Source organism: Oncorhynchus masou, chromosome 27 (genome assembly GCF_036934945.1).
Source record: "Oncorhynchus masou masou isolate Uvic2021 chromosome 27, UVic_Omas_1.1, whole genome shotgun sequence".
Taxonomy (NCBI): Eukaryota; Metazoa; Chordata; class Actinopteri; order Salmoniformes; family Salmonidae; genus Oncorhynchus; species Oncorhynchus masou.
In genome coordinates, this window is record NC_088238.1 from 35,142,859 (window position 1) to 35,287,037 (window position 144,179).

General features: G+C 42.8%; 3 protein-coding genes, 2 long non-coding RNA genes and 2 pseudogenes across 7 annotated transcripts; 4 read left to right on the top strand and 3 right to left on the bottom strand.

The window, feature by feature from the left end:
- Positions 1 to 16,668: 16,668 nt before the first annotated feature.
- On the bottom strand, positions 16,669 to 42,381 carry LOC135515450 (bromodomain-containing protein 1-like; annotated as a pseudogene).
- Positions 42,382 to 53,174: 10,793 nt separating this feature from the next.
- LOC135516061 (uncharacterized) lies at positions 53,175 to 59,354 on the top strand. The gene is made up of 2 exons (XR_010451891.1): positions 53,175 to 53,347; positions 56,657 to 59,354. It is a non-coding gene; the product is annotated as an uncharacterized LOC135516061 (long non-coding RNA).
- Positions 59,355 to 62,482: 3,128 nt separating this feature from the next.
- Positions 62,483 to 67,148, top strand: LOC135516064 (uncharacterized). Its single transcript, XR_010451892.1, has 2 exons — positions 62,483 to 62,571; positions 63,082 to 67,148. It is a non-coding gene; the product is annotated as an uncharacterized LOC135516064 (long non-coding RNA).
- A 1,406-nt stretch (positions 67,149 to 68,554) lies between these two features.
- Positions 68,555 to 75,445, top strand: LOC135516062 (zinc finger BED domain-containing protein 4-like). Its single transcript, XM_064940063.1, has 2 exons — positions 68,555 to 69,185; positions 70,670 to 75,445. The coding sequence occupies exon 2, from the start codon at positions 70,858 to 70,860 to the stop codon at positions 74,683 to 74,685; it is 3,828 nt and encodes a 1,275-aa protein (XP_064796135.1). The 5' UTR covers positions 68,555 to 69,185; positions 70,670 to 70,857; the 3' UTR covers positions 74,686 to 75,445.
- A 364-nt stretch (positions 75,446 to 75,809) lies between these two features.
- LOC135516063 (dol-P-Man:Man(7)GlcNAc(2)-PP-Dol alpha-1,6-mannosyltransferase-like) lies at positions 75,810 to 81,980 on the bottom strand (annotated as a pseudogene).
- Positions 81,981 to 82,198: 218 nt separating this feature from the next.
- LOC135516065 (cysteine-rich with EGF-like domain protein 2) lies at positions 82,199 to 86,442 on the top strand. Of its 3 annotated transcripts, XR_010451893.1 has the most exons (11): positions 82,199 to 82,516; positions 82,919 to 83,001; positions 83,209 to 83,319; positions 83,525 to 83,616; positions 83,705 to 83,881; positions 84,034 to 84,132; positions 84,246 to 84,329; positions 84,499 to 84,594; positions 85,501 to 85,641; positions 86,133 to 86,243; positions 86,371 to 86,442. XR_010451893.1 is itself a non-coding variant. In XM_064940065.1 (10 exons), exons 1-10 carry the CDS (start codon positions 82,385 to 82,387, stop codon positions 86,183 to 86,185), a joined length of 1,068 nt encoding a protein of 355 aa, XP_064796137.1. In that variant the 5' UTR covers positions 82,199 to 82,384; the 3' UTR covers positions 86,186 to 86,442. The 3 variants fall into 3 exon arrangements, 2 of the variants coding, with proteins under 2 accessions (XP_064796137.1, XP_064796138.1); XM_064940065.1 differs by having other exon boundaries at positions 86,133 to 86,442; XM_064940066.1 differs by having other exon boundaries at positions 85,501 to 85,597; positions 86,133 to 86,442.
- A 53,241-nt stretch (positions 86,443 to 139,683) lies between these two features.
- On the bottom strand, positions 139,684 to 143,814 carry LOC135516066 (serine/threonine-protein kinase pim-3-like). Its single transcript, XM_064940067.1, has 6 exons — positions 143,349 to 143,814; positions 142,929 to 143,038; positions 142,732 to 142,782; positions 142,253 to 142,616; positions 141,205 to 141,381; positions 139,684 to 140,986 (listed from the first exon to the last, which is right to left on the bottom strand). Exons 1-6 carry the CDS (start codon positions 143,428 to 143,430, stop codon positions 140,790 to 140,792), a joined length of 981 nt encoding a protein of 326 aa, XP_064796139.1. The 5' UTR covers positions 143,431 to 143,814; the 3' UTR covers positions 139,684 to 140,789.
- Positions 143,815 to 144,179: the final 365 nt, after the last annotated feature.

A 144,179-nucleotide genomic window follows, 5' to 3' on the forward strand; every position in this document is an offset into this window, starting at 1 on the left:
GAGTTAACCCAGTTTCTTATCGCCTACACTTACCCAGATCCCTTAAGATTAATCCCACATTTCACATTTCATTGTTAAAACCTGTTGTTTTTTTCTCCCTTGTCCCGGCAGACAGACCTCCCCTCCGCCTCGTGTCATTGGAGGCCAGCCGGCTTATACCGTCCATCGGATACTGGATTCCCGGGGTGCAGCGGTCCTGGCAGTATCTGGTGGACTGGGAAGGCTACGGTCCCGAGGAGCGCTCCTGGGTTCCTGCCAAAGACATACTGGACCCTGACCTCATTCGTCAGTTCAGGGCCCTCCACCCTGAGAGAGCTGGTAGGAACGTCAGGAGCCGTTCCTAGGGGGGATTCTGTCAGGATTTGGCCAGGGTTGTTCCGGGTTTTGGTCACTAGATGCCCCCATTGTGCTTTTTGACCTTGTGTTTTTTCCTTGTTCCCCATTATTATTTGCACCTGTGCCTCGTTTTCCCTGATTGTATTTAAACCCTTAGTTTCCCTCAGTTCTGTGCTCTGTGTTTGTATGTTAGCACCCAGCCCTAGTGTTCTGTGTATTCTTGTCGATTCCGGTGGATCCTCTTGTGGAATTCTGTTTTTGTTTTTGAGTATCTCTTGAGGCTTTTTTGTGCTATTCCTACCACCTTTTGGATTTGCCATTTTTGTATTGAAGGACTTCTCCTTTTTACGTTATTAACCTCTTACACTTATGGTGGCGCTATTTCATTTTTGGAAGAAAAACGTTCCCGTTTTAAACAAGATATTTTGTCACAAAAAGATGCTCGACTATGCATATAATTGCTACTGTTCGAAAGAAAACACTCTGACGTGTCCAGAAATACAAATATCTTCTCTGTGCGTGCCCTTTAACATGAGCTTCAGGCAAAACCAAGATGACTTGGCATCCAGGAAATGACAAGGATTTTTGAGGCTCTGTCTTTCATGATCTCCTTATATGGCTGTGAACGCAAGAGGAATGAGTCTGCCCTTTCTGTCGTTTCCCCAAGGTGTCTGCAGCATTGTGACGTATTTGTAGGCAGATCGTTGGAAGATTGACCATAAGAGACCACATTTACCACGTGTCCGCCCGGTGTCCTGCGCCGAAATTGGTGCGCAAAAGTCACCTGCCAGTATTTTTCCATGGGGCACAGAGAGAAGCAAGCTTCCACGAACTGCATGTCAATGAAGAGATATGTGAAAAAACACCTTGAGGATTGATTCCAAACAACGTTTGCCATGTTTCGGCCGATATTATGTAGTTAATCCAGAAAAAGTTTCACGTTGTAGGTGACTGCATTTTCGGTTCGTTTCTAGCCAGGCGCAATGTAGAAAACGGAACGATTTCTCCTACACACAGACGCTTTCAGGAAACACTGCGCATCTGGTATGTGGCTGGGAGTCTCCTCATTGAAAACATCAGAAGCTCTTCAAAGGTAAATGATTTTATTTATTTGGTTATCTGGCTTTTGTGAAAATGTTGCGTGCTACATGCTACACAAAATGCTATGCTAGCTTTGCATACTCTTACACAAATTAGTCAATTTCTATGGTTCAAAAGCATATTTTGAAAATCTGAGATGACAGTGTTGTTAAGAAAAGGCTAAGCTTGAGAGCAAACGCATTATTTTAATTTTATTTGCGATTTTCAGAAATCGTTAACGTTGCGTTATGCTAATGAGCCTGAGGCTTTAGTCACGATCCCGGATCCGGGATGGGGAGTTTCAAGAAGTTAAATACACCGTCTTAAGTACTGCTGTGTCTGCCTCATCTTCTGGGTTCTGCTGACTATTCGTGGCTCAGTTGGTTAAGTGACTGTTTCTCACTCCGGAGACCCAGGTTCGTAACCGGGTCCTGACAAGAGTGTAATGGAATAATGCCCATTGGATCAATATATTACATGTATGGGAAGTCCATTACACCATTAATCTGCCTTGATTCAAGACAGTTTACTCCTTTCACCTCATAACATTAATAGAATAATATCTAATCACAGTTGATTCAAATGGACACATAATGCGGTTGTTTGACTGAAGCATGTGGCTCCATAGTGGGCATGATATCATGCCAACAGCATTGTGCTTGAATTTATTTAGTCACCTGCCAATAATTCTATGCTTGTTCTCTGACATTCAGAGATTGAGGTAGCATTCCAAATGACACTCTATTCCCTATAAAGTCCACTACTAACCTATGGGTACCAGTCAAAGGTAGCACACTATAAAGGGAATAGGGTTCCATTTGGAACACACTCAGAGACAGACTATAAATGCAGCAAAAAAAGAAACGTCCCTTTTTCAGGACCCTGTCATTCAAAGATAATTCGTAAAAATCCAAATTGCAATCAAGATCTGTGAAGTTAAGGGTTTAAACACTGTTTCCATGCTTGTTCAATGAACCATAAACAATCAATGAACATGCACCTTTGGAACGGTCGTTAAGACACCAACAACTTACAGACGGTGGGCAATTAAGGTCACAGTTCTGAAAACCTAAGACAGTAAAAAGGCCTTTCTACTGATTATGAAAAACACCAAAAGAAACTCCCAGGGTCCCTGCTCATCTGCGTGAACGTGCCTTAGGCATGCTGCAAGGAGGCATGAGGACTGCAGATGTGGCCAGGGAAATAAATTGCAATCGCACTGACAGACCACGTGTAACAACACCTGCACAGGATCGGTACATCCGAACATCACACCAACGGAACAGGTACAGGATGGCAACAACAACTGTCTGAGTTACAACAGGAATGCACAATCCCTCCATCAGTGCTCAGAATGTCCGCAATAGGCTGAGAGAGGCAGGACTGAGGGCTTGCAGACCTGTTGTAAGGCAGGTCCTCACCAGACATCACCGGCAACAACGTCGCCTATGGGTACAAATCCACCGTCGCTGGACCAGACAGGACTGGCAAAAAGTACTCTTCACTGATGAGTCGTGGTTTTGTCTCATCAGGGGTAATGGTCGGATTCGTGTTTATCGTCAAAGGAATGAGCGTTACACCGAGGCCTGAACTCTGGAGCGGGATTGATTTGGAGGTGGAGGTTCCGTCATGGTCTGGGGCAGTGTGTCACAGCATCATCGGACTGAGCTTGTTGCCATTGCAGGTAATCTTAACACTGTGCGTTACAGGGAAGACATCCTCCTCCCTCATGTGGTACCCTTCCTGCAGGCTCATCCTGACATGACCCTCCATCATGGCAATGCCACCAGCCATACTGCTCGTTCTGTGCATGATTTCCTGCAAGACAGGAATGTCATTGAGCACATCTGGGACCTGTTGGATCGGAGGGTGAGGGCTAGGGCCATTCCCCCCAGAAATGTCCATGAACTTGCAGGTGCCTTGGTGGAAGAGTGGGGATACACGGCAAGAACTGGCAAATCTGGTGTAGTCCATGAGGAGGAGATGCACCGCTGTACTTAATGCAGCTGGTGGCCACACCAGATACTGACTGACTTTTAACACCCCACCCCCCCCCCTTTGTTCAGGGACACATTATTCAATTTATGTTAGTCACATGTCTGTGGAAGTTGTTCAGTTTATTGAATCTTGTTATGTTCATAGAAATATTTACACGTTAAGTTTGCTGAAAATAAACGCAGTTGACAGTGAGAGGACGTTTCTTTTTTTGCTGAGTCTAGTAATCAGGTTATCAAGTACAGTTATTAAATGTTTATTAGTTAGCTATTAGCAGCAGCTAATTCCAACATGCATGGCTGCATAGAAATGTAATGAACGACAGACTGAAATTATAACACTTGCATTTATATTATTTTGTGTCAGGACCCGGTTACGAACCTGGGTCTCCGGAGTGAGAAACAGTCACTTAACCAACTGAGCCAAGAATAGTCAGCAGAAACCAGAAGATGAGGCAGACACAGCAGTACTTAAGACGGTGTATTTAATAAAGTAAAAAGTCCTTCTAATACAAAAATGGCAAATCCAAAAGGTGGAAGGTAAAGCACAAAAAGCCTCAAGAGATACTCACAAAAAATGAACAAAAACAAAAAAAGAGAATTCCACAAGAGCGTCACCCGGAATCGACACGAGCACACAGAACACTAGGGCTGGGTGCTAACATACAAACACAGAGCACAGAACTAAGGGAAACAAAGGGTTTAAATATAATCAGGGGAAACGAGGCACAGGTGCAAATAATAATGGGGATCAAGGGAAAAAACATAAGGTCAAAAAGCACAATGGGGGCATCTAGTGAAAAAACCCGGAACAACCCTGGCCAAATCCTGACAGAATCCCCCCCCCTAGGAACGGCTCCTGACGTTCCTACCAGCTCTCTCGGGGTGGAGGGCCCTGAACTGACGAATGAGGTCAGGGTCCAGTATGTCTTTGGCAGGAACCCAGGAGCGCTCCTCAGGACCGTAGCCTTCCCAGTCCACCAGATACTGCCAGGACCGCTGCACCCGGCGGGAATCCAGTATCCGATGGACGGTATAAGCCGGCTGGCCTCCAATGACACGAGGCGGAGGTCTGTCTGCCGGGACAAGGGGAGAAAAAACAACAGGTTTTAACAAGGAAATGTGAAATGTGGGATTAATCTTAAGGGATCTGGGTAAGTGTAGGCGATAAGAAACTGGGTTAACTCTCCTGGCAACCTTAAAGGGACCGATGTATTTTTGGGACAGCTTGCGAGACTCCACCCGTAGTGGTAAGTCTCTTGTGGAGAGCCAGACTCTCTGGCCGGGGCGCAGGGTAGGCCCGGGACGGCGACGTCTGTTGGCTTGTTGTTGGTACCTCTGTGAGGAACGCATAAGATTAAGACGGGTCTTCCTCCACATAAGCCGACAGCGTCTGACGAACTTCAAGACTGAAGGCACTCTGACATCTGCCTCCTGGTCCGGGAACAATGGAGGAGCATAGCCAAACTGACACTCGTGCGGGGACATACCAGTGGAGGAGGAGCGCAAGGTGTTGTGCGCGTATTCGGCCCAAACAATAAAGGATGACCATGTGGACGGGTTGTCACGAGTCATACATCGGAGGGTGGTTTCCAGCTCTTGATTCATCCTCTCTGTTTGGCCGTTGGACTCCGGATGGTACCCTGAAGATAGACTGGCAGAAGCCCCCATGAGTTGGCAGAAGGCCTTCCAAAACCTTGAGGCGAACTGGGGACCTCTGTCAGAAACCATATCTTGAGGAATGCCGAAGACTCGGAACACATGATTAATTACCAACTCAGCCGTTTCCTTGGCAGAAGGTAACTTAGTCAGAGGGACGAACCTGGCCGCCTTAGAAAACCTGTCGATTATGACTAGGATAGTAGTATTGCCATGGGATGGAGGAAGTCCAGTAATAAAGTCCAATGAGATATGGGACCAGGGTCTGTGGGGAACAGGTAAAGGGTGAAGGAGTCCTTGAGGGCGGAGGTGAGAAGATTTGCCCTGGCAGCACACGGGGCAGGCATTGACGAAAGTGGCAACGTCTTCTCTTATGGTAGGCCACCAGAACTTACGCTGGATCCAAGGTGCGACCTACGCCCGGGTGACAGGTGAGGCGAGAGGAGTGCCCCCACAGAAGGACCTGAGTCCTCACTGCCTTGGGGACAAACAACCGATTGGCAGGACCTCCTTTCGGGTCCGGTTCAATAGCTTGAGCTCGTCTCACGGTATCCTCAACTTGCCACGAGATCGGAGCCACAATCTTAGCAGCAGGAAGGACAGGCATGTCCGTGTCATCTCGAATGGCAGGAGCGTAGACTCGGGACAGGGCATCCGGTTTGAGATTCTTCGACCCGGGCCGATAGGTGAGGATAAACTGGAATCGATTGAAGAAAAGAGACCATCTAGCTTGTCTAGAGTTCAACCGCTTCGCCTGCTGGATATACTCCAGATTTTTGTGGTCCGTAAGCACTTGAAACGGGTGAGAAGCCCCCTCGAGCCAGTGTCTCCATTCCTTCAATGCCATCTTAACCGCTAGGAGTTCACGATCCCCCACATCGTAGTTCCTCTCAGTCGGGGTAAGCCGGTGTGAGAAGAAAGCACACGGATGAAGCTTCTTGTCTTCACCCCTCTGAGACAGGACAGCTCCAACACCAACCTCTGATGCGTCTACCTCCACCACAAATGGTTCATCCGTAGTCGGTAGTATCAGGATGGGAGCAGAGAGGACGCGCTGCTTGAGTCCTTGGAAGGCCGTCTCAGCTTCTCTTCCCCACAAAAACCTTGCATTGCCACCCTTGGTTAAAGCTGAGAGAGGGCTGCCACCAAACTGAAGTTCTTGATGAACTTGCGGTAAAAGTTTGTGAAGCCCAGGAAACGCTGAACTTCCTTAACGGATTTGGGGTGGGCCAATCCGCTACCGCCCCTACCTTCCTGGGGTCCATTTGGACTCGACCGGGTTCCACTACAAATCCCAGGAATTGTACTCGGGATGAATGGAATTCACATTTTTCCGGCTTAACGTACAGATGGCTGTCTAGGAGGCGTTTGAGTACTTGTCTGACATGCTTAGTGTGTTCTTGAAGGGAGCTCGAAAAGATGAGGATGTCATCCAAGTAAACGAACACAAATATGTTAAGCATATCCCTAAGCACATCGTTTATGAGCGCTTGGAACACCGCTGGGGCGTTGGTCAGGCCGAAGGGCATCACCAAGTATTCATAGTGACCAGTAGGCGTGTTGAAAGCGGTCTTCCACTCGTCACCAGGTCTGATCCGCACAAGATGGTATGCGTTCCGCAGGTCAAGCTTAGTGAAAACAACTGCTTCCTGGAGCAGCTCGAAGGCTGTGGCCATAAGGGGTAGCGGGTAACGGTTACGGATGGTTATGGCATTGAGTCCCCGGTAGTCGATGCAAGGACGTAATCCACCGTCTTTCTTGGCCACAAAGAAAAACCCTGCTCCCGCCGGGGAGGTGGATGGACGCATGAGGCCTGCTTCCAGAGCGTCCTTGATGTAGGTATCCATAGCAGCTCGTTCGGGTGGAGATAGGGAAAAGATCCGACTCCTGGGGGGGCAAGTGCCCGGAACAGGTCGATGGGGCAATCGTAAGGTCTATGGGGTGGTAGCATGGTGGCCCTCTGTTTGCTAAACACCAGTTTGAGGTCATGGTAACACTCGGGAACTCGGGTCAGGTCGATGGATTCTAAAGACTCGGGAGTAGAACTCGGGGAATTCTGGAAAATACAAGTAGCTTGGCACGTAGGAGCCCACTGCTTGATAGTGCCCACAGACCAGTCGATGTGAGGGTTATGGCTGTGAAGCCAGGGGTATCCAAGGACGAGAGGGAACTCGGAACAGGAGATCAAATGAAAGTTCATCAATTCCTGGTGTTGTGAAACTGAAAGTCTCAAGGAGGTAGTGACATGAGTGACAAGTCCAGATCCCAAAGGGCTTCCATCCAATGTAGTAACCCTCATGGGGTCACTTAGAGGTTCAGAGGGAACGCCATTCTCCTTCGCCCAGACACCATCCATGAAGTTACCTGCGGCTCCAGAGTCTACCAAGGCTTGAAGGTGAAGCTTGTGGTTGTCCCAGGAGAGGGTGACTGGAATGAGCAGACGGGAGTTGGACGGATGGGAGGAGGTTATGTTTCCCGTTACAGTTCCCCCCGGTCTGTACGGGACAGAGCGTTTCCCTGGAGCCCGGGACACGTGGAACGGAAATGGCCCGGGTTGCCGCAATATAGACAGCGTCGCTCCCTCATCCGGCGGTCTCTCTCAGCCTGGGAGATGCGTCCAATCTGCATGGGTTCCGGTGGAGCCAGCGAGGATAAAGGTGGGGACTCGGAGCTGGGACTGATAGGGGCTAGAGGTCTACGGTTGAGTTCTCTCTCTCAGACGCTGGTCAATGCGTGAGGCCAACTTGATCAGGGACTCGAGATTGTCCGGTGGTTCCCGAGTGGCCAGTTCATCTTGGATAGTTTCGGAAAGGCCTTTCAGAAAGCACACCGTGAGCGCCTCGTTGTTCCAACCACTCGCTGCTGCCACCGTGCGGAACTGGATGGCATAGTCCGTCACGCTGCGCCAACCTTGGTGGAGAGTCAGGAGCTGTTTGGCTGAGTCAGAACCACTGCTTGGGCCTTGAAACACTCGTTTGAATTCCTCAGCAAAGGCAGAGTAGCTGGCACAGCAGGAACTATGGGCATCCCACACAGCAGTAGCCCAGGCCAGGGCTTTTTCCGACAGCAGGGTGATGATATATGCGATCTTAGACCGGTCGGTGGGAAACGACGAGGGTTGCAGCTCAAAGGAGAGAGAACATTGGGTGAGAAACCCTTTACAAGCACTTGGATCACCTGAGAACCGTTGGGGAGGTGGAAGACGAGGTTCAGCCAGGGGGTTAACTGCCATGGGTACGTGAATCTGAGGTACTGGGACGGGAACTTTTGCCGGGGTAAGTCGATCAGATATTTGCTTAATGGAAGTCAGCATCTCCGACAGAAGATGAGAATGTCTAGCCATTAAGGCCTCTTGCTGAACCAGGGCGGCTTCGTGGCGTTGGACAGTCTCCTGGTGGTGGGACAGCATGGCAAAAAGGTCCTGGGAACTGGCTGCCTCTGGGTTCATTTTTGGCTCTGTGTTTCAGTCAGGACCCGGTTGCAAACCTGGGTCTCCGGAGTGAGAAACAGTCACTTAACCAACTGAGCCACGAATAGTCAGCAGAATCCAGAAGATGAGGCAGACACAGCAGTACTTAAGACGGTGTATTTAATAAAGTAAAAAGTCCTTCTAATACAAAAATGGCAAATCCAAAAGGTGGAAGGTAAAGCACAAAAAGCCTCAAGAGATACTCACAAAAAATGAACAAAAACAAAAAAAGAAAATTCCACAAGAGCGTCACCCGGAATTGACACGAGCACACAGAACACTAGGGCTGGGTGCTAACATACAAACACAGAGCACAGAACTGAGGGAAACAAAGGGTTTAAATATAATCAGGGTAAAACGAGGCACAGGTGCAAATAATAATGGGGATCAAGGGAAAAAACATAAAAACATAAGGTCAAAAAGCACAATGGGGGCATCTAGTGAAAAAACCCGGAACAACCCTGGCCAAATCCTGACAATTTTGAAGTTGTTTGTTTGGCTTACCTTGGCTTACCTTGGAAACACTCAATTCCTCTGTGTGATGTTTTTGCGGTTTGCATTAATATTTATATAAATGTACATTGGGCCCCTATCCAGCATAGCTAGTGTTTCCACCATAGCTACTGGAAAGCAGGCCTATTGGGGGGAGAAGGTGGGATAATGCTGAATATTTGCCCGTTTGGATGTTCCTCGGTTGAAAGTTAGACTGTTTGTGTGTTGTTTATGGAAGACATGCAGTTTTTAAATAAACATTAATTTAAATGTGCTACAATATACCTCATACCCTTTTCTTCTGGTCATAAATGTCCCTAAAGAGATTCCTCTCATCAATTTGAATGTCTTTCGGCTGCAGAATTTTGACTAACCCGAGCGTCTGCTAAATGACTTAAATGTAATGTAAATGTAACCCAAAGAGTGTGTGTGTTTCATATGCGTGCGTGCACTCACGTGCATCAATGTGAAATGCTTTAAACCACTGACATTTCCTATTCCTCCCTAAGCCAGGTTGGTGACACATCTGTATGTTGGTGAGATTACGCATTCATCCCCTCCCCTCCTCTTTCTCTCTAGTTGTCACTATGGTTTCACCTGCTGGCTGCCTCCATGCCATCCTATCAACGTATCAGGCAGGGAGATGTCACGCACGTCGAGCTTCAGGCCCTGCCATGCTCTGCAGCCTGCGGCATGGTGTGTGTGTGTGTGTATGTGAAAGAGAGCTTCTCTCGCTGTGTGTGTGCGTGTGTGTGTATGCGGCGCCACATGCCACTAGGCTAATTAGAGGGCTCTTAATTCAGTCAAAGTCATTTGATGACACTGATGTGACAGATTAATATTCACACTTAACTCTCCTGTCCTCTCTCTACCTGAGTGCTTGCTGTTGTGTTGTTTACTTCCCTACACAATTAGTATCGGATTGTTGATGGTTAGGGACTGAGTGAAGAGGTCTCACTGTGCAACCTGATGATTAGGAGATTGGAGGAATATGCCTATGTCACCGGCAACATTTTTCAAATCGCATAAAAATACCATAAAACTATAGGTTAACCCTTGTGCTTTGTGGTATGGGTCAGATTGATTGATTGGGTCAGAACACACTCAAGACAGTCCAAGAATCCAGTAAAAACAGCCCAAACATTATTTTGTCTTGTCAGACCTTTTCGAAAAGAAGAAATACAAGAACATTTGATTTCAAAAACTCAATATTTAAAAACCATTTTTTAAACATATTTCCTCTCACAAACAGGCATTTTTGAGTGTGTGTCAGAGATCTGCTGCTCTCACACAGAGAAGGACAAAGCTTGGGAAAGCTCCTTTTCACCCAAACATAATTATAAAAGTGCAACCAGAACCAGTCCAAATAAAATACATCAAAGACACTTGTTAATTTTGGACCTGTGCAAATATCTGTACAGATGAAAGCCTCCGGGTCAAAATGCCCCACATGTTTTTATTCAAAATCTACACAGATATTCCACAACACATCAGTGTGGCAACATTTTGAAGTTAGGTTCATGACCCTTAAATGAGCAAATGTTATTTAATTTCATGGATAAAGCGAGAGGTCAACTAGTATTTTAGACAAATTGAGGTCAAATTGACCCGCAACATAATATGAGGGTTGCTCTTTCATTCAGTGGTAAAAAAAAACAACTATGTTTTCTCTGAACATGTGGGCCTCAGTTGGTAGAGCATAGTTATTTTAAGGTCAGGGTAGTGGGTTTGATTCCCGGTACCAAAAGAAATGCATGTATGCTTTGCTTTGGATAAAAGCATCTGCTAAATGGCATATATTGTATTGTGTGAAATCCATGCACGCTGTTGGAGTATCTTCATGAAAATATACATATCATAAAGCTATATAATGGTTTCTATATAATACTCTATGATTACACCTGACTTCATCTGTGTCGTATGATGTGAGAGTAGGGTAAGCCTCAGTCTGCATTCTAATGGCACCCTATAGCCTATGTCGCCCTGTTGTATCCTGTACACGTGACAAATACATTTTGACTTGATGTAGGGAATAGGGTGCCATTTGGGACGAAACCTCAGTTATAGTTTTGTTTTGATTAATTATTTTGCACCAAAGAAAACAAGTGATAGATAACAATACAGATAAAAACAAATTAAAATAGGAATAATTAATTAACAGTTATATGTAATGGGTGTTTTTACCATATGTTGACATGAAACCTGGTATGTGTACAAGCTGCATGTTAACCAAACTGATTCTCTAGCACACCTAACAGAGCTGATTGAGGAATCTAGTTATGCCAGGGATCATGCCTTCTCATTTTCTATAGAGTCACAGCGCCCCTATGTGAACAGCCATAGAATGACATCCCATATGAATCACATGATCGATCCTTAAATTTCCAATATTCCATTCCTCCACAAATCTAATGCTTTTAGATTTGTGGAAGTATTGAAAGAGTGCACACTTCAGGAGAAAGGAGATGTAGGTGCTTCTACACCTGCATTGCTTGCTGTTTGGGGTTTTAGGCTTGGTTTCTGTACAGCACTTTGTGACATCAGCTGATGTAAGAAGGGCTTCATAAATACATTTGAATGATATTATTGGGACGGACCGTCTGTTTGAATGAGCATCCTTCCTCCCTTCTCCCTTGAAGTTATCACTGATGTCAAAATAATTGGTTCTGTGAAAGCTTGTACAGCCATTGCCTCCAACTACTCTATGTACTCACCTGCATGCACTCACCTGACAAAGACTTCTTTGAAGTCGAAACAATGTTGATTTGGGTGCAAGAATAAAGCACTGGGGAGCTGCAATATTCTGCATAAGGGCCGCTCATTGCTTTTACTCCCCCTACTGTATTAGATTGAGGGAATCACTGATCCAGCACTATGAAGGTAAAAATTAGGGAATTTGAACAGTATTAATTTCAGATGCATCTTATCCTTCTTCAGTTTGATGTCGCTCCTGAGCTGTTCCATATGTGATCTCTGAGTGTCAATACTGCTGAAAGAGGCATGGCATGAGTAATGGGTACAGTACCGATGAAAGATAGATTGTATCTTAATAAGAGATGACATTGCTCAGTGATTTTATATCCTTGTCTTTTTATTGTTGGGGTGGCAGGGTAGCCTAGTGGTTAGAGCGTTGGACTAGTAACCAGAAGGTTGCAAGTTCAAACCCCCTGAACAGGCATTTAACCCACTGTTCCTAGGCCGTCATTGAAAATAAGAATTTGTTCTTAACTGACTTGCCTAGTTAAATAAAGGTTAAAAAAAAATTGTCTGTGTTTTGATAATAAAAGGAAACAGTCCCAGCAAGACACAATAAAAAAATCTACTAAGTATAAAAGTATCAAAAACTACCCAGAAAAAGAACATACAAAAAAGAATGTTGTGAAGTCTACAGCTAAACCGTCAAAATTACCCAGAAGTAACAAAGAAAAAAAACAACTCAAGGATTCAACACAACATTTGCCAATAACCACAATGTCTTACATGATTCTCAAAATATAAAGCAATGAAAATACTTTACAATAAATAACAAGCACATCTTCCGACGTCTACAATAAAGGTTCCTAGAAGTACAGTCACATTACAGTCAAATTCATGATGTAAAAAATAAACTTTTCACAATTTTTTGCAATAAACTTTCACACCACAGGCACAAACAAATCAAAGTATAAAATTATCTGGGCAGCAAGTTTTTTTGGTTTCTTGAGAACGCACATTTGGTTTCCATAACAACAAAACACTTCCCAACATGTGAGTATCTGAATTATACAGATATACAGTTGAAGTCGGAAGTTTACATACACCTTAGCCAAATACATTTAAACTCAGTTTTCACAATTCCTGACATTTAATCCTAGTAAATATTCCCTGTCTTAGGTCAGTTAGGATCACCACTTTATTTTAAGACTGTGAGAATAATAGAGAGAATGATTTATTTCAGTTTTTATTTCTTTTATCACATTCCCAGTGGGTCAGAAGTTTACATACACTCAATTAGTATTTGGTAGCATGGCCTTTAAATTGTTGAACTTGGGTCAAACGTTTTGGGTAGCCTTCCACAAGCTTCCCACAATAAGTTGGGTGAATTTTGGCCCATTCCTCCTGACAGAGCTGTAACTGAGTCAGGTTTGTAGGCCTCCTTGCTCGCACACGCTTTTCAGTTATGCCCACAAATGTTATGTAGGATTGAGGTCAGGACTTTGTGATGGCCGCTCCAATACCTTGACTTTGTTGTCCATAAGCCATTTTGCCACAACTTTGGAAGTATGCTTGGGGTCATTGTCCATTTGGAAGACTAATTTACAACCAAGCTTCAACTTCCTGACTGATGTCTTGAGATGTTGCTTCAATATATCCAAATAATTTTCCTGCCTCAATGATGCCATCTCTTTTGAAGTGCACCAGTCCCCCCTGCAGCAAAGCACCCCCACAACATGATGTTGCCATCCCCATGCTTCACGGTTGGGATGGTATTCTTTGGCTTTGAAGCCTCCCCCTTTTTACTCCATACATAATGATAGTCATTATGGCCAAACAGTTCTATTTTTGCTGCATCAGACCAGAAGATATTTCTCCAAAAAGTACAATCTTTGTCCCCCCATGTGCAGTGGCAAACTGTAGTCTGGATTTGTTTTATGGCAGTTTTGGAGCAGTGGCTTCTTCCTTGCCGAGTGGCCTTTCAGGTTATGTCGATATAGGATTAGTTTTAATGTGGATATAGATACTTTTGTACCTGTTTCCTCCAGGATCTTCACAAGGTCCTTTGCTGTTGTTTGCACTTTTCACACCAAAGTACATTCATCTCTAGGAGACAGAACCTCGCGGTATGACGGCTGCATGGTCCTATGGTATTTATACTTTTGTACTATTGTTTGTACAGATGAACGTGGTACCTTCAGCCGTTTGGAAACTGCTCCCACGGATGAACCAGACTTGTGGAGGTCTACAAATTTTTTTCTGAGGTCTTGGCTGATTTCTTTTGATTTTCCCATGATGTCAAGCAAAGAAGCACTGAGTTTGAAGGTAGGCCATGAAATACATCCACAGGTACACCTCCAATTGACTCAAATTATGTCAATTAGCCTATCAGATGCTTCTAAAGCCATGGCATAATTTTCTGGAATTTTCCAAGCTGTTTAAAGGCTCAATCCACTTACTGTATGTAAACTTCTGACCAACTGGAATTGTGATACAGTGAATTATAAGTGAAATAATCTGTAAACAAATGTTGGAAAAATGACTTGTCATGCATAAAGTAGATGTCGTAACTAACTTTCCAAAACTAGTTTGTTTAACAAGAAATGTGTGGAGTGGTTGAAAAGCGAGTTTTAATGACTCCAACCTAAAGTGCATGTAAACTTCCGACTGTATATACACACAGCTCTGGAAAAACTTAATCATTTTGCAGTGGTCTCTTATCTCTAGTTTTACTATTTCTAGGTATGTGTTTGGGTACCATGAACAATTTTGTTTTATTCTATAAACTACTGACAATTCTCCCATATTCCAAATAAAAATAGTGTCATTTAGAGCATTTATTTGCAGAAAATGACAATTGGTCAAAATAACAAAACAAATGCAGTGCTGTCAGACCTTGAATAATGCAAAGAAAATATGTTCATGTTGATTTTTAAACAACACAATAATGTTTTTGACTTGACTTAGGAAGAGTTCAGAAGTTAATATTTGGTGGATTTTTATATCACAGCTTTCATGCATCTTGGCATGCCCTCCACCCCACCAGTCTTTCACATTGATGTTGGGTGACTTTATGCCACTCCTGGCGCAAGCATTCAAGCAGCTCAACTTTGTTTAATGGCTTGTTACCATCCATCTTCCTCTTGATCACATTCCAGATATTTTCAAAGGGGTTCAGGTCTGGAGATTGGGCTGGCCATGACAGGGTCTTGATCTGGTGTGTGGCATGCAGAAACAACAACCCTAAGCACTCTAACCAACAGAACAGCAACCCTAAGCACACAGCCAAACAACACAGGAGTGGCTTTGGGACAAGTCTCTGAATGTCCTTGAGTGTCCCACCTAGAGCCCGGACTTGATCCCGATCTAACATCTCTGGAGAGACCTGAAAATAGCTGTGCAGCAATGCTCCCCATCCAACCTGATAGGGCTTGAGAGGATCTGCAGAGAACAGCAGGAGAAACTCCAAATACAGGTGTGCCAAGCTTGTAGCGTCATACCCAAGAAGACTAAAAGGCTGTAATTGCTGCCAAAGAGACTTCAACAAAGTACTGGATAAATGGTCTGAATACTTGTGTAAATGTGATATTACAAAATAAAATAAAAAAATTGTCTTGTCATTACAGGGTAGTGTGTGTAGATTGAGAAGGGGAAAAAAATATTTAATCAATTTTAGAATAAAGGCTGTAATCTAACAAAATTTGAAGAAAGTCAGGGGGTCTGAATACTATGGACAAACAAATATATATATATATATATTTAAACATTTGATTACAGAAGGAAGAATGCCAAAGGGAAGTTTATATTTTATAAACTTCATTAACTTAAAATAAAATACAAAAAGGATATTCAAAAAAAAATCCCATTTATTTTATACTGCTAAGGCTTTTTACACTTGTCTTATTGTCATAGCACTTTGAATTACCACACCGCAGTGCTTACATACTTCACCAAAAAGTATGAATACTAGTAAGAAACTCCATTGTGCAGTACAAATTTAATTTCACTCAATCTACAAAATAAGTTAGTGTGTCAGACAAATATTGCAGTTATTTACAGAGCTAACATAAAAATGTAGTAGGTAGTTTTGAGTGGAAATAAATGGCATAAGGTGCAGTGGATTAAAGCAATTAAGTAGTACTTTCAAGTATTTTTACTTAAGTCGTTTTTGGGGTATCTGTACTTTACTATTTATATTTTTGACTACTTTTACTTCACTACATTATTTTCTTTAGCAATGTACTTTTTACTCCATACATTGTCCTTGACACCCAAAAGTACTCGTTACATTTTGATTTCTTATTAGCACGATAGGCAAATAGTGAAATTCACACACTTATCAACCGAACATCCCTGGTCATCCCTACTGCCTCTGATCTGTGGGACTCACTAAACACACATGCTTCATTTGTAAATTATGTCTGAATGTTGGAGTGTGCCCTTGGCTTTCTGTAAAAAAAAATACAAATAAAATAAAAAATGGTGCCATCTGGTTCGCTTAATATAAGGAATTTGATACTTAAGTATATTTTAAACCAAATACTTTTACTCGGGTAGAATTTTACTGGATGAATTACTTGAGTAATTTTCTATTGTCTTTACTTTTACTCAAGAATGATAGTTGGGTACTTTTTCCACCACTGATAAGGCGAGATGAGCGAGTTGTTTTCTTCCATTTGGTGCATCATGAACGTGACCATGGAGAACAGTAGATAGGGGGGGAACTGGGGCACATTCTTTAAAGCAGCAGTCGTCAGAACAGCGGGCGAGGGCTGACGTGGAAGGGGGAACCATACCAAGCCAGGGGGGTAGCCAGGCACCTGGTAAACACAGCCAGCATAGACTTTTGGAAAGACTGACAAAGAGGAGAAGGAAGGAGTGTAGGCCAGGCTCAGGTCTGAGACAAGACCATGAGCAGTAATTCAGGGGTTGGGTGCGTGTGTGTTAGTCCACGTCGCTCATGTCACTGACAGCATCGTTCCGGATGAACCTAAGATGGTTGAAGGCAGTCTGAACAGCCTTACGGATGCTGGATGTTCTGCCCTCCATCATCTTGATCTTGTCGATGGTCTTGTCGATCCCCAGAGGGACCATCTTAGACTTAGGAAGCCATTGCCTGAGAAGAGAGAATAATGAAATCAAATTCAGCTACATTTCTTCTGATACAGATCTGCAAAAATGTAGAACTTATAATACAAATTTGAGTTCTTTGTGTTGTTTGTTGGTTGTGTATGAAAATTCACAGCACGTATTGAAATAACACTTAACATTGCAAAATGGTGTATCCATGTATGTTGCTATCAACAACAACAACAAATCCCTTTCTTAGCATTTAGTATTGGAGAACAGAGAAGATGTCTCACCAGCTGCGTTTGTTGTTGAAGAATAGGACGAGGAAGAGTTTTTCTTCGTTCTTGAACTGCATCCGTTCTCCGACCCGGAGGACGTCGAGGGGAGACATGGGGATAGACACCCCGTTGTGCTGGCATCCCACCCGGGGCATGTGGGGGTCAACGATCTAACATGGTGGAAGAGATGTACCAGGTTTACTAAGGAGTGGTGCCTGGAGTGTTATGGCACAGTATACTTGAATACACACACACACACACACATGCTCAAACACACACAGCTGGTGCTTGTGTTGAAAAGAGGTGCGTCCACTTAGTCCTCTTGAACTAAGGTCAAATCAGATCTGTTTATTTGACAATGGCACCATCTGAAGGACTTGGAAGATATGGACCTAGGATTTATTCTACCATGAAAGGCAAATACAAAACTTGTAGGATGTGTGGGTGTTACACCTTTCAACCAGATAGTGTGTGAACATTCACTCAAGATTTGATGAAGGGGGTAGCAAGCAGGGTGTTAAATTAACACCCACCAAATGTGGGTAGATTTTGATATTGGCGCATACAAATTTCTAATTCACCAGTCACATTGGTCAAAGTATTGGCACGTGCGAATAGTGATTTATAGAAAAAATGGGGCTGTAGCTGTTTAAAGTACTTATTCCTTTTGGTTTCATATCTGGCATATCGAGCTATCTCACCTCGCGAAGCAACACTGCCTGGCTGGAGGGCTGTGTGCACTGCGAGTGAAGAGCTGAAAGGTTTGTTTTAGAAGCAATGGGAACAGGCATAAAAGTTGGTCTAACTACTACATTGAGACTTTATCTTCTTGTTTCTTGTACACTTACATTGTTTTGTTCACAAATTAGGTTGTTTTTCAATGTGAGTTTGCTTCCACTGTGGAAGAGGAAGAGTCGTTGTCAGCCTCTACTAGTCAGATTCTCGCAGGCACACTAGAATCAATTCCTCAACTCCTTGCCCGTCAATTCCCGGTGTCGACTCATTTCTGGGTGTCAAGCATCAACTCCTCGACTCCTAAGATTCAGTATTTTTGCAAGGGAGGAAACTAGTTGCCGTGGCTACCTCTAAGAACAATAACTCTTGCATCTATCACAGCAAAGAAAGAGCGAGCTAACGAGGGAGGGAGCAAGAGAGGATGGGCACAGTCAGGCATGTCGGCCATCAGGCAGAGTCTGAACCGTGCATCGGTAATCAAAAGATGTACAGGCTATCGCAATCAGTGATGACCCGTCATTCAGGGTATGTTATTCTGGCATTATTACAGGTCCCATATCAGTTTGCAAACAATGAAAAAATATGTAAAATTGAGTTAATAAGGCCGCATACAAGCGGTTTGCTTTCTTGAGTAATGCAGCTCCAAAATGCAGGTGTGTCAGCCTAGCTCAGTGCTTTCTGTGGTGGTGGGGCAGCCAGCAGAAAATACGGAGCATGGAGGTTGGTAATGTTCTCTAGTTGCACTGTGATTGGCTCAGTGTTCTGTCACAAAATCTACAGGGAGAGCTCAAATTCAAGACCCTTGCGTGTTGCCATAGAGTTACATTAGAAGTGCCCATCCAAGAAGGTTCAAGGTCATTGACCACAGATAAAATGAGGTCAAATCACATATCTACAGTAGCTTTGATTGGATTGATCATGTCATACTTTCAAAATCTTGCCTAGCAGTCATGAATCACGTCAACAATCTACTGTAAAATCATTTTCAAATAAAGAGAAATTATAGATAAAAAGTATCGGTGCTCATCGCATCACACAACAAGTTGGAAATCACAAATTCAACAATGAGTGGTTTGGAAGGAATAAGTGGCTAACTGGCAAAGCAATCACTAGCCTGCTGTTCAGTGGAGTGGATGTGTGGTCCAAGTCTGGGTTTAAGGGTCTCTTTCTAAGCTTAAAAGGATAAACATTCAACATTGGCCATGCTGTCAATCCAGCATGACTTTACCATAAATCCAGAGATTGGCAGACTGATGACAATTTTCCCACAAGAAAGACCGCCACACCACCTTCCTGTTCAAGTGAGCACAGCACACCAAAGTGAGTCCAAAATGTATTGTATGCTGCTGCATAAATAATGTAATGTCAGGGAGATATGTATACTGTAGCTAAGAAAGTAATACTATGTGTATGTTGTGTAGTAAACTGTTAGTAGCCCAGGTGCCTCACCCTAATAATTTGGTCCCTTTTCCCCCTTTAGCCTACTGTTCTGACTTGGTGGTGCACATAGCTTATAGCCTGTTTAACAAAATGTCATAATCAAATATTGTAAGAGCTTTCATTGTCTGCTTATATGTTCCCTTTATTTATCTGACTTGGTGTACAGGGAGAACACTAAGAACGGCCCATGTTCTGAATTCTGTTGCTGTACATTTCAAAAGTGCTGAACAATGTTATATTGACTAAGTCCGTCCCACCTCGCTCATTAATTGCCTCTTACCCGCTCGTTGTCCCCTGATGCAATAGTTTACACATCTCAATTGTCAGAAACCACATTTGTTTAAGCAAGTCAACCATATCATCTATGTTTTTTTTAAGGCAGTAAATGAGGCTGAATGAACGGTTTTGCTACCAGACAAGGTTCGTCTGATAGCCGGGTGGAACAGTGGTAAGGTTTTGGGACTGCAATTGGGACAGCTTAATGTAGGCCCAAACAGTGTGTGGGCACCGTTTGTCACCATTATAGTCCAATTAATGTATTGTTTAGTGTTGTGTTGTGGCATGCATCTAAAAAAAAAATGAGTTTACCCCACCAAGATTGACATCCTAAAATGGCCACTGATCGCAATGCAGTGTCCTGCAATGTCTCGCGCAAATTCACTAGTAGGGGCTATAAAAGGAGGAGACTGAGCTATTCTACACAAAAACAGACCAAAGACTAAAACACACACTTGCGTTTTTCCTAGCAAAGAGAAAGACCAGGCGAGCCAGCAAGGGAGAGAGAGGATCGAGTCAGGCAGACAAACGTGCACATAGGCTATATCTTGGTAATCTGTATCTCGCAATGTCTTGTCTTTCAAAGCCTCGCAAATTCACCAAAAGTACATTAAAGTATATAATAGGCTATCAATGGCTAAGCTATTATACGGTTCAGCAGCTTAAATCATCAGGATGGGGGGCATTGTTATTAGAAAGGACGCCTACCATGGATCGCTAAAATAATGATTATGATCAGACTTAATCAATTTAAATATTATGGGGACACCTACAGTGCCTTCAGAAAGTATTCATACCCATTGACTTATTCCACATTGTTTTGTTACAGCCTGAATTCAAAATGGATTAAATAGATTTCTCCTCACCCATCAACACTCCATAATGACAAAGCCAAAACATGTTTCTAGAAATGTTTGCAAATTTATTGAAAATTAAATACATAAAATCACATTTACATAATTATTCACACCCCTGAGTCAACACTTTGTAGAAGCACCTTTGACATTGATTACAGCTGAGTCTCTGGGTAAGTATCAAAAGAGCTTTCCACTCCTGGATTGTACAACATTTGTCCATTAAGCTCTTTCAAATTGGTTGTTGATCATTGCTAGACAACCAATTTCAGGCCTTTCCATAGATTTCAAGTAGATTTAATCAAAACTGTAACTCGGCCTCCGAAACATTCACTGTCTTCTTGGTAAGGTGCTCCAGCGTAAAATTGGCCTTTTGTTTTAGGTTATTGTCCGGCTGAAAGGTGAATTCATCTCCCAATGTCTGGTGGAAAGCAGACTGAAAAAGGTTTTCCTGTGCTTAGCTCCATCCAATTTATTTTTTATCCTGAAAAACTCCCTAGTTCTTAATGAATACAGGCATAGCCATAACATGATGCAGCAACCACCATGCTTGAAAATATGTAAAGTGGTACTCAGTCAATAGTTGTATTGGATTTGCCCCAAACATAACACTTTGTACTCAGGACAAAAAGTGAATTGCGTTGCCACATTTTTTGCAGTATTACTTCAGTGCCTTGTTGTAAACAGGATGCATGTTTTGGAATATTATTCTGTACAGGCTTCCTTGTTTTCACTCTGTCAATTAGGTCAATATTGTGGAGAAACTACAACCACCATTTTCTCCTAACACAGCCATTAACTCTAACTGTTTTAAAGTTTACTTCCTCTCTGGAAAATGAGTTAGGATGCCTCTGTCTTTGTAGTGACTGGGTGTATTGATACCCTATCCAAAGTGTAATGAATAATTTCACTAAGCACAAAGGGGTATTCAATGTCAGCTTTTTTTATTTATACTCATCTACTAATAAGTGCCCTTCTTTGCAAGGCATTGGAAAACCTCCCTGGTCTTTGTTGTTGAATCTGTGTTTAGAATGCACTGCACGACCTTAAAGATAATTGTATGTGTGGGTTAAAGTGATTAGGTAGTCATTAAAAAAATTATGTTTAACACACCATGCAAAAAATTTTGTGACTTGTTCAGCAATTTTTTTCTCCTGAACCTTTTTAGGCTTGCAATAACAAAGGGGTTGAATACTTATTGACTTAAGACATATCAGCTTTTCATTTGTATTAATATGTAATAAAAAATACAAAAATTCCATTTTGATATTATGGTCCAGACCAAATCACAATTAAATCAATTTTAAATTGAGGCTGTAACACAACGTGAAAAAAGTCAAGGGGTGTGAATACTTTCTGAAGGTACTGCATACATTTGGCAGCCAAGCATGAGTTATCAGTGTAGCCTATTATAGTCTAGACATGACTATGAAATAACTTCACGCCAAGAATAAAAACCTCCAGGCTTCCATCAAGAGTGAATTCAATTTGAGGGGGAAAAAGAGAATTACAAGGGGCAGTTTGGAGTAATCCTGTGTGAATCGTCTTCCGGAATAACACACATGCTTGGATAATAATTACATAACCAACGTCTCTAGTAATACCTGTCCGAATAGCGTTATAACATGGCAAAGAATGGGCTTATCAGCGTAGAACGTGCAGCATCATCACAAGGGATCGTCAAGGCTGCGTGCAGCAGAAATATCACCAAAATATTGTAGTTCCTACACATCACCTATATAAAAAATATATATATATATATATTTAAAAAGGGACTTTTATAGGCTAAGTTAATGAACAAATGGGCATCATCATGTTCATATCAGTCCTCGAGAACGTAAATGTAGTTTTCCTAGTAGGACGCAGCAATAATGAGGTGCGTACGTGTGTGTTTGTCTGTTTCAGCTCCTTTTGGGAGTTGAGCAAGAGCCGACGCTTGACTAACCACAGCAGTCGGGAGTTGACTTTAAAAATCCTGGACTCATGCACCACTAAAGGCATCTGCATGTTTCCCAGCCAGAACAGCTTGTGCATATATTATGACGACATTGTGACATTTTTGTTAATCTTTGAGGCAAGCCGAAGTTGGTAGCCAAAGTCTAGTTTTTCAACCAAATGTCTTTTAAGGGAGTATGCGAGCACACTCGTTCGGTTCACCTAGCTGAGCATGCTGATGCCTAACGACACGTGACAACTTGAGTTACCATTACCACGGTAAACTTAAAAGGGGCAGCTGAACATTTATCTCATCTGTGATATTTTGATGAGAAGACTCAGGTCACAAAATATTAAATTGAGCAATACAACACATTACTTCTTATTAGTAATACACATTCCTAATACATTCCTAATACAACTAAGCATTCTGTGGCAGGTAAACAAAAAGTTAGTCCCTAGTAACAAGCACTGAGAAGAGAGAATGAGACAGTCAGGTGTCATACATACGCTCACTGTCACTCACCAAGGCAGGACAGGAAGGGTATCCGCTACATTTTGCCCAAACTAGCTTCAGAGGTTCCAGAACGACTGTTGCAGCACTAGCAGGCATCCAAATATTGTTATTGCCAGCTTCTATGGATGCAGGAATAACAACAATCAAGTTAGGATGGGTTCACTGTAAATATAGCAAAACACTTCCAGAGGCATGCTAAATTACAGCCTCAACACATACAGGTTAAATACATCACAACTCACTGAAAAATGTAATATTACAAAAATACAATTTGGAATGTAAATCATGAATATAATGGCTTTAATTTATGTTTCTCTTGCTTGCATCGTAGTATACTACTGAGAAAAAAAAAACTCTGGTTATATCCTAAAGCTAGAGCCAAGAGTTGGGGCACATTTTGAGGTACTGTGCTTTTTACTGGTATTTCCAGCATTGTCCACTAATGTTGCTGCAGGTAGGAAATCCTTGGAAATGTTATTTAATTGACACAAGCTGTCTCCAATCAATCAAACAATGTCTGGATGTGCATGTGTGTTGGGCAGGAGGGATTACTTAAGCCAGGGGAGGAGTGAATCTGTGAATCATAAATCACACAAAACCTATTATTTTGCAGAGAATACTATTTGTAGATCAGTGATTCTACATCTCACTTTGCTCAATCTGATCCTCTCCAACAGACTTGGAAGTAGTAGCTAAAAATAGATAAATTAGGGGCAGTAAAAGGGAGAGTCAATTAAACAGAACATGGAAGTATATTGTAGAAAATTTGGGGGGTAGCACACACTGGGATTCGAACCTGGATCCAGCGACTGTCAATGGCTTCCCATGGCTTAGACGATCCGCCCACCTAACACACACGCACAACAAGACATTGACTGAGTGGAGACAGTTTGTGTCAATTAAATAACATTTCCTAGGATTTTCTACCTGCAGCAGACCTAGTGGATCATGCTGGAAATGCCAGTAAAGGAACAGTGCCTCAAAAGCTACCCCAAAACTCCTGACCCTATAGTAATATATCTATTTCAATGACTCTTAGCCAGACCTCATATGATACAATACACACAAACACACTTGCCTCCACAGTCTCCATTTTCCTGTATGATTAACATCAATACTGACAACTTACCGGCAGCAATCCTAGCAGCTCTGGCAAAGTTCCCGGTTTCTATACAGGCAATGAGCTCGTTCTTATCATCCAAAGTGTTTCTTCGGACCAGGGCCGGTTTGCCATTACCACATGTTGGAAGACTGAGGTTGCTGCTGAAATCAGGAAAAGGCATCCACACTGAGTCAGACTGCCTTCTACATGACACACTATAGAGAAATTACAAATCAAATGTATTTATATAGCCCTTCGTACATCAGCTGATATCTCAAAGTGCTGTACAGAAACCCAGCCTAAAACCCCAAACAGCAAGCAATGCAGGTGTAGAAGCACAGTGGCTAGGAAAAACTCCCTAGAAAGGCCAAAACCTAGGAAGAAACCTAGAGAGGAACCAGGCTACATAGTTGAACTACCAAGTACCACCATGTTCAGCAGTGAAAAGTGTACGAGCTAGAGATGCCGTGCCTACATTGCTTAGAGCGTTTGATTGAGCCTGACTGTGTTTCCACAGTTGGGTCTATTCTAGTGGTTCCATTGTGCCAGGCGGGATCGATCAAGCTCAGTTTAGGTAATTGAAAGACAAATTCTACTTGAACCCAGGTCTGTTGTGAGGTATATGCATGTACCTACCTGGTGCTGCCCAGCAGACTACCACTAGTTAAGATGCTGGACTCAGAGGCACACCGTCTCCTGGTTTCTAAATCAAATCAAATTTTATTTGTCACATACACATGGTTAGCAGATGTTAATGTGAGTGTAGCGAAATGCTTGTGCTTCCAGTTCCGACAATGCAGTAATAACCAACAAGTAATCTAACTAACAATTCCAAAACTAATTTCTTGTAAGGGGATAAAGAATATGTAAGGGGATAAAGAATATGTACATAAAGATATGAATGAGTGATGGTGCAGAGCAGCATAGGCAAGATACAGTAGATGGTATCGAGTACAGTATATACATATGAAATGAGTATGTAAACAAAGTGGCATAGTTAAAGTGGCTAGTGATACATGTATTACATAAGGATGCAGTAGATGATAGAGTATAGTATATACGTATACATATGAGATGAATAATGTAGGGTATGTAAACATTATATTATGTAGCATTGTTTAAAGTGGCTAGTGATATATTTTACATCCTTTCCCATCAATTCCCATTATTGAAGTGGCTGGAGTTGAGTCAGTGTGTTGGCAGCAGCCACTCAATGTTAGTGGTTGCTGTTTAATTAACAGTCTGATGGCCTTGAGATAGAAGCTGTTTTTCAGTCTCTCGGTCCCAGCTTTGATGCACCTGTACTGACCTCGCCTTCTGGATGATAGCGGGGTGAACAGGCAGTGGCTCGGGTGGTTGTTGTCCTTGATGATCTTTGTGGCCTTCCTGTAACATCGGGTGGTGTAGGTGTCCTGGAGGGCAGGTAGTTTGCCCCCGGTGATACGTTGTGCAGACCTCACTACCCTCTGGAGAGCCTTACGGTTGAGGGCGGAGCAGTTGCCATACCAGGCGGTGATACAGCCCACCAGGATGCTCTCGATTGTGCATCTGTAGAAGTTTGTGAGTGCTTTTGGTGACAAGCCGAATTTCTTCAGCCTCCTGAGGTTGAAGAGGCGCTGCTGCGCCTTCTTCACGATGCTGTCTGTGTGAGTGGACCAATTCAGTTTGTCTGTGATGTGTATGCCGAGGAACTTAAAACTTACTACCCTCTCCACTACTGTTCCATCGATGTGGATAGGGGGGTGTTCCCTCTGCTGTTTCCTGAAGTCCACAATCATCTCCTTAGTTTTGTTGACGTTGAGTGTGAGGTTATTGTCCTGACACCACACTCCGAGGGCCCTCACCTCCTCCCTGTAGGCCGTCTCTCGTCGTTGTTGGTAATCAAGCCTACCACTGTTGTGTCGTCCGCAAACTTGATGATTGAGTTGGAGGCGTGCGTTGCCGCGCAGTCGTGGGTGAACAGGGAGTACAGGAGAGGGCTCAGAATGCACCCTTGTGGGGCCCCAGTGTTGAGGATCAGCGGGGTGGAGATGTTGTTGCCTACCCTCACCACCTGGGGGTGGCCCGTCAGGAAGTCCAGTACCCAGTTGCACAGGGCGGGGTCGAGACCCAGTGTCTTGAGCTTGATGACGAGCTTGGAGGGTACTATGGTGTTAAATGCCGAGCTGTAGTTGATGAACAGCATTCTCACATAGGTATTCCTCTTGTCCAGATGGGTTAGGGCAGTGTGCAGTGTGGTTGAGATTGCGTCGTCTGTGGACCTATTTGGGCAGTAAGCAAATTGGAGTGGGTCAAGGGTGTCAGGTAGGGTGGAGGTGATATGGTCCTTGACTAGTCTCTCAAAGCACTTCATGATGACGGAAGTGAGTGCTACGGGGCGGTAGTCATTTAGCTCAGTTACCTTAGCTTTCTTGGGAACAGGAACAATGGTGGCCCTCTTGAAGCATGTGGGAACAGCAGACTGGTATAGGGATTGATTGAATATGTCCGTAAACACACCAGCCAGCTTGTCTGCGCATGCTCTGAGGCCGCGGCTGGTGATGTCGTCTGGGCCTGCAGCCTTGCGAGCGTTAACACGTTTAAATGTTTTACTCACCTCGGCTGCAGTGAAGGAGAGACCGCATGTTTCCGTTGCAGGCCGTGTCAGTGGCACTGTATTGTCCTCAAAGCGGGCAAAAAAGTTATTTAATCTGCCTGGGAGCAAGACATCCTGGTCCGTGACTGAGCTGGATTTATTCTTATAGTCCGTGATTGACTGTAGACCCTGCCACCTACCTCTTGTGTCTGTGCCGTTGAATTGAGATTCTACTTTGTCTCTATACTGACGCTTAGCTTGTGTGATAGCCTTACGGAGGGAATAGCTGCACTGTTTGTAGTCAGTCATATTACCAGTCACCTTGCCCTGATTAAAAGGAGTGGTTCGCGCTTTCAGTTTCACGCGAATGCTGCCATCAATCCACGGTTTCTGGTTAGGGAATGTTTTAATCGTTGCTATGGGAACGACATCTTCAACGCACGATCTAATGAACTCGCACACCGAATCAGCGTATTCGTCAATGTTGTTGCCTGACACAATACGAAACATGTCCCAGTCCACGTGATGGAAGCAGTCTTGGAGTGTGGAATCAGCTTGGTCGGACCAGCGTTGGACAGACCTCAGCGTGGGAGCTTCTTGTTTCAGTTTCTGTCTGTAGGCATGGATCAGCAAAATGGAGTCGTGGTCAGCTTTTCCGAAAGGGGGGCGGGGCAGGGCCTTATATGCGTCGCGGAAGTTAGAATAACAGTGATCCAAGGTTTTGCCAGCCCTGGTGGCGCAATCGATATGCTGATACATTTTAGGGAGTCTTGTTTTCAGATTAGCCTTGTTAAAATCCCCAGCTACAATGAATGCAGCCTCAGGATGTATGGATTCCAGTTTGCAAAGAGTCAAATAAAGTTCGTTCAGAGCCATCGATGTGTCTACTTGGGGGGGAATATATACGGCTGTGATTATAATCGAAGAGAATTCTCTTGGTAGATAATGCGGTCTGCATTTGATTGTGAGGAATTCTAAATCAGGTGAACAGAAGGATTTGAGTTCCTGTATGTTTCTGTGATCACACCACGTCTCGTTAGCCGTAAGGCATATGCCCCCGCCCCTCTTCTTACCAGAAAGGTGTTTGTTTCTGTCGGCGCGATGCGTGGAGAAACCCGCTGGCTGCACCGCCACCGAGAGCGTCTCTCCAGTGAGCCATGTTTCCGTGAAGCAAAGAACATTACAGTCTCTGATGTCCCTCTGGAATGCTACCCTTGCTCGGATTTCATCAACCTTGTTGTCAAGAGACTGGACATTGGCGAGAAGAATGCTAGGAAGTGGGGCACGATGTGCCCGTCTACGTAGTCTGACCAGAAGACCGCCTCGTTTCCCTCTTTTACGAAGTTGTTTTTTTGGGTCGCCGGCTGGGATCCATTCCGTTGTCCTGGTTGAAAGGCAGAACACAGGATCCGCTTCGTGAAAGTCATATTCTTGGTCTAGAGGCCTGCTGGCAGTTAGCTCCCTCTCTTCATCAATAACCTCTTCCATCACAAAACCATTAGACAGGCCTGAGGCGAGTAACACAGAGCAGTACAGCAGTACAGAGTCCGTATACTACACATAAACCAACTACAGCATAGACCTACAACATTTGAACCTTTATTCATAAAGCATCTCAGTAGGGGTGCTGATCTAGGATCGGTTTAGTCTTTTAAATTATAATTAATAAGATTACATAGACAAGGGGAACCTGATCTCTTAATTCACAAGTCTGTGAAGATTATTTTCTACTTCTTATTCATGCTCTATTTAAGAGTCCCTTTAAGATAAGTAATTTATTTTCTGACAAGTGAGAAGAACCCTATTTACCTGTGTCAATGTGTTTGGCAGGGGACTCCCCGTCTCCACCCCCCTCGCTGACCCCCACGCTGGAACAGTGGCTCCTCTTCCTGGTCCTGGGGTGGAGGAGGGTCTCCAGCCTGGGGATCATCACCGACAGGAAGGTCTTGGTGCCCAGCTGAGGCACCCTGTCTGGGCCTCGCCTCTTCCCCTCCCCCCCTAGTTCTTCCCAGGGCTAGAGGTCTTGGATTTTCTGAAGAGCACGGCAGTGCGGCGGTTGACAGTCGTCCCCGAGGGTTGGGCCAGGGTGGAGGTGGCCACCACACTCACTCCCCCCTTTAAGAGAAGCAGGGGGTTCTGGGACTCCGAGTGGCCATTGAGAAGGGTCTTGGTAGTGGTTGAGAATGTGTTGTTTGGTTTCTTCCGGTCAAATTTGACCTGTCCGCGGGTCTTGCTGTCCAGAGTGGGGTTGATGGGTTTAAGGGTAGGGGGTTCTGAGTTACTCTCGAAGTGCAGGAAAGGAGGACGGGAGTCTAGTTTATGTAAACTTCTGACCCACTGGAATTGTGATACAGTGAAATAATCTGATACAGTGAATTATAAGCGAAATAATCTATCTGTAAACAATTGTTGGAAAAAGTACTTGCACCATGCACAAAGTAGATGTCCTAACAGACTTGCCAAAACTATAGTTTGTTAAACAAGAAATTTGTGGAGTGGTTGAAAGAAGTTTTCAATGACTCCAACCTAAGTATGTAAACTTCTGACTTCAACTGTATATACACACATATATACACACACATACACAGTATGTTCCCCAATGCAGATAACATAACAACTTGAAAATAAACCTACCCTCGTTATCAGGGCTCTGTCCATTGGTCTTCACCCCCTCTGCTTCCCCAGCTTTACTCCTTTATGGATGGGATGACCAGTGGGAGGAAGAGGAGTAAGAATGTGAGTGGTGGGAGGATCTCCTAAGGCTGAGGCTCATCTCACTGCGCACGTTGTTGATGGTCTTCTTGAGCAGCTTGATGCTTTTGGAGCGTGACGGACTGGACTTCATGTCCAGTTTCTCCAGCAGCACTTTCAGCTGCTCGTCCAGAGGCATGTGCTGCCGGTTGGCTGGGACCAATAACTGGTCCACTGGGAAATACCTTTATTTTACTAGGCAAGTCAGTTACGAACAAATTTCAATGACGGCCTAGGAACAGTGGGTTAACTGCCTGTTCAGGGGCAGAACGACAGAACCTTTCGGTTACTAGTCCAACGCTCTAACCACTAGCTACCCTGCCGCACATGAAGTGTTTGGTTGCAGTCATTGCAGCTGAAGGTGGCACAACCAGTTATTGAGTGTAAGATGGCAAAAGAAAATTCACACAGGGACATTGAGTATTGCATAATTATGTTAAATAAATGAAATAATTATCAACATTTTGTGTTATATTAATATTAATGTTTTGTTTGAAAATCTGACAATAGATCAAATCAGAAAGGGGACAAATACTTTTTCACGGCACTGTAATGTTGTCTATTGTCACAGTTACTGATACGTCTGGTCATCTGCAAATTATGAAAATTATTCTTAGATGAATGGTGAGTGAATCTACCTTTGGGGAGGAAAGCTAGGCACAGCCACGGGTGGGACCTCTTTTTCTGTCTCCACCTTCTTGCTCTTCATCTTCCTGCCTTTCAACAGTGCACTGACGCCCCTCGACTTCTCCCCTTTCAGAGGGGAACACAATCCATTTTGGGTTTTGGTGTCCTCGTAGATGGTGAGGGGTCTCTTGACCGAGCTGTTGGGGGTGTGAGACCCTCAGTAAGCAGTCTTCTTCACCGAAAACGTTGGTTCGCCTGTCTCCTTAATCTCCTTGATAGGTTCCATCCTCATAAAGAGTCCGGCTTTCACAGCTGACGTGGAAGGCGGTGTAGCAGTTCGCCTTGTGACACTGGATACAGGCCCCCACCCCCTTACAGAGGTAGCAGGTGAGCTTCCAGCGGGCGGACGGAATGTTGCTGACTCCGTCGATGGGCTCGATGAAGACCATGTTGGAAAACCCTACCTCCGGCACCCACAGGGCGCACACCACATGACCCCAGCGGTCATCGTCAGTCTTTTTCACTGCTCCACCTTTATTAGGACACAGTATGCAGCCTGCGGGCTAGGTGGGCAACTGGAGGCAGTGCCGGCACAGCCACTGTCCCTCTGGGATGTAAGGGACACCGTAATACTCTTGGTGCACGGCCAGGTTGCACATCTCACAGAAGAGGATGACGTTGCTGTCCTGGCCATCTCCATCCATGCAGATGCAGCAGACAGCGTCCTCGTCTATGGTCAGCTTGTCCTGGCCCTCCTTCTCCATCTGGGTCTCCTTCTCAAAGCGGTCCACCAGGAACTCAAACACATTGTGGGACAACTGGTCATGAGAGGGAGAACAGTAAACAGTTGCACATTAATTGTGGTATTAATTATATATTGTTGACTATTGTTATATTGTATTATTTTCTTAGCCTGTGATTCATTTGTTTTTGTTTCTTTAGGAGGAGGATCTCGCCTGACTGCCAGTCTGTTTCTGCTCTCTTGTCTAGTTGACAAAAGTTTATTAGTCACGTACACAGCTTAGCAGATGTTATGGCAGCTGCAGCGAAACGCTTATGTAATTTGCTCCTAACAATGCAGTATAATGTCAAATTTCACAATCAAAAATATATAAAGAAAATAAGAAATCCAAAAATGAATCCAATAAACTACCAAAATACCACTGTAACAACAATCCAAATGCAATCTATGCGTATATAAGGTCGTGGCCAATAGTTATGGGATTGACACAAATATTAATTTTCTGCTGCCTCAGTTTGTATGATTATACTCCAGGATGTTATGAAGAGTGATCAGATGAATTTCAATTAATTGCAACGTCCCTCTTTGTCATGCAAATTAACTGAATCCCCCAAAAACATTTCCACTGTATTTCAGGCCTGCCACAAAAGGACCAGCTGACATCATGTCAGTGATTCATTAACACAGGTGTGAGTGTTCACGAGGACAAGGCTGGAGATCACTCCGTCATGCTGATTGAGTTCGAATAACAGACTGGAAGCTTCAAAGGGAGGGTGGTGCTTGGAATCATTGTTCTTCCTCTGTGCATGGTTACCTGCAAGGAAACACGTGCATTCATCATTGCTTTGCACAAAAAGGGCTTCACAGGCAAGGATATTGCTGCCAGTAAGATTGCACCTCAATCAACCATTCATCAGATCATCAAGAACTTCAAGGAGAGCGGTTCAATTGTTGTGAAGAAGGCTTCAGGGTGCCCAAGAAAGTCCAGCAAACGTCAGGACCATCTCCTGACGTTGATTCCGCTGCGGGATCGGGGCACCAACAGTACAGAGCTTGCTTAGGAATGGCAGCAGGCAGGTGAGAGTACATCTGCACGCACAGCAAGGTGAAGACTTTTGGAGGATGGCCTGGTGTCAAGAAGGGCAGCAAAGAAGCCAATTCTCTCCAGGAAAAACATCAGGGAAATACTGATATTCTGCAAAAGGTACAGGGATTGGACTGCTGAAGACTGGGGTAAAGTAATTTTCTCTGATGAATCCCCTTTCTGATTGTTTGGGGCATCCGGAAAAAAAGCTTGTCCGGGAAAGACAAGGTGAGCACTACCATCAGTCCTTTGCCCAAGAACACAGCCATGAATGAAGAACATTACCAACACATCCTCCAAGAGCAACTTCTCCCAACCATCCAGGAACAGTTTGGTGGCGAACAATGCCTTTTCCAGCATGATGGAGCACCTTGCCATAAGGCAGAAGTGATAACTAAGTGGATCGGGGAACAAAACATTGATATTTTGGGTCCAAGGCCAGGAAACTCCCCAGACCTTAATCCCATTGAGAACTTGTGGTTAATCCTCAAGAGGCGGGTAGACAAACAAAAATCCACAAATTCTGACAAACTCCAACCATTGATTATGCTAGAATGGGCTGCCATCAGTCAGGATGTGGCCCAGAAGTTAATTGACATCAGGCCAGGGCAGATTGCAGAGGTCTTGAAAAAGAAGGGTCAACACTACAAATATTGACTCTTTGCATCAACTTCATGTAATTGTCAATAAAAGCCTTTGACACTTATGAAATGCTTGTAATTATACTTCAGTATTCCATAGTAAAATCTGACACAAATATCTAAAGACACTGAAGCAGCAAACTTAGTGAAATTAATATTTGTGTCTTTCTCAAAACTTTTGGCCATGACTGTACGCCAGATGAAATTTACACAATATAGTCCTCTTAGTACATGTACAGCAGTAGCTATACACTGAGTTTACAAAGCATTAGGAACACATTTCTAATATTGAGCTGTACCTCTTTTTGCCCTCAGAACATCCTCAATTTGTTGTGGCATGGACTTTACAACTTTACTTCCACAGGGATGCTGGCCGATGTCTCCCATGCTTCCCATAGTTGTGTCAAGTTGGCTGGATGTCCTTTGGGTGGTGGACCATTCTTGAAACACACGGGAAACTGTTGATTGTAAAAAAAAACAGCAGCGTAGCACTTCTTCTCACACTCAAACCGGTGCGTCTGGCACTTACTATCATTCCCCATTCAAAGGCACTAAAATCTTGTCTTGCCCATTCACCCTCTGAATGGCACACATATACAATGTCCCAATTGACTCAAGGCTTAAAACTCCTTCTTTAACCTGTCTCCTCCCCTTCATCTACACTGATTTGAAGTGGATTTAACAGGTGACATCAATAAGGTATCATAGCTTTCACCTGGATTTACGTGGTCATTCTATGTCATGGAAAGAGCAGGTGTTCCTAATGTTTTGTACACCGACTGTATCAGAGCAAGTTACAGTTGAAGTCGGAAGTTTACATACACCTTAGCCAAATACATTAAAACTCAGTTTATCACAATTCCTGACATTTAATCCTAGTAAAAATTCTCTGTCTTAGGTCAGTTAGGATCACCACTTTATTTTAAGAATGTGAAATGTCAGAATAATAGTAGAGAAAATGGTTTATTTCAGCTTTTATTTCTTTCATCACATTCCCAATGAGTCAGACGTTTACATATACTCATTTAGTATTTGGTAGCATTGCCTTTAAATTATTTAACTTGGGTCAAACGTTTCAAGTAGCCTTCCAAGGGTTCCCACAATAAGTTGGGTGAATTTTGGCCCATTCCTCCTGACAGAGCTGGTGTAACTGAGTCAGGTATGTAGGCCTCCCTGCTCACACACGCTTTTTCAGTTCTTCCCACACATTTTCTATAGGTGGGGGCAGGGCTTTGTTATGGACACTCCAATACCTTGACTTTGTTGCCCTTAAGCCATTTTGCCACAACTTTGAAAGTATGCTTGGGGTCATTGTCCATTTGGAAGACCCATTTGCGACCAAACTTTAACTTCCTGACTGATGTCTTGAGATGTTGCTTCAATATATCCACATAATTTTCCTACCTCATGATGCCATCTATTTTGTGAAGTGCACAAGTCCCTCCTGCCGCAAAGCACCCTCACAACATGATGCTGCCACTACTATGCTTCAAGGTTGGGATGATGTTCTTCGGCTTGCAAGTCTCCCCCTTTTTCCTTCAAACATAATGATGGTCATTATGGCCAAACAGTTCTATTTTTGTTTCATCAGACCAGAGGATATTCATCCAAAAAGTACGATCTATGTCACTATGTGCAGTGGCAAACTGTAGTCTGGATTTTTTAAAGGCGGTTTTAGAGCAGGCTATGTCGATGTAGGACTCTTTTTACTGTGAATATAGATACTTTTGTACTTGTTTCCTCCAGCACCTTCACAAGGTCCTTTTGCTGTCGTTCTGGGATTGATTTGCACTTTTCGCACCAAAGTACTTTCATCTCTAGGAGACAGAACGTGTCTCCATCCTGAGCAGTATGACGGCTACATGATCCCATGGTGTTTATACTGTATACTATTGTTTGTACAGATAAACGTACAGATAAACGTGGTACCTTCAGCCGTTTGGAAATTGTTCCCAAGGATGAACCAGACTTGTTGAGGTCTACAATTTTTTTCTGAGGTCTTGGCGGATTTCTTTTCATTTTCCCATGATGTCAAGCAAATAGGCACTGAGTGTGAAGGTAGGCCTTGAAATACATCCACAGGGACACCTCCAATTGACTCAAATTATGTCAATTAGCCGATCAGAAGCTTCTAAAGTCATGACATTATTTCCTGGAATTTTACAAGCTGTTTAAAGGCACAGTCAACTTAGTATATGTCAACTTCTGACCCACTGGAATTGTGATACAGTGAATTATAAGTGGAATAATCTGTCTGTAAACAATTGTTGGAAAAATGATTTGTGTCATGTACAAAGTAGATGTCCTAACAGACTTGCCAAAACTATAGTTTGTTATTAACAAGAAATTTGTGGAGTGGTAAAAAACGAATTTTAATGACTCCAACCTTAGTGTATGTAAACTTCCGACTTTAACTGTATGTCAAGAATCTAGTATATAAATAGATATGCACTGTATAAAGAGTAACTCAACTGCAATGTACAGTAGTAGAAAGATAAGAATAAGCTGTCGAGAATACAGTATTTAGATACACAGCACAAAACCCCACGGCAAAAAAGATTGACTGGCACCCAGGCTACGGGGGGAGCAGCCTCACCATTAAGTTTTGTAAATTTGAAAAGGCGTAATTTAAAAAGAAAAAGCCTACCTGACTGACGCCCTCACTCCTCCTCTTATCGTTAACTACTTCCAGCCAGGTGTAGTCCTCCTCATCCATATCATACTCCATCTTCTCATCCAGCTCCTCTGACGTCTTCTCCACATACTTATAATACACTGGGGGCCTCCTGGGGACAGCTGGAAGGTTATACTCCACAGTCCGGACCTTGGCCTCTGGAAGTGTCTGTGCTGGTGCTGCCTGTGCTGCTGTAGCTCCATGTGTTTTAGGGTTCTGTGCGACCGCAGCTGCACTCCTCTTCTCCTGGCTGTTTTTTAACTGGATGGAGCGCATCAGTGTTTGCTGAGGCTTCTCCATGTTCTCCTTGTTGCTGGTGCACTCCATAATCTCCTGCGCCATAGGGTCATCATCCGAGATCACATCCAGCTTGTCGTAGATGCTGATCCGATGCACCCGGCCGTCAATCTCCATGTCCACCATGCGCTGGGCCTGGGCATAGGTCAGAGTCTGTTTGTTGGGGGACGGCCGGATCGGGGAGGGTGTCCGCTGGGGCACGGGGACCCTGTGGTGCCGAACCACATCCTCAACACCTGAACAGCTGCAAGGAGAAGAGAAACAGGTACATAGATGTGTCTATATTGCAACAAAGTAAACAAGCATGAGGAAGACAACAGAGGCAGACAGAGATTACCATCACAAAACAATGTCATTAAGTTTTAAAACAGGCATCAACTGGTGAAGAAATTTGAATGGGCCAACATCTATCTGTTGATCGACAATATATGATATCAGTTTGAGGATTTAAAATTAAACAATGCTATGGAAATGTATTTACATTAGAAACTAGAATGTATAATAGCGAGTGGGGCTGGGTGAGCATCTGCTGGGACATAAGAATAAAAAAGTGTGTCACTAAAATCAATGAGGGACATGAGGATAGTAGTAATATTAGAGGGGAAAAAGCATGGCTTGTGTTCAAAAGAAACTCAGGTTTCCCATGACAGCAAAAGTATGAGACAACTGCTAACGTTATTACCACTGCTGCAGTGCAGACAGCTACTAACAAGGTCAGAGTTGAATTTGAAGTTCCAACAAGATAAATCTTTGCATTGGTTTGTATGGAGAACGTGTTGCGCTTTCGAGTGGTTATATATATATATATATACACACAGCCTGGTTATTATTATGGAGCTTTCAAGATTTGAAAGTGCGAGATCACGCAGTAAATAACAGAGCCTAAACATTACAACACAGACACAGGAAATGTTTTGGGTTGCTAGAGACAATCTAAACGTCGAATCAGTAACGTGTGCTATGCCAGATAGGACATATTGTTCACACAGTCTGGGTAAAGCAAGTGGAGTGTTTACTTTAGCCTTTTAAAATTGTACCAACTTTGTTACACCTCGGAGTGGCAGCCAACTGAGCCAAGCACCCCACCCACCGAACTATACACTGCACCATTTAATTTACAATTTGGTCCGTTCGGAGGATGTTATGGTTCCTTCTAGCAAACTAGCAGCTGGCTGAAGAAAGAAAACAGCGATACCAATGAATAGCGCAAATGGAGGAAGCCAGTGTGGACTGTTCGGGTATGAAAAGCCAACTGACATTTACTCCTGAGGTGCTGACTTGTTGCACCCTCGACAACTAACGTTACTGTGATTATTATTATTTGACCATGCAAGTCATTTATGAACATTTGAACATTTTGGACATGTTCTGTTATAATCTCCACAAGGCACAGCCAGAAGAGGACTGGCCACCACTTATAGCCTGGTTCCTCTCTAGGTGTCTTCGTAGGTTTTGGCCTTTCTAGGGAGTTGTTCCTCGCCACCGTGCTTCTACACCTGCATTGTTTGCTGTTTGGGGTTTTAGGCTGGGTTTCTGTACAGCACTTTGATACAGTGCCTTGCGAAAGTATTCGGCCCCCTTGAACTTTGCGACCTTTTGCCACATTTCAGGCTTCAAACATAAAGATATAAAACTGTATTTTTTTGTGAAGAATCAACAACAAATGGGACACAATCATGAAGTGGAACGACATTTATTGGATATTTCAAACTTTTTTAACAAATCAAAAACTGAAAAATTGGGCGTGCAAAATTATTCAGCTCCTTAAGTTAATACTTTGTAGCGCCACCTTTTGCTGCGATTACAGCTGTAAGTCGCTTGGGGTATGTCTCTATCAGTTTTGCACATCGAGAGACTGACATTTTTTCCCATTCCTCCTTGCAAAACAGCTCGAGCTCAGTCAGGTTGGATGGAGAGCATTTGTGAACAGCAGTTTTCAGTTCTTTCCACAGATTCTCGATTGGATTCAGGTCTGGACTTTGACTTGGCCATTCTAACACCTGGATATGTTTATTTTTGAACCAGTCCATTGTAGATTTTGCTTTATGTTTTGGATCATTGTCTTGTTGGAAGACAAATCTCCGTCCCAGTCTCAGGTCTTTTGCAGACTGCATCAGATTTTCTTCCAGAATGGTCCTGTATTTGGCTCCATCCATCTTCCCATCAATTTTAACCATCTTCCCTGTCCCTGCTGAAGAAAAGCAGGCCCAAACCATGATGCTGCCACCACCATGTTTGACAGTGGGTATGGTGTGTTCATGGTGATGAGCTGTGTTGCTTTTACGCCAAACATAACGTTTTGCATTGTTGCCAAAAAGTTCAATTTTGGTTTCATCTGACCAGAGCACCTCCTTCCACATGTTTGGTGTGTCTCCCAGGTGGCTTGTGGCAAACTTTAAACAACACTTTTTATGGATATCTTTAAGAAATGGCTTTCTTCTTGCCACTCTTCCATAAAGGCCAGATTTGTGCAATATACGACTGATTGTTGTCCTATGGACAGAGTCTCCCACCTCAGCTGTAGATCTCTGCAGTTAATCCAGAGTGATCATGGGCCTCTTGGCTGCATCTCTGATCAGTCTTCTCCTTGTATGAGCTGACAGTTTAGAGGGACGGCCAGGTCTTGGTAGATTTGCAGTGATCTGATACTCCTTCCATTTCAATATTCAAATCAAATCAAATCAAATTTTATTTGTCACATACACATGGTTAGCAGATGTTAATGCGAGTGTAGCGAAATGCTTGTGCTTCTAGTTCCGACAATGCAGTAATAACCAACAAGTAATCTAACTAACAATTCCTAAACTACTGTCTTATACACAGTGCAAGGGGATAAAGAATATGTACATAAGGATATATGAATGAGTGATGGTACAGAGCAGCATAGGCAAGATACAGTAGATGGTATCGAGTACAGTATATACATATGAGATGAGTATGTAAACAAAGTGGCATAGTTAAAGTGGCTAGTGATACATGTATTACATAAGGATGCAGTCGATGATATAGAGTACAGTATATACGTATGCATATGAGATGAATAATGTAGGGTAAGTAACATTATATAAGGTAGCATTGTTTAAAGTGGCTAGTGATATATTTACATCATTTCCAATCAATTCCCATTATTAAAGTGGCTGGAGTTGAGTCAGTGACAGTGTGTTGGCAGCAGCCACTCAATGTTAGTGGTGGCTGTTTAACAGTCTGATGGCCTTGAGATAGAAGCTGTTTTTCAGTCTCTCGGTCCCAGCTTTGATGCACCTGTACTGACCTCGCCTTCTGGATGATAGCGGGGTGAACAGGTAGTGGCTCGGGTGGTTGATGTCCTTGATGATCTTTATGGCCTTCCTGCAACATCGGGTGGTGTAGGTGTCCTGGAGGGCAGGTAGTTTGCCCCCGGTGATGCGTTGTGCAGACCTCACTACCCTCTGGAGAGCCTTACGGTTGAGGGCGGAGCAGTTGCCGTACCAGGCGGTGACACAGCCCGTCAAGATGCTCTCGATTGTGCATCTGTAGAAGTTTGTGAGTGCTTTTGGTGACAAGCCGAATTTCTTCAGCCTCCTGAGGTTGAAGAGGCGCTGCTGCGCCTTCTTCACGATGCTGTCTGTGTGAGTGGACCAATTCAGTTTGTCTGTGATGTGTATGCCGAGGAACTTAAAACTTGCTACTCTCTCCACTACTGTTCCATCGATGTGGATAGGGGGGTGTTCCCTCTGCTGTTTCCTGAAGTCCACAATCATCTCCTTAGTTTTGTTGACGTTGAGTGTGAGGTTATTTTCCTGACACCACACTCCGAGGGCCCTCACCTCCTCCCTGTAGGCCGTCTCGTCGTTGTTGGTAATCAAGCCTACCACTGTTGTGTCGTCCGCAAACTTGATGATTGAGTTGGAGGCGTGCGTGGCCACGCAGTCGTGGGTGAACAGGGAGTACAGGAGAGGGCTCAGAACGCACCCTTGTGGGGCCCCAGTGTTGAGGATCAGCGGGGAGGAGATGTTGTTACCTACCCTCACCAACTGGGGGCGGCCTGTCAGGAAGTCCAATACCCAGTTGCACAGGGCGGGGTCGAGACCCGGGGTCTCGAGCTTGATGACGAGCTTGGAGGGTACTATGGTGTTGAATGCCGAGCTGTAGTCGATGAACAGCATTCTCACATAGGTATTCCTCTTGTCCAGATGGGTTAGGGCAGTGTGCAGTGTGGTTGAGATTGCATCGTCTGTGGACCTATTTGAGCGGTAAGCAAATTGGAATGGGTCTAGGGTGTCAGGTAGGGTGGAGGTGATATGGTCCTTGACTAGTCTCTCAAAGCACTTCATGATGACGGAAGTGAGTGCTACGGGACAGTAGTCGTTTAGTTCAGTTACCTTAGCTTTCTTGGGAACAGGAACAATGGTGGCCCTCTTGAAGCATGTGGGAACAGCAGACTGGTATAGGGATTCATTGAATATGTCCGTAAACACACCAGCCAGCTGGTCTGCGCATGCTCTGAGGGCGCGGCTGGGGATGCCGTCTGGGCCTGCAGCCTTGCGAGGGTTAACACGTTTAAATGTTTTACTCACCTCGGCTGCAGTGAAGGAGAGACCGCATTTTTCCGTTGCAGGCAGTGTCAGAGGCACTGTATTGTCCTCAAAGCGGGCAAAAAAGTTATTTAGTCTGCCTGGGAGCAAGACATCCTGGTCCGTGACTGGGCTGGATTTCTTCCTGTAGTCCGTGATTGACTGTAGACCCTGCCACATGTGGCAGCAGTGGTTCGCGCTTTCAGTTTCACGCGAATGCTGCCATCAATCCAAGGTTTCTGGTTAGGGAATGTTTTAATCGTTGCTATGGGAACGACATCTTCAACGCACGTTCTAATGAACTCGCACACCGAATCAGCGTATTCGTCAATGTTGTTATTTGACGCAATACGAAACATGTCCCAGTTCACGTGGTGGAAGCAGTCTTGGAGTGTGGAGTCAGCTTGGTCGGACCAGCGTTGGACAGACCTCAGCGTGGGAGCTTCTTTTTTAAACTTTTGTCTGTAGGCAGGTATCAGCAAAATGGAGTCGTGGTCAGCTTTTCCGAAAGGGGGGCGGGGCAGGGCCTTATATGCGTCGCGGAAGTTAGAGTAACAGTGATCCAAGGTTTTTCCGCCCCTGGTTGCGCAATCGATATGCTGACAAAATTTAGGGAGTCTTGTTTTCAGATTAGCCTTGTTAAAATCCCCAACAACAATGAGTGCAGCCTCCGGATAAATGGTTTCCAGTTTGCAAAGAGTTAAATAAAGTTCGTTCAGAGCCATCGATGTATCTGCTTGGGGGGGGATATATACGGCTGTGATTATAATCGAAGAGAATTCTCTTGGTAGATAATGCGGTCTATATTTGATTGTGAGGAATTCTAAATCAGGTGAACAGAAGGATTTGAGTTCCTGTATGTTTCTTTCATCGCACCATGCCTCGTTAGCCATAAGGCATACACCCCCACCCCTCTTCTTACCAGAAACACAGTGCTCCTTGGGATGTTTAAAGCTTGGGAAATATTTTTGTATCCAAATCCGGCTTTAAACTTCTTCACAATAGTATCTTGGACCTGCCTGGTGTGTTCCTTGTTCTTCATGATGCTCTCTGCGCTTTTAACGGACCTCTGAGACTATCACAGTGCAGGTGCATTTATACAGAGACTTGATTACACACAGGTGGATTGTATTTATCATCATTAGTCATTTTGGTCAACATTGGATCATTCAGAGATCCTCACTGAACTTCTGGAGAGAGTTTGCTGCACTGAAAGTAAAGGGGCTGAATAATTTTGCACGCCCAATTTTTCAGTTTTTGATTTGTTAAAAAAGTTTGAAATATCCAATAAATGTCGTTCCACTTCATGATTGTGTCCCACTTGTTGTTGATTCTTCACAAAAAAATACAGTTTTATATCTTTATGTTTGAAGCCTGAAATGTGGCAAAAGGTTGCAAAGTTCAAGGGGGCCGAATACTTTCGCAAGGCACTGTATATCAGTTGATGTAAGAAGGGCTATAAAAATACATTTGATTAGTAGCTAACAATAACATTACTGTAGTTACTAATGCTAGGTAGTTAGCTAACAACCTAACGTTAGCAAATGGCGTCAAACAAAACAAGGCTACGGAGCCCTTTAAACGTGTATTGTGATTCCTATAACACATGCAGAATTAAATCAGTTACTGACCGACTATGCTCTTCATAATCCATGATAAAATGCATCGGGGGAGAGGGGGGGAGCGCACACACCTCAGAGCTAGAAACAGCTTGGTGGTTGTAACAGATAGAAGCTTGTCAAAAGCCTTTGGAAGCAATGGCGATGTGGCCTGTTAAGATACTGTAATTCCGCGTAAACAATGTTCTCATCCAACGGGAGATGTTTAGGCTTTTTCAGTAATAACAGACAAGAATGCAGTTGGGAGCTCTCTGCGTCTTGCTAAATACTAGACTGGGTTCTATCAAAAAAAGTATTTGCTCATTGATTGGCTTCCTCCCTATAGCCTGTAACCGTTTGGAGGCTGCAACTGCATGCTCGAGTTCCCCACAACAAAGCAGTGCACGACGCAATAGGTAATGTTGTAGAGTGTGTTCACACACAAATAGAACAATGAGCCCAATATTTCACCGGATGTATAAATGTGACGTATCTGGTAGCGTTTAACACTCACTACAAAATATGGCGATGAGAGGAACCGCAGTGGGAGAAGATTGAGCTCGATGAATTTTGGCCGAAATTCTGCAAATTTGCTCACCGATTAAACATTTACAAGAATCTCTAACAAACAGAGCGGACTGCGTCTTGTAGACTTTAGCCTTTGCCAAAGTTTTTTTTTAAGTCGCATTGTTTAGGAGTGCAAGGGCGAATTGAGTTATTGCACACGCGCGCTTCAGACTGGGCGTTCCCTGACGGAAATATGCAAGTAAATGCTAGAACGAGCCAATAGGATTTCACTAGCTCGTGCCTGGCTCTGCTCAATTTCCTCCAATTGGCAACGACAGGCCCTGGTCTATCTTGGGTTAGTTATAAAAACCATACCAGAAGAGGTCGTCATTAGTTACCATAGTCACGAAGTCAGAAGGCCCGCCTAGTTGACCAATCAAATGAGGGAGTGTGAGTGGTCATTTTTTTCTGATCGGGGCCACTCTGGTCTACTTATTGCTCCGCCCCATATTTAATACCACAAAAAATACAGGGTAGCCGATTCTGGAGGATAAGGCCGATGTTCTCCGCGGGTGCCAATAAGATAAGTTACTGTTCGCTCAGAGAAGGTATTTTTAAATATTGAAATATGCCTGGCTGGGTCAGCTTCACATGGCCCTTCCGACAGTAGGGTATGCGATTTAAAAACAATCCACAACAGTCTGTGGCCAAATCATGCTTTCTGGTGTAGTAGCCTATTTGTTATACTTGTATTTATTTCTCTATAGATAGGAGTAAGCTAATTAGGCTAGGCCTATATAAGTTTGTCGACTTAATTAAATTTACTTTAGGGAAGGCTAAGGCCTTTTAATGTGGCAGAAACACAACCAGTCATGATGTTTTCATCTAATTGTCAAACAATCACTTAGCTAAGGCGTTTGCGAATATATTTGTTCACTCACAAAATAATTTCAACATTGTAACCCCAAAGGTGTACTGTGCACCCGCAATTTGATGAATGGAAATAGACCATTACAAAACACCTAAGTGTGTTTTAATTACATTCTGCGATTGTCATGAATGAGTATCGACGTAACTTGTAACTCAGTTAAACGCAAAATGTGGTTTATCAAAATAATAATTATTGCGAACTATGACATGGCTTAAACAAATTTTAGTATGTCGCAAAGAGAAACAATCATTTGCATTTAATAAACTCGCCAGATCATTTTCCAACAATGGATGTTGATTTAACTAGTTTGCCTGCTATGATTAAGCAATAAGGCACGAGGGGTTATGGTGCTACAGGCTTTTCTTAAGCATGATGCCTCTATACAGCTGTTAGCTGTGGTATATTGGCCATATACCACCAACCCCCTGCGTGCCTTATTGCTATTTTAAACTGATTACCAATGTAAAAGTAATTAAACTTTGCCATGGTTTGCTTAGATACTTTTGGCCACATAGTGTATGTGGACACCTGCTCTCGAACATCTCATTCCAAAATCATGGGCATTAATATGGAGTTGGTCCCCCCTTTGCTGCTATAACAGCCTCCACTCTTCTAGGAAGGCTTTCAACTAGATGTTGGAACATTACTGCAGGGACTTGCTTCCATTCAGCCACAAGCGCATTAGTGAGGTCGAGCACTGATGTTGGGCTATTAAGCCTGGCTCGCAGTCGGCGTTCCAATTCATCCCAAATGTGCTTGATTGAGTTGAGGTCAGGGCTCTGTGAAGGCCAGTCAAGTTCTTCACCACCGATCTTGACAAACCATTTCTGTATGGACCTCGCTCTGTGCACGGGTGGCATTGTCATGCTCAAACAGGAAATTGCTTTCTCCAAACGGTTGCCACAAAATTGGAAGTACAGAATCATTTAGAATGTCACGCATGTTGTAGAATTAAGATTTCCCTTCACTGGAACCAGTGGCGGTCAGTGTCGTTTAAGATGAGGTAGGACGTTTTATTTTTTTCAGAAGCTTGGCCTTATTTCTATTACAGCATATTGGATGACTGTCATTCATATTCCATTCACCCAGTTCAATGTAACACCGATCGGTTTAAGCCTACATGATACTCAAATTTTCTCTATACCCATTGTGAGTTTGCGACAACCTTGCCTATGAATGAAAGTTTACAACATACTGTAGGTGCACTCAGGTCAGCGTAACATTCAATAGTGCCTTGCACACTCTTGCCTGCATCTAGCTGATTTAGGGTGTAATCATTAGTCCAACAGTTGCAAATGAGAGTTTCTGTTGGACAAATTCAGGTATAGTATGTTTGTCCCCGTTTCGTTCTGTTTGCTTCCGTTGAAGAAACGTTTTTCAACAGAATTGGCGGAAGGAATACACAACCTGATCACGAGAAAACACAGTTGACTTTCATAGCAGCCAAGTTGTATACCTTCTCGCATCTATGCGCTCCCCTCTTCTCACCTTTTATCTTAGCTTATGGACTTCAATGCACAACACTTCAGCTGTATGTGACCAGGTAAAAAAAACACATATCATAACCACTACACACAGCCTACATCATTGTCACCATATTAAAGAAAGTAAAGTCAACATAGCTAATAGAATTAATGCATTAGTAAACCTGCTATAATCATACAGTAACGTTACAGTGTACAGTCAGTAAGCAGTTACACCGGTGGGCCCTGGTGGCATAAAGCCGTGCTTCTACACCCGCATTTCTTGCTATTTGGGGTTTTAGGCTGGCTTTCTGTACAGCACTCTGTGACATCAGCTGATGTAAGAAGGGCTTTATAAATAACTTTGATTGATTTGATTGACGGCCAGGGAATGTGATGAAAGAAATAAAAGCTGAAAGAAATCATTCTCTCTACTATTATTCTGACACTTCACATTCTTAAAATAAAGTGGTTATCCTAACTGACCTAAGACAGGGAATTTTTACTAGGATTAAATGTCAGCAATTGAGTTTAAATATATTTGGCTTGGGTGTATGTAAACTTACGACATCAACTGTAGTTGAACCACACTTTACAGACTAACTCAGGAAGCTGGATGAGAGAATGCCAAGCATGTGTAAAGCTGTCATCAAGGCCAAGGGTGGCTACTTTGAAGAATCTCAAATATAAAATATATAGTTTGATTTGTTCAACACTTTGTTTTGGTTACAATATGATTCCATATGGGCTATTTCGTAGTTGTGATGTCTTCACAATTATTTGACAATGTAGACAATAGTAAAAATAAAGAAAACCCCTTGAATGAGCAGGTGTGTCCTAACTTTTGACTGGTACTGTATGTAAATAAAGTATCTGTTTTTCACTTTTGAGAAATTAGCAAAAATGTCTAAACCTGTTTTGCTTTGTCATTATGAGGTATTGTGTGTAGATTGATGAGAATTTTTGTCATTTTTAAAATCGATTTTAGAATAAGGCTGTAACGTAACAAAATGTGGAAAAGGGGAAGATGTCTGAATATTTTCAGAATGCACTGTATATAGTGTAGATGCAGGTAGCCTGTAGCCCCTGACAGGCCTACATTTTTTTCAGATAGTCAACAGTAGCCTAGGCAAAATGTAGGCAAGATGTAAACTGAATGATTTAGCAGCTTGCTTAGTTCAAATTAACAGACTAATTTATTCAACATGAATAGTTTGGTGATTTTGAGGTAAGAAGAGCTTGTGTTTCCCAAAATCCTGCTGGAATAGGCTACTGAGGATGGGGTTGTAATTTCAATCACTGAATAAAATATAAATAATATGTATATGAACTGAATATGCTTGTCAAGAACAGCCAGTGTTCATTTAGTTTTATCTGTAGTCTAATCTGACTGACTGTTAACCATCAATCTAATGAGTTCTAACAACTGATCGGCAATTGCCACAAAACTTTGATAACTTCCAATTTAATTAACTAAACATGGCTATTAGCACAAGGCTACAACAACAATACACTGAAGTTATAGGCTATTTATTAAATCCGTTTGCCAGCTCCAGGTAGGCTACACAAGTGGCACATATTGATTTGCAATGACTCCAATGACAGTCATTTCAACGTCAACATATGTATTATATCAAATGGTAGCCTACAATGGCATATAAATAAATAGGCTACTTGTTGGCCAACTGATGCAAATGTATTATTTTCCACATTTAATTGTCAGTTTCATTGAGTACTTTTCCCCATAACAGAAGCACATTAATGAGTTCCTTAACCATAACTTCATTTTCAAATTTCCACTTGCTCTTAATGATAAGTTAATACAACCTGTAAAAAGCTCTCCCCTCTCACTCACAGACTCAACCAATTGTGGAGGCATGCTGCAGTGCTCTCACAACACACACGTATGGGGGTGTGATAAAAGGCCTTACATTCTGCCAAGGCAACGGTACCACCGTGTGGCTGTCAGTTATCATTGAACATCTGACTGACATGAAATGATCCCAATGCCTCGAGGCCTGCGTGTCAATAAACCTAGGCAACAGTACCACCGTGGTGCTGTCGCCTACCATTGAACGTACAACTCACATTTTCCGGTCACAACTTGTGGACTTGTTTATTTGATGCTGTGCGGTTTGTTGCTTATGTTACTTTGCTACCTACCAACTTTACGTTATTTAATTAATTACCGTTTATATTTAAAAAATATTTCCCTCGCTCAACTTTTTTCATTCCACTTTTTCACCGAGGACGCTTTATCTGGACATGGTTCTACAGGACCTCCACCAGCCGAAGCTAAGTAGTAACATTAATATTATGCCTTCTAATTGCAGTCGCTGTACTCATAATATACAGGAGAACGATCGCCTTATGGTGAGGATAGCTGTGCTGCAAGCCCAGCTTCAGACGCAATTGTTCGGCAAGGGTAATTTAAGTGTAGGAAAGGATGAAACCGTGTTTGTCCCACCAATAAGTATAGAAAGTAGTATAAATGCCCTTGCACACTCCCCGCAGCCGGACAATTTTCTCATGGCTTCTGGAAGATAATGCTGTAGGAATGCTTAACCTGCGTCGCTCATTCAGCCGACAGAAACCTTTCAACCGGTTCTTCCTATACGAGACGCCGAAGCTTCCCACCATCAGCTCTGACAAATTAAAACCCCTAGTTGCTGGCAACTCCATTACCCGCAGTATTAGACTTCTAGTCTCTGTCTGTCTGTCTGTCTGTCTGTCTGTCTGTCTGTCTGTCTGTCTGTCTGTCTGTCTGTCTGTCTGTCTGTCTGTCTGTCTGTCTGTCTGTCTGTCTGTCTGTCTGTCTGTCTGTCTGTCTGTCTGTCTGTCTGTCTGTCTGTCTGTCTGTCTGTCGAGTAGTGGTTTGAGAGTTCAAAACCAGAGTTTGAGAGTTCAAATCTGAAGAGAGCATTTTTTAGAGAGCCATTTTTGATTCTGCCTTTTGTTGGCATGAAAGAGCTAACTTGAGGTTTGTTAGGGGGTAGTTCCCATCAAATAGAAGGACTGAAGTGACACCTTGTATAGAATGTCCTTTTAATAGAGTTGTGATAACATACTATGTTGTGGAGTAACAACATATTATCCTTGTCTGCAAAAGCCAACTTTGACCTGGGGGCATGCTTTGTAGACCATTCAAAAGCGTTCCGATACCTTGTCCCCAAGAAAAAACCCACTTGTTATGATAGCTTATAGACAGTAGTTGGCAAAGGAAGGGACAAAGTTCCAATATTAAGATTTTGGAATAACATTTCTAGGGTCTATTTGTTGGTAATTGGATATACGCCTCTTTCGAATTTCGTCCCCCGTTCCTAAACACATCCATCCTGTAGTGTAGGTTTTTAAGATTCATAATCTCTGTTTGTAGTCATCTAAAGAAGATTGAGGAACGGTTGGTGGATCCAAGAAGTACAAGCCCCCACACCATTCTCTAACCTCTGAAATATTGTCTTTGATGTGTGCATTTTGAAGTACCCCTTCTAACATCTAGTCCCTGTCTCTCTGGTAGAGTAGTGGTTATGGCGTTTGCTCTCCAAACCAGACTTTGAGAGTTCAAATCTGAGGAGAGCATTTTTTAGAGAGCCATGCTTGATGTTGCCTTTTGTTGTCATGAAAGAGCTAACTTGAGGTACCCCCAAGTTCAAATCCCAGAGAAACAGTTAATGTAGCAACTTCTTTCTTGTTGCCTTTGTGCGTCTGAAAGAGCAAACCAGAGGTATATAGGGGAAAGGGGGCTAGTTCCCATCAAAAAGCAAGAATGAAGTGACACCTTGTTTCAAATGTAATTTATATAGAGTTGTGATAGCATACTATGCTGTGGAGTAACAATACAAACATACTCTGCAAAAGCCAACTTTTACCTGGGGCCATTCTTTGTAGACCATTCAAAAGTGTTCCTAGTCTTTGTCCCCCTGAAGAAAGCCACATGTTAAGATAGTTTAAAAATAGTTGTAGTAGTAGATATGGTGGTGAATTCCCAAAGGAGAGGTAGTTAAATTCATTTCAAGAGCATGCCAACTTGCTTTTGTTGCCTTGACAGAACAATGTTGAGGTGGGGTTCCGGAAGGACATAGACATTAAGGGAAATTGGATTATAAAATGTTAGGGTACAGCAACTGGTGTTGAGAAGGAGTGCTGATCTACAAACAAACCCACCGCTGTCCATTTAAAGTTATTCCAGAGACAACTGATTCAGAATGATCTGGGCAAAGCTGATTGTAGAAAAGTGCTCCTCTGTACGCATTTATGAAATGTCTCAGGCTAAGAATGCTGAACTGGAAGCAGTACCCTCCACCCCCCGTCAAAGTAATGTTATTCATTCTACTCACAAATGCCAAACAGATCCTAGTTCAGCACTCCTACTTCAAGCCACCAAGTGAATGTTGGGTATTGGGTGCTAAACGTCTTGAACAGTGGTTGAAAAATTACCCAATTGTCATTCTTGAGTAAAAGTAAAGATATATATGTTAATAGAAAATGTCTCAAGTAAAAGTTAAAGTGAACCAGTAAAATGCTAAGTAAACCTCATTGCTAAAATATACTTAAGTGTCAGTGGTAAAAGTATAAATTATTTGACCTTCCATATATTAAGCAAACCAGACAGCACAATTCTCTTGTATTTTTAAATATGAAATAGCCATGGGAACACTCAGACATAATTTACAAACGAAGCATGTGTTTAGTGAGTCCGCTAGATCAGAGGCAGTATTTTTTAATTTTTTTTTATTTCACCTTTATTTAACCAGGTAGGCTAGTTGAGAACAAGTTTTCATTTACAACTGCGACCTGGCCAAGATAAAGCATAGCAGAGTGAACAGACAACACAGAGTTACACATGGAGTAAACAATTAACAAGTCAATAACACAGTAGAAAAAAAAGGGGAGTCTATATACAATGTGTGCAAAAGGCATGAGGAGGTAGGCGAATAATTACAATATTGCAGATTAACACTGGATTGATAAATGATCATGTACAGGTAGAGATATTGGTGTGCAAAAGAGCAGAAAAGTAAATAAATAAAAACTGTGGGGATGAGGTAGGTGAAAATGGGTGGGCTATTTACCAATAGATTATGTACAGCTGCAGCGATCGGTTAGCTGCTCAGACAGCTGATGTTTGAAGTTGGTGGGGGAGATAAAGGTCTCCAACTTCAGCGATTTTTGCAATTCGTTCCAGTCACAGGCAGCAGAGTACTGGAACGAAAGGCGGCCGAATGAGGTGTTGGCTTTAGGGATGATCAGTGAGATACACCTGCTGGAGCGCGTGCTACGGATGGGTGTTGCCATCGTGACCAGTGAACTGAGATAAGGCGGAGCTTTACCTAGCATGGCCTTGTAGACGACCTGGAGCCAGTGGGTCTTGCGACGAATATGTAGCGAGGGCCAGCCGACTAGAGCATACAAGTCGCAGTGGTGGGTAGTATAAGGTGCTTTAGTGACAAAACGGATGGCACTGTGATAAACTGCATCCAGTTTGCTGAGAAGAGTGTTGGAAGCAATTTTGTAGATGACATCGTCGAAGTCGAGGATCGGTAGGATAGTCAGTTTTACTAGGGTAAGCTTGGCAGCGTGAGTGAAGGAGGCTTTGTTACGGAATAGAAAGCCGACTCTTGATTTGATTTTCGATTGGAGATGTTTGATATGGGTCTGGAAGGAGAGTTTGCAGTCTAGCCAGACACCTAGGTACTTATAGGTGTCCACATATTCAAGGTCGGAACCATCCAGTGTGGTGATGCTAGTCGGGCATGCGGGTGCAGGCAGCGATCGGTTGAAAAGCATGCATTTGGTTTTACTAGCGTTTAAGAGCAGTTGGAGGCCACGGAAGGAGTGTTGTATGGCATTGAAGCTCGCTTGGAGGTTAGATAGCACAGTGTCCAATGACGGGCCGAAAGTATATAGAATGGTGTCGTCTGCGTAGAGGTGGATCAGGGAATCGCCCGCAGCAAGAGCAACATCATTGATATATACAGAGAAAAGAGTCGGCCCGAGAATTGAACCCTGTGGCACCCCCATAGAGACTGCCAGAGGACCGGACAGCATGCCCTCCGATTTGACACACTGAACTCTGTCTGCAAAGTAATTGGTGAACCAGGCAAGGCAGTCATCCGAAAAACCGAGGCTACTGAGTCTGCCGATAAGAATATGGTGATTGACAGAGTCAAAAGCCTTGGCAAGGTCGATGAAGACGGCTGCACAGTACTGTCTTTTATCGATGGCGGTTATAATGTCGTTTAGTACCTTGAGTGTGGCTGAGGTGCACCCGTGACCGGCTCGGAAACCAGATTGCATAGCGGAGAAGGTACGGTGGGATTCGAGATGGTCAGTGACCTGTTTGTTGACTTGGCTTTCGAAGACCTTAGATAGGCAAGGCAGAATGGATATAGGTCTGTAACAGTTTGGGTCCAGGGTGTCTCCCCCTTTGAAGAGGGGGATGACTGCGGCAGCTTTCAATCCTTGGGGATCTCAGACGATATGAAAGAGAGGTTGAACAGGCTGGTAATAGGGGTTGCGACAATGGCGGCGGATAGTTTCAGAAATAGAGGGTCCAGATTGTCAAGCCCAGCTGATTTATACGGGTCCAGGTTTTGCAGCTCTTTCAGAACATCTGCTATCTGGATTTGGGTAAAGGAGAACCTGGAGAGGCTTGGGCGAGGAGCTGTGGGGGCCGGAGCTGTTGGTCGAGGTTGGAGTAGCCAGGCGGAAGGCATGGCCAGCCGTTGAGAAATGCTTGTTGAAGTTTTCAATAATCATGGATTTGTCGGTGGTGACCGTGTTCCCTAGCCTCAGTGCAGTGGGCAGCTGGGAGGAGGTGCTCTTGTTCTCCATGGACTTCACAGTGTCCCAGAACTTTTTGGAGTTGGAGCTACAGGATGCAAACTTCTGCCTGAAGAAGCTGGCCTTAGCTTTCCTGACTGACTGCGTGTATTGGTTCCGGACTTCCCTGAACAGTTGCATATCGCGGGGACTGTTCGATGCTATTGCAGTCCGCCACAGGATGTTTTTGTGCTGGTCGAGGGCAGTCAGGTCTGGAGTGAACCAAGGGCTGTATCTGTTCTTAGTTCTGCATTTTTTGAACGGAGCATGCTTATCTAAAATGGTGAGGAAGTTACTCTTAAAGAATGACCAGGCATCCTCAACTGACGGGATGAGGTCAATGTCCTTCCAGGGTACCCGGGCCAGGTCGATTAGAAAGGCCTGCTCACAGAAGTGTTTTAGGGAGCGTTTGACAGTGATGAGGGGTGGTCGTTTGACTGCGGCTCCGTAGCGGATACAGGCAATGAGGCAGTGGTCGCTGAGATCCTGATTGAAGACAGCGGAGGTGTATTTGGAGGGCCAGTTGGTCAGGATGACGTCTATGAGGGTGCCCTTGCTTACAGAGTTATGGTTGTACCTGGTGGGTTCCTTGATGATTTGTGTGAGATTGAAGGCATCTAGCTTAGATTGTAGGACTGCCGGGGTGTTAAGCATATCCCAGTTTAGGTCACCTAACAGAACAAACTCTGAAGCTAGATGGGGGGCAATCAATTCACAAATGGTGTCCAGGGCACAGCTGGGAGCTGAGGGGTGTCGGTAGCAGGCGGCAACAGTGAGCGACTTATTTCTGGAGAGAGTAATTTTCAGAATTAGTAGTTCGAACTGTTTGGGTATGGACCTGGAAAGTATGACATTACTTTGCAGGCTATCTCTGCAGTAGACTGCAACTCCTCCCCCTTTGGCAGTTCTATCTTGACAGAAGATGTTAGTAGGTAGGGATGTTCTCTTGATAAGTGTGTGAATTGGACCATTTTCCTGTCCAGCTTAGCATTCATATGCATAAAGTACTTTTGGGTGCCAGGGAAACTGTATGGTGTAAAAAATATATTAATTTCTTTAAAAATGTGGCGAAGTAAAATTGAATGTTGTAAAGAAACAGAAAGAGTAAAATGACAGATACAAAAAAAACCCAGATATAAACAGAATGTCGTGGAGTAGTTTAAATACATTTTTGTTAAGTAATTTACACCACTGGATTTGAAAGGAACACCGGTACCCCATGTATATAGCCTTGCTATTTTTATTTTACTGCTGATCTTTAATTATTTGTTACTTTTATTTCTTATTTTTTTACTTAACACATTTTTCTTACAACTAAATTGTTGGTTAAGGGCTTCATTTTAGCATTTCACTGTAAGGTCTCCACATGTAGTATTCGGCGCATGTGACAAATACAATTTGATTTGTTACACATGAAAAACATGTTGTGAACCTGGTGTGACATTATTGAAGCTGTGCTGACACCTAGTGGACATCAAGAAGACCTACACTACACACACACACACACACACACAGACATATACATATATATATATATATATACATATACACACACACACACACACACACACACACACACATATATATATATATATACACACTTTAACCTTAACACAGATGGGATGCTTTACATAAGTTTCTATTTTTTATTAGACACTAATATATATGTCCAATAAACAGACGTTCAAAAGTCGGAATGTAAAGCAAAAACGACTGGAATGTTATTCAAAAGCAGGTGTAGTGAATCAAGCTTATTGGGGTTAACTGAAATAGGTCAAAGTATATATTTTACATTTTCTAATTTATTTTATCTTTATTTAACTAGGCAAGATGAACTCAACAACATCGACATAGACACAAGTTACCTGCTATATTTGGGGAAAAGGATTAACACAGAGAGAACTTGGCAAAATACAATGCATGCTTCTGTAGTACGAGTAGGTATATGGTAACAATTGTGTACAAGCCACCTAGCTAATAAAATACTGGGGCTTGCGGTCATTAGTTACATTTCAACCACAGCGATTCCCCAATTGAGGCGCAACAGAGTTCACCGCAAATGCAGGAACACCGGAAATAATAACTAAAACAACGAATGAGAAATGGTGGAGGCTACTAGAACGAAGATACATTTTTTTCCGAATAAACGTGGTGAGTGAAAAAAGTAATTACATAGCTCGCTCTCTCCCCGTTATCTCATTCTACTGTTATACGACTCTGTATGCGTTGCTTGCTGGCAACCTTGTTATTTACGAAGTTTTTGGAACGGATTCCTGTTGGAACGTTCCACAAATTATACCCACCCGTCAAAGGTCGTCACCAAGAGCAAAATAGCTTTAGCGTGTAAATCAGCTAGGAAGATGTGTCAGCATCGATTAATTGTCTCTGGCACCCCCAGTTAGGGGGAGTGATGAGCTCTACAGCACTCACAACTCAATCGCTGGTTGAAAACTTGTTTTCTGACCTTCCCAAAGATAGAATTTGTTGATAATTGGCCCTCTTTCTGGGCCTCACCCACAAACAGGACCAAGCCTGGCCTGTTGAGGAGTGACGGACTCCATCCTAGCTGGAGGGGTGCTCTCATCTTATCTACGAACATAGACAGGGCTCTAACTCTCCTAGCTCCACAATGAGATAGGGTGCAGGCCAGGCAGCAGGGTGCAGGCCAGCCTGCCACTAGCACAGTCAGTGTAGTCTGCTCAGCTATCCCCATTGAGACCTTGTCTGTGCCTCAATCTAGGTTGTGCAAAACTAAACATAGCGGTATTCGCTTTAGCAATCTCACTGGAATAAAGACCTCCATTCCTGTCATTATTGAAAAAGATTGTGATATCTCACATCTCAAAATGGGGCTACTTAATGTTAAATCCCTCACTTCCAAGGCAGTTATAGTCAATAAACTAATCACTGATCATAATCTTGATGTGATTGGCCTGACTGAAAAATGGCTGATTAATTTACTGTGTTAAATGAGGCCTCTCCTCCTGGTTACACTAGTGACCATATCCCCTGTGCATCCCGCAAAGGCGGAGGTGTTGCTAACATTTACGAAACCAAATTTTAATTTTCAAAAAAAAAAAAGACTGAGTTTTTGTATTTTGACTAAATCTATGCAGCCTACTCAATCACTTTGTATAGCTACTGTTTACAGGGCTCCTGGGCTGTACACAGCGTTCGTCACTGAGATCCTATCGGACCTTGTAGTCATGGCAGATAATATATTTTTTTAAATATATATTCACATGGAAAAGTCCACAGGCCCACTCCAAAAGGCTTTCGGAGCCATCATCGACTCAGTGGGTTTTGTCCAACATGTCTCCGGACCTACTCACTATCACAGTCATACTCTGGATATAGTTTTGTCCCGTGGAATAAATCGGACTATCGGACCACCATTTATTATGTTTGCAATCGCAACAAATAATCTGTTCAGACCCCAACCCAACCAAGGATCATCAAAAGCCGTGCTATACATTCTCGGACAACCCAAAGATTTCTAGATGCCCTTCCAGACACCGTCCACCTACCCAAGGACTTCAGAGTACAAAAATTGTTTAACCATCTAACTGAGGAACTAATTTTAACCTTGCGTAATAACCAAGATGCAGTCGCACCCCTAAAAACAAAAAACATATCATAAGAAACTAGCTCCCTGCCTCCCAGGTGGTGCAGTGGTTAAGGGCGCTGTACTGCAGCGCCAGCTGTGCCATCAGAGACTCTGGGTTCGCCTCGCTCAGGCTCTGTCGTAACCGGCCGCACCCGGGAGGTTGTGGGGCGACGCACAATTGGCCTAGCGTTGTCCGGGTTAGGGAGGGCTTGGCCGGTAGGGATGTCCTTGTCTCATCGCGCACCAGCGACTCCTGTGGGGGCCGGGTGCAGTGCGCGCTAACCAAGGTTTCCAGGTGCACGGTGTTTCCTCCGACACATTGGTGCGGCAGGCTTCCGGGTTGGATGCGCACTGTGTTAAGAAGCAGTGCGGCTTTGTTGGGTTGTGTATCGGAGGACGCATGACTTTCAACCTTCGTCTCTACCAAGCCCGTACGGGAGTTGTAGCGATGAGACAAGATAGTAGCTACTAAAAACAATTGGATACCATGAAATTGGGGAGAAAAAGGGGTAAAATGTTGTTGTTTTTTTAAAGAAAGAAGAATAAAAAGAAACTAGCTCCCTGGTATACATAAAATACCCGAGCCCTGAAGCAAGCTTCCAGAAAATTGGACCGGAAATGGCGCTATACCAAACTGGAAGTCTTGCGATTAGCTTGGAAAGATGGTACCGTGCAGTATCGAAGAGCCCTCACTGCTGCTCGATCATCCTATTTTTCCAACTTAATTGAGGAGAATAAAAACAATCCAAAATTTATTTATGATACTGTCGCAAAGCTAACTAAAAACCAGCATTCCCCAAGAGAGGATGGCTTTCACTTCAGCAGTGATAAATTCATGAACTTTTTGACGAAAAGATAATGATCATTAGAAAGCAAATTACGGACTCCTCTTTAAATCTTCTACAAAGCTCAGTTGTCCTGAGTCTGCACAACACTGCCAGGACCTTGGATCAAGGGAGACACAAGTTTAATACTATATCTCTTGACGCATTGATGAAAATAGTCATGGCCTCTAAACCTTCAAGCTGCACACTGGACCCTATTCCAACTAAACTACTGACAGAGCTGCTTCCTGTGCTTGGCCCTCCTATGTTGAACATAATAAACGGCTCCTTATCCACCGGATGTGTACCAATAGAGCTCAATTTCTATGGAATGGTCAGCCTATCCATTTGAGAGACACAGACTCGGTCTCAACCTTTAAAGTCTTTATTAGACTCATCTCTTCAGTAGGTCCTATGATTGAGTGTAGTCTGGTCCAGGGGTGTGAAGGTGAATGGAAAGGCACTGGAGCGACGAACCACCCTTGCTGTCTCTGCCTGGCCGGTTCCCCTCTCTCCACTGGGATTCTCTAACTCTAACCTTATTACGGGGACTGAGTCACTGGCTTACTGGTGCTCTTCCATGTCGTCCCTAGGAGGGGTGCGTCACTTGAGTGGGTTGAGTCACTGACGTGATCTTCCTGTCCGGGTTGGCGCCCCCCTTGAGTTTGTGCCGTGGGGGAGATCTTAATGGGCTATACTCGGCCTTGTCTCAGTTTAGTAAGTTGATGGTTTGAAGATATTCCTCTAGTGGTGTGAGGGGATGGGGGTTATAAGTGGGTGGGGTTATATCCTGCCTGGTTGGCCCTGTCCAGGGGTATCGTCGGACGGGGCCACAGTGTCTCCTGACCACTCCTGTCTCAGCCTACAGTTTATATTCTGCAATAGTTTGTGTCTGGGGGCTAGGGTCAGTCTGTTATATCTGGAGTATTTCTCCTGTCTTATCCGGTGTGCTGTGTGAATTTTAGGTATGCTCTCTCTAATTTTCTCTTTTTCTCTCTTCCTTTATTTCCTTCTTTCTCTCTCTCGGAGAACCTGAGCCCTAGGACCATGCCTCAGGACTACCTGGCCTGATGACTCCTTGCTGTCCCCAGTCCACCTGGTGGTGGCGCTGCTCCAGTTTCAACTGTTCTGCCTGCAGCTGTGGAACCCTGACCTGTTCACCAGATGTGCTACCTTGTCCCAGACCTGCTGTTTTCATCTCTCTCTCTCTCTCTCTCTCTCTCTCTCTCTCTCTCTCACCTGTTGTCTCTCTCAATTCAATTCAAGGGCTTTATAGGCATGGGAAACATGTGTTAACATTGCCAAAGCAAGTGAGGTAGATAATATATAAAGTGAAATAAACAATAAAAATTAACAGTAAACATTACACATACAGAAGTTTCAAAACAATAAAGACATTACAAATGTCATATTATATATATATACATTGTTTTAACAATGTAGAAATGGTTAAAGGACACAAGATAAAATAAATAAGCATGAATATGGGTTGTATTTACAATGGTGTGTGTTCTTCACTGTTCTCTCTCTCGCACCTGTTGTCTCTCTCTCTCTCTCGTCTCTAACTCTGAGTAGTCGGCTATGAAAAGCCAACTGACATTTACTCCTGAGGTGCTGACCTGTTGCACCCTCTACCACCACTGTGATTATTATTATTTGACCCTGCTGGTCATGCTATAAACATTTGAACATCTTGGCCATGTACTGTTATAATCTCCACCCGGCACAGCCAGAAGAGGACTGGCCACCCCTCGGAGCCTGGTTCCACTCTAGGTTTCTTCTTAGGTTCCTGCCTTTCTAGGAAATGTTTCCTAGCCACTGTGCTTCTACATCTACATTGCATGCTGTTTGGGGTTTTAGGCTGGGTTTCTGTATCGCACTTTGTGACATCAGCTGATGTAAAAAGGGCTTTATAAATACATTTGATTGATGTCGTCATACCAATGCCTTACTAACGTCTGCTTGACGTCTGTGTGTTAATGAAAGTCATAAGTTGCATATTTTATATTAATTAAATCACAGACTTGTTTCCAGTAGCCTGCATCAGACAACCAATAAGAGTTGTGTCTGTGGCTTTCAGTCGAATAGAGGAATTCATAGGCTTTCCCAGAGGGTCTGTGCTTTTTGGGATCCTTGGGATATCCCTACCTCAATCAAGTAGAAATGTAAAATGGTTATGGTAAGGGTTACGTTTAGTGTTAGGTAAGGGTTATAGTTTAGGGATCAGGGTACGGACATCCCAAGGAATAAGAATAACAGTGTTCGTTCAAAGAGTGAGAGACGGGCACAGTATTTGAGAGCTCAGCGGCGACACAGACATTTGTTTTTTTACAAGTTGCAAATGCGATTTTTGCGAGTGACTTCCCCAGATAGTTTCTTTACTCGGAACCCAAACCATCTGCGCGCGTGCGCCATCGTGCACCATCATGCATAAATGTATTTTGTCCCCCCCACACCAAACGCGATCACGACACTCAGGTTAAAATATCAAAACAAACTCTGAACCAATTATATTAATTTGGGGACAGGTCGAAAAGCATTAAACATGTATGGCAATTTAGCTTGCTAGCTTGCACTTGCTAGCTAATTTGTCCTATTTAGCTTGCTTGCTGTTGCTAGCTTATTTGTCTTGGGATATAAACATTGAGTTGTTATTTTGCCTGAAATGCACAAGGTCCTCTACTCCGCTAATTAAACCACACATAAAATGGTCAACCGAATAATTTCTAGTCATCTCTCCTCCTTCCAGACTTTATCTTCTCTTGACTTTATATTGCGATCGGCAACTTTCATAAATTAGGTGTATTACCGCCACCAACCTCACTCGTCTTTCAGTCACCCACGTGGGTATAACCAATGAGGAGATGGTACGTGGGTACCTGCTTCTATAAACCAATGAGGAGATGATGGTATGTGGGTATCTGCTTCTATAAACCAATGAGGAGATGGGAGAGGCAGGACTTGCAGCACGATCTGCGTCAGAAATATAAACATACTTCTATTTTAGCCCTTGGCAACACAGACACCCGCGAGCAGTGTGGGTGCAATAATTGAATAATATAGATTTCTATATTTATTTTGCAACGCTCATGCACACGACGTGAACGGTGTAGTCAACCTGTTAAAGAAGATGAAAATAATTACAGAGATGTCCTTAATTCTATTGAGGAATAAGTAAGCTATATTTAAGTTGTGATATTGTTAGGAAATTATTAACTGTGTTAAGGCAAATTTGGTTTATTTGAAAATAATTACATTTTGTTGATAATGAGTTGATAACGTATTGTCCAAAACACATATAGAAAATATTATTTCCTGTGTTGATAGGGGAGTAGGCTAGTGTACAATAATAACGTAATTTGATGTGCTAGTATTATTTATTTAATGGATTAAATACATTTTAAATGAAAATATACATGTTGTCACGTCCTGATCACAGTAAGCTGGTTTTTCTCTGTGTTGGTTGGGGCGTGATGGTGACTTGGGTGGGTCATCTAGGTTAATTTTGTATTTCTATGTTGGCCTGATATAGTTCCCAATCAGAGACTGCTGTTTATCGTTGTCTCTGATTGGGGATCATATTTAGGCAGCCATTTCCCCTTTGTGTTTCGTGGGATCTTGTCTATGTTTAGTTGCCTGTCAGAACTATTTGTATAGCTTCACGTTTCGGTCGTTGATTTTGTTGTTTTTGTTCAGGTTTCATTTATTAAAAGAGTATGTACATATACCACGCTGCGCCTTGGTCCATTCCATACGACGATCGTGACACACGTGGTGCTATAAGATACATACATATGTTACATTGTAATACACTACCCCTACATTCCATTGTGTGCTGGAGCTATGGGTTTATTTTTCCACTGTCACTATGTGTAGACATTCACACTTAAACTGAATTTAATGGGGGAGGCATATGGGAAGGTATTCAGACACCTTGACTTTTTCCACATTTAGTTACATCACAGACATATTCTAAAATGTATTAAATACTTTTTACCATCAATCTACATACAATACCCCATAGTGACAAAGCGAAAACAGATTTTTGAAATGTGTGCACATTTATTAAAAATAAAAACAAATATCTTATTTACATAAGCATTCACACCCTTTGCTGTGTTAAGATGTTTCTCCAACTTGATTGGAGTCCGCCTGTGGTAAATTCAATTGATTGGACATGATTTGGAAATACACACACCTGTTTATATAAGGTCCCACAGGAGACAGTGCATGTCGGAGCAACAACTAAGCCATGAGGTTGAAGGAATTGTCCTCAGAGCTTCGAGACAGGATTGTGTCGAGGCACAGATCTCGGTGAGGGTACCAATTTCTTTGATGTCGCAATGAAGATCCCAAGAACACAGTTTCCTCCATCATTCTTAAATGGAAGAAGTTGTCCTAGAGCTGGCCACCCGGTCAAACTGACAAATAGGGGGAGAAGGGCCATGGTCAGGGAGGGTACCAAGAACCCAATGGTCACTCTGATGAAGCTCCAGAGTTCCTATGTCGAAATTGGAGAACTTTCCAGAAGGACAACCATCTCTGCAGCACTCCACCAATCAGGTCTTTATCATAGAGTGGCCAGACGGAAGCCACTCCTCAGTAAAAGGCACATGACAGCCCGCTTGGAGTTTGCAAAAAGGCACTTAAAGACTCTCAGACCATGAGAAACCAGATTCTCTGGTCTGATGAAACCAATATTTAACTTTTTGGCCTGAATGCCAAGCACCATGTCTGGAGGAAACCTGGCACCATCCCTATGGTGAAGCATGGTAGCGGCAGCATCATACTGTGGACGTTTTTTTCAGCGGCAGGGACTGGGAGACTAGTCAGGATCGAGGGAAAGATGAACGGGGCAATGTAGAGAGAGATCCTTGATGAAAACCTGCTGCAGAGCCATCAGGACCACAGACTGTGGCGTAGGTTAACCTTCCAACAGGACAATGACCCTAAGCACACAGCTAAGACAACGAATGTCCTTGAGTGGCCCAGAGAGAGCCTGGAATTGAACCCGATCTAACATCTCTGGAGAGACCTGAAAATAGCTGTGTAGCGACACTCCCCAACCAACCTGACAGCACTTGAGAGGATCTTCAGAGAATAATGGGAGAAACTCCCCAAATACAGCTGTGACAAGCTTGTAGTGTCATACTCAAGAAGACTCGAGGCTGTAATCGCTGCCAAAGGTGCTTCAATAAAGTACTGAGAAAAGGGTCTGAATACTTATGTAAATGTGATATTTCATTTTTTTATTATTATTACACATTTGCATACATTTCTAAAAAAAAAACGTTTTCGCTTTGACATTATGGGGTATTTTGTATAGATTGATGAGGGGGAAAACAATATAATACATTTCAGAATAAGGCTGTAACATAACGAAATGTGTAAAAAGTGAAGGGGTCTGAATTCTTTTCGAATGCACTGTATGTGCTAGTATTATTTATCTAATTGACAAATTAAATTGTAAATGTGGATGGGTGCTACTTCCTTCAATGATTCTGGTGTTTTATAAGATATAGGAGTAGCCCATTGTCTACAATAATATCATTGAATGTGCTAGAGTATAATTTATTTAATTGATTAATTAAATTGTAAATGGGGATGGGTAGGCTACTTCATTCAGTGAATACTGAATGTTTTGCTATCTCTGGGAGTATGTTAATGAAGACTTTTCAGCTGTTGAACTATGGCAATGTCGGACTAACTTCAAAATATATATTTATTTTAGTCAAGAAGTAATGAGCCAGAGCAACCAATCAGCGTCACTGCAGCTGTTCTACCCACCACCCCCACTGCTGTCCCTCCACAAGCAACCACATCCTCTTCTCCTATTCAACTAATTTGTCACCAAACTGAAAAGGACTGCACATACATAACCCTGTTGCCATCTCATTGCAACATGATTCATCCAAAGCCTCATTTGGATGCCTAAAATGTGAGAAATGTAAACAAGATGCTACAGTAGTGTGTGTGTGTGTGTGTGTGTGTGTGTGTGTGTGTGTGTGTGTGTGTGTGTGTGTGTGTGTGTGTGTGTGTGTGTGTGTGTGTGTGTGTGTGTGTGTGTGTGTGTGTGTATATGGAGTTCCAAGAAAGGACGTGAGTGTGATGTGCCCCTCTGTGTCAATGTTAAAGGAGATAGTGATGAGAATAAAAGCATACAGTATGAAAATAATGACACATTGGGATCTAAAATGAGTGTGGGGTGCCCTCTTGTGTTTCCTTTTTGTCCGTTTGAGGATACTACAGTCACCCCTGGTGGAGGTTCTTGGAACACTGCTATTAAAGTCTGAGCATCGGTTGATGAAAAGATAGCACTATTTTTTTCTGTGTGTAGGCCTATATTGCAGTGGTGTTTCCGTGGTTTTGAAAAAACATTGAATTGGTGGTGGGGAGTTAAGACCATCAGAAATACTATGAAACATCTCTACTTTTAGCACACATTTGCAAGCAGGCAAGTAACCTTCTATGCGTGCTGAGACGTGTGATCACTCAACATTGACAGGACAGACGAAAAAAAACAGGTGCTCACATGCAAACAAAGATAATGTGTCTAACTTGCACTGTTATGCAATTATTAAGAGACGAGATACAAATAGCTAATCCTGGCTACCAATGTTCTAGCATTAATTTATTGTGGCAAGCAGATCAGAGATGTCAAGGTAGTACCCAAGCATATGCCATGTGTATATGTGACACACATAAATATGTATGGGTCATATTTTTTTATGTTTTATTTTGTTTGCTATTTTATGAAAACAACCCTTGTATCATTTTGATGGCCTCCCATGTATTTGCATTTAAAGTAAAGTAAATTATACTGCCGCTAGTTGGAGCTGTGACATCAATGGGGAGCGTTAGTGAGATCTTGATGGTTTTTCCTTTAATCTTGGAGACTGCCTACTACTGAAAACTACTTCTCCATCTCGTCATTTTACATTCAGGTATGTAATGTGCAAAATGTCATTTTGACTCTCAAAATATCCAGGTAACATGGTTAACTACATAGTCCATGAGTTTGGTGATGTTTGAAGGCAATTGAAGGGAGTTTTAACCGAGTGGAAAAACTGGTTGGTTTCTGTACGTCCAAACTTTCTGTATTTTTTTTCAATATTTTAGATCCTATTTGTTTTATTTTCTATGAACAAAGGCACAGTATAGTTCAGGTAATATATGTAAAAATGTGTAAAGTGTTAATATTTGTATGAAAATAGCTTTTAACATTTCGCTAGCTTGATGTTAGCCAAGCAACATTTGGTTAAGTGCTAGCTAGCTCTAGGCAATCCTTCTGTCAATGTTAGCTTACATGTTCGTGGTTAATAATGTAATGGCTGTAGCATTGTTTCGCATAGGCTTCCAGTAATTTATATATTTTTCGAAATTGACACTGATAGTACAGTGTACACATAATGTGATGTACATAATGTGCATGTGTAGATGTATTGTGACTCCAGGTTTGGATGAACGGACTAACCAGACCCTCAAGACTGCCATGGGCAAGTCCCATGACGGGAAGGAATGGTGGGAGGACAACCTGGGAGGACAACCTGAAGATAATTCTCTCTGCACACAACAGCAGCGTTCAGGGCCTCCAGAGTACTCACCCTATCTATCGCCTGCTGTACGGACGGGAGCCATAGCTGTTTACTGAGGTAAACAATGCAATTGTATATACAATTATTGCATAGAGTGGAGTATTACAATATGTGATTGGCTTCGTGTTGTTTGTCTGTTTCTACTTTTGTATAACGTACTTTGAGATCACTGAAACTCCACCTGGTGTGGTGAAAGTTGTCAAACCAGATCAGAACGTCTTCGAGGACCACCTTCAGGCATGGGCTGAGAAGCATGTGGAGGTTTTTGACCAGGTAAGAAATATTGTCCTTGGTTAATTTATTTTCTGGCCCTCCAAGAGCTATGTAAAAGATGTATTAGTAATAATATGAAATATAATTTAATTTATTTCTAATGTTTATTTATTTAAATCTTAAATGTTGTCTGATAGGTTTTCACAGCTGTTTCACAAGGTATACATTATTGTAAATTTTAACATATCCCTTGACGGTATTTGTTAGTGCAACATTAATCATGGTTGTGTCCTAGGACCTACAATAGATATATTTTCAACCACAATGGTGTACTAATGCTATATATTTTTAAAAATCATAATAGCGGACTACTGATATAATATTATTTCAGTGTAGATAAGGGAAGGCCAGTTTAAAATGAAAACATACCAGCCAGACAAGCCAGTGTATGAATCAAATGTATTTACATATGAATGAAGTGGAAATTAGCTGACTTTGTTATCTGTAAGGTAAGTACATTAATGTATGTGGGGGAGCATCGAAACAAATGATTATATATTTTTTACCCCGATGCCTGTTTATTCATAACAAACAGAAGATAGTAAATATAATTGATTGCAATGGTTAGCCTATGCAAATGAATAGGACAACATCAACAGCTCATTAATAGGACTACATTTAGCCTAATTGGGAACAAACAATATGGGGGAAAGTCAAAGGATCCTCTTCAGGTTATTTGTCAAACCCAGATGTATGTCAAACCCAGATGTATGTATGTCTTCCTTTGTGTCAAATCTGTAGGCGATTGTTAGCTAAATCAATGATCTACTGCTGAAATGTTCAGGCTTCATCATGAGCTGCGATCAAAACAGGCTGGGATGTTTTTGGTTCCGTTTCAGTTAAAGGTATGGGTAATAAAGCAACTGCACTGAAATGAATAGCCTGATTCAATGCGATTCCCCTGAATAAAAGGTGTACCCGTTAAACTGTTTGGTCTATGAATAGACCCAACCCGATTCTATCTTTTTGGTCTTTTGCTGTATGCATAGCCTACCACTAATATTCTAAATTAGGGAGCATTTAATTAAACAACCAAACGTTTCCTGTGATGATGAGGCTAAGCAAGACCTTCGATAGGCTAGTAGACTATGCAGAAATTAATTGTGGAGTTAATCTTTATTATAGCCTAGATCACTTTATCAAATTAAATGTATTTGTCACATACACATGGTTAGCAGATGTTAATGCGAGTGTAGCGAAATGCTTGTGCTTCTAGTTCCGACAATGCAGTAATAACCAACAAGTAATCTAACCTAACAATTCCAAAACTACAACCTTATACATACAAGTGTAAAGGGATAAAGAATATGTACATAAAGATATGAATGAGTGATGGTACAGACGGCATAGGCAAGATGCAGTAGATGGTATCGAGTACAGTATATACATATGAGATGAATAATGTAGGTTATGTAAACATTATATTAAGTAGCATTGTATAAAGTGACTAGTGATATATTTTACATCAGTTCCCATTATTAAAGTGGCAGGAGTTGAGTCAGTGTGTTGGCAGCAGCCACTCAATGTTAGTGATGGCTGTTTAACAGTCTGATGACCTTGTGATAGAAGCTGTTTTTCAGTCTCTCAGTCCCTGCTTTGATGCACCTGTACTGACCTCGCCTTCTGGATGATAGCGGGGTGAACAAGCAGTGGCTCGGCTGGTTGTTGTCCTTGATGATCTTTATGGCCTTCCTGTGATATCGGGTGGTGTAGGTGTCCTGGAGGGCAGGTAGTTTGCCCCCGGTGATGCGTTGTGCAGACCTCACTACCCTCTGGAGAGCCTTACGGTTGTAGGCGGAGCAGTTGCCGTACCAGGTGGAGATACAGCCCGACAGGATACTCTCGATTGTGCATCTGTAGAAGTTTGAGTGCTTTTGGTGACAAGCCAAATTTCTTCAGCCTCCTGAGGTTGAAGAGGCGCTACTGCGCCTTCTTCACGATGCTGTCTGTGTGGGTGGACCAAGTCAGTTTGTCTGTGATGTGTACGCCTAGGAACTTAACTTACTACCCTCTCCACTACTGTCCCATCGATGTGGATGTGATCACTTTGTATAACCAAGACTGGGTTTTCTTCTAAGGATAAGCAAACAAGCATATGCTTTTTGCCCGCCTAAATAACAAGGTTTCACTTACCCCTTCAATTCAAGCCCTGCTTTTAACCACAAGACATATCCACAGAAATGTATAGCCTAAGGATTGCATGGTGACAGTGTGTCACGTCCTGACCTTAGAAAACATGTATTTTCTATGGTAGAGTAGGTCAGGGCTTGAATAGGGGTTTTAGTCTTGTTTATTATTTCTATGTGGGGTTCTAGGTTTGATTTTCTATGTTGGGGTTTGTGTATGATTCCCAATTAGAGGCAGCTGGTAATCGTCTCTAATTGGGGATCACACTTAAGTTGCATTTTTCCACCTGTGGGTTATGGGATATTGTTTGTTTAGTTGCCTGTTAGCACTGCATCATCGTCACGGTTAGTTTATTCTTTATTTGTTTCGTCTTTGCTTAAGTTTCACTTTATTAATTAAAATTATGTGGAACTCAAAGTACGCTGCGCCTTGGTTCGATCATTCTTATAAACAACGTGACACAGTGATTGTGTCTGTCTGAACCGGTACATTTGTGGTAACTTGGAACTCTGGGGGGAAAACGAGGTCAAATCATGACAGTGATTTCCAGGTCAGAGAAAGATGCCAGAGTTTCTGACTTGGAATACCGAGTTGGATCACCGTTCAAAACTATTTTTTTCTAGTCAGAGCTCGTGTTTCTCCCTACGAGTTCCCAGTTGTCTTGAATGCAATGAAGTCAGAATTCAGAGATTGCTGAGTTCCGAGTGGTTGTGAATGTGCCACTCGAGACCTAGGCTACCTCTTATTTCTGAGTAGGGCTACCTGCAACAAAGAAGCCTTTGTGTCCGTATTGATTTGAGAAATAGGCATATCTACACAGTAATGGTGGCTGACTACAAATCAACTATTCTAATAATTTTTGTTTTTAAGTGATATGCCTATTTTAGCTAAATCAACAAATGAAATTAATTTAATTACTCTGGCAAATGGAAATATTTTTTACAAAATCATGTAGACGTTTGCAAGGCGTTCATGGTGAGATCTTTAATAATAAACTAAACAGACACTTAAACTAACACGTGACACGTAAATGCTGCGTGTACACGTACACGACTTGAAAGCATGATGTAGACGTTTTAAGGTGTTCATGGTGAGAACTTTCGTAATAAACTTAACAAGCAAACTGAGGGGTTCACTGTAAATAGAGAAACACTTCAAGAGGCATTCTAACAGTGACAGCATCAACACAGGTTAAACAACTCACTGGAAAACTTGATATTACAAAAATAATACAATTTGGATTGTAAATCATGAATAGAATTGCTTGAATTAATGTTTATATAGTGTGCATAATAGTATACCCCTCATGAAAACTCTGGGCTCTGGTTATATACTATAGCTAGGGCCAGGAGTTGTAATGATGAATTAAGTATGAATAATGAATAAGCTAAATCATGCAAATATGACTTGTCTGTGTAAGCAGTATATAAGAGGACGTACATGACTTCAGACCGATACTTTATGCATCTAAGTCTGACGGTGACCTCCCGCTTGCTGTTAATAAAGAATGATTAATTTAAGATTGACTTTAGTGTCCCATGTGTAGAATTTCCCTATCCTGCATTGGTGAGTGACAGTGAATGTATGTATGACACCTGACTATCTCATTCTCACTTCTCAGTCCTTGCTACCAGGGCCTACAACTAACTTTTTTGTCTACCAGCCACTGTGGCAGGTAAATTTAAAAAATCTACCAGCCACTCAGATTTTTTTAGCAGCCATTTATTACACCAAAAAACACATAAAAATGGATGAGTATGCTTAGTAATGTTTCTAAAACAAGGAGTGTATGACTAATAAGAAGTAATGTGGTATTTTGCTCAATTTAATATTGTGTGACCTGAGTCTTTCAGACAAAATATCAGATGAGACAAATGTTCAGCTGCCCCTTTAAGCTTACCATAGAAAAGGAGCCACTCAAGTCCTCAAGTGTGCGTTGTAAGTACTGAGGGGACACTAAATATAACAGGGCAGTGTTCAGTAAGTTTTTAAATTCTGGAACGTTCAATTTAACAGACTGCAGTACTGAACAAATAGTTGAAAAACGGATTGTGGATCGCTGTCAGCATGGCCACTGCCCTTTAAATACATCAATCATTGCTTTATGATGCTTTCAAGACAACTGGGAACTATGTTAAATCATAATGTCAGTGATATTCTGGTCGGAAAGTTGGAGCTCTACAAGGAGGCCAAAGTTCCATACTTGGAATATCGAGTTGATGACCATTCAAAACTATTTTTCCCAGTTACCCCCAGGGGGTTTTCAGTCCCCAAATCCAGAACAAATTCAAGAAAGCATAGTATTATATAAAGCCATTATTGCATGGAACTCCCATCTCATATTGCTCAAATGAACAGCAAACCTGGTTTAAAAAATAAATAAAAAACAGCTAAAGCAACACCTCACAGCACAATGCCGCTTCCCTATTTTACCTAGATATTGTGTGTATGTATTGATATGTAGGCTGTGTGCTGTTTTTAAATATATGTTGCTCTGTCCTTGAGCAGTTCTTGTCTACATTTTCTGTAATATGTCATGTTTCATGTGGACCCCAGGAAAATTAGCTGCTGCTTTCACTACAGCTAATTGGGATCCTAATAAAATAACAAAAATACCTTTGAACCAGATGTTGCCTCTCCCGTGAGCATGGCAGATATTATGGAGGAACCATGAGCTCACGCAAGAGAGGGAAAGCCCACTTACACAGACAGGAACCTTTCAAATATGTTCACAAATGGCCAGAGTAAACTATACACCATCTTTGGCCCCATCTGCCCCCTGTCCTGTGAAGCCTCAAAGCATGCATGAGGATTTACATACATGCAGCCTAGTAATTTGTTCTAAATTCAGTCTGTATTAATATTCAAATTCCCATTTAATGTGTGTTTCATGCTGGTTGAGACAGACTGTCTAAATTTAGACTCACTCCACATATAGTAGCATTTAGATTTCACATTCATTGTTCTCAGCAGTGATTAGTGAACAATGACTATTATACAACAAGCCTTTCATAACAATGTATTATGCCTGTGCTTCAAGAACTAAGACAAGTGAAATATGTTCATAAATGTGTCGAACTTTGTTTTGTAAACCATATGCCCACCCGTGATGATTTCAGTGCCCCTGGGAGAGACACTTCAGGTCAAGAAACCCCGTTGGTAAGGTTAACGTTTAAGAGCAGTAATAACATGAGAAAAACAAACAACACCGTTGGTAAAATTAATTATTGTCCCTGTATTGGCGATGGCATATGCAAAACAATGCCAATAATGCTAACATCTGTCAAGAAGTAGTATGCAGGTATCGATCTATTAAGACGTGTTGCTTTATCGACGAATTTTAGTTTTTTTTATTGTCCCTGTCGCCATATTGGAAAACCCTTCAACCCAGTGACATCATAAAGCGTGTTTCTTCCGTCCGATGCTGTGTGGACCTGCTTCGACTGAATGTGAACTGCAAGGAGACAAAGCAACGAAGTAAATCCCCCTCTGGATCAATCAAATGTGTCGTATTTAACTGTTTAGTAACAGAAAGCCAGTGATCTATACACTAAGATTTCAAGGTATGTATACTATATTGGTCTGATTTCTAGAGAGTATCTTTGTTAAAATAACGTCGTGAGTAATGTACTGGGCTGATTCGGTTGGTCTGGTTCTAATACCAGGGAAGGATCTGGTTCTGTCTCACCAGACAGGTTATGCCCAGCGTGGCCTAGCTAGCTGGCACGACCAGGTTCCATACTGTATCGGATACTGTTGCCAGTTAATACACAGGCTGCTTCATATATGTAGTTGAAAGGATAGTCCGTTTGTGAAGTTATGGTTTCCGATTTCTGTTTTAGAAACCTATACAGTGTGTATGTTTTTGTGTAGCTAACCTAGCTAGCCTCAGACACTGGCATTGCTATTAACTTGGCTGGCTAGCTAGGGTTAGCATTACCTCAATTGGCTCCGAATTATGAGTTGTGTGAAATAGCTAGTATTTTAAAGCAAATCAATGTGTGGCACCGTAATCCTGGATGTTGCTCGTTAGCTAACTCTACCCGGAAAAGTACTAGCCAGCCAACTAACGCTGTATCAGGAAATAAGGCTCCTGTAGCTAGCTAACTAGCAGTTGGATAACGTTATAGTTAGAAAAAGGAGTATGATACTACTATAGTTGATTTGTCTAGATTCCAGACATAATTATGATCCAATCGGATTATGTCTGGTTGCTACGGTTTTGGTGAAACACATTTGTTGTGGTTTGCTGGTAGCTGGCTGCATGCACGAATAACGATTAATTCCCCATTTGTCTCTTGTTCTGGGTTAGTTGATCTTAAAGAATTCACTATCCCTGTGTAAATAAGCAGTTTATTTTTTAGGCAAATTAGACATTATTGCTAATAAGGTTTACTTACTGTGGCAACTATGAAACCGTTTTAATTTGATAACCAATAACAATGTATTCGTGTTCTAGGCTATTTTTCTATCATAAATTGGGAAATTGTACTCCCATTTAATGACATTAAATTATTAACATACCTACTTTGAATTTTGATAATGTCACCAATGAATGCTAGACTTTACATTTTGTCATTGAAAATAAGAATTTGTTCTTAAAACTGACTTGCCTAGTTAAATCAAGGTAAGTAAATAAAATTGGGTTTAAAGGATCCCAAAGTTAGTCAATGCTGGAAGCAATGCGCACCAACATTGAAACCAATTGAATGTACATGTTTTGGGTGGGATACCACCTAAACAATTGTAGGCTAGTATCAATCTGGACCTCGAAGCCAGTTACATTGCATTTTATTTAGTTGTTCCTCTCTAATCAGGGACTGATTTACACCTGGGACACCAGGTGGGTGCAATTAATTATCAGGTAGAACTCTGCACTGTCATACTGCTAATCATGTTTAATATATACATCTCAAACACCCATTTTAGTGGTAATGTGAGGACCTTTGGATTGCAGCCTGACATCCTATAAACAGTTTCTAGTCGGTCAACTTGTTTTTATTTGCTAAAATATCAAATGTTTTATTGAATTTCTCTCTCATTCCAGAGCCGACTAGAAAAGGTGGAAACGTCTCGACACTTTCGTAAATAGAGAAAATGGACTACAAGCTTGCTCCTTCTGATCTGGACAAGACTGAAACTTTGGCGTGAGAAATGCTCACACGCTCATGAACTTTTGGCAAGCTGCATTCGATAAGAAAATTTGATTTTCCCCCAGAACTTTGGTCGGCTAACATGGATGGAGAGGAAGACCTCTCTCTTAAGAGTGAAGATGTAGTAGACTCAGAAACTAATGGCATAGAAAACAAGAAAAGAGAGGCAAAAGGAACATGTCTAAAAATTGAGGGGCAAGATGGCTACGTGTTTAAATCATACAGCATCACCCCCCATGACACTGCAGACGCAAAAACCTTTTGTCCGTCTAAAACACTGGTTAAAGACTCTTCACCCGTGGCTTCTATTCACGAGGAGGAACCAGACAATTTATCTATTTCTCAGGTTGATGGACAATTAACAATTAATGAGTCTGTCAATGAAGCAGATGAGGCATGTGATAAAGAGGACTCTCTTGGGCCTACTTCTCCGGCCATTTCAAACAAAATCCTAAATCTTAACACTGCGGTCAAGATAGAAAATGGCACATCTGAACATAATGAGGAAGAGGAGGATCCAAACAGTATGAAGGGGACCCAAGAGGATGAAAGGTTATCGTATGATAGTTCTGTAGGCCCCTTTGTTACTAGAGACGATACAGATGACAATACAGATGATTACAGTAGTATGCTTAGTGGGTACACAAGCACTCTTTATGATGTTGCGATGGATGCTGTCACTCAAAGCCTATTGTCATCCATGAGAAGTCCCACTAACGCTAATCCCAGGAAGAAATCCCCTGCCTGGAACCATTTCTGCATATCTCCACGCGATAGTACCAAAGCAATCTGTATGTACTGCATGAAAGAGTTCAGTCGAGGCAAGAACGAGAAGGACCTAAGTACAAGTTGTTTAATGAGGCACGTACGAAGGGCTCACCCCACTGTGCTTTTACAAGATGGTGACCTCTCCTCAAATACTCTGACTGCCTCAGTTGCCTCATCTGTAATACCCCCCTCAAATTCATCAAATAACGGAAGCCTGGCAGCTAGCATTACTACTCCTGCCTCACGAAAGAACTCTTCACCGTCCACCTCTTCGGCAGAGGGCTCTGACATATCATCCAAAGAAAAAGAAGTGTTACCAAAACTTGAAATGGGTGCCAAAAACGACACTGGCACAGTCTCATCCTCACATTCCAACAACCATGAAGAAGCGATGGATGGAGGTGGGTGTGAGAGCCTCGCTGCAACTCCCAAAAACTCAAGTTCTCGTAGAAGATCAGCTGTGTGGAAGCATTTCTACCTGTCCCCTGCTGACAGTTCCAAAGCAGTATGCATACACTGCATGAATGAATTTAGCAGGGGTAAAAATGGAAAAGACCTGGGCACAAGCTGTCTGATTCGCCATATGTGGAGAGCCCACAGAGGAATTGTCATTGAAGAAAATGGACAGGGCTCGAACATCCCACCACCATATACAAACCCAACAACACTATTGTCTCGCTCTCAGCTGCATCAGGACTCAGTAGTGGAGATTAAAAAAGAATCCCCTTTCGCTCCATCCTCCCCTGAAACAATATCTGACGAAATGCCCCATAACAAAGATGAAAGCATGGATGTGAAGGAGGAGTCTGATGACACAATAAACCAATCAGAACAGGATTCCTCCCTCAATCTCTGCTTTGGACTTAGAGATGAGGATGTTCCTTTACCTCCCTCAATGTGTGATCTATCTCTCGAGGGCTCAGGCCTGAAAGAGGATCTGGCGAGTTCAATTTTCCAACAAAATAAAAAAATCATGAAACGTGTGAAATCCGAAGTGTGGCACCATTTCATCGTCTCTCCAGTGGATCAGCTTAAAGCCCTCTGCCGATACTGTCCCTGTGTCATCAGCCGGGGGAAACGGGGAGACTTCGGAACCAGCTGTTTGATGAGGCATCTAATGAGAAGGCACCCTGATGTCCTCAAAAACCAAAAAAGCACAAATGATAAGGACTCCTCTCCTCATCCCTATGCTACTCTCTCTGCTGCTGAGGCTGTTCCAGCCAAACTGACTAACAGCCCTGCCAAAGAGAAAAAGCCACATAACTATGTGTTCAGTAAAAAGACATCAAAGTTGTGGAATCATTTTTCTATTTCCCCTTCTGATCCCACTAAGGTGGTTTGTTTGCACTGTAGCCGCACAATAAGTCGGGGCAAAAAGACGACAAACCTCGGAACTAGTTGTTTATTCAGGCACATGCAGAGATTTCATGGAAATGTTCTTGAAAGTAACAGTACTATCTCAGGTGATGTGCCATCTGCTGAAATTCACGTTAAACACGAACTCATGGACACTTCTTCTGTGTATGATGAAAACTGTGAAAGATTTGATGAATACCACCCGGTTGCCAAAATAATCACCAAACTCGTTGCCGAAATGCTTGCACTGGATCTTCAGCCATCAGCCTTAGTAGAGAACACTGGTTTGAATCGATTACTGGAGTATCTTCAACCCCAGTATTCTCTACCCTCCTCTTCATATTTCACCAGCACTGCCATACCAGACATGTATGAGAGGGTGAAGGAGGTTGTTCTCACACACCTGAAAGAGGCTGAGAGTGGTATTGTCCATTTTACAACAAGCATCTGGGTCACTAGCCAGACTCGGGAATTTCTGACTCTTACTGCCCACTGGGTTTCATACGAATCATGTGTTAGACCTCAGGGTGAGGACTTTCACTGCTCCGCTCTCCTCAGTGTGTCACAGATAGACTGTGACCATGACACGCTCAATATACAGAAGCAGCTCGAATACTTCTGGGACACCTGGATCAGCTCCTTAGGGTTGAAGAAAGGATTCACTGTAACTGACAACAATGCTATTGCAAACGTCCTGGAGGACAACAACCATGTCATCGTGCAGTGCTTTGGCCACACCATAGATCTAATTGTAAACGAAGCCATAAAGAGTCAGAGGATGGTCCAGAACCTTCTAAGCAACGCTCGGAAGATTTGCGAGCGCGTGTATCGCTCAGACAAAGCAAAGGAGAAGTTGGCAGAATTGCAGAAGGTTTACCAGCTACCTGAAAATGGCCTCATCCAGGACGTTCCCTCAAAATGGAGGACATCCTTCTTCATGCTTGAACGTCTGGTGGAACAAAAGAAAGCGGTCGACGAGATGTCAATAGAGTGCAACTTCAGGGAAATGATCAGTTGCGACCAATGGGAAGTGATGCAGTCGGTTTGCAATGCGTTGAAGCCCTTCGAAGTGGCCTGCAGGGAGATGAGCAATCGCACTGCCACTTTGGGTCAAGTCATACCACTGATCCACATCCTCAACCGGAAGATAGACATGCTCTTTGACGAGACAATGGGCATCGACAACATGCTCAAGTCTCTGAAGGAAGCTATGGTTAGCAGGATGTCGTCGACCCTACACGACCCCAGGTACACTTGGGCGACAATGCTGGACCCGCGGTACAAGACTTCCTTGTTCACAGAGGAAGAGGCGGAGCAATGCAAACAAGATCTCATCAGTGAACTTCAGGTGTCCCTTTCTACCTCAATTGAGATAAAGCCTTCACTATCCAACGGATGTGGTGGAGAGGTCCCCGTTTCATCAAGCAGTTCTCCCTCAAACAAGGACAACCTCTGGGCGCTCATGGATGACATCAGACACAAGATAAAACAGGAGGACAAGCCAAAAACATCAGAGCTGGCAGTGCTGGAATACTTGGAGGAGGACATACTTGATCAAAGCTGTGATCCACTGGATTACTGGAACCTGAAGAAGTTACTGTGGCCTGACCTTGCCAAGGTTGCTGTCCGCTATGTGGGCTGCCCTCCCAGCATTGTCCCAGCAGAGATTCTGTTCAGCACAGCCAGTGTGAACTGCGCTCTGAATCAGCCCATGCCATTACTAGAAAACATGGAGGGGCTTCTCTTTCTAAAGGTCAACCTACCCTTAATTTATTATCAGCACTGATTTAAAACCATTGCTTTATGAGGCAAGGTCCAATTCATAGAACTGTGAAATGACATGGGTAACTTTTTAGATTCAGGGGTAACTAAAAGGAGAATAGACAATACACTGAGCTTCATTTTCAAATCATGAGCGCATTTGGAATTGTTAATGAAGTTATTCTTAATTGCATTTTGTGTACTACTGTCAACACTTTAGAACTTGCATGAGTCAGAGACTCAGTGAAAAGTGTCAGGGAGGGAGGGGTGCATTTAGCGGTAGGGGTTGTGAACATTTGTTCATGTGTCTTAATTTTGTCTTCTCTCTCCTTGTGCCTTATCCAAAACTAATTCAGGTCAAAATGCTGTAAATACTTTGATGCGAAAATCAAGTCTTTCAATTTAATGGCTTAAAATATTAGAAACAAGATGCTGTTTTTTTTTCTAAATGAACACATTGCCCAAAAATAAATGCTGTGACTGAAAGATGTTTGTTATTTATTTCATTATGAATGTGGCTCATGGTACTGTCAATTTAGAAGTTGCTTTTTTTAACTTGCTGAAATATTTGAATATTATGCAAGATTGCTGTATTTTTTTCAGAAGCAATTTGTTTGATATGTCTTTAGCACAATTACATTTATTTTCAAGGGATTAAATTATGGGTTGTCAAGTAATGTACTGTACATTTGTAATGATTGTTGAACTTAATTTCAAATGTGGAAGCAGTCAGACTGGAACCATGCAAATTGTGGTCATTTGTAAATAAAAGGTTTCTTATGTAATCCTTTGTTCCTGTTTTTTTTTTTTTTTCCATGCTTTGTGTACAGAAATTGCCATGTTTGATAGGAGACACTAGCAAATGTTTGGCAACAGAATATGTTCTTACTAGAAAAGTTGGGGCACTACCTGCCAATTTCACTTAGTGTGATGTCATGTTTAGTAGGGAGAACACTCGGAGAACAGTGTCACCATGGAATGTCTATTTAAATGTAACCTTTCTGAAAAGTGGTCTCAAAGCATGTAATATTGCCTCAAGTGGCACAAGTACTTCCTTGTAAGTCAAACATTTCCTCTTCAGTTTCATTCCAAAGCTCACGATGAGCTGCTTTGTTCATATAGAAAACATTAAATGGAGAACTAGCATAATGAGTTCTTTGAATTTATTTCAGTTTTTTTTTTAAATGCACTGTTTTGAAGGATGGCAGTTATTGAACTGGGGTTATCTGACCACTTTGTTTGGAGGAAGTGTTAGACATTAAACCAGTTACCTGGTTTGGTGGAGTAAAATTGGAGGATTATGGATCAATTTCATTTGAATGAAAGGACTGTATACACTTTGCATGTGAATGGAGATCTAAGCTGGCCTAGCCAGACTTTTCTTTTTTAAATATGTAAATGACAAAGCAGGTGATCCTATCAATATCTGGTTCCAACCAACTTATATGCCAAAAGAGTGATTGAAAACAGAACACTCAATACACTGCAATTTAGTTGTAGTTGTTTACAATTTGGTCATAAGAAAATACTAAATCCTGAAAAACTACATCACTTTCCTCAGTTCAACTGGGATGCTCAGGGTCAGGTACTCTTTCTAGCAACACCAGTTTGTCTCCCAGGTTTATACTGAAGAAAGGAAACCGAAAGGCATTCAATGTCATGTCGCTGTAACCTTGGATGAAGGCCAAAGGCACGTGGGAGTCTTTGAGTAGTGCTATGTGGGTGGCATTGGCCTCCATCCAGAACATAGGAGTATGTCTTCATATCAGGCTGTCCAGGGCCAATGTCTTCTCGCTTGTCATACCTGACAATAGAACACAAAGCTGAATCCTTAGAATGCCTTTAGAAGGTTGGAAACAGTTATATTCCAGAATAGAATACCTAGTCAAACTAACCTCAAGTTTCTGTTCAGTTCTAAGAAATGTGACACTCCAGTTTGGGCAGCAAATACATCAATATGAACAGAGACATCTGAGGAGAAGCAATGGATTTACATACAACCTTTAAATCAGTGTTTTTGCAACCATGACATTTTCCTCACTGTCTGATTTGGTAACTGATATAACAAAAAAAATGTATAACCTCTTACCAAGTGATAGTGAGTAAAATAACGCTCCGTACTATACTTTTAATACATTTTCCGCAAAAGGTGGTTAAACACTCACTCAAAATAATTAAGGTGTGTAAACAGCCTTGACATGCATTTACTCTACTACATCACTGTTCTTACCTGATGTAGATGGTACTAGTTTATGCAGTACCTGCACCCCCCGGCCTCCAGGGTAGTTGTGATGGGACACGTACAGAGATATGCTGGAGTATGCAGCATTTGTCACCAACTGGCCAACCACGATTAAGGAGCCAAGTTTATACATCCAATATTTGTGGTAGTTGTTCAGACTGTAGGACGGAGAATTAAAAGGTTTTCAACATTAATTTTATAATGTGTTTTCTCTGTTCACACTTTAAGGTCCATACAACATGTCCCCTGAAAGACAATTGATCTGTGACTCCAACATCCTGAAGGCCAAAAATATCAAAATAAGCACTAATCATGTTTTTCCAACATTATTATACTAAATTGACCTCCCTGAACAGACAACAATCATGCCAATAACAGCCTTTTTCTCCTTACATGAAGGAGCTGCCCCGTGCGGCCACTATATATTCAGCACAGGAAAGGTGTAGAGGATAAAGCGTAGCTCCTTATGGGGCAGGAAAGAGTAGAGCAGGATAAATCCTACAGTAGGCAGCAGCAGGGTGCGTGTCCAGCAGGCCTAAGGGGACGAACAGCACTGCGCAGCCTAGAGCACGGGGCAGAGCAGAGTTGAAGTACCATAGAAAGGGGGCGGTTTACTGGGGGAGAAAGTCAATGAAAGGTAGCAAGTTGTTTTCATGTCAAAAGTGGGCTCTGTGATGAGTGGAAAATTTAACCCATTTCATAATAATATCACAAACGTTTATACTAACTCAGAATCAATCAAGGAGAAGCAGGTGTCTAAAGCTGTGGTGAATGATTTAATTAGTTGACTTTGTGAACATTGTTATGGGTTTATAACAGGCATTGAGTGAAGTGAAGGATATTCCCCAGTTGGAGCTCTTGTTCAGGGTGGTGTTGTACCAGAGTACCTGGCCCTCGGGCCAAATCAGCTTATTCCAGAAGAATGAGTCAATGCCGACAGTCAAAGCTGAAAGAGACAGGAGACAAAATTAGACGTTCATCTAAAAGAGCTTGTACATTTATAACACTTCTAATCGTGAAAAACTACAGGGTATGTATGCATTTGTTCCAGGCAAGTTACAGCACACCCGACTCATCTAACTACTATAGCTTAGCCAGGTGTATTAGTGCTGGGCTGGAGAAAAAGCCTGCACACCCTGTAGTTATCCAGAACCAGAATTAGTATTTCTGATAAAAGATTTACCTAGAGACAGAGCACCTGCAGGAATGGCATAGTAGAGCAGTTGTAGGATCCCTAGCCTTCTACTCAGTAATGACATGAGCAGCATCAGACCCAGGTAGAGAGACAGTTCTGATCTAAACACGATGATGACGAGAGTAGAGACAGAGGAAAGACCCGTACCTCTGCCCCATCCATACAGTGAATGCCAACAGGACTAGGGAGAAAACAACAGACCTTTAACTGCACAAGATTACCATCAGAGAAACTGCTTGAAGAAAAAAAACTCCTAAAATACACTACATATACAAAAGTATGTGGACACCCGCACGTAAAAAATCATCTGTCCTCACTACCAAGTTCCCAACTGCCTAAGGAGGCAACGTCTGCACAATAACTATTTTTTCGGGAGCTTCATGAAATGGGTTTCCATGGCTGAGCAGCCGCACACAAGCCTAAGATCACTACGTACAATGCCAAGGGTCGGCTGGAGTGGTGTAAAGCTTACCGCCATTGGACTCTGGAGCCGTGGAAACGCGTTCTCTGGAGTGATGAATCACACTTCACCATCTGGCTGTCCGACGGACTAATCTGGGTTTGGCGGATGCCAGGAGAACGCTACCTGCCCCAATGCATAGTGCAAACTGTAAAGTTCGGTGGAGTAGGAATAATGGTCTGGGGCTGTTCTCCATGGTTCTGGCTAGGCCCCTTAGTTCCAGTGAAGGGAAATAGTAACACTACAGCATACAAGGACATTCTAGACGATTCTGTGCTTCCAACTTTGTGGCAACAGTTTGGAGAAGGCCCTTTCCTGTTTCAGCATGACAATACCCCTGTGCACAAAGCGAGGTCCATACAGAAATGTTTTGTGAGATTGGTGTGGAAGAACTTGACTGGCCTGCATAGAGCCCTGACCTCAACCCCATCAAACAATTTGTAATGAATTGGAACACCAACTGCGAGCCAGGCCTAATCGCCCAACATCAGTGCCCTACCTCACTAATGCTCTTGTGGCTGAATGGAAGCAAGTCCCCGCAGCAATGTACCAACATTAGTGGAAAGTCTTCCCAGAAGAGTGGAGGCTGGTATAGCAGCAAAGGGGGACCAACTGCTCGGCCTCCGGCCGCAAGGCACTACAGAGGGTAGTCCGTACAGCCCAGTACATCATTGGGGTCAAGCTTCCTGCCATCCAGGACCTCTATACCAGGTGGTGTCCGAGGAAGGCCCAGAAAATTGTGAAAGACTCCAGCCACCCTAGTCATAGACTTCTCTGCTACAGCACGGTAAGCGGTACCGGAGCGCCAAGTCTAGGTCCAAGAGGCTTCTAAACAGCTTCTACCCCCAAACACAGGAGTGATGGTTGCTGATAATGGGCCTCTGTACGCCTATGTAGATATTCCATTAAAAACATCAGCCATTTCCAGCTACAATAGTCATTTACAACATTAACATTGTCTACACTGTAATTCAGATCAATTTGATGTTATTTTAAATGGACAAATTTCTTTTGCTTTTCTTTCAAAAACAAGGACATTTCTAAGTGACCCCAAACATTGATTTTGGCACAATGATTCCCTACAATATTCAGTGCTTCTTTTCTCACAGAAATTAAGCCAACAGTGTAGAATTGTAGCCACCAGGAAATGGCAGAGCGATTTTTACACTGGCCACTTGATCCGATATCCACTACATAACAGCTTTCCCATTTTGACAACGGGTGCCACTATGGCAGGAGAAATCAATAGTTGAATATCACAGCCAATCACATCACTGCGGGTAAGTAATACTGTGAAACACTATCCACTATTACTGCAGATATTATGGACATTATACAACTTGTACAACTTATGTATATTAGTTTTCATCCAATATATTTTATACTACAATCATGTCTACAATATATCAGTGTCTCTTACCTATTGGCAGTGCAAATACATTGGGGAGGGGTCTCGTGCTGCAGAACATGAAATGGAACTGTGAGGCGCAGGTGAGACAGAACATTCTCGCAACTGTTGACCCAAACTGCCTCTGAACCTCCCTCTGCATGCGCCATAGAGATAAAGTCACACACACTCCCAGGCAACCTCGCACTGGACAGCAAAAAGGTACACATCAATACATTTGAGTAATTGGGCTGATTTGTGAAAGACCTGTCATTTACATATCAAGACGTACTTGATTTAGTTTGTGGAACTACTGTGGCACTATGGAAACAATTGAGTAGTCCCAAAAGTGAAAAATCTATTGGACCCAGGTCTGCTCCATTGCACTGCTGTATATGGATATCATACACTGCTCAAAAAATAAAGGGAACACTTAAACAACACAAAGTCAATCACACTTCTGTGAAATCAAACTGTCCACTTAGGAAGCAACACTGATTGACAATAAATTTCACATGCTGTTGTGCAAATGGAATAGACAACAGGTGGAAATTATAGGCAATTAGCAAGACACCCCCAATAAAGGAGTGGTTCTGCAGGTGGTGACCACAGACCACTTCTCAGTTCCTATGCTTCCTGGCTGATGATTTGGTCACTTTTGACGGTGCTTTCACTCTATTGGTAGCATGAGACGGAGTGACAGACGTGACAGAGTCTGGAGACGCCGTGGAGAACGTTCTGCTGCCTGCAACATCCTCCAGCATGACGGTTTGGCGGTGGGTCAGTCATGGTGTGGGGTGGCAGTTCTTTGGGGGGCCGCACAGCCCTCCATGTGCTCGCCAGAGGTAGCCTGACTGCCATTAGGTACCGAGATGAGATCCTCCGACCTCTTGTGAGACCATATGCTGGTGCGGTTGGCCCTGGGTTCCTCCTAATGCAAGACAATGTTAGACCTCAGGTGGCTGGAGTCTGTCAGCAGTTCCTGCAAGAGGAAGGCATTGATGCTATGGACTGGCCCGCCCGTTCCCCAGACCTGAATCCAATTGAGCACATCTGGGACATCATGTCTCGCTCCATCCACCAATGCCACATTGCACCAGACTGTCCAGGAGTTGGCAGATGCTTTAGTCCAGGAGGAGATCCCTCAGGAGACCATCTGCCACCTCATCAGGAGCATGCCCAGGCGTTGTAGGGAGGTCATACAGGCACGTGGAGGCCACACACACTACTGAGCCTCATTTTGACTTGTTTTAAGGACATTACATCAAAGTTGGATCAGCCTGTAGTGTGGTTTTCCACTTTAATTTTGAGTGTCTCCAAATCCAGACCTCCACAGGTTGATAAATTTGATTTCCATTGATAATTTGTGTGATTTTGTTGTCAGCACATTCAACTATGTAAAGAAAATAGTATTTAATAAGAATATTTCATTCATTCAGATCTAGGATGTGTTATTTTAGTGTTCCCTTTATTTTTTTGAGCAGTGTATAATAGCAGCAAGACTTAGCCATCAGTTGTGTGTAGAATTTGGAAGCCTCCAGTAGTGACAGCAGGTAGATTAGTGGGGAGCAGACCGTTGATAGGAATACAGGTCCAAGGAATGTCCGTGACACCACACCAGGGAATTCATGGTCATACTGGTGAGAAATTGGGAAGATACTGTCAACATCAGCAATGGATTTCTGGCATTTGTCATTGTTTGGGTGGGCACAAAATAATATACAGGCATGTAATATTGCAGAAATCTTTATCAAGAGATGAAAAAGATCCAGTGTAACACTGTCAACAAGCATTTGCACCATACATGTGTAAAGAAGATTAGCTAACATTTAGCTAGCTACCTTTAGTTGGCTGATGTATGTGTAGTTCTGAGTCTTACCTTTTCAAAATCAAGTCTGTGATAAGGAATATCATGCACTGCCTGTAAGTTGAAACTTTCTTCAACTTTTGTAAAAGGTCAAATAAACAAATGTAATAGTCACCGAAATTAGTAAAAACAACAGTGATTTCCCAGACGCAGCCCTCGGCTCTGCCATGACGTGAAAGTATATTGGAAGTTGACGCATGCGCACAAATCTGGAAATGTCAACATATTTTCCACGTGGGTAGAAAGAAGACGTTTGTCCCACGCGTGGCAAAATATCATTGGTAGTCACAGTGATTGATGGGCAAAATGACAAATCACGACAAGCCACAATCGTACCAAGAGGGGTGACGCGGAAAAAAAAAAGGTAGCTCCGTTTTTCTTCCTGCATGTAAATATTACTTTCGTACGCTTTGGGTAGCTAATTTCCAATACATTGTTGTATATGTGTATAGACTCTGTGCTACACGTTTTAGGGATAGGAAGCTTGCTGGCAAGTGTCTGGTGTGTAACATTAACTATGATATGAAAACTTCGAGTCATTCAATTGCTTTCCAGTTACTCTAGTTACCCAGAATGCTATCGTTCAATCAATTATTGTGGCTGTTTTGTAGCCTAGCTTTTATTTTACTATCACAATGCACCTATGCAAAATACTTAAAAAGCTCATGTAATACCTGCAAACAGATAGCTGATAACTTCAGTAAGGTACGTTTGAAATGTTCTGTGTATAATTTGCCTTGGCTAGCTGGGCAGTGCTATCAATTGGTCTGAATCAAACCGCAACCAATTGATGTGCTTTTATTTACCAGTGGGCAACCAATGATGGTGTATTGTGCTTGTAATGCATTCATGTAACCAAGCCCTTCTCTTCTGACCTTGATGTAGGCTATGAAATGTGACTGAGCATCATAACACCAGTGTACTAGTCAGTCAATTAACGTTAGACCAGTTTATAATGTGGGAGTCAGACCTAATAACTGGCTAACGTGTACTTTTTACACCCAGATTATCAGACAGTCCTGTAGTACATTTTCACCATTGATCAAATGACTGCCAATATCTGTGTCTAGTTAGCTAGTCTTCATCCTCACACTACTGTTCCAACAGGGATTGGACCGAACGAAAAAGCAGAACTTTGGTGGAGGAAACACCGCTTGGGAGGAGAGGGCACTTTCCAAATATGAGACAAGGTAAGATTCCTATACACCACTCATCATAATACACTATTCCTCCTAATGCTGGACTGTTGCTGTGCTTATCGCATATCTGCTTGCTCTGATCAGTGATTGCTAAACCTATTTGTCATGCTGACCCAGAACACGTATTCTCTGTTGACGCAGTGGCACAATAGAAGCTGATTTCTGTCTCTTCCCTTTGTCTTCTCCCTCTCTCCTCAGTGAGATCCGCCTAGTTGAGATTCTGGAGAATCTGTGTGACAGCAGCAGCTTTGACTGTAACCACATGGTAGAGGAGCATGAGGACCACTTTGAGACCTGGTGGTTCAAGAGGTGAGCTAGAACAACAGGGCAGCACATGTCTCATTAGCACAAAACCCCTTACTACTTACTTAGTCCTTTTACTTCTCCTGGAGCATAGGCCACGGACATCAGACTTCAAGACCCCACTATCTTTGTCCTTGTGGAATCTCTGAACTTCCAGGCTACAATTCAAATGTGTATTGGGATTTTTTTAAATCTCACTCTTCCAATCCAGGCAAAATAAGCATCCTGATCTGTATAAGTGGTTTTGCGTTGATACCATCAAGGTGTGCTGTTCGACGGGAACGTTTGGCCCTGATTGTAATGGTAAACACATACTCCTCCAAAACCAGATTTATTTGGCTAATACCAACCAGCCATGGGTGAATAAAAATAATCTGTTTCCTCCTGACAGCCTGTGTGGCGGGTTCTGAGAGGCCTTGCCATGGCAATGGCGTGTGTGACGGTGATGGAACACGAGGGGGTAACGGCAGGTGCAACTGTGACCATGGTTACAAGGGGGAGTTCTGTCTGGACTGCATGGACGGATACTTCAATGAAATTAGGAACGACACGTTTTCACTATGCACAGGTAATTGATTTATTTGCATGTTCATTTTAACAATGGTTTACACAAATCCAGTCCTTTCAGATCTAAGCAATGTGCCTAGGGGACAGGCTTGGTGTCTTTGGAGCAGGGCATGCATCTGAACCACCTTTCCCACTCAATTCCCTACACTACAGAGTGCCACACCTCCTGCAAGACCTGCACTGGTCTAACCAATGAGGACTGTGAGAAGTGCAAGACTGGCTGGGGGGAGGATGATCAGGGGACCTGTCTTGGTGAGGGAGACATTTTTATACCTTTTCATGGCATAATAAGTACTTTACCTGTCATGAATTTGACATCAAGCTCAATCTCCCTTTTCTTGTTCCTTCTCATTGTGTGACCCTAGATGTGAATGAGTGCTTGAACGACCCTCCTCTCTGCAAAGAGGATCAGTACTGTCTGAACACGGATGGCTCGTTCTCCTGTAAAGGTACTGTAAAACTGTGGTCTACTACCTAGTGAGAGGACCATATTTACTATGTTGTTGGATGGATACAGCTATTGTATTAGGGACTGAAAATATAAACATGTATACTAAGCTATTTGTAGTAAACTTTAAACAAGTATTAACATTTGACCTCTGTTCTCTTCTCTGGCAGACTGTGACGAGGTGTGTTCAGGCTGTACTGGGGCAGGACCTGATAAGTGCCAGAGCTGTGCTCCTGGGTACCAGGACACAGAGGGCACCTGCACAGGTAGGGAGTCATGGGAATCTGCATACGTGGAGTGTGTCTGAAAGTGGGCTTTGCAATTCAAGTGGGAGGATCAACACACGTGGGTGTATTGAAAAGTAACCACGAGTTGGGCAGATTTGTGTGGCTGCATGCTGCTTCCTTGTAGCATTTTAGCTAAGCCTAACCCCTTTTCTAACCTTAACCTCATTCTCCTAACGTAACTTACTGGCTTAGCGAAAATGCAACAAAGGAAGCAGCCACTCAAGTATTGTGGCAACTAATCTGCCCAATTAGCTATTTTGACACACGCACTGGTGTTGATCCTCCCACTTTTCTATCTTGCAACACCCACTTTCAGTATGGCCCTGGTGGAATACTGAGGAAGTATATTCCCTCCTTCCTTTTCTTCATTATTTTATCCTTCCTCCTTTCCCTCCCTGATATAAGCCACTGTCAGTTGCCCAGCCTTACGTCAGAGAGTGCTGTTGAGACTAGACCTTCATTTCAAAACTGTGTTTTAATAAGTTATTTGGTGGTGTGAATATATTTGGTAGTGTTTTATCTAAAAAGGTTAACTTTTGTTTCAAAGTTTCACTTTTTTATGACACACTGAGGATGGTACTGTTTGTTACTATACAAGTACTTTGCCAACTGTTGATGTACAATGACTTTATAAAACTTCTGTCTGAACCTCTTGTCAAACAACTTTTCAGGAAATGGAAAGAATTACCATATTTTTCCCATTAACAAACATATAATTATAAAACTTCAGAATCTATTTTGAATACATTTATCTTGGTTCTAGAGTCATGACATTAGTACACTGAGGGGAGTTAATGCTTTCAATGAATATAACAAATTATATTAATTGGCAGAATTGTGTCATCAGACAGTGCCGAAAACCAATTTGATTGTCGATCTGTTCAGATGTGAACGAGTGTGAGCAGACTGATGCTGTGTGTACTGCGGAGAACCAGGAGTGTTTGAACAACAAAGGAAGCTACATCTGTATCTGTGCCAGCAGGTACGAGGAACAGGAGGGAGTCTGTGTCAAAATACCAGAGCCAGGTAATCAATAACAACGATCTGGACTAGTTTATTTATGAATTTAAAATGCATTATATACATGACAGCACTTTAATTCAGTATAGTTATCTTGTTATTGAAATATTGTTTTTATGTAAAGTCTTGTCAACCGCAACCATAAATGACATTAAATCCAAATCAAATCACTCTGACTTGGCAGGTTAAGTACACTGTAGTTACTACTACAGTAACCGTATACGCTCTATGAAATACTGCAGACGCAGTTGTATCAGATGACTCTTGGTTGACACTGTATTTGACAGCAGTGCGTGATCAAGCAAGTATGTGATATAATTAGATCCTTCATTGTCCTCAATGAGGTCATTCCTTTTGCAGCATACACTATACGTGAAGACAAAATAAACACAAGTATATTGTGTTGCCTTGTACAGAACATGAGTTGAGGGGTGTGGGACTTGTGCTGATCAGTTCTTATTTTCAAGTGCTGTTGGTTTTGTCTTTGTTACCTTCAGAGGAGAATGAGGCAGAAATAGTGAAACGTCCAGAAGAGCACGAAGACCTTTGACCTCAGGAAATTAACGAATAGGAACAAACCAGGAAGAGCATTTGGAGTAAATTATGAGGTGGGTGTCACCCGTGAGACTACACCCCTATAGCTCACAGCATCAGAATATATTAAGGCCACTCCCTTTAAAGCATTGTGACTACATGGCAGTTGATCACTCGACATGCATACTACACTCTTTACAGATTTATACCTGTCGATCATGGATGGACAGCCAACCGAATGGCTGAGAAAATTAAAGATTCAACCCCCAAGTACTCTGGTTCTTGTTTTTGCTGTGGTTAACCCAAGTGTTGTCTGGTTTTTAAATTCATGCATGATTTTGAACGTTATTCAAATAAAGTTTGAGAACAGAAATTATCCTGCATATCTGATTTTATGCATCTTTCTGGATTAGCAGTGCCTAAGACATCAATGCAAATTTAAATACTGTTGTAGTTTTCAAAGTTGAGCACAGAGTGGCACCCTAATCACACAGAATATATCTCAATTCCGCTGGATGAGGAGCTGTTTGAAACCTGTCCTGGCTGGTGCTTTCCACAAAAAAACAAAAAAAAGTCGCAACTTTCTCCAGCTCACACACACTGCTTATTACCCATATTTCCTCTCCTCTGTCTGTGGTACTTCTCCAGTGTTTCATCTGCTCAAAACAGCAATGTGTGTCAAAAGTGAGATGAGACTTTAGTTTACAAGAACCCTCAATGATATTCCCCATCTGTGTGCATAATGGCTTTGTTTTTTTGCACCCAGATGCAAGATGTTACGTCACCATTGTAAAGTAAGATGGGCCAAGATCTCCCTATTTAGATTTACACACAACGGAATACAACCAATGCAATTCAGGTTTGTATAGATAGGTTAGGGGGAGTAGTAAAAAATAAACCTTTTTCAGGACCCTGTCATTCAAAGATCATTTGTAAAAATCCAAATAACTTCACAGATCTTCATTGTAAAGGTTTAAAAACTGTTTTCCATGCTGCTTCAATGAACCATAAACAGTTAGCGGCCGTTCCACAGGTGCATGTACATTAAGACACTAACAGCTTACAGATGGTAGGCAATTAAGGACACCGTTGTGAAAATGTAGGACACTAAAAGAGGCCTCTTTACTGACAGATTCCCAGGGTCCCTGCTCATATGCATGAACGTGCCTTAGGCATGCGACAAGGAGGCATGAGGACTGCGGATGTGGCCAGGACAGTAAATTGCAATGTCCGTACTGTGAGACACCTAAGACAGCGCTACAGGGAGACAGGCCGGACAGTTGATCGTCCTCGCAGGGGCAGATCACGTATAACAACACCTGCACAGGATCGGTACATCTGAACATCACACCTACGGGACAGGTACAGGATGGCAACAACAAGTACCAGAGTTACACCAGGAACGCACAATCCCTCCATTGTACAGGCTGTCTGCAATAGGCTGAGGGAGGCTGGACTGAGGGCTTGTAGGCCTGTTGTCGCGTTTATCGTCTAAGGAATGAGCGTTACAACGAGGCCTGTACTCTGGAGCGGGATCAATTTGGAGGTGGAGGGTCCGTCATGGTCTGGGGCGGTGTGTCACAGCATCATCGGACTGAGCTTGTTGTCATTGCAGGCAATCTCAACGCTGTGTGTTACAGGGAATACATTCTCCTCCCCCACGTGGTACCCTTCCTGCAGGCTCATCCTGACATGACCCTCCAGCATGACAGTGCCACCAGCCATACTGCTCGTTCTGTACGTGATTTCCTGCAAGACAGACATGTCAGTGTTCTGCCATGGCCAGTGACGAGCCCGGATCTCAATCCCTTTGAGCACGTCTGGGACCTGTTGGATCGGGGGCTGAGGGCTTGGGCCATTACCCCCAGAAATGTCCGGGAACTTGAGGTGCCTTGATGAAAGAGTGGGGTAACATCCCATAGCAAGAACTGGCAAATCTGGCGCAGTCCATGAGGAGGAGATGCACTGCAATACTCAATGCAGCTGGTGGCCACACCAGATACTGACTTACTTTTGATCTTGAACCCCCCCCCCCCCTTGTTCAGGGACACATTATTCCATTTCTGTGAGTCGTGTGGCTGGGGAACTTGTTCAGTCTGTCTCAGTTGTTGAATCATATGTTCATGCAAATATTTACACGTTAAGTTTTCTGAAAATGAACCCAGTTGACATTGAGAGGACGTTTCTTTTTTTGTTGTTGCTGATTTTAGTTTTTGTGATGCCCTAATAGTGCTCGGAAACACAAGGAACGCTGCACTTGCAACACTCCCAACTCAACACTGTATTGCAGTCAGTTAGGAAAGTATGTGTTTGCGTCAGAACAGGTTGCTGTGGAGACTTAGTGATGCCATGAGTAGTCCTTCAGCTTTGATCTTTTCCAACATTTCTCTCTGTGTTGCTCTTGCTCTCAAGCTCAAAAACAACAATAGACTGTGAAGATTGACATGGAAGTCTTTGCAGCTGACTTTCCTAGACCAAGGCACTTCAAAAGGAACTAGTACGCTCCATTGATGCTCTTTTTAGCCTGCATTCTAACCCTTTTGTGGAGTAAATCCCTGCCTGAACTGTCATATGGCTTCTGACGTCTAAAAGTAAGTGTGTGTTGGTTGAAGGGCTGCTAGGCTCTCTTCCACATCTGTTGTGGTTCTGTGCTGCCAGTAAAGGCCAGCTGAGGTCCACATGGTCCGGTTATACACAGGGTGACCACAAGGACAGGGAGTACAGACGGACTTCCCAAGGGATGATGAAATAGTTTATTTTCATTCAGAAATGCTTTCGTGAGTTCAAGACAGGTGTCATCCATTGACACGTTTACATGCATCTCTGGTATCATCACCCCTTGTTAAATTGTCTGAGACTGTAGGCCGACCAGCTGGTTGGGCTTGTTGATGACTGGTTTTGGATGGTCCTGACCTTAATGAATGTCATGCTATGATCTGAATTCACTTCTCTGAGGGCAGTGCACCCATGGATGTAGAGTCAATGATGGGCCACGGAAGTGCAATGCAGGATACTTGTTCCCCCCTTTCCTCTCTCTGGCTTCAAACCCAGTGCCCTGTCTTTCCCTCTCCTCTCACCCCTCCAACTGTGGTTTCGGGTTTGGATCGCTGCAGCGCAGTGAAGCAGTTGCATCGTCGTTTCGCTTAGGCTACTGCCTGATGTGGCTCGCTTCTTTCTTCTGTACTCTTCTAATGTGGTCAGGTCTGCTTTTTCTACACACAGCTGGACTGAGAAACCGATGTCCATCAATGAAGCCTGGACAAATTTATAGCCATGCAGACAGTTAGAGAATGGATAGTCAAAAGCCTTGGATGTGTGTAAGGTTGTCCCAAATTGCACCCTTTTCCCTATATAGTGCACTACTGCCCTATGGTCCCTGGTCAAAAGTAATGCACTACATAAGGAATAGGGTGGACTTTGGGATGGACCCTGAGTCTGAGTAGAGGAGAAACCAGCTGGGGCCTGTATTGTGGCCTGGGGCAGAGTAGCGGAGCTGCTTGCTGGGAAATTGTATTGTTGTGTGAAGTGAATTATTTTCCTGGCCTGACTGACTTGCCCTCCCTGTGACCTCTGTAACATGGCAGACCCCTAATGTTGAGATACAGGGAGCTCTGTGTTATAATCTTAATGCTGCTGATATACACCCGTCGGCAGCTGAGCACAGAGTGTTTATACATTGGACTACCAACACTTCTGCCTTTCCATCATTGTCATTGAGTCGCTCACCCTCCCTTCTAGCTAAATTAGGGTGATGCATCAAGGCCATTGAAAAGACCTATGATGAATATCCATAATCTTTTCACTCATTCACAGCTGCTTACTTTGGTTATTAGTAGTGCACTATATGATGTATTACTCTGATGAAAAGTATTGCACTATGAAGGGAATAGAAAGTGATTTGAGTCTTGTGCTCTGCTCCTAGGAGTGAGTCTGAATGTAACCAGTGCTGTCTGCTGCAGACCTGAGTCAGGCAGACAGCAGCATTTTTCTCAGGAGACTGGAGGGAGTGACGTTGGCACACACACTTCTGCTGCGCAATGCTACTGAGAGACTACAGACAGACGGGTCAGATGGATTGATGTTGCCCCTCTCTCTGATCTTTGAGCCAGTGTGTGTGTGTGTGTGTGTGTGTGTGTGTGTGTGTGTGTGTGTACACACCCTTGCACGTTTACGTGTGTGTCATCTCTCTGATCTTTAGCGCACACACTTCAGGAATTATAGGACTTTGACTTTCATCTCTCAGGAAGGCTTTGTCTGGTTTCCACGAGACGAGAGCTGCATGCCAGCCTCAGCTCAGTGCGGTCAATCAACATCGACTGCATTGCTTGGTTGAAGAAGAGAGGTGCCATGACTTCAGCATTTAGTGGTGTTGGCCTGGGCCATGTTTTATAATGATGGAGGATGTAGACAAACATGGAGGAGCAGGAACAAGGAAGCTATGAGATGATGTATCCAGTCCATGAGGCACCTGGAGGGAATAGGAGGATGTTTGAAGAGCTACTTTCTGGCCTTCAGTATCTTTCAGACATTTCTATGAAATGTTTGAAGCATTTTCTCAAGACCGGCCATCAGTCTGTTTTAGGCATGTGGGTGAAATTTCACGTCTACTTTATGGAATGGTGTGTCGGATGCACAGTCCTTCAATATAAAATCAATCAATGTTTAGTCAGTATAACATCGAGCCATTGAATCACCTGCATTAAAATGTTATAATCTAAATTATGCCATGATTACTTTCTTTAATCATACTGTGTTATGCCTTTTTTGTTTTTTATTACATCACTTCATAATATTGAGACTGTATAGGAAAGGAAATTAGTCTTGACGTTTGTGAAAAGTCTGTCTGTAATAAACCCAGCTACCACATCACAGAAAACCATAGCCACAACAGTTTCAAAGCAGGTACCAGCTCATATGCTGCTTATTAAAACAGGCTTCATAGTGATCCAGATCTTGTGTATGTGTCTCAAATGGCACCCTATTCCCTATATAGTGTATTACTTGGGGCTCTGGTCAAAAGTGGTGTACTACATAGGGAATAAGGTGCCATTTGCGACGTAGCCTTTTGCTTCTGCGTTCTCTTCTCTTTCATTTCCTGACCAATATCATCTGATTCTGTTTTATCTCGACCGTGTCCCTGAGTGGGATTGAGAATAAGATGGGTTCCTCTTTGAGAATCTTATGAGGATTTAGCGGAGTAATTCACACACTATCATCTTGATCTACTACTGGATGTTACTTAACTTAAGCACATAACATTTGCCAGTTTACAATTTTTAAAGAAGATGAAATTGAAATACCGAAACATTGAATGACATTTCAAAGGACTGTGTTTATGATAAGTCACTGTAATGTAATCCTGTGAAATTAGAATGTAGGTTTGTATTGTGTTGCGGTTTAGTCGCATAGTACAGTGGAAAGCCACTCCACCATGTCATGTGTAACTTACCTCTCCCTTCAGAAGAGTACTTCAAGGGTTCAGGGTACTTGTAATACTGCTGTGAATGTACAGTACATCTACCACTTGTCAGACAGTTATGTCACCATTCGTGTTTGTGTATTGTCATTGGAAATTAATCAGCAGCTGTAATGAAAGTGATATACGGAATAATCACATTTTGTGAGCATGTTCACGTGTTTATGCACATGTGTGTATTAGAAAGTAGGTTGGGTGGGGGCAGAGAGAGAGAGAGAAAGACAGGGATGACTCTGCAGTCCCATTCCTGCCGGGTGGAGATTGAGGCAGGGAAGAGTGCTGGGCCAGCTAGCTGCCTTCTAACAGGTCAGCAATTCGGGGTATATATCAGCAGCTCTTTTGGGCACACTTGTTTACACATGTCAACCTATTTGCTAATCTAGAGTATCATCCTTATTTTCTCATATTTTAATATCATGGAACATCAGTCCTTGCAGCCATAGCTCTGTGAATTTGAGAGTGGTTACATTTCTCCAGCCCCATCCCTCAGCTTTGAACAAAACTGTGGCGGGGATGCCACTTTTTTATTGTTTCAACTGCTGACCTTTTCCTAGTCGGACTGCCAGAATTTTTTTTTTTTTTTTTTTTTTTAAATATGTTGGTATTTTTGCCTCAGTTTGTAGTGGCCCAGCTTAGTTTGTGGCCCAGTTTATAGCCATTGATCTAGCTGCTCTTACGTAAGCGATGAGGGAGCTTCCCTTTTGGAACACTCCAGGTAGAATTTGCCTCTAGGCAAAGATCTAGGATCAGCTTTCCCTCCCCCAATACTAAGCAAAACCATTAGAGAAAAAAAAATCTAAACTAACCAGTGTATTTGAGATGTGTGTCACCAACACCCATTCATTTTCTCCCTGCTGAGCCCCCATTCAGCCACTTGTATCAGTGCATATCTTTGCCACAGGGGCTAACATCCTTTCCCCCTCCCCACCTCTCTCCTCCTGTCCTTCTTTCCCCTCCACCGCTCTCCTCTTAACCTCCTCCCTCCTTTCATCCTCTCATCTCTTCTACCTGAGTAGGATGGTTCTGTACCTGGCCTGTGTATCATATCCAGCCAGTAGTAAAGCGGTAGAAGAGGAGGTGGGTCCTGTGAGTCTACAATCCTCAGAGGGACAAGCCTGGCCTACTGCTGCAGTCTGTGTATGCATGCCTAATTCATAGGAGAATAACAAGCCATCCAGCTGCTTTCCCCTCGATCCTTTCCACATGCCTACTTGATTCCCTCTTCTCTTTTTGTGTGGTTACATGTTATTGCCTAAACTCTAAACCCTTCTCAATGGTCCGATTGACAATGACATAGCTAAGATGTTGAACATATTGGGGAGGCAGCGTGTTTTCACAACACCCTCATAGACCTTTCCCTGCACTCTGACCTCAGGATAACGCATGCATCAAGGGTGTCATAATACTTTTGTTCCTACCTCTAGTTATCTGTAGAGGAATGCATAATTTTTTTTTTTCAGGCCAATTTTCAAACTAAGAGTAGAACTTGGTGGCAAAGCATGGATGAGAACACTTTCTTATGCGAAATGCATGGCAACAAATGTATTGTTCAATATTCATTTTGTGAGATAGGAAGTTGGTCAGATCTGGCTTTTGGCCCCTTTTCCACCTCGCCTCCACCCCTTGCCTCCCCTGTAGCCCACACTGCTCGCAGAATGTGACCAATTAGTTAGTGGGAAAAAATAAAAAAATAGGGTTCTTGTGATTGTGTGTGTGCCTATATACGTCATTCCTCCCTGCACCTGTGTGTGTGTACTGCGTTCACGCCGAATTCTTGTTTGGAAATGCAACCCAGGTCCAGTGAAAGAGTTCCTAACTAGAACAAAATGTAGAGGCTCCCGCCACACACAGCTATGCCCCCAGCTCTCCCTGGTCTGCCAGCATCCCAAATTGCAGCCTGTTCCCTGTAGTGCACTACTTTTTACCAGAGCCCTGCTCTCCTCAGTGTTACGCGAGCCTAACAGGCTCTCTGTGGTGCCTGGTCACCTTGCTCTGTTGCTCTAGGCCCCAGTTTTCACATTCAGAGCCCCTGGGCTGTTCTCCTGGTCTACCTGGCCTGGACGAACAGAGCCAAGTGAGGGAACCTGTGTGAGAGCTGAGGTTAAAATGTTCTCTTTCACTCAGTCATGGATACTTTCACACACATACACTCTCACACTTAATCAAATATAAATAGAGAGAGATATGCCTGGTGGAGACATGGAGTAGACCTGATGACCTTGACCAGAGGGAACCGAGCATCTCTCCCACACAAACAAATAACCTGCTTGCAGCCAGGGGTCAGTGGCGACCTGCTCTGCCCCACCTGTTTAGCAAAAAATATACATACATTTTGTTGCCTGTTTTGCATGTTATTTTGGCATTTAATATGTGTGCCACATCAGTTTGCAAACAATGTAAAATATATATATATAAGAATCTCTGCGTTTAATATAACCGGATACAAACATGGTCTCTTTTTTTTTGCTTTCATGACTAAGGCAGCTCTAAAATGCAGGTGTGTCCGCCTAGCTCAGTGCTTTCTGTGGTGGTGGGGCAGCCAGCGGAATATATGGAGCATAGGGGTTTGTAATGTTTGTTCGTTGCGCAGTGTTTGGCTCTGTTCTGTCACTCACGGGGATACTACGTCACTGTAAAATCTACGGGGAGAGCTCGAAAGTTCAAGCCCCTTGGGTGCTGCCATAGAGTTACATTAGAAGTGCTCATCCATGAAGGCTCAAGGTCATTGGCCACAGATAGAAATGACATCAAATCACGTTATATCTACCGTATTTTTGATTGGACTGATCATGTCAACATCATACTTTCAAAATCATAGCTAGAAAGCTAGACAAGCATTCATCATCATGAATTACGTCAACAATCTACTGTCAAATCCTTTTCATATAAAGAGAAATTATAGATAAAAAAATATCGGTGCTCATCGGCCACTGGACATAAACATGACACAAGTTGGAAATCACAAATTCAACAATGAGTGGTTTGAAATGAATCAGTGGCTAACTGCAAGTGTTGCAAAGCATACACTAGCCTGCTATTCAGTGTAGTGGGTGTGTAGTCCATGTCTGGATTTAAGGGTCTCTTTTCCAAGCTTAAAAGGAATAACATTCAACACCATGGGCCAGAAAATAATCCTTCATAACTTTTGCTGTGTTCAAAGGAACTGGAAACTCAGAACTGGGAAATCTCAGACTTCAATGAGTTCAAGACATCTGGGAACTCCGACTGGGAAAATACATTTGGAATGGTCATCGAACTCGGAATTACAAGGCTCCGACATGAAGATCACTGATGTCATGATTCAACCTTGTTTTTTTTCAGAGTTCCCAGTTGTCTTGAAATCACTCTGGATTTATCCAGAGAATGCCAGACTTTGATAAGGTTTGATGACAAAATTTGCCCACAAGAAGGCCCGCCGCGCCTCCTTCCTGTTCAAGTGAGCACAGCAAAACAAGGTGAGTCCTAAAATGCATTGTGTTTACTTGATAGCTACCTACACAAATAGCTAGCTAGAACAAAGTGATAATAAGATAAATTCATTAAAAAGATTACAAGCAATACTAATAAGTTCTCCAGTTGGCATCTATAAATTGTAATATGCCAGGGAGATATGTATACTGTAGCTAAGAAAGTAATACTAAGTGTATGTTGTGTAGTAAACCATTAGTAGCACATGTGCCTCACCCTAATAATTTGGTCCCTTTCCCCTTCATAACTTACTACTGTTCTGCCTTGATGGTGCACATGTAGCCTATAGCCCATTTTAGAGAAATGTTATCAAATATTGTAAGAGCTTCCATTGTCTGCTTTATATGCCCCCTTTATTTATCCTACAGTTCTAACTTGGTGTACAGGGATAATACTGTAAGAACGGCCCATGTTCTGAATTCTGTCGCTGTACATTTCAAAAGTCCCGAACAAATGGTTATATTGACTAAGTGCGTCCTAGCTCTCTCATTAATGTCTTAATCAAAATGACAGATTGCCTCTTATCTTCTCGTCGTCCCCTTATGCCATAGTTTGTACATCTCAATTGTCAGTAGAAACCACTTTTGTTTAAGCAAGTCAGCCATATCAGCTGTCTTCATTTTTAGCATTTTTTTAAAAAGCAGTAAATAAGGCTGAATTAACTGTTTCGCTGCCAGACAAGGCTCTGCTTATAGCGAGGTGTAGCAGTGGTAAGGATTCACTAAATGCTGCTGAAAAGAAAGCTCTGCTTTTGAGCAGCTTTGTTTAGCCCCTAACAGTTTGTGGGCACTGTTATAGTGCAATTCATGTATTGTTTAGTGTTGTTTTGTGTCGTGGCTTTGCTGGCATAAATCCCCCCTTTTATTTATTATGTTGCCCCACCAAGATTGAAACGCTAAAATCGCCACTGCCAGGGGGGCATCAAGGTCAAGCACAAAATATAAACCAACGATCTGTCTTTGTGAAGGGAACTTCTGTTTCACAAAATGCCCCCCCTCTCTCACAAACATCTCCACCTGGTCGATCCTGTCGTTCAAAGAGGAACACAATGGGGTGGTAATTGGCGGTACTGAAGCAGAGCTCTTGTTCGTTCAATCATTCATCCATTCCTCCCTGGTCAAGAACTGTGTTTCTAGTGTACCTCTTCTTCAAACAATCACTGTCTGTTTTCATTATAGCAGGGGAAACACTCAGTGGTTGGTGGGTGAACCAAAGGTGAACGGCATGGTTTTCAGTGAAACAGAAAGAGTGTAGTGTACCTATTGAAGGTAGATTAGTATGGTATGAAAGAGAGGGGTTGTATTTGATGGCTTACCCACTCATGTCCCTGTGTTGTGGTATTGTAAAGTGTGATAATGCAGCTGCCGTGTTGCAGGAAATGTAGCCCTGGCCCAGTATAATGGCAGAGCTGCTGATGATGTTGCTGATGCTCATAGGTTCTTTCACAGTTCACAGAACATGCTCTGACCAATGACAATGGCTGCCTACTGGTGTTGACCAATGACAAAGACCCTCTGAAGGTCCTGGCCTGAGTCCAATTGATAAAACAAACAAATGAACAAAAAACACCATTCACAACTGTGAATGTGAATGTCCATTCTTATCATTCCTGCCGAAGTGGGGCCAGGACAGGGCCTGCTCTGTGTGTGACACCCTTGGTGACAGTATATGACCTGAATGACCTCTTTATACCAGGCCTTTTTACATTTTCCTAAAGTACTATATCTCTATTGACAGCCATCTCGCACAAATTCTCACCTCTTATTATCGGGGACTGGAGATTTTCCTGACCAGAAAAAGCTCTGGGTTGTTAGGTACTATAATCCTATATGTCATTCTGTCATGGTCCTAACCGTACATTTGCTCTTTGACTGCGGACAGCACGTGAGGTACACCATGGTTATACAGAGAGAAAAATCCTTTGGTGCCCTCATTGATCCAGAGTCCATGATAGACCATGAACTTCCTCACCACAGGGCACCAAGTGGTTGAGAGTTGGCTCTCCGTGCTCCCCTCCTCTCTCCTCCCCACTCTACACCTGGTTAGCTGGCAGGTATAACAACAACAATAAAACAGCCACACAATAAGATAGGGGCGCAACATCTGAGGGGTATACTACAAAGCAGAATCAATGAGTTGGCCAGCTAATCATTTAAAACTTTTTTTTTTAGAAAGGATAGTTTGAAATGAGCATGGTCTATTTGACTTAACAACCAAAAACACATTGAAGTCTGGCTTTCTTCATGTTCTTGAAAATCAGTAGATAATTTGGGTTGTTTATGAAAGTTAGCTGGCCAACTCATTGATCCTGCTTAGTACGGATATTAACTTGATCACTATTTTTTGCAGAAAATGTACCTGCTGCATAGGAAATTCAAATGGGCCTGGTGAGTCTCTGAAAATGAGCAGTTCTCTTTCTCCCCATGAGTGGGCAGTCATTGGGATCATTGCTTGCTCTCATCAAAATAACTTTCACTCTTGCAAGCTGAAACGTTATGCCTAGGTCCTATTACTGCAATGCAGTCATACACATCAACAACCGTCTTTTTATATATCCTTTAGGTTACGGCATGCAAGTGTCAAGTGTATCCTAAGGTCAAAATTCAGTTAAATCGTGGCCTGGGGTGGTCTCGTGGTTAGGGTCACTGACTTGAGCATGCACATATAAGCCTACCAGGTTAGCATGGGTTCAATTCTGGTCCATGTCTTTCTGGCACTAATAATTAAATCCCATCCCCCAATTGGCCTGATTTATTTACATATTTAAAATATGGACAGTCCAGTCATATGTTACCCCCGATCTTGATGATAAATGACCATACTAGACACTTTTGGATAGCATAAATAGGAAACAAATCAAATAATAACAGACTACACCAGAGATCATCAACTAGATTTCTTTCTTGAGTGGCTGGTCGGGTGCGAGAACATAATTACATATCATTTGTAGACTGCAAATTGACCGAAAGAAACCCAAACAGATATAATATTTGACTAAAACATAATAATTTCAAACCTTGCTTATGTAAACGATCACATGATAATGGCACTGGAGGAGATGGCTGCAGTTTTATGGTCCCCTAACCAATTGTGCTATTGTTTTTTTTCACAACTTATTTTGTAAATAATGTTTCTGCCACCGTTTCTAGATAGGACAGGACAGTGATTACTCACCTCGAACTGGAATATTTTTTTTCTTTAACTAGTCGGACACAAAGGATTGACTTTCTTTAGCATTTAAAAAAAAAATGAAAATCGAGATTACTGAATTATATAATAGCTAAATATTGCCATCACTTTCATTTATGCGCAATCGATTGACCTACCTAGTACTAAGCCATTGGGCTACATCTGAGCTGCTTCAGGATAGCCTATGAATACTATCTATTAGCCTACTATTATCTAAAAGCACAAGCATTTCACTGTAGCCCAACCAATATCCTAAAGGTCAACATATTAGGTCTATGGCAACTTCACTTAACTTGCTACTTCATGTTTTTTTTGTATATATTTTCACATGACCCTCGTACTGTAAAATAAATTGAACACCCTCCCCCCTCATAGATTTAACTCAAAATAATGTTACGACCAGAAGGTTGAAGGTTTGCTGATCACCACAGATGAGCTCACTCTCCCTGCCTTTTATTACTTCATGATCAGAGCCAGTTGCAGACCATGATCAGCTAGGGGGAAATCAGATTTTCAACATTTTGATGCCAGATATATAGTTATATAAAATATATGCAACAAATTTTCCTTCAACAGGTATTTATGCTAATGCACCACACAACCAATAAACAAAACATACCGATTTCGGGCATTTCAATTTCATGGTTTGCGTTTTCAACACAATAAATAGACTGTCAATCTCGAACAAACAGAAAACACTTTACTTTAGGCCTACCCAGTGTCGAAGGCTTGGTTTGACAATCTATGAATGTCATTTAAACTTTTTGGTGTCTCTCTCCATTCATCAAAATTGCTGCTGCACAGTTTGGATCGATTCGATTTTTATTTGTCAGTAAAAAAAAATACATATATACACAAATAATTGTAAAAGTCACTGGGATTGTACAATAAAGTCAGGGATTTATTTCCATTGTAGTACCTACAGTTGCTGCAGCATATGCTACAGTAATATAAGGACTAAATGCACATCTAATATACACATCTCCATCTGGCTTTTGGGGTTACCTTTTGTTTCACTTGTGGAATTAACAACATACAGTATCACTTGAATAGTGCTGCTTGAATTCAGTGTGCACGTGAACACTCTCTCTCCATCAATTCCATTGAAATTGCATCCAAAATAGATAATCTTGTTCAACATGTATACAGTGTATTCGGAATGTATTCAGACCCCTTTACTGCTTCCACATTTTGTTACGTTACAGCCTTATTGTACAATTGATTCAATTGTTTTTCCCCTCAATCTACACACAATACCCCATAATGACAAAGCAAAAACAGGTTTTTAGAAATGTTGGGAAATGTATTTAAAATAAAACACTGAAATATCACGTTTACATAAGTAATCAGACCCTTTACTCAGTACTTTGTTGAGTCTTTTGTGAATATGATGCTACAAGCTTGGCACACCTATCTTTGGGGAGTTTCTACCATTCTTCTCTGCAGATCCCCTCAAGATTTGTCAGGTTGGATGGGGAACATCACTGCACAGCTATTTTTAGGTCTCTCCAGAGATGTTAGATCGGGTTCAAGTCCGGACTCTGGCAGGGTCACTCAAGGACATTCAGAGACTTGTCCCGAAGCCCCTCTTGTGTTGTCTTGGCTGTGTGCTTAGGGTTGTTGTCCTGTTGAAAGGTGAAACACCCCAGTCTGAGGTCCTGAGCGTTCTGGAGCAGGCTTTCATCAGTATCTCTCTGTACTTTGCCCCGTTCATCTATCCCTCCATCCCGACTAGTCTCCCAGTCCCTGCCGCTGAAAAACTGAAATACACATGTATTGAATTAAAAAATACAAGTTAAAAGGTTTTCCATCACATTTGTACTCTAGGCCTACTGATTGTTTTGTACATTTTTTTGAGTAGGTATAGCATTATGCCCACTCTGGTATTGGCACGTGTGCTCTGGCCAACAGCTTGCATATACAGTGCAGGTATAGTTTATTACATGATGAGATTATTATGGGCAAAAGTGATTGATTTTTTTTTATTTGTCAAATGGCAACCAAGCATCGATCATCACGTCACAAGAATGAGACCCTCCATATTTAAAGGAGCATCCACCTATATTTATGGATTTAATTTATTTAACCTTTATTTAACTAGGCAGTTAAGTCAGTTAAGAACAAATTCTTATTTAGAATTTTATTTCGATTTATTTTAACTTTATTTAACCAGATAGGCTAATTGATAACAAGTTTTCATTTACTACTGCGATCTGCCTAAGATAAAGCAAAGCAGTTCAACACAAACAACAACAGTTACACATGGAATAAACAAATATACAGTCAATAATACAGTAGAAAAAGTCTATATACAGTGTGTGTGTAAATGAGGTAGGATAAGGGAGGTAAAGCAATAAATAGGCCATGGTGGCAAAGTAATTACAATATAGCAATTAAACACTGGAATGGTAGATGTGCAGAATATGAATGTGCAAGTAGAGATACTGGGGTGCAAAGGAGCAAGATAGATAAATAAATACTGTATGGGGATGAGGTAATTGGATGGGCTATGTACATGTGCAGTGATCTGTGAGCTGCTCTGACAGCTGGTGCTTAAAACTAGTGAGGGATATGAGTCTCCAGCTTCAGTGATTTTTGCAGTTCGTTCCAGTCATTGGCAACAGAGAACTGGAAGGAACGTCGTCCAAAGGAAGAATTGGCTTTGGGGGTGACCAGTGAGATATAGCTGCTGGAGCGAGTGCTACGGGTGGGTGCTGCTATGGTGACCAGTGAGCTAAGGCAGGGCTTTACCTAGCACAGACTTGTAGATGACCTGTAGCCAGTGGGTTTGGCGGTGAGTATGAAGCGAGGGCCAGCCAACGAGAGCGTACAGGTCGCAGTGTGGTTAGTATATGGGGCTTTGTTGACAAAACAGATGGCACTGTGATAAACTGCATCCAATTTTTTAAGTAGAGTGTTGGAGGCTATTTTGTAAATGACATCGCCAAAGTAGAGGATCGGTGGGATGGTCAGTTTTACGAGGGTATGTTTGGCAGCATGAGTTATTTTTATTCCAAATAACTCCCTACTCCCAAGCATACCCAGAACATGATGTGCCCAACACCATGCTTGAAAATATTAAGTGGTACTCCGTGATGTGTTGGATTTGCCCCAAACATAACACTTTGTATTGAATTAATTTGCCACATTTCCTTTGCAGTATTACTTTAGTGCCTTATTGCAAACAGGATGCATGTTTTGGAATATTTGTATTCTATACATGCTTCCTTGTTTTCACTCAGTCATGTAGATTAATATGTTAGAGTAAGTACAATGTTGTTGGTCCTTCCTCAGTTTTCTCCTATCACAGCCATTAACTCTGCAACTGTTTGAAAATCACCATTTGCCTCATTGGTTTCCTTCCTCTCCGGCAACTGAGTTAGGAAGGATGGCTGTATCTTTGGGTGTATTGATACACCATCCAAAGCATAATTGATAACATCCCCATGCTCAAAGGGATATTCAGTGTCTGCTTTTTTTTCACACATCTACCAATAGGTGCCCTTTGCAAGGTATTGGAAAACCTCCCTGGTCTTTGTGGTTGAATCTACTTGAAATTCACTTCTCGACTAAGGGGCCTTGCACATTATTTCATGCATGCATGTATGTGGTACAGAGATGCTGTAATATGCAAAAATCATGTGAACCACTATTATTGCACACAGAGTCCATGCAACTTATTACGTGACTTGTTAAGCACATCTTTACTCTTGTACTTATTTAGGTTTGCCATACAAAGGGGTCGAATACTTATTGACTCAAGACAAGCTTTTCATTTTTATTAATTTGTTTAAAAAAAATCTAATAACATAATTCCACTGACATGGGGTATTGTGTCATTTTAAAATCAGGCTGTAACGCAACAAAATGTGCAAAAAGTCAAGGGGTGTGAATACTTTCTGAAGTTGCTGTAGGTGGTAGTAGTTCACTGTATACATTTGATTATAGGGAACAGATCAGAGTGGCAGCAAGTCTCAAACCTATAATGATTGATAGCCATGTGCTTTTGATTTGTAGTCACTGCCAGTTTAGAAGCCTTTGTTGAGGCCTCGACAAGTGCAAGTTATATAAAACACAAAATATTCAGAAATATGCTGTAAGAGCCTGTTTGCACTAATCCCATGTAATTACAGTAAAATACTGTGAAACACCAACATGATTGCAGTAACATTTACTTTCTTGCAATAGGCATATTTTACAGTATTTTACTGTGACATTGTTCTACATTTTCCAGTAACTTACAGGAATCTGGTGGCAAATTACTGTGATTATTACAATAAAATAGTTTGCACAAGCTAGAGATGCATCCAAAAGATATCTTGTTTTTAATACAGTACATTTTGAAGACCAATGTATCCTTAAATACAACAACATTCCCAGTAATGGTTACAGAAACGTTTTACTTGCTATGACTGTGATATTTGTTTTTTTATAAACCTTAGATGAATGCACTGACTGTCTAGACACGAGCATCTTTTAAATGTCAAATGGGAATTTGCAATGCAGACTGTTGGCTATTATTTTAATGAGCTCTGCCCTCAAACTATTTGTATTTTGATCAAATTTGACCTTGTTTGGAGGCAGATCATTAGAATAATACTGAGCAGTGTGCTTTGCATGTGTTCATATTTACATTTACATTTTGGTCATTTAGCAGATGCTCTTATCCGGAGCGACTTAGTTTAATACACTAAGGTAAACAAGAATATACTATAGACATAGGCAAGAAAAAATATGATTTTACTGTTAGCGAGAATTTCGTAGTTAAGCGGGCTACTTGCAAATCTATATTTATATTAGAAAATACAAAATTAATGTATTCTAATTCAATTGTTCCAAAATAGGCTTCATGAATCATACCAGTAAAATACAAAATATGGTATGGAAAGTATTGAAATACCTACATGTAACAGAAATACTGCACATCGTTGGCACTAGCTTCATGCAGTGTAAATCTGCAAAGGTTTTACTAACCACTGTGCTTCCAGTAATGCATTGTAAATTCTAGAAATACAGCATGTTACTGTAGTCAGGTGTTCCAGTAATATGCTGTAGATTTGTGTTACAGTAAAGGTCCTGTAAATCTGCAAGTCATTTACTGTAAAAATGACAGGAAATGTTTTATAGTGCAGTCCACCCACACACACAATGTACCAGCATAACACTGCTCATTATGACAACGACAATAATAGCAACAATGCTGCTACAACAAGCTATTTACCATCACACTCTCTCTTTATACCCTACGTCAGCATCAACAACAACAAACTGCTTCTGCAACCAATAACACTAGTACACTACCAGTGCAAAGATGTCAACCTTATGCATATAAAACCAATAATATTAAAACTGTTAGTGCTAAATCCCATGGCAATATGTCAATGTGGGGAAGAAAACGATCTAAAAGCCAAGAGCATGAAACTATGGGGGATGATACAAATAGGAGTACAAGTATACAATGAAGAGGGTCTCCCTATATCTCTCTTCTAATCTATAGTGTGGCCCATATTTTACCTCTGGCCATTCCGTGAACCACAACTTCTGTTGGGTAATCCTATGAGCTGTGTGCCTGCTTTCAACTCAAGATAAACTTGCTGACCAGCCCCTTTATATTCCTACTTCCAAGTTACTTTCCGTTTTGTCCTTCTTGTTCGCAACACAATCTATGCTGACATGTCATATTGACAACCAACGGCCATGCATGTATTATTCAAGGAACTCATGCGGGGAAAAAACATCCATAAATTGAATGAATAGCATGTTTTCAGACGTTTCATTCAAGGCCAAGTGAATCGGAAGAGGTTGGAGTGCAAATGTGAACTGTCTTCCACTTATGTGACAGATGTGTGTGTGTGTGTCAAGGCCCTTGATAGAATATGTGCTGGGCAGAAGTATGAAAAACAAGGATGTGTCTCTGAATCACACACACTCTAGGCAAGTCTCAATTCGCACCCAATAATAATACTGTGCTATTATTGACTTGAGCCGTATTAGGCTACTATGGTAACAGCTAGGCCATGCACTACTGCCACTCCATCAACAGAACTCTCCAGCAGGTCAGAAAGGAAAGGATCTTAATGACATCATCTAAACGATCCATGATTATTCTGGAACCATGACAGCTGGAAATTGGAATAAGTGCAATTCCGGTTCCAGGTTCTGTTCCATTCTACGGATGGATGGATTGGATGATGGCGGTGAAGATGTCATTGCATAATTAAACCTCACTAGAATAAACACCTGGACAATAAATCTGGTCACCATGGCGATGTGGGACAATAAAGCCAGGTGTTTACAGGATGTTGGTCCTGTGTGGGACGTCACCTCAGCCTCAGTCTGTAGTCTTCTGGTGCACACGCACGCACCAACACACTTTCACTCACACACACACAAAGATCCCTAAATAGCCTGGTTTCCATCCACAACATCAGGATGTCATCACTAAGGCAAACCACACTGGACAGGTATACCTGTGAGGTCATCATTGTGAGCCATATGTTGACAGTAGAAATTAATGGGACATTTCTAGAAATAGACATACAGGTAAACAGCAGTAGGTGAGTTACTTGACACCCGTAAACATTCAGTGGTTCGGTTGAGTTAACATTAACATACAGTATACAGCCACCTACGATATTGTTGGAAGGTAAATATAGACAATGTAAATTTGACATTAAATGTATCTATTTTAAATGACTGAGGTGAACTGAATGTTCTAGCTTCTGTAGATCACACACCTTATCAGATACATACACGTGCACAAACACACACAAACTCTGTCCACGTATTACATAAAAACACTGTTAATAGAGGACTCTGTATTCTACTGATACTGGTTTACATGAAGGTCAAGCTGAAATCCAGCCAGGTCACTCAGTACATGAGGACAACACTGGTTTACTGTAACTCTTTTCACTGAAATTCTGTTATCAGCCCTTTCTTCACACTTTCTCTTTTTCTCTCTCACTTTTCCTCCCCAGATGTCCTCTCCTCTCCACAGGCTTTGGAGAAGATTGTACTAGAGACCGTGTTTTGTGTAAATTCTGGTTGAGTAACAGTACAGAGGCCAGGGGGACATTCACAAGCCCATGCCAGGAAAGTCTCTGTTGAAACAGGGAAGTCTGGTGACAAGTTCCCGTAAGTGAAAGAGCCCCCCCAGCCCTCACACACACAGCAGGGTTTGGTTCTGAGAAAAACCTGTCCTAGTTGAAACCAAAGAGAGCAGTGACAACCTGGAACGTCACTATTAGCCAGGTGACACACACACACACACACACTGTCAGCGAGGTGACACACACACCCTTGCATGCACACAAGTGTGCACACACACACAGGGATAGGACAGGTAAACAAGAGGGGTGGAAGAGGAGGAGGAAAAAGGAGGAGGAGGAAGCGGATAGAACTCAGTTAAATAGAGATGGGAGGAAGGTTCAAATTTGTAGGTCAAAAGTGACTGACTCAGACAAAGACATTATTGTTGTTCTTGGGAGAGAGTACACAACAGCCTTCATGGGATTTTACTCTTGTTTACAAAATCACTTGCTGTAGAAAATGGTCACCCAGGAACAGTTCCCTCGCTAGTTTAATGATCCATATTGTTAAAATGGGACAATAGGAACATAACACTCAAATAGCATGGCATTCTTACATGAGTTGCTTGAGGCCATCGGTGCTTCGGTGCCATCAATGAAAAGCTGAGTCTGGCACTTCCAGCAAAAACAAAAAAGGAAACAAAAGTATTTGTGCTCAGCACTAAGACCTATTTATCTTTCTGTGTTCCCTTTGGCTAAAATACCTCACCTACCTACCTCAGAAACAGAACACTATTGATATCTCTACTCATATGTCTATTGTATTTTAATATATCTGTGGCATATTTCAATAGATATATATTTTATGTTGAATGGCAGAGAATAGAGTGCTACATGAATAGATATGAAGGTGATGGACTATATTGTAATGAATTCAGGGGGGTAGCCCCAACTGGGATTTAAACCGGGATCCAATAAAAGTCTAGCTAACACCTTAACCGGTATGCCAAGAGGTCCTAACCTCTTGACGAGGTCACTTGGTGATGCCTTAAGGAGGTTTTACAATATCTTATCCATTGGACAACTCTTTATGTTGCCAAACTGACTTAGTGACTTTGACTTAAAAATGAAAGAGAATGGATAGATATACATTCTATGGTTATAGGTAACACCTTTTTTTTTTAATTCCTGATTGCTTTTTTATTTTAATTTTTCTATGTTTTGGTCAAGTATAAGGGTTATATGTTGAACCATTTTCAGAGTTATTTTCATATCGGGGGAGGATTCTTTACTTCCTGTTCTTCCCCTCTTCACCATGTTTTCCCTTTTAGGCAATGAAATCCTACTATGTTAAAAAGTTCCTGTAACTTTACGGCACACTACTGGCTACTGGTTGTGTTACCGTATTTTTACAGTACAATTCAGTTGTTATTGCTGTAAAATTGAAGTAAGCTGCTAATTACTTGAGACTATACCTCACTTGGAGATTTTAACTCACAACATTTTGGTTGCTAATGACCAGAATTTACTGCTAAGCCAACAGGTCTATGGGCATGACAGAGATTGGCCATAGATGTATCGCCAAGTATACATTTCAGTACTTTACTAAAAGTTGCAGTAAAAATAAAGTTAATATTCAACCAACTTAAAGGTGTTATTGCTGTAAAATGGCTATGCTTCTGTATTCTGATTACAGTACACCGTTGTAAATTATGATATTTACTGTATTTTAACAAACTGAGTAGCCATTAAGTTATTGTAATTTCACAAGATAAGTAATACAGTAAATCTCTTGTAAAATGATGTACTTTGAGCATACTTGGGATGCAACCTCTACTGGGATTTGAATTTACAACTCTCAATTGGTTCTAATCTTTTAACAATATCTGTCATACCCACAGTCCCGGTGGCATAGCAGGATATTCAGGTTGCTGACAACCAAGAGGTTGTGAGTTCATAGCCCAAGTATGGTTAATTCCAAAGTAATCCGAATACGGCAGCCTGCTGTCTCTTACAGAAAGAACATCTTAATCCAGCTAAATAAATACAGTCATTTGTTGTATATTTTCACTGCGCACACGAGCAAGGATTGTTTTTTACAGTGTAATGATTCCTTGTTCCTGGTAGAATGGATGATTATACAAAGAACCAATATAAGGTTCTCCACAGCCCAAAAAAGGCTTCGCCTTCAGTGGCAAAATTAATTTGCACCAATTTTTTAAACTACAAAAAAAATTCTGTGTATGATGGAATGGATGGGTCATAGTGATGGTGTGGGAGTGAGAGTTGCCAGGGAATAAAACTGTGAGTCAGTGAACTCACTCCCTCAGTTCTGCTGTGTTCAATCCCCTACATTGGGGTCACTGTATTCCCAACTTGATATTTTACTAAAGGGACATGAATGATGACAGGGTAATGGCATGTTGTTGAGGAGACAGCCCGGAAGGGGCTCAGGTGGACAGGGAGAGTAGTAAGCTTTGAGGAGGAATGCTTTTAGTCCAAATTACACACTAAAAATACCCACCCCAAAATAAATCTTGATCTGACGCAAACAAAAAAATACATTGTTTAAAGAAAATGGGTTGGAATTGAGGTGAGTTTAAAGACAACTCACAGAGCATCTCTTCTTGAGAAAGGGGTGATGCTGAATCCATCAGAAAAGAAAGACACATTCATTGATTAAGTGCTGAAAAATAAGACAGTTTTAAATATTGCCACTGCACAGAGTTTATCTCATGGAGACGAAGCGCTTTCTGAAGCCGAGAGACCAGCAGTGGAGCCCAGATGCAGTCATTTGGAAACGCAGACCACTGCTTACTGCGTCTCTCTCACACACACAAATACACACACATAGATATATATATATATCTACCTACCTCTGTTGCCATGGGTCATGTCCTTTTTACTTTGTTAAAACCTCAGTAAGTCTGGTTGAGCTGAAGTGCTTTGAGGGGGGCCAAAATGAATGGACATGTTCTCCACAAATTGATAATTTTCCCTTCTCCTCAAACAGCTCCCCAGCTGCATTGCATTCCTGTTGCAGTCCTAGCTGCTCCCAGGATGAAGTGCTTGTGTTGGTTACTACAGGAGATTGGTGGCACCTTAATTGGGGAGATTAGGCTCGTGGTAATGGCTGGAGCGGAATAGGTGGAATGGTATCAAATACGTCGTGGGACGGTTGAGCTAATGTAGGCTAATGTGATTAGCATGAGGTTGCAAGTAACAAAATAAATTTCCAGGACATAGATATATCTGATACAGGCAGAAAGCTTAAATTCGTGTTAATCTAACTGCACTGTCCAATTTACAGTAGCTATTACAGTGAAATATTTCCATGCTATTGTTTGAGGAGAGTGCATAATTATGAACTTGAAAATGTATTAATTAACCAAATAGGCACATTTGGGCAGTCTAACAACATACAACATTTTGAACATATTGTTCAAAATTGTTCATTGGATCAGTCTAAAATTTGCACATACACTGCCAACTAGTGGCGCAAATCTAAATATGGCCTTTCTCTTGCATTTCAAAAACGCATGTTTTTTTTCTTTGTATTATCTTTTACAAGATCTAATGTGTTATTCTCCTACATTAATTTCAAGCTTCAAAGTGTTTCCTTTCAAATTATATCAAGACTATGCATATCCTTGCTTCAGGTCCTGAGCTACAGGTAGTTAGATTTGGGTAAGTCCTTTTAGATGATAGTTGGGGGGAAAAGGGTCCGATCCCCAGAAGAGTCTGTTGGTGAGCGCTCTGCTTGTGGTCTCAGCTTGTAATCAGGCCCTATTTCTTCTAAAGTTTAAAGTATACCTTTCTTTCAGCCTTTGCATACTTTGAACTGTATAACTCACATGGGAGATTGAAGGTTACAGAAAAAGTACCAGCTATTCCAATATTGGAAACAAGCTTTTTAACAAGATGTATTACTTACAGTACATGTGCTCAAAAATGAAGTGACCTGCTATAACCTAACCCTTTCCTTTATATCTGTGCAATATCATAAAATATAAATATATAATCTGATTAGCCAAACATGGGTTAATTTAACCATCAGTTGAGTTTTTTTATTCAATTTCATTCTGAGTTGACCCAGCAGCTGGGTCTTTTTTAATATAATCCATTGGTTATTTCCAGGAGGTGTGGCCTATTGGGGGCTTGGCTTTCATGTAGTTATTTTTGGCCACCTGTGAGAGTAAATGCCATTCCTGTTCATCATGTTAAGTTTGCACACTGCAACATATTTGCCTTCAATATTTTTCCCTGGTCTGATCCCTGGTCGAGTCACTCAGCATTAAGAAGATGGATTAGCGTCCTGTCTAGTAAGTGTAATTGTACGTACATGTATTTTTATTTCACCTTTATTTAACTAGGCAAGTCAAGCTGCCTCACGCTATAGAATCAGGAGATGGGCTCCTGCCCTTGTGGGCCATTCTGGCTCAGACGAGGCTTACTTGTACAAGGTTTACTTACCTACTTACTGTAAAACAGTGGCAGCAGCAGCGACTATAGTTGAAGTCATAGTGATTGTGGGTCTGAATTTGACCCTAATGCTGAGTCTGGCCCCACATTTGGCATGGGCTTGAGGGCTGACTGATTCCTCTCTCTGTTCAAAGGTGCAAAAACAATAATCAGTTGTTGGGCAAACATTGGCGTCTTAGTGTAGCCTACCATCAGCTGGCAAAGGGGTCAATGCAATTTTGTCCGGTTTTACAATGTGGGTTTCAAATCTGGCAGCTGTAATGTATGTTCATATCAATGAATTCACAACGGCCTTGATATTGGTTTATACGAATTACCAACATCAGACATTTTGATATAAAGACTTAAAAATTATAATATAAATAGCTTATACAGTCTTCTAAAATCATGATGGAAGCACAGGAATAGTCTTGAAGACATGTTTATAAATGCAATATGTAAAGTGTTGGTCCTGAGTTGAAATAAAACATACCAACAATGTTTAGTAGACACAGAAAGCTTATTTCTCTCAAATGTTGTGCACAAATTGGTTTACATCCCTGTTAGTGAGCATTTAATCATTGCCAAATAATCCATCCACTAGACAGGTGTGGCATATCAAGAATCTGATTAGACAGCATGATCATTACACAGGTGCACCTTGTGCTGGGGACAATAAAAGGCCACTAAAATGTGCCATTTTTTCACATAACTCAATGCCACAGATGTCTCAAGTTTTGAGGGAGCATGCAATTGGCATGCTGACTGCAGGAATGTCCACCAGAGCTGTTGCCAGAGGATTGAATGTTCATTGCTGTACCATAAGCCACCTCCAATGTCGTTTTAGAGAATTTGGCAGTGTGTCCAACTGGCACTACCTCATGTAACCACGCCAGCCCAGGACCTTCACATCTGGTTTCTTCAGCTGCAGGATCATCTGAGACTAGCCACTTGGACAGCTGATGAAACAGGACTATTTCTGTCTGTAATAAAGCCCTTTTGTGGGCAAAAACTCATTCTGATTGGCTGGGATCTCCAGTGGGTGGGCCTATGCTCTCCCAGACCCACCCAGAGATGCGCCCCTGCCCAGTCATGTGAAATCCATAGACTAGGGCCTAATTTATTAATTTAAACTGACTGATTTCCTTATATGAACTGTAACTCTGTAAAACTTGAAATTGTTGCATGTTGCATTTATATTTTTGTTCAAATAAGTTACACCTGCAAATTATAATACAAAAAAGCAAAGATGGTGCGATGGTCCTATGAGTCTCAAATTATTGTAGTCCCACCAACCTGTACCAGCACCTTTTCAATTACAGACAAAAAACACTTTTTAATATATTTTTTTGTTTTCTTATGGTAATTGACTTACAGCAGAGGTGGGCAACCTTCCTCCGGACAGCCACTGGGTGGTTCAGGCTTTTGTTCTAGCCCTGCTCTAACAGACCAGATCCTACCAATCAACTGATTATCAGGAACTGGTTGGAGTTGGTCTTGAAAAATGATCTGGCTTTAATGGCCATATGTACTTTTCAATCTCTACCCTGGTCCAGCCAGAAGAGGACTGGCCACCCCTCGGAGCCATGTTCCTCTGAAGGTTTCTTCCTAGGTTTCTGCCTTCTAGGGTGTTTTTCCTAGCTTCTGTGCTTCTGACTCTGCATTGCTTGCTCTTTGGGGTTTTAGGCTGGGTATCTATGTAAATGACAACTGCTGATGTAAAAAGGGCTTTATGAGAAGAAAAAAGATATTTGAAGACATGAGCGTTAACCTGGGTTGAAGAGGATGATGGCTCGGAGTTAGCCCAGCTCTGTCTTGTCCATTTGCTTGTCATTCATCTTAGACACCAGCACGGTCAGATCCCTGGAGACCACAACACAAGTGACAGTGAGGAAATGTAACAGGAAAAAACAGAGCCCAATTTTACTGCTGTTATAGCCCATAATCAGCTTAATATCGAATGATTATAGTGTGCATGTAAATGTGCTGACTATGGTCCAAAATCCAAAATGTCAACCCGAAACTGTTTATTTTCTTTATGAATTTTACATAATGTAATAAATCACCAAGGTTGATGTCAATAGAGAGAGATACAGTGAGAGTTTAGCCTGGATTAAATACTTTATTGTGACAACACTAATTAACCGATTATCAAGTGTTTTGTATATGGGTTTATTGTATGTGTGCATGTGTATGTATACAAGTGGTATGATGTGTGTGTGAGCATGCATGAGTATGTGTGCTATGGCGTGTGAGATGTGCTATACCTGGTCGTGGTAAGATGGTTGTCCAGTGGCAGCTCAAAGAAATGGGGGATCTTCTTGGCCACTTCACCAGGGTTGTCTGCTGCATGCAGAGATGGCGAGTATTCCTGTTACATGTATTTTAAATGTGTATTTCAATTACTTCTGAGTATTTTGTCATTTGAATTACATTGGGCTGAACTACAATCTCAATGTATTTTGTATCAAGATACTTTCGAGAGCTGAAATTTGCATTTTCAAAATACAAAGTACTTTTCTATACTATTTTTTTATAGCAGTTCACCTTTTGTGTCTCCTTTCAACCTGCAAATCAAGGATAGTTGAAATCACAGTGTTAAAATAAATGGGTTAAATGAACTCTACTGGTAGTTATCCTAACCCTCAGGGCCCTCCCTCCCAAGGGGCACATTTTGTTTTTTGCCCTAGCAGTACACAGCAGATTCAAAGAATAGGCTACACCTTGTTCAGTTATGTTACCTCATTAGCTAGCTACAGCTAACAACCTGCGGTGCTTTCAGCAGGACGTCACGTTTTGGAACGTTCCAATAGAAATGTGTATATAGAACAAAAATGCCTCTCTGACTGTTATGTACTTGAGTGAAGACCCAAAAGCGGTTTTAACAGAAACAGAGTTCTTTTAATGAAAAAACAGGAATGGCATAGATCCTCTTCCGACGTTGTCAATGGCACAATAGAATACCCGCAGAGAGGGTGACAAATGAAACATAAAGTCCCTCTGATGAATAGCTGGGTAGCGGCGACAGGCTGCAGGTCGCTCTGGGTCGGTGCGGGTCACAGAGGAACGGTGGTAGCTGATCACACGTAGCATATGATGAACTGGACACGGTGCAAACAAAAGATAGTTAGTAGAGTGCAGGATGCACCTGCCAGGCAGACTCCGACAGGATAGGACTAGGAAGAAGCAAACGAGACGATAGCTTGCTTCTGGCATGAGAAACACAAACGAGAATCTGACACCGAAAGTAGCAGGAACAGAGAGAGAAATAGAGACCTAATCAGAGGGAAAAAAGGGAACAGGGTGAATGAGCTAGTTAGGAGAGATGAGGAACAGCTGGAGAAGGAGAGAAAGAGAAGGTAACCTAATAAGACCAGCAGAGAGAGACAGAGTGAAGAGAAAGGACAGGAACAGACATAATAAGACATGACAGTACCCCCCCCCACTCACCGAGCGCCTCCTGGCGCACTCGAGGAGGAAACCTGGCGGCAACGGAGGAAATCATCGATCAGCGAACGGTCCAGCACGTCCCGAGAGGGAACCCAACTCCTCTCCTCAGGACCGTACCCCTCCCAATCCACTAGGTACTGATGACCACGGCCCCGAGGACGCATGTCCAAAATCTTACGAACCCTGTAGATAGGTGCGCCCTCGACAAGGATGGGGGGGGGGACGAGCGGGGGCGCGAAGAACGGGCTTAACACAGGAGACATGGAAGACCGGGTGAACGCGACGAAGATATCGCGGGAGAAGAAGTCGCACTGCGACAGGATTAATGACTTGAGAAATACGGAACGGACCAATGAACCGCGGGGTCAACTTGCGAGAAGCTGTCTTAAGGGGAAGGTTCTGAGTGGAGAGCCATACTCTCTGACCGCAACAATATCTAGGACTCTTGGTTCTACGCTTATTAGCGGCCCTCACAGTCTGCGCCCTATAACGGCAAAGTGCCGACCTGACCCCCTTCCAGGTGCGCTCGCAACGCTGGACAAAAGCCTGAGCGGAGGGAACGCAGGACTCGGCGAGCTGAGATGAGAACAGCGGAGGTTGGTACCCGAGGCTACTCTGAAAAGGAGATAGACCGGTAGCAGACGAAGGAAGCGAGTTGTGGGCGTACTCTGCCCAGGGGAGCTGTTCTGACCAAGACGCAGGGTTACGAAAAGAAAGACTGCGTAAGATGCGACCAACAGTCTGATTGGCCCGTTCGGCTTGACCGTTAGACTGGGGATGGAAGCCGGACGAGAGACTGACGGAAGCCCCAATCAAACGGCAAAACTCCCTCCAAAATTGAGACGTGAACTGCGGGCCTCTGTCCGAAACGACGTCTGACGGAAGGCCATGAATTCGGAAAACATTCTCGATAATGATCTGAGCCGTCTCCTTAGCAGAAGGGAGCTTAGCGAGAGGAATGAAATGAGCCGCCTTAGAGAATCTATCGACAACCGTAAGAATAACTGTCTTCCCCGCTGATGAAGGCAGTCCGGTGATAAAATCTAAAGCGATGTGAGACCACGGTCGAGAGGGAATGGGAAGCGGTCTGAGACGGCCGGCAGGAGGAGAGTTCCCAGATTTAGTCTGCGCGCAGACCGAACAAGCAGCGACAAATCGACGCGCGTCACGTTCCCGAGTGGGCCACCAGAAACGCTGGCGAATGGAAGCGAGCGTACCCGAACGCCGGGGTGGCCGGCTAACTTGGCAGAGTGGGCCCACTGAAGAACGGCCAGACGAGTAGGAACGGGAACGAACAGAAGGTTCCTAGGACAAGCTCGCGGCGACGGAGTGTGAGCGAGTGCTTGCTTTACCTGCCTCTCAATTCCCCAGACAGTCAACCCGACAACACGCCCCTCAGGGAGAATCCCCTCGGGGTCGGTGGAGACCTCAGAAGAACTGAAGAGACGAGATAAAGCATCAGGCTTGGTGTTTTTGAGCCCGGACGATAAGAAATAACGAACTCGAAACGAGCGAAAAACAGAGCCCAACGAGCCTGACGCGCATTAAGTCGTTTGGCTGAACGGATGTACTCAAGGTTCCTATGGTCAGTCCAAACGACAAAGGAACGGTCGCCCCCTCCAACCACTGTCGCCATTCGCCTAGGGCTAAGCGGATGGCGAGCAGTTCGCGATTACCAACATCATAATTACGTTCTGACGGCGATAAGCGATGAGAAAAAAAAAACGCGCAAGGATGGACCTTGCCGTCAGAGAGGGAGCGCTGAGAAAGAATGGCTCCCACGCCCACCTCTGACGCGTCAACCTCAACAACAAACTGTCTAGAGATGTCAGGTGTAACAAGAATAGGTGCGGATGTAAAACGATTCTTGAGAAGATCAAAAGCTCCCTGGGCGGAAACGGACCACTTAAAGCACGTCTTAACAGAAGTAAGGGCTGTGAGGGGAGCTGCCACCTGACCGAAATTACGGATGAAACGACGATAGAAATTCGCGAAGCCAAGAAAGCGCTGCAGCTCGACGCGTGACTTAGGAACGGGCCAATCAATGACAGCCTGGACCTTAGCGGGATCCATCTTAATGCCCTCAGCGGAAATAACGGAACCGAGAAAAGGGACAGAGGAGGCATGAAAAGTGCACTTCTCAGCCTTCACATAAAGACAGTTCTCCAAAAGGCGCTGGAGGACGCGTCGCACGTGCTGAACATGAATCGGGAGAGACGGTGAAAAAATCAGGATATCGTCCATGTAAACGAAAACAAAAATGTTCAGCATGTCTCTCAGGACGTCGTTAACTAGTGCCTGAAAGACAGCTGGAGCGTTAACGAGGCCGAAAGGAAGAACCCGGTATTCAAAGTGCCCTAACGGAGTGTTAAACGCCGTCTTCCACTCGTCCCCCTCCCTGATGCGCACGAGATGGTAGGCGTTACGAAGGTCCAATTTGGTGAAAAACCTGGCTCCCTGCAGGATCTCGAAGGCTGAAGACATAAGAGGAAGCGGATAACGATTCTTAACTGTTATGTCATTCAGCCCTCGATAATCCACGCATGGGCGCAGGGACCCGTCCTTCTTCTGAACAAAAAAAAACCCCGCTCCGGCGGGAGAGGAGGAGGAGACTATGGTACCGGCGTCGAGCGATACAGACAAATAATCCTCGAGAGCCTTACGTTCGGGAGCCGACAGAGAGTATAATCTACCCCGGGGGAGTAGTTCCCGGAAGGAGATCAATACTACAGTCATACGACCGGTGTGGAGGGAGAGAAGTGGCCTTGGAACGACTGAACACCGTGCGCAGATCGTGATACTCCTCCGGCACCCCTGTCAAATCACCAGGCTCCTCCTGTGAAGAAGAGACAGAGGAAACAGGAGGGATAGCAGACATTAAACAGGTCACATGACAAGAAACATTCCAGGATAGGATAGTATTACTAGACCAATTAATAGAAGGGTTATGGCGAACTAGCCAGGGATGACCCAAAACAACAGGTGTAAAAGGTGAACGAAAAATTAAAAAAGAAATGGTTTCGCTATGATTACCAGAGACAGTGAGGGTTAAAGGCAGCGTTTCACGCTGAATCTTGGGGAGAGAACTACCATCTAAAGCGAACAAGGCCGTGGGATCCCTTAACTGTCTGAGAGGAATGTCATGTTCCCGAGCCCAGGTCTCGTCCATAAAACAGCCCTCCGCCCCAGAGTCTATCAAGGCACTGCAGGAAGCAGATGAACCGGTCCAGCGGAGATGGACCGGAAAGGTAGTGCAGGATCTTGAAGGAGAGACCTGAGTAGTTGCGCTCACCAGTAGCCCTCCTCTTACTGATGAGCTCTGGCTTTTACTGGGCATGAGGTGACAAAATGACCAGCGGAGCCGCAGTAGAGACAGAGGCGGTTGGTGATTCTCCGTTCCTTCTCTTTGGCCGAGATGCGGATACCCCCCAGCTGCATAGGCTCAGCATCCGAGCCGGCGGAGGAGGGTGGCAGTGATGTGGCAGGTGGCAGTGATGCGGAGAGGGGGGCAACGGAGAACGCGCGCTCCCTTCCACGAGCTCGGCGACGAAGATCAAACCGTCGCTCTATGCGAATAGCGAGAGCTATTAAGGAGTCCAGGCTGGAAGGAACCTCCCGGGAGAGAATCTCATCCTTAACCTCGGCGAGGAGACCCTCCAGAAAACGAGCGAGCAAAGCCGGCTCGTTCCAGTCACTAGAGGCAGCGAGAGTGCGAAACTCAATAGAATAATCCGTTATGGATCGATTCCCCTGACATAGGGAAGACAGGGCCCTGGAAGCCTCCTCCCCAAAAACAGAACGGTCAAAAACCCGTATCATCTCCTCCTTAAAGTCCTGATACTGGTTAATACACTCAGCCCTCGCCTCCCAGATTGCCGTGCCCCACTCACGCGCCCGTCCGGTAAGGAGAGAAATGACGTAGGCGATGCGGGCTGTGCTCCTGGAGTAAGTGTTGGGCTGGAGAGAGAACACCACATCACACTGAGTGAGGAATGAGCGGCACTCAGTGGGCTCCCCAGAGTAACACGGCGGGTTATTGATCCTGGGCTCCGGTGACTCGGAAACCCTGGAAGTGGGCGGTGGATCGAGGTGGAGTTGGTGAACCTGTCTTGTGAGGTCGGAGACTTGGACGGCCAGGGTCTCAACGGCATGTCGAGCAGCAGACAATTCCTCCTCGTGTCTGCCTAGCATCGCTCCCTGGATCTCGACGGCGGAGTGAAAAGGGTCCGGAGCCGCTGGGTCCATTCTTGGTCAGATTCTTCTGTTATGTACTTGAGTGAAGACCCAAAGCGGTTTTAACAGAAACAGAGTTCTTTTAATGAAAAAACAGGAATGGCATAGATCCTCTTCCGACGTTGTCAATGGCACAATAGAATACCCGCAGAGAGGGTGACAAATGAAACATAAAGTCCCTCTGATGAATAGCTGGGTAGCGGCGACAGGCTGCAGGTCGCTCTGGGTCGGTGCGGGTCACAGAGGAACGGTGGTAGCTGATCACACGTAGCATATGATGAACTGGACACGGTGCAAACAAAAGATAGTTAGTAGAGTGCAGGATGCACCTGCCAGGCAGACTCCGACAGGATAGGACTAGGAAGAAGCAAACGAGACGATAGCTTGCTTCTGGCATGAGAAACACAAACGAGAATCTGACACCGAAAGTAGCAGGAACAGAGAGAGAAATAGAGACCTAATCAGAGGGAAAAAAGGGAACAGGTGGGGAAAGGGTGAATGAGCTAGTTAGGGGAGATGAGGAACAGCTGGAGAAGGAGAGAAAGAGAAGGTAACCTAATAAGACCAGCAGAGAGAGACAGAGTGAAGAGAAAGGACAGGAACAGACATAATAAGACATGACACTGACATGTTGAATAAGGAATAATGTTGGCTCCATTCATGGAATTTCTATCTGCAACGTTCGAGAACGTTTTGCAACTGAACGTGGTCCTGGTAACATTATCAGTAGCCTAAATGCAAACATTTGGTGGCACAGAAAGAAAGGAAAATGGAGAGCAAACAATTGAATGACTAAATCCCTCTTGCCACCACACTAATCAAATCAAACTAAATTTACAGCACATTTGAGACATGGAATACAACACAATGTACTTCACAGGACAATAAGAAATAAAAACAATGGAAAGAAAAATGAAATATTTACTACACAACAAACAAAAGAATAACAATTAAAACTATTGACTAAAAAGCACCCCAAGGAAAAGCAATGCTAAAAAGGTATGTTTTAAGATCTCTTTTATAAATGTCCCTCAGGTTCTCTGGTGGGCACTATATCTGACAGGGTAAATAACTGTATTTTGAGTTAATGTGGACCCAGTGACTCAGAGCAAGGGGACTCGGACTTTAGCCATAGGGACTCATGAGTCAACCATTGGTAAATCAGACATGGACTCGGACTCGAGAACAAATCACAATCAAATTTTATTGGTCACATACAAGTGTTTAGCAGATGTTATTGTGGGTGTTCCGAAATGCATGTGCTTCTAGTTCCGACAGTGCAGCAATATCTAACAAGTAATATCCAACAATTTCACAACAAAGACCTAATATACATAAATCTAAGTAAAGGAATGGAATTAAGAATATATAAATATATGGACGAGCAATGTCAGAGCGACATAGATAGTATAGAATACAGTATATGCATATGAGATGAGTAATGCAAGATATATAAACGTTATTAAAGTGACCTTATTAAAAATGACTAGTGTTCCATTTATTAAAGTGGCCAATGATTTCAAGTCTGTGTATGTAGGCAGTAGCCTCTCTGTGCTAGTGATGGCTATTTAACGGTCTGATGACCTTGAGATAGCAGCTGTTTTTCTGTCTCTCAGTCCCAGCTTTGATGCACCTGTTCTGACCTCAACTTTTGGATGATAGCGAGGTGAACAGGCAGTGCCTCTGGTGGTTGTTGTCCTTGATGATCTTTTGACATTGGGACTGAGACATTGATTGCTGTGACATTGGGTGCTGTAGGTGTCCTGATGGGCAAGTAGTTTGCCCCAGCTGACGCGTTGTGCAGAACGCACCGTTCTCTGGAGAGCCCTGAGGTTGTGGGTGGTGCAGTTGCTGTACCAGGCGGTGATGCAGCCCGACAGGATGCTCTCAATTGTTGTTCTGTGAAAGTTTGTGAGGGTTTTAGGGCAAAATTTCTTCAGTCTCCTGAAGTTGAAGCTGTTGCGCCTCCTTCACCACACTGTCTATGTGGGTGGACCATTTCAGTTTGTCAGTGACATGTACGCCGCAGAACTTAAGACTTTCCACCTTCTCCACTGCTGTCACGCCGATGTGGATAGTTGGGTGCTTCCTCTGCTGTGTCCTGAAGTCCACGATCATCTTCTTTGTTTTGTTGACGTTGAGTGAGAGGTTATTTTCCTGACACCACACTTCCAGAGCCCTCACCTCCTCCCTGTACGCTGTCTTGTTGTTGTTGGTAATCAAGCCTACTACTGTTGTGTCGTCTGCAAACTTGATGATTGAGTTGGAGACGTCCAATGCCACACAGTCATGGGTGAACAGGGAGTACAGGAGGGGGCTGAGCATGCACCCTTGTGGGGCCCCCGTGTTGAGGATCAGCGAAGTGGAGGTGTTGTTTCCTACCTTCACCACCTGGGGGTGGCCCGTCAGGATGTCCAGGAGCCAATTGCACAGGGTGGGGTTCAGACCCAGGGCCTCGAGCTTAATGATGAGCTTGGAGGGTACTATGGTGTTGAGTGCTGAGCTATAGTCAATGAACAGCATTCTTACATAGGTATTCCTCTTGTCCAGATAGGATAGGATAGTGCAGTGTGATGGCGATTGCATTGTCTGTGAATCTATTAGGGCGGTTAGCAAATTGAAGTGGGTCTAGGGTGACAGGTAAGGTGGAGGCGACATGATCCTGGACTCTTCTATCAAAGCACTTCATGACAGAAGTGAGTGCTACTGGGCAATAGTCATGTAGTTTGCATTCTTGGGTACAGGAACAATGGTGGCCATCTTGAAGCATGTGGGGACAGAAGACTGGGATAGGGAGAGATTGTATATCTCCGTAAACACACCAGCCAGTTGGGCTGCGCATATTCTGCAGCCTTGCGAGGGTTAACACGTTTAAATGTCTTACTCACGTCGGCCATGGAGAAGGAGAGCCCACAGTCCTTGGTAGCTGGCAGCGTTGGTGGCACTGTGTTATCCTCAAAGCGGGAAAATAATGTGTTTAGTTTGTCCGGAAGCAAGACGTCGGTGTATGCGACATGGCTGGTTTTCCTTTTGTAGTCCGTGATTGTCTGTAGACCCTGCCACATATGTCTCGTGTCTGAACCGTTGAATTGTGACTCAACTTTGTCTCTATACTGACGTTTTGCCTGTTTGATTGCCTTAGGGAGGTAATGACTACTCTGTATATATTCTCACATATTACCAGTCACCTTACCATGGTTAAATGCGGTGGTTTGCTGTCATCTACCCATTGTTTCTGGTTAGGGTAGGTTTTAATAATCACAGTGGGTACAACATCTCCAATACACTTCTTGATAAACTCAGTAACCGTCCCAGTATATACATTGATATTATTCTCTGAAGCTACCCGGAACATATCCCAGTCCGCGTGATCAAAACAATATTGAAGCGTGGATTCCGATTGGTGAGACCAGCGTTGTATAGTCCTTAGCACAGGTACTTCCTGTTAGAGTTTCTGCCTATAGGAAGGGGGAGCAAAATGCAGTTGAGGTCAGATTGCTGAAAAGGGGGTGGGGAGGGCCTTGTATGCGTCCCGGAAGTTAGAATAACAATGGTAGAGTGTTTTTCCAGCCCTCGTATTAAAATCAATATGCTGATAGAATTTAGGTAACCTTGTCCTCAAATCTGCTTTGTTAAAGTGCCCAGCTACAATAAATGCAGCCTCAGGATATATCGTTATCAGTTTGCATAAAGTCCAGTGAAGTTCCTTGAGGGCAGTCGTGGTATCGACTTGAAGGGGGATATACACGGCTGTGACAATAACCGAAGAGAATTCTCTTAGGAGATAATACGGTTGGAATTTGATCGTGAGGGATTCTAGGGTTGGGTGAACAAAAGGACTTGAGTTCCTGTATATCATTACAATTACACCATGAGTCGTTAATGATGAAACATACAGTTGAAGTCAGAAGTTTACATAAACCGAGTTTAAATGTATTTGGCTTTCACAATTCCTGACATTTAATCCTACTAAAGATTCCCTGTTTTAGGTCAGTTAGGATCACCACTTTATTTTAAGAATGTGAAATGTCAGAATAATAGTAGATAGAATTATTTATTTCAGCTTTCATTTCTTTCATCACATTCCCAGTGGGTCAGAAGTTTACATACACTCAATTAGTATTTGGTAGCATTGCCTTTAAATTGTTTAACTGGGGTCAAACATTTCTGGTAGCCTTCCATAAGCTTCCCACAATAAGTTGGGTAAATTTTGCCCCACTCCTCCTGACAGAGCTGGTGTAACTGAGTCAGGTTTGTAGGCCTCCATGCTCGCACACACTTTTTCAGTTCTGCCCACAAATTTTCTACAGGATTGAGTTCAGGGCTTTGTGATGGCCACTACAATACCTTGACTTTGTTGTCCTTAAGCCATTTTGCCACAACGTTGGAATTATTCTTGGGATCATTTTCCACTTGGAAGACCCATGTGTGACCAAGCTTTAACTTCCTGACTGACTTCTTGAGATGTTGCTTCAATATATCCACATAAATGTCCTACCTCGTGATGTCATCTGTTTTGTGAATTGCACCAGTCCCTCCTGCAGCAAAGCACCCCCACAACATGATGCTGCCACCCCCGTGCTTCATGGTTGGCATGGTGTTCTTTGGCTTGCAAGCTTCCCCTTTCTCCTCCAAACATAACGAGGGTCATTATGGCCAAACAGTTCTGTTTTTTTTCATCAGACCGACCATAGGACATTTCTTAAAAAGTACGATCTTTGTCCCTATGTGCAGTTGCAAACCGTACTCGATATTTTGTACCTATTTCCTCCAGCATCTTCACAAGGTCCTTTGGTGTTGTTCTGGGATTGAATTGCACTTTTCACACCAAAGTACATTAATCTCTAGGAGACAGAACCCGTCTCCTTCCTGAGCGGTATGAAGGCTGCATTGTCCCATGGTGTTTATACGTACTTGCGTACTATTATTTGTACAGATGAACGTGGTACCTTCAGGAGTTTTATAATTGCTCCCAGGGATGAACCAGACTTGTGGAGGTCCACAATTTTTTTTCTGAGGTCTTGTCTGATTTCTTTTGATTTTCCCATGATGTCAAGCAAAGAGGCACTGAGTTTGAAGGAAGGCCTTGAAATACATCCACAGGTACACCTCCAATTGACTCAAATGACGTCAATTAGCCTATCAGAAGCTTCTATAGCCATGACATAATTTTCTGGAATTTTCCAAGCTGTTTAAAGGGACTGTCAACTTAGTGTGTGTAAACTCCTGACCCACTGGAATTGTAATACAGTGAATTATAAGTGAAATAATCTGTCTGTAAACAATTTTTGGAACAATTACTTGTCATGCACAAAGAAGAAGTCCTAAAAGACTTTCCAATACCGTCGTTTGTTAACAAGCAATTTGTGGAGTGGTTGAAAAACGATTTTTAACCTGTAGTGACACACTAATTAGCATAACGCAGCGGACATAAATATCCCTAGAAAATATTCCTATTCATGAAAATCACAAGTGAAATATATTGGAACACAGCTTAGCCTTTTGTTAATCACCCTGTCATCTCAGATTTTCAAAATATGCTTTACAGCCAACGCTAGACAAGCATTTGTGTAAGTTTATCATAACCTAGCATTGCATCATGCCTTGCTAGCAGCAGGCAACCTTTTCACGGAAATCAGAAAAGCAATCAAATTAAATTGTTTACCTTTGATGAACTTCGGATGTTTTCACTCACAAGACTCCCAGGTAGACAGCAAAAGTTCCTTTTTTCCCAAAATATTATTTTTGTAGGCGAAATAGCTCCGTTTGTTCTTCACGTTTGGCTGAGAAATCGCCCGGAAATTGCGGTCACCACAATGCCGAAAAATATTCCAAATTAGCTCCATAATATCGACAGAAACATGGCAAACGTTGTTTAGAATCCATCCTCAAGGTGTTTTTCTAATATCTATTCGATAATATATCCGTAGGGACAATTCGTTTTTCACTAGACCGATTGGAATAATGGCTACCTCTGTATTTTACGCGAGAATCTCTCTCGGAGCCACCATATGACCACTTACGCAATGTGGCCCCCTATGGCTATTCTTCAACAGAAATGCGTAAAACTACGTCACAATGCTGTAGACACCTTGGGGAACACGTAGAAAGTGTAAGCTTGTTGATGGTACATTCACAGCTGAATAGGGAGTCATTAGAACGCAGCGCTTTCAAAACCTGGGGCACTTCCGGATTGGATTTTTCTCAGGCTTTCGCCTGCAACATCAGTTCTGTTATACTCACAGACTATATCTTTACAGTTTTGGAAACGTAAGAGTGTTTTCTGGCCAAAGCTGATATATGAACCAGACTTGTGGAGGTCTCCAATTTTTTTTTCTGAGGTCTTGTCTGATTTCTTTTGATTTTCCCATGATGTCAAGCAAAGAGGCACTGAGTTTGAAGGAAGGCCTTGAAATATGCATATTCTAGCATATTTTCCTGACAAAATATCCCGTTTAAAACGGGAAAGTTTTTTTTACCCAAAAATGAAAATACTGCCCCCTAACACCTTAATGACTCCAACCTAAGTATATGTAAACTTCCGACTTCAACTGTGCACCCCCATCCTTCTTCTTCCCAGAGAGATGTTTATTCCTGTCGGTGCGATGAACTGAGAATCCAAATGACTGGACTGACTCCGACAGTATATCCCGAGTGAGCCATGTTTCCGTGAAACTTGTATGTTACAGAGTACGGTACAGTCCCTGATGTCTCTTTGGAAAGTAACCATTGTCCTGTTCTCGTCAACTTTGTTATCCAGGGACTGAATGTTAGCGAGTAATATACTCAGAAGCGGTGTGTTGTGTGTGCCTTCTAAGTCTGACCAGAAGACCGCTCCGAATCCCTCTTCTCCGCCGTTGTTTCGGCCTCTGGAATCAGTTCAATTTCCGCTTTGGGAAAGTCGTATTCCTGGTCGTTATGCTGATATGTTACCGCCGCTCTGATATCTAATAGCTCTTCCCGGCTGTATGTAATAACACATAGCCCAGAAAATGTTAACACTTTAAGAAATATTACTCAAAAAAACTAAATACTGCAAAGTTTCCTAAGGACTAGAAGCGAGGCAGCCCTCTCTGTCAGTGCCATTATGTTTGGGACTCGATTCGGACTTGAGGTTTAGTGATACGACTATATCACTGGGCGAAACAGTCATTAGATCCCGTTCAAAGTCATTAACCTCCATTCTACTTTTGGAGATCGATATGGCAGTGGCATCTGTGCAATGCTGGCAATAACAATGGCAATGACGTGACCGAGTGATGGAGGTGAAACCCATTGTGCGACTCTCGCTCTCTCTCTGCGAGTTTCTGTTTGTTTTGTACACTGTTAGCCATTTTTGTAATTTTATCAGTAACTTACTGTATTAATCAACAATAGATACTGTATAAACTGAATACAGTATATTACCATAGATTGCACAGTACCAGACCAGAAGACCACCCCAGAACCCAAACCCTGATGACAGCAAACACGACCCCCAAACTCCCCTATCCCCTCCAAGAAACAGTTTCCCTCTCTTAGACCCCTCACCATACCATAACTTCTCCCCTCAGCCCATTGCTACCCCTGATCGCTCCTCCCTGCCCCCTACTATCCTTTATCCCCCTCCTTGCCACCAACTGCCCCTGACTCCCATACCCTCAGCCCTTGACTCCTCCACCCTGCTCCTTAGTGACCCAGATCCACCTCCTTAGCCCTCCCTGCCCCTGTTCCCGTATAGCAGCAAGCCAGAAAGACCCCCTGGACACTCTGAGCCACCTTTACCATCTTCACCACCTTCACCTATCACCCTCCATCTGGACATTTTATGGTGCCACCAGTTAGTCAGTGGGAAGGATCCGCTCGTAGATCTCATCCAAATCTGCAATGACATAAGCAACACCGGACCTGGACACTCTTCATAACCCATTATGACCCTGACAATATCCACCCTCAACACCAGAAGCATTCGGTTCCCAGATATATGACAGACTTTGCTGGGACACCTCTCCAATATCCCGGCAGCCATCTATCTTCTCCAGGAGTGCAGCATCCCATAAAAGGAGATGGATGCACTCCTGAAGGAGGAGTGGACCCTGGGGGGCTCTCTCTGGTCAGGCTCCAACACCGCCAGAGCAGACAGTGTTGGCATATTGGTTACCAAGCCCTACCTCCAACTGAAATCCAGCAGGTTAGTCGAGAGCGGGAGAATCCTGGACTTCGACCTCGAGATTCAGAGTTTGCCCCTGATGGTCATCAATGTGTACCAACGTGGCCAAGAGAGTATCCCTCTTCAAACAGCTTCAGTCACTCCTGCTCATCTCCCACACCAGTGCCCTCCAAGACAAAGACTGCAGTAGGACCAGGAGAGAACGTAGCACACAGGAACTACAAAAAATAATCAATGATGCCTCCCTTACAGATGCCGGTGGCACCTCCCCTCCAATATCAATGTGGGTGAGTTCCTCTGGTGCATCCTGCTCCAGGATTGACATGTTCTTGCCAGGTCTGAGAATGTTCTCCCTGACAAGCCAAGCGGTGCACTTGTCAGACCACAAGATTTTTATTTTTTTTACCTTTATTTAACCAGGCAAGTCAGTTAAGAACAAATTCTTATTTTCAATGACGACCTGGGAACAGTGGGTTAACTGCCTGTTCAGGGGCAGAATGACAGATTTGTACCTTGTCAGCTCGGGGGTTTGAACTCGCAACCTTCCGGTTACTAGCCCAACGCTCTAGCCACTAGGCTACCCTGCCACCCCAGGGATGATGACTGTGTCCTTAGATTGGGAAGGCCTAGTGAGAGTAGGTAGGGAGGATGAATACATATATCCTAGCAATCCAGCTCTACTTCTCCAGACACTACCTGGAGTGGAGAACCTTGAAAGAGCTATTTGACTCCCAGAGTGGTGAGAAATGGCCAGGGCCAAGGGCTACTTTGGGGGAATAGGGTGGAGGAAAGCTAGGGAGAAGAGGGACAGTTTTGAACACCACAACAAGGCCCTCCAACGTCTTAGCCCCCTCCAGCTAGAGGAGTGGAATTGTGGTCCAAGAGCTGGCTAAAACCAGGGTCTGGAGGAGGAGAAATGCATCTACTTCTTCTTTCGCCAAGCATGGTCAAAGCAAAAACACATCCTTTCCCTGTACAGCAACCAAGGGGACTCTGTGACCAGCAGTGATGACATTCTGGGGGTGGCCAGGTAGTTCTACAGTAGGCTGTATGACATCAAGCCTACCGACGAGGCCCTTATGGCCACCATCCTAGATGGTGTAGACAGATTCACTGAGGGTGGCTACAGCGAGAACCCTGACCTAAGCGCATAGGAGCTCATGAGGGCTGTGGACTTCTTGAACAAACACAAAGCACCAGGACCGGACGGGATCCCAGGAATATTCTATCAGACCTTCTGGAATCTCCTCAAGGACAACGGGCAGAGGTCTTCAGAGCAGTATACAGGGAAAAGAGGGTGGGTACATGGGACAGAGTATGGTTGTGGACATCGATTAAGGCAGCCCCAAGCACCTCTCTGATTCAGAGGGGTTGGGTTCAATGCGCAAGACACATTTCAGTTGAATGCATTCAGTTGTGCAACTGACTAGGTATTCTCGTTCCCTTTCCGTCTCTTATCCCCAAGAAAGAGTACCTCAAGGACCTCCGAACTGTTGCCCCCATCAACCTCCTCTCCGTCGACTACAAAATCATGACCAAGGCCCTCACCAAATGGTTCCAGACACACCCCTCCTCAGTAATAGCCCCACACCAGACCTGCAGCATCCTTGATAGGTCCATCGATGACAACCTGCTCCTGGTGAAAGATCTCATCCTGCACTCCCTGGAGGGGAGGTCCCCTTTGGGCCTTCTCAGCCTAGACCAGGAGAAGGCTTTTGACAGGTATAGCTATGGCTTCCTCCAGAGGGTGCTAACCAGATTAACTTTCCCCAACACATCATCCACTGGTCCGAACACTGTTACGAAAATATCACAAGCAGAGTTCTGTTAAAGAACCCTCCAAGGTTGCCCCCTAGCCCCTCTGCTGTACGTCATCTACCCAGAGCCATTACTCCAGAAGATCAGGTCAACACCAGAAATCTCGGGCTACCAGGGGCCCAGGGGGGGAGGCTCAAGGTGGTGGCATACATGGCCGACATCACCATAGTCTGCACAGATAGTCACTCCATCGCCATGGCAACAAAGGTGGTAGACGACTACTGTGCAGCGATTGGCACCCTCGTCAACAGGGTCAGAGTGAACTGTTCCTCTCACAGGACTGGCATAAATCTCTCACCACCTCTTTCCCTGTCAAAACAGAGACCATCAAGCTGCTGGTGGTCACCGTCCAGAGGGATAGAGGTGGCAGGAGCCACCTGGGAGAAGACCATGTGCCACATCCAACAGAAGATCTGTGAATGGAGCGCACAATCCCTTACAATGACGGGTAAGATCCTGGTTCTGAAGGCAATCGTTCTCACCATTCTCCTGTACCTAGGCAGGCGTTTCCCCATACAGTGCAACCAGCAAGAAGATCAAATGCATGATGTTCACCTTTGTCTGTGGAAGCCAGATGAAATGACTCAAGCACAGAACCTTGTACAAAGCAGTTGAGAATGGGGGAAGGTGGTCCCAGGCATCCTTAAAAATTCTTGTTCACCCAACTTCATTGTCCAAGTTACAATAGGCCTTACAGCGAAAGCATGACATGCGATTGTTTGAGAACTGTCCCCCACATCAACATATTTTTCCACCGGCACAGGCTTCATAAAATCACAAATAGCGATTTAAATATTCATTTACTTTTTGAAAATCTTGCTCTTTTTTGCAATCCAAAGGGTCCCAGCTACAACATGTATTTGTCGTTTTGTTAGATAAAATCCTTCTTTATATCGCAAAAGGTCTGTTTAGTTGGCGCCATTGATTTGAGTAATCCACTCGTTCAACATGCAGAGAAAGGAATCCAAAAAGCTACCGCTAAACTTTGTTAAAACAAGTCAAAATACATTTATATTTAATCCTCAGGTACCCTAAAATGTTCAATAGGAAAGCAAAATTAGCAGGTGCTCGTCCACTTCATTGAGCGCATAGACTGATTTCCAACTCTGACTCACAGTCCTAAAACTCAAAATTCTTCCTCGTTTGGGAAGAAACAAGCCTGAAACTTTGAACAAAGACTGTTGACATCTAGTGTCAGCCATAGGAATTGCAATCTGGGAGCTGGAATTGCATATGCCCCTATGCTTTCCATTGTAAGAGCATGGGCTCTCAAAAACAACATCTGGTTGGTTTTTCTTTGGATTTTCTCCCACCATATCAATTGTGTTATAGTCTCATACATTATTTTAACATTTCTACAAACTTCAAAGTGTTTTCTATCCAATAATACTAATTATATGCATATCCTGGCTTCTGGGCCTGAGTAAGAGGCAGTTTACTTTGGGAAAGTCAGTCAGACAGGAAGTGGAGAAAAATAAACCCTAGCCTGAAGAAGTTTTAACATCATTAGGGCACATGGTCTATACAGATTGGTGTCCTACATCCACAAGACAGACAGTAAAGCCAGCTACTTCGAACTGTACTTTGCCTCCCCCATCCCCAGAACCCTGAGGAGGAGGATCACTATCCTTCTCAGGGATCACGCCATTACAGACTTCCACAAAGACCCGGACCAGGTGAGGGCAGTATGGGGGGTGGCAAGATGAAAGGACATCAACATGTAAACCGCCCTCTGTGCCGCCCAGACCAATACCATGGACACATTCTCTACTCCCCCTTCTCACTCTCTATTTCTCTCTACCTCCCTCTACTTATTTTATTTTTAATTTAACCTTTATTTAACGAGGCAAGTCAGTTAAGAACAAATTCTTAATTCACAATGACAACCTACCCCAGCCAAGCCCAGACGACACTGGGCCAATTGTGTGCCACCCTATGACTCTATGACAATCATGGCCGGAGCACCAGACAAAGCATGGAGGAGGGACCAAACATCTAACCTTCACCCGGAATGAGCAGAACACAGGGGAATGCCACCATTGACCTCCGGGTCTAGGGCTCCCTATTGTGTCTGCTTGCTCCTCAGTTTGTCCTTCCTCCCCTCTGCAGTCCCAGTCACAGCACCAGCATCCACCAGTACCTGGTTTCCAGCACTAGACCACCAGATGAGACGTGGAGGAGATACCAAAGATCAGACCTTCACCAGGAGCGAGCAGGCCACAGGAGAGTACTACCATTGACCTATGGGTCTGGAGCTACCTTGTGGGTCTGCTTGCTCTTCTTCTTCTTCTTCTTTGGGTTTGCGGATTGCATCCAACTTTTAAGGTGCATACACAGTGCTGAAGTGTGAGGCCAGTCACAACCTACCTACAATAAATTATTTTCATTATTCATGTTCCTAAAAGGAAAATATTGCACCACTATTTAATAAAAAATATAAAAATCATCACCCATTCCACTATTTTCCCCCTAACTGACTCATACACCCACCCCAACATCTATTTTCTGTGATTTCCCTGCCATTTCTGCAGTACAGTTGATAATCATGGCAATGAATGCTAAGAAGCCAAACTTACCCAAAGCACAAATTCGTATCACTCTGTATTGTACTCTAGGTCTACTACTCACCCTTTTGACCCATCATCCTCTACTCTCTTCAATGCCTCAGAAAATGACACCTTCTGTTCTACTCTGACCCTGGCAATTTCAACCTGTCCATCGCACCGGACAGTTCTGATCCCCAGCAACATGGGCACCCCCAGAATTGACATGAAATTTGTTTCCCACCGATACTACACATTCCTTTGTCCATGCCCTCCAACACCCTTCTCACATCTATTCATCTCCCTCCTACACACTACTGCAACATGACCATAGTCTTGGCATCTGAAGCACCTTAGTGGGATCTGCACAAAAGCTCTCATTGGAAAAATGACATATCCTAACATGACTTTATCAGGTAAAGACTCTGCTTCAAAACTCAAAAGGACAGCCAATGTCTTTTCAGTTTCACCATGCCTGCCACCAGTTCTGTGTTGCACCAAATGACGGGCTTCACAGAAATGACTTAAATGTAAATGTAATGTAAACATAGGGAATTTTTCATTTAAGTTGCTCCACCTCAACACTTAAAGCCACACCAGCAATCACTCCTTTCATAGGTTTAGAAAGGCACACACCTGTCTATATAAGGTCCCACAGTTGACAGTGCATGTCAGAGCAATAACCAAACCATGACGTTAAAGGAATTATCCGTAGAGAGACAGGATTGTGGCAAGGCTCAGATCTGGGAAAGGGTACCAAAAAATGTTTGCAGCATTGAAGGTCCCCAAGAACACAATGGCCTCCATCATTCTTCAATGGAAGAAGTTTGGAACCACCAAGACTCTTCCTAGAGCTGGCCGCCCAGCCAAACTGAGAAATCGGGGGAGAAGGGCCTTGGTCAGGGAGGTGACCAAGAACCAGATTGTCACTCTGACAAAGCTCCGGAGTTCCTCTGTGGAGATGGGAGAACCTTTCAGAAGGACAACCATCTCTGCAGCACTCCAAGAATCAGGCCTTTATGGTAGTGGCCAGACGGAAGTCACTGCTCAGTAAAAGGCACATGACAGCTCACTTGGCCTGAATGCCAAGCGTCATGTCTGGAGGAAACCTGGCCCCATCCCTACGGTGAAGCATGGTGGTGGCAGCATCATGCTGTGGGGATGTTTTTCAGCGGCAGGGACTGGGAGACGACTCAGGTAAAGATGAATGGAGCAAAATACAGAGAGATCCTTGTTGAAAACCTGTTCCAGAGGGGGCAAAGGTTCACCTTCCAACAGGACAATGACCCTAAGCACACAGCCAAGACAAAACAGGAGTGGCTTCCAGAACAACTCTCTGAATGTCCTTGGCCCTCATGGCTTCAGCAGAGAGATCTGGGGGGACTGTCATCTGCAGCACCTTTATATCCTCTGTCTGCATTCCCCATTAGTAAACCATGCTTTCAAGAAATTTGTGTGTGTGTGTGTGTGTGTGTGTGTGTGTGTGTGTGTGTGTGTGTGTGTGTGTGTGTGTGTGTGTGTGTGTGTGTGTGTGTGTGTGTGTGTGTGTGAGTGTGTAAAGAGTTTTATAACTACCGGGTCAAATTTTTATAACTACCCTAAGTCAATCTTTGTTCCCTGGTGGTGTACAACTTTCATGGAAATATGAACAAAAACAATGTTTCACTTTTTCTAATGCTGGGGTCACTCTAGGAAAAGTAATCAAATTTCAAGTTGAAAAAATATAATTTAGGGGGTTTTCTCTGCTGTTAAACATAGTGGCGGGTGATTTTTGACCCTTAAGACAACACAAGGGTTAATGGTTGAATATTTACCCATGTCTATTTGCTCTGTAAACACAGCCAGCTTGAGAGCTTTTGATAAAGCCCAGATGTGCAGGTGTTATAAAAATTGAATCAAATCAAATTTTATTAGTCGCATGCGCCGACTACAACAGGTGTAGATCTTACAGTGAAATGGTTACTTATGAGCCTTAGGTTGTTGTCCTGGCACCACATGGCCAGGTCTCTGACCACCTCCCTATAGGCTGTCTCGTTGTTGTCGGTGATCAGGCCTACCACTGTTGTGTCATCTGCAAATGTAATGATGGTTTCGGGGGCGTGCTTGGCCGTGCAGTCATGAGTGAACAGGGAGTACAGGATGGGACTGAGCACGCACCCTTGAGGGGCCCCTGTGTTGAAGAGCAGCGTGGCGGATGTGTTGTTACCCTTACCACCTGGGGGCGGGCCGTCACAAAGTCCAGGATCAAGTTGCAGAGGGAGGTGTTCAGTCCCAGGGTCCTTAGCTTATTGATGAGCTTTGAGGGCACTATGGTGTTGAACGCTGAGCTGTAGTCAATGAATAGCATTCTCACATAGGTTTTCCTTCTGTCCAGGTGGATAGGGCAGTGTGGACTGCAATAGAGACTGCATCATCTGTGGATCTGTTGGGGCGATATGAAAATCGGAGTGGGTTTAGGGTTTCTGGGATGATGGTGTTAATGTGAGCCATGACAAGCCTTTCAAAGAACCTCATGGCTACAGACATGAGTGCTACGTGTCGGTATTAATTTAGGAAGGTTACCTTGGTGTTCTTGGGCACAGGCACTATGGTGGTCTGCTTAAAAAATGTTGGTATTACAGACTCGGACAGGGAGAGGTTAAAAATGTCAGTGAAGACACTTGCTAGTTGGTCAGTGCATGCTAGCAGTACACGTCCTGGTAATCCGTCTGGCCCTGCGGCCTTGTGAATGTTAACCTGTCTAAAGTTCTTACTCACATCGGCTGCGGAGAGCGTGATCACACAGTCTTCCAGTACAGCTGGTGCTCTCATGTATGTTTCAGCATTATTTGCCTCGAAGCGAGTGTTACGCACGCCTCTATGAAGAGGGAATGCAACACCCTGCTACAACTAAACTCTCCGTGAAGTGAAAGAGGTATGGACTGTAGGTGCAAGAAAGAATGACAACAGGCAGAATGTGGTACCGTTTACCAGGACTTTATTCCTTCACACGGTAATATGGGGAAAAGGGGCTGGATGGAACCAAAGCAAAGAAAGTAAATCTCAAAGCCCCCCCCTCTCCTATCTTACCTGTCTACCCACTACTTACCCAATTTATCACCACCTGGTGCCCTAACCAAAATACAAGGGTGTGGTCCGCCCAGGTCTTACCTAGAGTGCCTAGACAGGCCTCTTGCCTAAGCACTCCCTAGGTGCCTTCCCCTTCCCCCCTGGGAACAAATGAAACAGAATATTAAACAATTTCACAAACAAACTAAGAAACAAAGGACATCAAATAAGCTCTATCTGAGCAACAAACTCACAAAACATACCAACACTCAGCCCAGCAAAAGCTCTCTAATGACCTCCTAGCAAAATCTCTCTGGCAAAATCTCTCTGGCAAAATCTCTCTGGCAAAATCTCTCTGGCAAAATCTCTCTGGCAAAATCTCTCTGGCAAAATCTCTCTGGCAAAATCTCTCTGGCAAAATCTCTCTGGCAAAATCTCTCTGGCAAAATCTCTCTGGCAAAATCTCTCTGGCAAAATCTCTCTGGCAAAATCTCTGCAATGACCTCCCAGCAAATCTCTCCCTCCTGAACAGAACACTGGAATTTATATAGCTTCAGAATGAATGGGTAATTGGAGACAGCTGTGTCTTGACGAGGGGGCGGGGTCAGCTCTCCAATTAGCCATGGAGTCGACCAATCAGCTGCTTGAGGGATTTCAGGAAGCCATTTCCTGAAATACACACATGCAAATACACAAACTACAACACATAAACTGGGGAACGTAAACAGCGAGCATAGAAATAGTTTAGCTCGTCTGGTAGGCTCGTGTCACTGGGCAGCTCTTGGCTGTGCTTCGCTTTGTAGTCTGTAATGGTTTGCTGGTCCTGCCACATCCGACAAGCGTCAGAGCCGGTGTAGTACAACTCGATCTTAGTCCTGTATTGACACTTTGCCTATTTGATCGTTCGTCAGAGGGCATAGCAGGATTTCTTATAAGCTTCCGAGGTACAGTCCCGCTCCTTGAAAGCGGCAGCTCTAGCCTTTAGCTCAGTGCGGATGCTGCCTGTAATCCATGGTGTCTGGTTGGGGTATGTACGTACGGTCACTGTGGGGACGACGTCATTTTATTTATTTATTGATGAAGCCAATGACCGATGTGGTGTACTCAATGCCATTGGAGGAATCCTGGAACATATTCCAGTCTGTGCTAGCAAAACTCTCCTGTAGCTTAGCATCTGTTTCATCTGACCACTTTATTATTGATTTAGTCACTGGTGCTTCCTGCTTTAATTTTAGCTTGTAAGCAGGAATCAGGAGGATAGATTTATGGTCAGATTTGAAAAATGGAGGGCGAGGGAGAGCTTTGTATGCATCTCTGTATGTGGAGTATAGGTGGTCCAGAGATATTTTCCCTGTGGTTGCACGTTTAACATGTTGACAGAAATTAGGTAAAACTGATTTAAGTTTCCCTGCGTTAAAGTCCTTGGCTACTAGGAGCGCCGCCTCTAGGTGAGTGTTTTCTTGTTTGCTTATGGAGGAATACAGCTCATTCAATGCTGTCTTGGTGCCAGCATCTGACTGTGGTGGTATGTAAACAGCTACAAAGAATATAGATGAAAACTCTCTTGGTAAGTAATGTGGTCTGCAGCTTATCATGAGATACTCTACCTAAGGCAAGCAATGGCTTGAGACTTCCTTAGATATCTTGCACCAGCTGTTGTTTACAAAAATACATAGACCACCGCCCCTTGTCTTACCAGACGCCGCTGTTCTATCCTGCCGGTACATTGTGTAACCAGCCAGCTGTATGTTGATATTCTCGCAGCCATGACACTGTGAAGCATAAGATGTTACAGTTTTTAATGTCCCGTTGGTAGTGTAATCTTCCCAATAACTCGTCCATTTTATTGTCCAAAGATTGCATGTTTGCGAGCAGAATTGAAGGGAGTGGGGGTTTATTTGATCACCTCCTACTCCTCAGAAGGCAGCACGCCCTCCGGCCTCTCTTTCTCTGCCTCCTCTTCACGCAGATCACTGGGCCTGTTCACGAGGGAGCTGTATATCCTCTGCCTCGGGCTCGTCAGAGTCGTGAAAGAAGAAAAAGGATTCTGCTAGTCCATGGTCTGTAATCGCAGTCATGATGTCTAGAAGTTATTTTCGGTCATAAGAGACGACAGCAGCAACATTATGTACAAAAAATCGTTTAAAAAAAAAGTTACAAACAACACAGATAAATTAACAAAAAAACACAATTGGTTGGGTGCACAGTTGGAGTCACATAAAACGTCTCCCTTCTGCTCCGGCGCCACCTAGTATTCATTAATGTGATGTAATATGCAAATGCCTACAGCCTACCTGCTTGCTCTAATCCCTTGTAATTACAGTAAAATACTATAATAAATGTTTTCATACAGTTTAATAGTCACTTTTGCTGTATTGTATTTTGTTTCATTGCTCTGGCATCAATTTACCGTGAATATCTCAGTAATGTATTGGCACTATCCAGAGATAGTCAGAGATATAACATAAGATATCTTGTTGTAATTACAATTATTTTGAAGACCAATGTATCCTTAACTACAACGCCTGTGCCCGCTCGTGTTACAATTAAAACCAATATTTTTACTTGCAAATAACACTGTATAATATGTCACTATTCCAATAATATAATGTAAATTAAATTACAGTATCATTGTTGGTACCATTATATGGATTACCGTAAAATGGATTACAGTAGCTGTACTGTAAAATAAATTACAATAATTTACTGGATTATTGCAGAGGAAATGTTTTATACTGTATGTAATGTGCAATATCTATTTAGGCTGAATTAGGAATTTACATGGCCACATAATTGTTCTGATACACAGCGCATTTGGAAAGTATTCTGGCTCCTTGATTTATTCCACATTTTTTTAAGCTACAGCTTTATTCCAAAATGGATTAACTAGTTGTTTTTCCTCATCAAACTACACACAATTACCCCAAAATTACAACGCAAAAACAACGTTTTAGACACACAAAAAAAAAACATTTATATAAGTATTTAGAGCCTTTCCTCCTTACTTTGTTGAAGGACAACCATCTCTGAGCACTCCGCCAATCAGGCTTTTACCATTTTACCAGCCAGACTTTTACCAACCAGACAGATACCATTCCTCAGTAAAAGGAACATGACAGCCGGCTTGGAGTTAGCCAAAAGGCATCTAAAGGACTCTCAGACCATAAGAAACAAGATTCTTTTGTCTTAAAAAAAAGGCTCTTTGACCTGAATGCCAAAAGTCACGTCTGGAGGAAACCTGCCACCATCCCTACGGTGAAGCATGGTGGTGGCAGTATCATGCTGTTGTGTGGATGTTTTTCAGCAGCAGGAACTGGAATTCTAGTCAGGATTGAGGCAAAGAGAACGGAGCAATGTACTTGATGAAAACCTGCTCCAGAGTGCTCCGGTCTTCAGACTGGGGTGAAGGTTCACCTTCCAACAGGACAATGACCCTAAGCACACAGCCAAGACAACGCAGGATTGGCTTCGGGACAATAATCTGAATGTCCTTGAGTGGTCCAGCCAGAGCTCAGACTTGAACCCAATCGAACATCTCTGGAGAGACCTGAAAATAGCTCCCCTTCCAACCTGAGAGAGCTTGAGAGGATTTGCAGAGAAGAATTGGAGTAACTCCCCAAATACAGGTGTTCCAGGCTTGTAGCATCCTACCCAAGAAGACTCAAGGCTGTACTCGCTACCAAATGTGCTTCAACAAAGTACTGAGTAAAGGGTCTGAATACTTATATAAATGTAATATTTCAGTTTATTATATTTGATAAAATAGCAAACATTTCTAAAAATCAGGTTTTTACTTTGTCATTATGGGTTATTGTGTGTAGATTGATGAAGGGAAAAAATATTTGTTGTATTTTAGAATAAGGCTGTAACCTATCAAAATGTGGAAAAGTCAAGGTGTCTGAATACTTTCCAAATGCACTGTACCTTAGTGCCTTGTTGCATATATTATTGTGGAGTCACTACAATGTTGTTGATGCATCCTTAGTTCTCACCCATCACAGCCATTGAACACTGTAACTGCTCATGTTGTTGATGCATCCTTAGTTCTCACCCATCACAGCCATTGAACACTGTAACTGCTCACCAATGACCTCATGGTAACATCCCTGATCAGTTTCATTCCTGTCCTGCAGCTCAGTTCAGAAGGACGACTGTATCTTGTCTGGGTTGACTAGACCATGCTTAGAGATATTCAATGTCTGATTTGTTGTTGTTTACCCATCTACCAAATCACTGCGTTTTTTTTCTGAGGCTTTCGAAAAGCTCCCTGGTTTTTGTATTTGAATCTTGAAGTTCAATACTTGACTGAGGGACCTTACAGATGTTGAATGTATGGGGGATCGAGGAAGTGTTAGTTATTTAAAAATGATTCAATGTAAATTTAAAGATTATTCCATGTAAATTTAATGTGATTTGTTAAGACAAATTTTTGCTCATGAACTAATTTAGGCTTGCCTAAACAAAGGGGCTGAATACTTATGCAACAAATATATTTGAATTATTACATTTTTTATTCATCATTTTTTTAAATCACCTTTTTCTTCCACTTGACATTAGAGTATTTTGTTGACAGATTGTTGACAAAATGTTTTATTCATTTTAATAACACTTTGTAACAATAAAATATGAAGAAATCCAAGGGGTCTGAATAGTTTTGCAAGGCAAGATAGCTAATTAAAAGGTAAGCCGTGCCTTTTTCCTCTGCACATGCTGTAAATTAGTTCCTTAATCACTGTGTGGATCCTTGTGTATGTTTAAAGTGCTTTAGGAACCAGCTATCCAATGCGAAAACCCTTAAATATCCATATCCCTGCTGTCATATTGGAAATTAAAGTGTATGTGCATGCCTCTGATTTGATGTCTGATTTTTAGATAGGGAGAGCTATAAAAATGTACTTTACATATCATATTTAGGATACACTTTAACGGTTAACCATGGACACTTGACCTAGACACAGAACTAAGATCTGTTATATTTTTCACCTTGAACAGTTAAGGTTTGGCTTGAGGAAGGGTAGCACCTAGATCTGTGCCTATGGTCATTATCTATGCTGAGGTGCCATAACAGAGCATGTGCATGTCACCAGAGGGGGCAGCACCTCCCCACAACAACAACAACACTCGTCCCTCCATCCCCTATTATTGGATCCTGGGAAAAACTGACTTATAGATGATGATGACCATCATACCTCTTTTTCTCTTTCTTTCTTTCTCTCTCTCTCTCACTTACTCACAGCCCACTGCTCCGCCCCACCAATAATGGAGTGACTTATGGTATTGTTATTGTATGGCAGGCAGACAGGCAGATGAAGCAGGCAGCATATAATGGAAAAGCAATTAGCTTTAGCTAGGTTCAGGGATGTGTTGCGAGTGTGATGATGCATGTCTCTGACTCCTGCCTCATTCCTGCGTCACTTTCCTACCCAGTCCTCTGTGTACAGCTAATACAACCACGTCACATACACTTAGTATACAAAATATTTTACGAACACCTGCTCTTTCCATGACATATTTCCATGACTGACCAGGTGAATCCAGGTGAAAGCTATGATCCCTTATTGATGTCACTTATTAAATCCACTTCAATCAGTGTAGATGAAGGGGGGGGAGACAAGTTAAGGAAGGATTGTTAAGCCTTGAGACAATTGAGACATGGATTGTGTATGTGCGCCATTCAGAGAGTGAATGGACAAGACAAAAGATTTAAGTGCCTTCGAACGGGGTATAGTAGTAGGTGCTTTGTGTACTGGTTTGTGTCAAGAACTGCAACGCTGCTGGGTTTTTCACACTCAACTGTGTGTATCAAGAATGGCCACCACCCAAAGAACATCCAGCCACCTTTACACAACTGTGGGAAGCATTGCAGTCAGACTATTGGAGGTGCACAGTACTTCATAGAGCCATGGCTACATGGAACTCTATTCCACATCAGGTAACTGATGTAAGCAGTAGAATCGCATTTAAAAAACAGATAAAAATACACATTATGGAACAGCGGGGACTGAGAAAAGACACACACAGGCACACACTATGGTTTCAGCACAGTCATTATATTAATTGATTCTGTCATGTCTAAGTGAAGCGGTCAGATTTATGAACAATACTTTAACTCTTAGTGTGTAATGAATTCCGTCTACCTGTAGTGTGTGTGGGAATGCTTACTCAATGTGTAAATTGAGACATCTTTAGAGGAGCTGTAATAACTATTTTGATCACTCTAGTATTACTACTGTATATATGCAAACTCCCTTACCCATTTGGTTTATAGGGTTTCATCAATGACTGAGGAAGTTTTACCAGTAGGTCAAGATGACAACACAAGTATGATTTATGTACAAAAAGAGATTTAATTGAAAAGTTTGTATAAAAAAATAAATATCTCCAGATCTCTATCATTCATGTCATACAGTTAAACTGAAAGAGAATATCTAACACTAGGCAAGCCACAGATTCATAGTCACTAACTAGAATAGCCCTATCCAATCCAATAGCCATACGTGTACCATGGAGTTCAATGCATGTAGACAGCACACGTGTAATGTACCCCAAAAAAGATGTACTTTTAGATTAATTATTCCAACATTAACACAGAAAGGACTATATAAATATATTTTTTAAGTTAAATAACATTCATAGCTCTTCCAAATGTAAGTAAACCTTGTTTTATTCCCTTCAGACAACTTCAGTGCATCCATCCACAATCGAAACAAATTGTGTGAAAGAAAATTATTACAGGAATGCAAAACAAAAGGCCATGTAAAGATACAAACTCTGGGATTTCTCACTCTTAAACATCGACAATAAATAAATAAGCTACAAGAGTGTGGAATGTCTACATGTTCTGAAGAAATGAAAAGCATAGGAAGAAAAAAAACCTGCACAATATTTGTATTGAAAAATAGCCCATGAATATTGCATTGATTGTGCATTTCACACTTAAGCCATGGATACACCAGTTCAGGGCAGGAGATATTGTGCCAGCTACGAGATGGGGGAAAGGCAATACATTTAAATAAAATACATTTCCAAGGGGCTAAACACACAGATAATGTAGTTTTAATACACATTCAGAAATGAAAGGATTCAATTTTGAGAAATACAAATGACTGAGGATATAGTACAAGTGAGCAGCTTAGTAAGGGGGTGCAGTGTGAGTGAGTTGTGTTTCAAGCATTCCATGGTCAACACATCCCCCCCCCCCTTCTATGATCCCTAAGCATGCTGGGTGGTGTAGTTTACCACACTGTTATGGAAGAAGACAACTCATCTCCATCATGACAGGGTGGGATACGTACAAACAAACCAGCCGGAAAGGGCTATAACAAAACAAATATTTGGACAAAAGCCCCGAGAAGCAGCTTTCAAAAAGGCACTACAAATCAAAATGTTTAAAAATAAAAGTATTCTCCTAGCTCTATGAGAGCAGCCATGTCAGTCTGAATAGGGGGCTTTAAACCAGATGCATAAACCCACCGTTATAACAAATTAGAAAATAATAAAGTACAAAATAAATAGTCACTGGTAAAGACCGCCCCAAACAGCAAATGTACCACATTAGGAAACAATTAATGAGGTATAAAAATAAAAGATCAAAAGGAAGAACAAAATGTAATAAATTATAATAATTCCATACAAAAAAAAATGTTTTCTGCCTGCCCAAGCCATGGTGGGGCATAAGGACCAGAGCCCTTTAAGTCCAGTTAACAACACCCCCCCCCCCCCCTCATGTCCATTCTTTCCTCTCATCCCCTCTTTCATAGGCTCTCCTTGCTGGAGCTTGTGCTAGATATGTCCGTGTTGATGGTCCTCAGCCGGATGTCCCCATCCTCCGTCTTGGAGGATATCGACACTTCCCCAGCCAAGCGCATCCAAGGGTGGTCCAGGATCTGTTCCAGAGTAGGCCTATCTGAGGGCCGTAACGACAGGCACCACTTGATCAGCTGCTGGCACTCTGGAAGGAGGGAGAGGAAAGGGGAAAACATGAATGAGTATTTTATTTTGTGGGAGAATCTCAAGAGGGAGATAGAGGTGTATAGGAACACACAAGAAAATAAAAAAAGGTATATAGAAACACACAAGAAAATGAAAAAGAAATGAGTGTTTAGAAATATGTTTTAAGATTAGAAATGAGTGAATTATTGTAGATTGTATATTGGAGGTAGTAAACACCATTAGACACTCTTCTCCTGAAGTACAGTCTCCCCTGGAGGATTTCCTCGTCTTGCTCAAAGGGGATGTCTCCACAGACCATGTCATACAGAAGCACCCCTAGCGACCACACTGTAGCCGAGCGCCCGTGGTATCTATGGAAGCGAATCCACTCTGGTGGGCTATATACTCTTGTACCTGGAGGAGAAAAAAAGGGGGAAAGGCTCATTAGTGATGTTTTACTTTATAATAAACATCAAACAGTTTATTTGGGGCATTTCATGTGACAGTAACAGGACTACATTGCAATACTGTAGGATTTTCTAAGATCTTATAAATTGATATTTAAAAAAAAATGTCTGATAATAAAGGCTGAACAAGGCAAGTGTAATTCCATGCAAACAAGGACTTATACTGGCATTATGATGCCCTTTTCTTTTCCACAACTCGGGCATGAGTAACTTGGATACGCCAAAAAAAAACTTGAGTGCAATGCGAGCTATCACGTGACATGAATCAGCCCAAGCTCAGGTTCCACAACAAACAGATGTTACGTGGCAGCTGACCCAATAGTCATTACCTAGTCTTTGAAATGTGAGTTTCTTGTAACATAACAGGCAATGATCAACATATAACAATAACCTATTTTACTACACTAGTGTGTTATATTATTGACTAATATGAGATATTTATAAAGGTGCTTTACATTAACTACATAAGGACAACTAAATGAACATGGCTGACGTTACCACCTGAGGAAAACACTTCATGAGGTACCAAAAACAAACCACTGCGTCACAGCATTGTGTGGACACACCCGCCAATACCCAATACAGGGGGGGGATTACCAGCTGATGATCTAATAATAGTAGCTATCTATACTAAAGCCAAAAAGACTCCATATCTAATAAGTGTAAACCTAAAAGTCAAAAATAGCTGGAGGCAAACAAATATAGCTGAAAGCAAGTCAAGGGTCAGTGCAGACTATCATGCACCTTCAAAAACAAAACCAGAAAATACAAATGGAGCCACTGATGGCCAAAGCACTGGGGAAGGGTAGGGTGCGTACCGTCAAAGTCAGTGTAGACTGTGTCCTTGAGAATCGCCCCTGAACCAAAGTCAATAAGCGTGAGGTCCCCAGTGCGTAGGTCTACAAGCAGATTTTCATCTTTGATATCTCTGTGAACTACTCCGCTGCTGTAGCAGTGGCGGACAGACTCCAAAACCTGATGGAAAAATCCCTTCGCAGTCTCCTCGTCCAAAGCGCCCTTCTCAGTTATGAAATCGAAAAGATCCTTAACCAGCTCCGGTCGTTCCATGACAATCAACCAGCCGTCTGGTCGCTCATACCAATCCAGGAGTTGTATAACCCCTCGAAACGACGAACTGACTTTCTTCAATAAAATAATCTCCAAAGGCACGATCACACCATTCTGTAAGAAAATATTAATCACAAATGAGTTGAGTGACCTAGAATCGATTCAAATATCAAACAACGACAACTAGCATGGGTGAAAAACAAAAACAAACCGGAGTGGTGATACTTACAATAGTACCCCATTCGGTCACCCGCTCCTTCTGCACGTGTTTAACTGCGACCTAATTTCGGGGTTAAAAACACATATTAGATACATTGTAGCCAGACGTGAAGACATACATTGTAGCAACAACTAAATTAGCCAATAACCATGAGATAGATGCCTTGATGGCGCCATGTGCCGAGATCAAAGCATTCCTATTCTTACCGGTGCGTCATCGGAGAACCGACTACCGGCATAGACTGTGCCGAATCCACCGCTGCCGAGCACCGATCCCACCTTGTAAACCTTTTCGAACGGCTCCTTTTCCACTTTAACTGAAGAAACGTCAAATTGAGATCAGATAAGAATAAACGATAGCCACTCAAGTCGCAGCCGTTGACTAGACTTTCCAGACAAGTTACTAACTAATATTAGCTATCTTTGTTAATAAATCACCGTTGGCGTGCATATCCACCGCACGAAGCCATTTAAATAATTCAACGCACAGGATTTTAGAGTTAATTAAATAATTGTATTTTACTAACTATTGGACGCATTAATGATTGCAATATAAAGCTACTTCACTAAACAGTGCAACAGTATTTCTGGCAATGTACGAAGAATGACAGCGGGTTCGAATCATACCTGGCTGGAGCTGTATTTTCACCGGGTCCATGCTCGAAGGGTTGCAAATGTGTGAGAATGAGCCGAACTTTGACAGCAACATATTCGAACGGAAGACAGACGAAATCCTTGTTTATCTGAAAAGGTAGATCCCGATCCAATCCTATGGAAATATGATTGAAAAGGCTAACGCTAGCTAATAAATCCAGTGTGCCAACTCCACCCGCCCGTCGCCGTGACTCAAATACAATGCCGCCTCTATCTTTTCCAGATTAGAAACGCCGCGTACAAAGAGAATCCTGTATCTTGATTTCTGCACTTGGAAGATTACAGTTTTCTTGAAGTACTGAAGAAAGGACACTTGCAGAGCTTGTTTAACTGCAATCGAAGTAGTTTGTAAGATATCCAAGGGACTGTGATATCACGGAACGGATTTGAGCTCTGGCACAGTCTTTCACTACCTTTTCTATAACGCCAATATTTTTGGACGAGTGGAGGATGGTCATATCCCTCCGCCCCGAAAGACTACTCGGTATTTTACTGGAATTTGTTTTAATATCCGGTAATAATCATTTGAAATGTAGAGATTTAATATGATGATTCATACAATATTTAAAAAAAACAACAACCATTGTGTAATTTATCTGATATAAGGATATGTATACACGAACTACTTTCTCATAGTACGAGACGCCCAAGGATCTCTTGTCTGGAGGTTTTGCGCTATGTTGACAAGCGACCTGGAGAACTCAACCAATAAGATGGTATATATATTTACCATGTTTTCGATTTGGACCAATCAAATGCTCATTATCATAAAGAGGTGATTTGCGCGCACGTGGCGGGAATTCC

Excerpts from the sequence above, each read along its gene's own strand:
- LOC135516062 (XM_064940063.1), top strand. The coding sequence starts at position 70,858 with ATGGATGGAGAGGAAGACCTCTCTCTTAAGAGTGAAGATGTAGTAGAC.
- LOC135516065 (XM_064940065.1), top strand. The coding sequence starts at position 82,385 with ATGCTATCGTTCAATCAATTATTGTGGCTGTTTTGTAGCCTAGCTTTT. Across the intron at positions 83,002-83,208 it reads CTTTCCAAATATGAGACAAG|TGAGATCCGCCTAGTTGAGA; the intron begins GTAAGATTCCTA and ends CTCTCTCCTCAG. Across the intron at positions 84,133-84,245 it reads TGATCAGGGGACCTGTCTTG|ATGTGAATGAGTGCTTGAAC; the intron begins GTGAGGGAGACA and ends GTGTGACCCTAG.
- LOC135516066 (XM_064940067.1), bottom strand. The coding sequence starts at position 143,430 with ATGTTGCTGTCAAAGTTCGGCTCATTCTCACACATTTGCAACCCTTCG. Across the intron at positions 141,382-142,252 it reads AGTCTACACTGACTTTGACG|GTACAAGAGTATATAGCCCA; the intron begins GTACGCACCCTA and ends TTTCTCCTCCAG. Across the intron at positions 140,987-141,204 it reads CAGGAGAAGAGTGTCTAATG|AGTGCCAGCAGCTGATCAAG; the intron begins GTGTTTACTACC and ends CCCTCCTTCCAG.